At 41.2% G+C, this 115461-nt stretch overlaps 9 protein-coding genes across 12 annotated transcripts in view; 6 read left to right on the top strand and 3 right to left on the bottom strand.

Moving 5' to 3' along the window:
* Positions 1–8947: 8947 nt before the first annotated feature.
* On the bottom strand, positions 8948–17313 carry smarcc1b (SWI/SNF related BAF chromatin remodeling complex subunit C1b). 2 transcript variants are annotated; one of them, XM_083925582.1, is made up of 28 exons: positions 17077–17313; positions 16605–16724; positions 16187–16272; positions 16021–16102; positions 15838–15930; positions 15014–15083; positions 14850–14919; positions 14687–14762; positions 14373–14498; positions 14031–14113; positions 13824–13930; positions 13661–13720; positions 13482–13510; positions 13232–13347; positions 13009–13080; positions 12801–12914; positions 12355–12508; positions 12135–12245; positions 11867–11926; positions 11476–11734; positions 11292–11363; positions 11148–11194; positions 10945–11053; positions 10710–10843; positions 9996–10130; positions 9733–9865; positions 9447–9551; positions 8948–9343 (listed from the first exon to the last, which is right to left on the bottom strand). In XM_083925582.1, the coding sequence occupies exons 1-28, from the start codon at positions 17251–17253 to the stop codon at positions 9276–9278; spliced, it is 2868 nt and encodes a 955-aa protein (XP_083781708.1). In that variant the 5' UTR covers positions 17254–17313; the 3' UTR covers positions 8948–9275. The 2 variants fall into 2 exon arrangements, with proteins under 2 accessions (XP_083781708.1, XP_083781709.1); XM_083925583.1 differs by having other exon boundaries at positions 9447–9533.
* On the top strand, positions 17111–22469 carry aste1b (asteroid homolog 1b). Of its 2 annotated transcripts, none has more exons than XM_083925585.1 (7): positions 17111–17197; positions 17982–18231; positions 18464–18730; positions 18858–19858; positions 19971–20202; positions 20330–20522; positions 21088–22469. In XM_083925585.1, the coding sequence occupies exons 2-7, from the start codon at positions 17994–17996 to the stop codon at positions 21413–21415; spliced, it is 2259 nt and encodes a 752-aa protein (XP_083781711.1). In that variant the 5' UTR covers positions 17111–17197; positions 17982–17993; the 3' UTR covers positions 21416–22469. The 2 variants fall into 2 exon arrangements, with proteins under 2 accessions (XP_083781711.1, XP_083781710.1); XM_083925584.1 differs by lacking the exon at positions 17111–17197 and adding an exon at positions 17501–17608.
* Positions 22470–22472: 3 nt separating this feature from the next.
* On the bottom strand, positions 22473–28327 carry klhl7 (kelch-like family member 7). The gene is made up of 12 exons (XM_083925587.1): positions 27932–28327; positions 26740–26842; positions 26235–26328; positions 25864–25988; positions 25519–25694; positions 25022–25196; positions 24472–24614; positions 23999–24239; positions 23633–23834; positions 23096–23193; positions 22793–22976; positions 22473–22655 (listed from the first exon to the last, which is right to left on the bottom strand). Exons 1-12 carry the CDS (start codon positions 28055–28057, stop codon positions 22487–22489), a joined length of 1836 nt encoding a protein of 611 aa, XP_083781713.1. The 5' UTR covers positions 28058–28327; the 3' UTR covers positions 22473–22486.
* Positions 28328–30654: 2327 nt separating this feature from the next.
* Positions 30655–32452, top strand: LOC310955552 (tubulin alpha-1B chain-like; the record flags this gene model as incomplete). Its single annotated transcript, XM_083925440.1, has 3 exons — positions 30655–30874; positions 30965–31113; positions 31472–32452. The coding sequence occupies exons 1-3, from the start codon at positions 30754–30756 to the stop codon at positions 32450–32452; spliced, it is 1251 nt and encodes a 416-aa protein (XP_083781566.1). The 5' UTR covers positions 30655–30753.
* A 1003-nt stretch (positions 32453–33455) lies between these two features.
* LOC310955903 (uncharacterized protein) lies at positions 33456–35773 on the top strand. The gene is made up of 4 exons (XM_083925984.1): positions 33456–33597; positions 34187–34265; positions 34383–34604; positions 34709–35773. Exons 1-4 carry the CDS (start codon positions 33544–33546, stop codon positions 35095–35097), a joined length of 744 nt encoding a protein of 247 aa, XP_083782110.1. The 5' UTR covers positions 33456–33543; the 3' UTR covers positions 35098–35773.
* Positions 35774–36631: 858 nt separating this feature from the next.
* hycc1 (hyccin PI4KA lipid kinase complex subunit 1) lies at positions 36632–57845 on the top strand. 2 transcript variants are annotated; one of them, XM_083926319.1, is made up of 12 exons: positions 36632–36770; positions 45083–45164; positions 45635–45736; positions 46057–46236; positions 47085–47165; positions 47261–47376; positions 49122–49217; positions 50014–50130; positions 50887–50974; positions 52617–52779; positions 53824–54166; positions 55650–55788. In XM_083926319.1, the coding sequence occupies exons 2-11, from the start codon at positions 45114–45116 to the stop codon at positions 54120–54122; spliced, it is 1293 nt and encodes a 430-aa protein (XP_083782445.1). In that variant the 5' UTR covers positions 36632–36770; positions 45083–45113; the 3' UTR covers positions 54123–54166; positions 55650–55788. The 2 variants fall into 2 exon arrangements, with proteins under 2 accessions (XP_083782445.1, XP_083782444.1); XM_083926318.1 differs by lacking the exon at positions 53824–54166 and having other exon boundaries at positions 55650–57845.
* Positions 57846–59077: 1232 nt separating this feature from the next.
* Positions 59078–64086, top strand: tomm7 (translocase of outer mitochondrial membrane 7 homolog (yeast)). The gene is made up of 3 exons (XM_083926098.1): positions 59078–59218; positions 62396–62444; positions 63688–64086. Exons 1-3 carry the CDS (start codon positions 59116–59118, stop codon positions 63701–63703), a joined length of 168 nt encoding a protein of 55 aa, XP_083782224.1. The 5' UTR covers positions 59078–59115; the 3' UTR covers positions 63704–64086.
* A 945-nt stretch (positions 64087–65031) lies between these two features.
* LOC310955940 (interleukin-6-like) lies at positions 65032–67012 on the bottom strand (the record flags this gene model as incomplete). Its single annotated transcript, XM_083926019.1, has 5 exons — positions 65032–65253; positions 66265–66408; positions 66507–66605; positions 66717–66910; positions 66997–67012. 5 exons carry the CDS (start codon positions 67010–67012, stop codon positions 65032–65034), a joined length of 675 nt encoding a protein of 224 aa, XP_083782145.1.
* Positions 67013–80642: 13630 nt separating this feature from the next.
* The window catches only part of rapgef5a (Rap guanine nucleotide exchange factor (GEF) 5a), a 45724-nt gene continuing 10905 nt past the window's right edge, over positions 80643–115461 (top strand). The window contains exons 1-13 of the mRNA XM_083925822.1: positions 80643–80916; positions 89425–89475; positions 92287–92393; positions 92921–93042; positions 93938–94115; positions 100143–100224; positions 100322–100370; positions 100505–100578; positions 103746–103928; positions 110360–110505; positions 111616–111716; positions 115016–115094; positions 115201–115345. Coding sequence (XP_083781948.1) covers positions 80773–80916; positions 89425–89475; positions 92287–92393; positions 92921–93042; positions 93938–94115; positions 100143–100224; positions 100322–100370; positions 100505–100578; positions 103746–103928; positions 110360–110505; positions 111616–111716; positions 115016–115094; positions 115201–115345 — 1461 coding nt within the window. The 5' untranslated portion in view covers positions 80643–80772. The remainder of the gene's footprint in view (positions 80917–89424; positions 89476–92286; positions 92394–92920; positions 93043–93937; positions 94116–100142; positions 100225–100321; positions 100371–100504; positions 100579–103745; positions 103929–110359; positions 110506–111615; positions 111717–115015; positions 115095–115200; positions 115346–115461) is intronic.

Here is a 115461-nt window from a genome sequence, read left to right as displayed (position 1 = left end):
TGACCAAGAGTCTCTCTCTGGGTGGTGTTTGTATGTCAGAGGGTTATGGGTGCATGCGTCTTTGCCTAGCAGAGAGACTAGTGTGTGTATGTGTGTGCACAGTGGGTGGATAATCCTCTTATTGTGATATATCCAGACAATGGCATCTGCTGCTGTACTGCCCACCCCCCCCCCCCACACACACACACACACACACACACAGACACTGCCACGACCACTAAAAAGTTTAGTGGTTTTCTCAAGCACCCCCATCTTTTAATAGAAGGTGTCTCACTTTCCATTCTCCCTCTCTTTCCAGCATATAAAGTACACACACACACACACACACACACACACACACACACACACACACACACACACACACACACACACACATCACTTTTCATACAGTCTTTGCACCATTTGATTCGACTGTCTTCCCCTCTACCACCCCAAATGCCATAATATAATGGCTTTCAAATACATTTATGTAATCACTGCTCTGTGACACTAATCCATTTTCCTGCTTCTGTGTCTCCTTTAGTGTCGCAAACAGCAAACAACACGGCCTGAGGAGGGGCTGATTACCCACTCTCCTCCTAAATGGGATTATGTCAAATACATTATGAAATAATTAAGACCAAATGTTCCATTCCCAGTGAAGAAGTTACAGTTTTACTCATTAGGCATTGAATCAGGATTTAATCGATCCAACAGGCCCCTGCTGCGTTCAGTGCCCCGCTGTTCCTCCATCAAGCATCCTCCAAAAAACACCCAATGTAGACTGGCTCCATACCTCAAAACCCCATTCTTAGTGATAGAATCTTGGGATTTTTTTTTAGAAAGAACCTGGCAGAGTGAGAGAGAGAGAGAGAGAGGAGGGGGCAGTCACAAGAGGGGAAGAGAGAGACAGAGAGAGAGGGTGTGTGTGATAGGATTCAGAGGATGGACAGACATGGATATGCACTGAAGAGAGGGGGCCTGAGAGTGGTGGAGATGGAGAGATAGAAAAATGTTCACTGATGCAATGCCAAACAGAGCAGAAGAAAATTGCTTCCGCACCCGCCTACCCTCGGTACACACAAACACACACATATCTGCCATGATAAATACACACATGCACTTACATCCTACCTTTTAACTCTCACTCCTGTGGTGATTGAATAATTCCACCATTTGGCTTTTTTTTTTTTTTTTTACAGTTGGGATAGGTTAATTTTTAGAATATATGGGGATGAAACAGACGTGTATACTTGAGCAGAATGAACAGATGGATCTTACTGAGAAACAAAATGGGAGAATAGCATGCCGTAGTCGACGCCAAGCTCTGTGCATGCATGTGTTTGTGCATGTTTTGCTAAGGCCACGGTAGTTTTTCCATCCTGTTCCTATGTTGAACAGTGAGGGGTGGACAGGATGTCCACATCCCCTCTGGTGCATTCCCTGTGTGTCAGTAAGGGTGTGCCAATGTTGCAGCATCCACTGAGTGAAGGGCCTGCTTATTCAACTATATCTACACCCATAAAGCCTATAATATGTATAACAATGGGCAGGTAGCAGAGTTTGGTCTTTTCAGAGCAGTCTGGAATCTTGTTTCTCCAATATGCAGTACACCCTTTTATCACATCCTGAATGTGTCATTTCAACCTCAATACAGATCTCTAAATGTATATTGTCATAGATAAAATGTTGTATCTTAGTAACCATTTGATTTTGATGAGCCTTGCCTTCTTCATTTTTTGCTTTGTTTATTGTCAGTGAGTAAAGAATCAAACTTTTCTGCTGTAATTCTCCTCATACTTCGAAGAACAGCATAAGCTAAATCCTCAATGCTTACAATGTAAACTTGTAATTTGATTAACTATTTTTGCAATCACATTTTCCTTAATTTTTAACAGTTAGCACTAACTAGTTCATCTGAGTACATTCATCTCCACTCATTCAAGTATGCTGTGAAGTCACAACCACACTTCCAGTTGTTGAAACATAAAAGAAAAATTAAAATATTCAGAAATCACTCATGACAGTACTTCTTCTTTCTTTTGTTAGAAAAAAAAACCTTGGGCTTTTGAAAGATTACTGGGGACTTATGTTTTAGAAAAAAAGCTTATGTCTGGGATTTCAAAGTAACGAAAAACAGAAAAAAATAATAGCTGCAAGCAGCATGCGTAGGGGCTGCTGGCTGGATTCTGGCAGGGGTGGTCGTGCATTTCGTTGTCCATCAGAAAAAACACATAGTGCGTGGGGCTGCAGGTGATCTATTGCAACTTACGCAGCACCTTCTTTGTCCACTTTTAATATTACTATTACTATTACTATTACTTACTATGTGACGTTAGAGAGAGGATGTATGCACAAGTTACAGCTACTTTCTGTTTTATGGCATAATGATCATTTTAACCACCAAGCCACGCCCACACTGTGCACTGAAATTAAAAAAAATGTAGTATCGACTTGCAAATGTTGGAAAATGCCCATTAAATCACAAATGGCTGTCTTTCCTCTTAGGTTTAGGATATCGCTCTAAGAGGCTTTTTTTGTACGTCTGGATGAGTTATATATGCCTACCGGTTTTCATAAATGCATGCCAATGTTAAAATAAGGGCTATAAGTTAGGGGGTGCTAGCGAGCCAATTTGTGCCACCCAATTCTGACACCAATAAAATGCGTATATTTTCATGATGCGGTGGTTTTGAATCTGGTGGGGTGGTTCTCTAGCTGAGTCCTGTTGGCTGCAGTCCTGGAGTCTCTGTTGTTTTCCCTGCTCCATGTTTGCTTTTCTTTCCCACATCTCTCAGTTTCAGGGCAAGATTGTATCCTACTCTTAACTTTAGTTAGCTGGACTAACAAATTAACCTTGAACCTTTACCTCCCACAACTGTAAATCGACCCGTGGTGAGGCCCACCATGAGGAGGACTCCTAATTAGCACTGAAAGTCCCTACCTAAGCCCGTCCTCTCAAACCCCGTTCACAAAGTTTCTTTTACCGAGGGATTGGGAGAACTCTTGAGCTAAGAGAAAGAACCAGCTCGTTGTTATGGATGATGTCAAGTTTCATGAAACTGTGATTGGCTGTTTGGGGTCAGTGAATTCTTGGTATAAATACTATAGAAGGTATGTTGCCATATAAAAATAAGATTTTAAAATAAAATGTTGGCCATGTGTCACTGATTTAAAATGAAACAGAAAGTAGTCTATCTGCTGAGTAACTATAGTGGAATGCACGCAAACGTGTTTTACAGACCAAGGAAATGAAGCAGAGCATTAATACAGTTCAGGTCATATTCAACTTTACTATCTCATTAATGCATTGGGTTTAAATAGATCATAACACAATATTAGTAAATATCTAAGGTTTGAATAATTAACTGTTTGTGTTAGTTTTTTAAATGTATTTATTTATTGTGGGACTGCAGTTTGAACAAATTCGGTCGAATGGCCCATATAAAGCATTATAAGCACATAGTGACTGTATGATGGGTACAATAATCAGAGGAGGATATAATTAAACACAAAGTGGGATGGAGTAGTATTCTTAAAACTAGATTTATGAGCAAATTATTGTGAGGCATCACTGTTCACTTCACACCGACTTCATGTTGTATTTAAAAATAGAACATGCTGAACAAAAGAACTAGGGGAAAGGCCGGCATACCCTAATAAAGTATTGTTTTTAAATTGCTGCAGTGTGCTGAAACACACCTCTTCAGGTAGGGCTGAAACCCAAAACTGAAACCAAACAAATTCTCAAACTTCAACTGAACGATACAGCTGTTCCCTGAATACTACGGAGAAGAGAGAAATAAGAAATTGAGGATGGTTCTAGATCCGTAAGTAATTTCCCCCTTCAACCATTGTTAACATTGGTCTGTTTGTATATCATTAATGGCTTTGCTTACACTTTATATTCAAACAAGCAAAGCAATATTCTTATGAGGTACAAGCTTTGATTTAATAACATTGTTACATATAATTTTAGTGTTGTAACTGTTATTTCATGGTCTCAACAGGCTAAGCTTACAATGACAGCTCTAACAGCTATGTTTAGTGTGTTAGCATGCTGACCTATGCTCATTATGGTAGTGTAAAATGCATTGAAGTTGAGGCTGATGTGAATGTCAGGTATTTGGTCATATAGGCCATACTAAAGATAGATTATAAGTAGGAGCTGATGGAAAGTCAGAGGAAGTTACAATCCATCCTGAGGGGATTATTAATATCATGGCATAAATCAAATAAAATTGAACATTGTACATTGATTGAGTACAGTTGCTGACTGTTTCGCACTCCTTTTTAGGACACACACATCTTTAACAATTGCTATTTCTGCCACTGGTCTACTGTCAAAAGTAATTACGACAGTGTCAGTGGGAGTGGCAGTGATGGCAGTGGGAGCAGGGGTGGCAGTGACTATTGTAGGGGGAGTGTATGTGTACAGGCGACTGGTAAGTGATTCAATCTCTTCAAAAGAAGCTTATTTTGTCTGAAAAATGAATAAACTTCACTATATTTAAATGTTAAATGTAACTGTTGAAGCACGTGACTATCAATTAGTTTTACCTGTCAATAATTTGTGTTTGTTTTGTGTAGAAACCGAAACGTGTTCATTCCTCAAGGTCGAAATCAAAAGCATCCATGGAATCATAACTCAGCATAAAATAAAGGTGGCAGACAATCTGGGCTTTTGGAGTAGTCTACATTTTTTGACATTTATTTAACACATTTTTACTGTTAAAGTTATATGTTATTTCATGGTCCCATTTTAACTGAATTAGCAGTCTCTGAGTTCATTGATCAAAGGCTACACAATTCATCCTGAGAGCGACATTATAATGGCATAAATCAAATAAAAATATTGTCATGCTGCATTGAGTGAGTGCAGATGACGACTGTTTCCTACTCATCTTGAGGGCAGATATATCTGTTCGGGGCAAAAACAAATGTTTAACTGCAACAGCACTGCTCATGCTAGACTTGTGGCTCAGACGTTAGCTTCAGTTACCTCAGGGTGACACTATTACAGTTAAATATACTTTTGTAGGTGAAGATTTTTCAGGGGTGTAATGGCTGCCAGCTCCTCCATCTCCTCTGTGAAAGTAGGCTAGCATCTGAGGGAAAGAACAAAAAACAAAAGTTGTTTATCTTGGTTGCAGGAGACGTTTAAACCTAGACTTCAATAGAGTTATGGAAACTGGAAGTACAATACCTCTGATTGAGGGAGCTACTTAAATGATCTTTCACCTGACAGAGCCAGGCATTCATTACTATATTCTGGAGACAGAAATTCCCCATGGCGCATTGTGTTGTTAAGCACCCACATTTACTCAGCATTTTATCTTACCATGAAGAAACTTTCTCAAAAACAATGAGTTAGTATCTCAAAATAATGACTTTTTTTTTATCATATTGGCAGAAATAGGCTTCTGTACACTTCAGTCTCAACAGGGCTTTTCAAAATATTCTCCTCTGATGAGCATTTCTATAAAGTTCCAATTCGCCATGATTATTGAATTGTTTTGAAACCATTCATTTTACTTCTACTTACTATTTTGCCATCACGGTTTAGCTTATCATCATTAACGTGACTATGTGACAGGTTGATATCAAAACAAAATATTACAGGAAAGCTAAGGCAAAACTTACGTTAAAACAACCCCCCAGGATCTCAAAGTATTTTAATTTGAAATGTTGTAGTATTTCTATAGAATTATATAGCATATATTTAATTGACATTATTTACTTCACTAGAGGGAGCTCACGTATTACCAGTGGTATACTGTACATAACATAGTCTGAGAACCAGTGCTGCAGGTGGTTGATTGATAAAGAGAGTGTTATCATTAGTTAGTGTTATAATTATATGTTATTTCATGGTCCCACTTGAACGTAATTAGCAGTCTCTGAGTTCACATTGATCATAGGCTACACTGAAGTACAAATTAAAATAACGTAATATGAAAAAGTCCAGAGTATTACCAAACAATTCACCCTGAGAGGGACATTAATATGGCATAAATCAAAATAAATATTATCATGCTGCATTTAGTGAGTACAGATGAGTCTGGGGCAATCACAGCCTTAATCTCCAGTTTACTGATTACACTATTTGTACTGATAACAGGTGATAATTATACATCATTCAACAGTCTCACAAAATGTTATTACCCAAACAGCCGCCTCTGTCAGTCGATGGATTGCTGAATATGTTGGTTCAGATAATAAATATATATAATACATCTCTATCAGTAGGTTACTGTAAATTGTCTATTCACAAAAGTACCAAAACTCAACAACACAAGGAATACAACTTGTTCAGTTCAGCAAACTGTGATGAAGTTAATAAATCAAATGATATTGCATAGTATGTATGTGTGTAAATTATTTAATCAGTACTTTCTTTGTTGTTTTTTTATTTTTTCAAGTGTAAATATAGTCAAGTCTCAACCATATAGTAGAAAGCTCATCTTTATGACCAATGAAGCCAAACAATTGCTGAATCAAACCAAGTTCTTTTCTCAAGACGATGAATCCAGTCAAGTTGTGAGTACAGTCTGTCACTTCACAATTAGTGTGTTGTGAAGGGGGGACAGGATGCCCAACTCCCCTCCGGTGCATTTCCTGTGTGTTTCTTTTTGAGTTTGTCCAATTTTGCAGCATCCAAACTATGGGCAAAAGGTAGATATTTACACCCATGAGCCTACAATATGTACAGATAACAATGGGCAGGTGGTCTTTTTTAGAGCAGTCTGGAATCTAAGTTCTTCAGTACTCAAACTGTCCCCAACTTTTTTCTTTTGGACCTCAATAAAGGCCTCTTTTGTTATTGTGACAGAAAATGTGTTGGTGTTTATGTGTCTAAGGGTTAATCAGAGTATGTCTACCTCAATTAAGTTATTCCTGTCACACCGCCACACTTCAAACTGTTGAAAATTAAAAGCCAAATTAAATGACTCATGTATTAAGAATTCACTCAGATAGTAGCACAGTAGTAGTGATTATTCCTGTCATTAATGAAATCAATTAGGTTTTTGAAAGATCACCGCTATTTAAATACTGAAATGTACACAGGCATATTTAATCTCGACTGAGTAAGAATGAAACTAAAAGAGGCATTGCTTATCAGTGTTTTTCCACAACGGTAGAGATTACACGCTGTAACATAGCTTGCAGCATTGTACCAAAAAATCGTATTTAAATATGTAAATTTGACAGAACAACTATATGTATACTGTGTGTTAAAACCTGCACACTTTCACATTTGTTCAGAACATTAGATTCAGATTCAGAATACTGTATTAACCCCAAATGGGCAATTCATTTTTATAGTCTATCCACATATAGATAACATCAGGACAGGCACTCCGTCAGGCCTACTTATATTAAAGGGCGGAAACAGACCAAGGTCATCTCACTGGAGCCATGTAACATCTGCTGAAACAAACAAGACTGTCCTCAAGATGATGAATCCAATCTATCTGTGAGTACAGCTGACACAATGCATTTCATATACCTAATGTAAAATGTTGCTATGCTGTCAGTACATAATTCTGAAATCTGCCCTTTTCTGCACTGCGAATATCAGGAATTGATCTTGTGGTGATCTTTTTGTTGTTGTCGTTAACCAAGAAAAATGTAACTTTTACATTTGGAGGTGTAACATCAATGAAAGCAGCAAATGGAAAAAAAAGTCCATGTGATGAAGTTGTGACAGTGATGTAACGATCTTGTTGCTCTTACTTGGTACCTACATAATGGCCAGGGACCATTCTTCAGAGTAAGTCTACTGCACATGAATTCCCCGTTTACACCTTTGTTGTATCGTTAATGCATATAATCCAGTAAGTTATTTTCATATTTATAAAAACTCATCTTTAATTTACTACTCTTTCTGTTCTTCCAGAAATATTACAAAGATGATCATTGGAATGATCGCTCTGAACGTCACTGAACTGCTCAAAATGGAAGCTAAGTTGGCGGCACAGTGGAGTGGTGGTTAGCACTGTTACCTCACGGCAAGAGGGTTTTTGGTTCGAACCCCAGCTGGGGCCCTTCTGTGTGGAGTTTGCATGCTCTCCCTGTGTCTTTGTGGGTTTTCTCCGGGGTCCTACCACAGTCCAAAGTCGTATTAGGTTAATTGATGACTCTAAATTGCCCGTAGGTGTGAATATGAGTGTGAATGGTTGTCTGTCTGTGTTTGTCTCTATGTGCCCTTTGATAGACTGGCGTCCTGTACAGGGTGTACCTCGCCTCACGCCCAATGTCAGCTGGAAACAGCTGTGATGCAGAACCAGGACTCAAGACGCAGTTGTTAATAGTAAAGACAATTTTTTTTTTTCATGTTTAACCTCACTGTAAAAAATGGGCATCTTGACTGGTTTAACAAAAGTGTCTTAGAAAAGCTACACATGTAATTGCTTTTCAAGAAGTTGTTGAACGAATATGTATGCTTTAATTAAAAAATTAAATTAAAGTAAATAGATTCACACAGTATACTTTATGAACTGGCAAGTGGCAACGACAATTACTTTCAGCAACTCCACACTGTCAGAGGGGCACGGGGAAATAAAAAAGTTGAAATTTTAACACACACACACACACACACACACACACACACACACACACACACACACACACACACACACACACACACACACACACACACACACACACACACACACACACACACACACACACACACACACACACACACACACACACACACACACACACACACACACACACACACACACACACACACACACACACACACACACACACACACACACACACAATCCGCCAAATTACATGAAACATCTGAAGGCATTGCCATGACACAGACCTGGATTACAATCAGCAAAATATCTTTAAACCATCACAACCAAACCACAACCCTAACCTTAACCTTAAAACCAAGTCGCACATAGATAGATGTACAAGTAAAAAAACACACATACAATTAAACCAGTTGGACTAGAACAGTTAGTTTCATGTAAAACAACTTTAATGAGTCGAGTTCAATCTTCAGATTTCTCAACTCTGACGTCAGAGGACAAAATTTCACAGATACAAGTCGGACTGAGCCACTGACCAAATTACACATGAACTGCGTCTGTGCTTGTGTGTCTAAAAACATGTGACTGCTGAAGAGTTACAGAGTTCGAATTCTTAACAGTTGTTCCTGAACATCTCTGCCAGTGTAACATTTGTATGGGTATCCTGGTCGAAGGGGGACTGGGTGTGTGTGTGTGTGTGTGTGTGTGTGTGTGTGTGTGTGTGTGCGTCGTTTTCTGGTCAGTTCAGCTGTGACTTGAAGCTGGAGGACCTGGCTGAGCTGGTGCTATCCCATCAGGCTGTGAGGACGGGTCTGGAACGTTAACAGAAGAACATAGTTTCATCACACGCACAGAGTGTGAACAAGTTTATAAAAACGCACAAAAATGCATTTTGAAACAGTCAAGGGTACTCACACATGCCATTGGGAGCTCCAGGGTGTCGAGGTGCCATCGCCTGTGCGGTTCCCCCAACAGGCATCATCCGGTTAGGCATGGCCTGGCCTGAGGGAGGAGGCAGGGCTAAAAATGTAAGGAGAGAGCCGCAATTGAAACAATGATTGAACAGATACAAAATTACGAGCAGAGTGACACTGGATGCAAATGTGTGAAAATGTGTCTGTGGTTTTGTCCTCATAGGGTTAACCACATTTGTGTGTGTGTGTGTGTGTGTGCCTTTGTGTGTCTGTAGGTATGGTCGGACCTGATTGCTGCATTGTGTATCCTGACTGGCCATGCTGCTCCCTCTGCTGGCGAACCTTCATCTCTGCCTGTTTCAGCTGCTCAGTGTGGAACGTCTGCCTCTCTGACAGAAGCTGCTGCCGCTGCTGCTCCAGCTACACGACATACACATATACACACAAAATATTAAATGATACAGGCTGGTTAGGAGGCAAAAACTAGCCATTGGCGCTTTCTGAGATTTAAGGTTGCTTTGGGCTATAGCGGGCATTTATGTTCACTCACAGCCTCTTTCTCACGGTCCATGATGGTCTCCAGCTCCTCAAAGTGCCTCAGTTTGATCTCCAGTTTCTTCATCTGGGTCTCCACCAGCAGAGCCACCAGGGACTTGATTTTCCTCTCTTCTACCGCTGCCAAGTGCTGCGAACACATGAGGCAGAGAGGGAATTTACAGGAAAACCATAAATACTGTAGGTAAGGAAATGGGTGGTAAGTGCCTGTGACACTTAAAAAAGGAAGGACTAAAAAAGGTAGCAGAGGTAAAAAGTAAAAGAGGGAAAACACTGAGGAAGAACAGTAAAAGGTAACAGCAGGATAGAATAAATTAAGTCTGACGGAGCGTGGCATGAGGGAGAGAGAAAATAAATGAAAAAAAACGACCAAATCACTCAACAACACTCTCTCACACACACCTCACTGGGTTACAATGAACCGCGAATTTGGGATCAAACCCAATTTACAGGACCATTAATTTTCATTTGTAACCTGCATTAAAATTACATTTTCAGATAATCCCAGACTTTAATTTGTCAGATATACTGTATATTCTTCATACACTCAATTATATGTGCAAAGTCAGGTATTAAAGATCTCCAAGATGGTGCCTGCCTTGGTTGCTAGGAGACTTCTGACACAACAGAACTATATAAATTACAACCATTTCTTCACTTTACTTCCATGTGATTGGTCTGTTTTGAAGTGGAAGTGGGCTGGCTTTACCTTGGCCTTTGTGGCAGCCGAGGCCAGAGCAGCCGCTGCTGCCGTGGCAACGCTTCCCTCCACCAGATCCTGCTCCATCACTCTCTGCTCGTCCACTTCTACCCGCCCTACGCTCTCGTCGTCATCTCCCCTTCCTTGATTAAAAGAGAGAATATCTTCTATATAGACAGACATGCACATGTTCACATACACAGTAAATATACAGTACATACATATACTGTACGTAGTAACATACCGTCTCTCTCTTCTGTAAGTATATTTTCAGCATTTTCTCTTTTGACTAGTTCTCCCTCCACTTTGCCCCCACTGGGTTCCACCTTGAGCCCATCTGCCCTTAAAGGGACCTGAAACCGATCCAAATGTACAAACACTCAAGGTAAGTCAAAAAAGTCACCAGTAGATACAATAACTTTCTTTAAGCTCTTATTGCCGTTTCACCTGGTGGGATGTGGAGTTTGTTTCCATTTTTTCTGGATCCATCGACTCTGAGGGACAGAGGAAGACTGAATAAGAAATGCATTGTAGACAGAATAAAGAAATAAATTTATATACGTGTGATTATGTGCTCATATACAGACTTACCTGTTTTGTCGAGCTGGTTGGGCGTGTCAGAGACCTTATCCACGGACTCCTCCTGCACTTTGGAAAACTCCTCTGAAGACAAAGATGTAGAATCACAACACATAAACCTACTTTATTCCATCTCAGAAGCATACCTTAAATGTCAAATACACGCAAATCAACACTCCTCCCTCTGTCCCCTCACCCAGTGCAGCCTTAGCTGCGGATGATGCCACCCGTGGGTCCACCACGGATGCTAGGAAGGCCACAGTGCTCATGACAGGGTTTTCCGATTGGCTGAAAGGCACAGGCTGGAACGCTAACGGGCCAAGGGAAGCCGAGGAGTCTTCTAGGTAAGGGTCTTCTATCGGCAGACGGAGGAAGTGGAGGATACACTCGTCCTGCGTTCTGGAGCCCACATGCTCAGATACTTTGTTCCAGTCGTCTCTGTAGACCTCTAAAGCCTGAGAGAGACACGGTGAGAGACAAATAGAGGAACAAGGGATTCTCATGAATAAAAAATACAAAAACAATTTACTTTTTGAGTCATATGTAAGATCTATGATAGAAAGTCAAAACATAAATGACTGTCTTACCTCTAATAGCAAGAGTGTCTCTTGCTCTGTCCATTCCCTTCCTGCGCTAGCTCCTTTAGTCTGAGGAAGACATCATGAGAATAGTTTTAGAATAATGCGAATAACTTTTTACACACTTCATTCCAGAAATATTCAAATAAGAGAATAGTAAAAGCAAAGAATGAATGTAAAGTTGCGAGTGTATGAAACAAGATTTAAAGCAAGGTGGAGGGGGGGGGGGGGGGGGGGGGGAGGTATACAGTCTGTTTGTATTGTTACTGTGTGAGACCTTAGGATGTTTCTTTGTGTAGATGTCCGAGCGCAAGCCAAAGTTCTGGCAGTCTGAAGGCTTCTCTCTGCTCCTTTCTGGGAAATACAGCATGTGCTGTGAGGCCGACACCTGCGAGAGTGAGAGTAGACGGCAGAGTCTATTAAGAGGCATTTCGTGTGACAAAAACATGCATTTGAGAGCAGTTGTCGTGTGCTCTGTGTGTATGTGTATGTTTTACCTGCAGGGGTTTGTGCTGTAGTGGGGCCAACCCCGACGGTGTGTCAGCCAGGACGTTGAAATGAGGGGTGGGCGGGGGTCCCATGGGGAGTGGTCGGCTCTCTGCATCGACCTGGTAGTTAATCAAACCCCACTGCTCCAAAAATGCATGAACCCTGGACCCAAAGAATATATTTCTCTTTAATGTTAAAGCTGTAAAACTGCCCCGCAGATGACATAACGCCAACACGCCGACAAACCAGCATGTGTCCCGTTGTAATTAAAAATTAAGGCTGCTTTTGTGAGTCATTGAGTACACCCCATAAATGCACATTCCGTTCCAACATTAACAGATTTAATCTGTTAACACATTTATATAAGTCACATTCAGAACACCCACATACCACATTTAATTTAGCAGATGCCCAAACAATGCATGGTAGCAAACGCCCAAACTCTAAGTTGTACCTCATGACAGCACAGACGTCGCCGGTGAGGTTGCGTCTGCAGGATGTTGAGCTGAGGTATTCCTGGGGGTTGAGCCGGTACGTGTCGATCATGAAATTGCGGTATGCAAGGTAGCTGCAGTGCACAGGAAAGACCGTGTTCATAGTGAGGCTATCTCCATCATCTTCTACAACTTGAATAGTGAGGTCAGAATGTGTGCAGTACTCACATTTCTGGAGATTTGGACTTGTTCTTTCCATTGAAGAATTCTGGCAATGCACGTTTCTCTATCGAGTGAATGCTGGAATAAATGTATAGGATAAAGGTGTTATGTTATAAAATGTTCTGCTCTGTATGTACTGAAGAAAGTTTGGGGTAACAGTCAATGTCACCCAACAACAAGTTTGTACATCTGTGTGTGTGTGTGTGTGTGTGTGTGTGTATTTATTGACCTGTTGTAATTGAACCAAGACGTGTAGCTTGGTATTATGATGTGATGGGTTTGTTCTGTGATGTTGTCCTCTCCCTCTGACAGGCGAGGTATCTCCCCTCTCCCCTCCTCATCTTCCTAGACAGACAGACACACACACACACACACATTTAATATATATTTTTTCCATTACTGAAACGAAAGATATTAATTGATGCAGGCTACCCAGCCTTTCAAAACATTTTGATTGAGAAAAATGACATCATATTTACCCTTCCTGGGTAATCGTCCTCCAGTTCATCTGAAAAAGCAAAAGAAGGTTCAAGGTTGTGTGCGTTCACACAAACAAAATACTAACCATAATTTTTACTTTTTTTCCGTTTAAAAATCGGAAGAAATATTTACACATGCAACATCTCTCTTTAAACATTAGCTATAAGACTTTTACTACCCAGGTCAGCCATGGTCCCTCCTTTAACTGGAGTATTTTCACTGTCCTTCTTAAAGTTGACTACAAGAGAGTGAAACACAGTAAAAATGGTTAATTGATGAAATGCTACTTTACTGAATACTTTTTGCGACAATTTCCTTGTTGCTCTTTTTTGGCGCTTTACCATTCTTGGGTAGTATAACCTCCTCCATGTTAGGAACAGGGGTAGGATCCTCCATGTCTTTGGTCAAGTCCTCTTCTGGCTCTTCCTCCTGTTGTCCGCGCCTTCTCCTGTGCACAGACACACACACAAAATGTATGCTGGGATTGCAAACTGAAATGCCAAACGAAGAGCAAGTCCTCCCGTTTGGTTACAATACTTGTTTCTTACCCCTTTTTTCCTTTCTTCCTGCCCTCAGAGGAGGGAGGAGAAGGTGAGCGTCTTCTCTTTTTTGAGGGGGTCTGTTTGGAGTCCTGCAACAGAGGGGTAGAGGTAGATGGTGAAAAAAAACTTAGCATCACTTCAAATCAATCTTTATTTATATGGCACTCTTCATACTTTAACAGTAGCACAAAGTGCCTTACAGAAAATAAAAGCAAAAGAAAAACGACTTGAGCGTCAACTGTAACACCACACATCAAAACTCTCAGAACTGTCAGATCTATGCATTCATGATTGAAAACACCTTTACCCTTCACATGCCCCTCACACCGCCTAAAGCTTCGCACAAACCTGATCGTCTTTGAGGTGAATACGCCGGCGGAAAATGATCGGTAAATTCCTCTCATTCACACAATAGTCTTCTTCGTTCATCCACTCGTTGAAAACATCTGTGTCCAGAACCCAGCCAGCATGGACCTGGAGCCCACAGAAACAAAGAGTATTAACGAGGTGCATGTTGGTGTAGCTCAGAGGTCATATCACCAAATGACAGTAGAATTGACTTAGACTTATTGATAGTATATGCAGCAGGTGTTGTCTAATGAAGTATATAGAGTGGTACAGTACAGCATCATGTTTTTTTCTATGTGTGCTGCTGTACTAACCCGCCACGGTTTTTCCGAATGTGGTGGCTCTTCAACCTCTCCTTCAACGTCACTTGAGGACAGCCAACTGTCATAACTATTGAAAAGTTGCACGAGACACAATAGGTTAGTATTGTGTTTGTGTATGAACTTCTGCGCGCGCGCGTGTGTGTGTGTTCATTACCTGTCAGGGTGCATGCCCCAGTGTACCAAGATATGTTTGTCTTTCTGCATCACAGGGCGCATCCATTCATCTGAAAATAGATATGAAAAAAAAGATTAAATACGTAACAGGCATTTAAAAAGATGCCAAACACGCATACAGTACATGCACAAAGTTTAACTGACCTTCCTCTGTAGAAGCAGGTGAGGGGTAGATGTGGTGACTGGCGAGCGTTCGGTCCTCAGTGAGTGTACCCTGTGGAAGGACAAATGACATTATCAGGGCTACACTGAGTTTCATATTCCAGTTACTTTTTAAGCTACATCTAAACTACTATGTTTTTGTTGAAAAATGTGTATCTTCTGCTACATCTACACCTCGTATCAACACTACATCAGTACTTCCAAGCCCATAAAACAGAGACATTCAGAAATACTGCTGATCCTGTTTTAGTTTGAAAACTCTGGGGTTTTGTGTTTTAGTCTAGCGTGGAAAATGATAATAAAGACACCTACGTCAGTCATACCAGAAAGATGGGCTGACATGCCTTTTAGCATTTCATCCTTCTTGTGTGGATACTTATTTTCCTTTACCATGGCTTCCTCCAGTGATGGATAATGCTTCCCGTACTGCTCTTATATGTTGCCGTACTTGCGTTTTGTGTTTTTTGCCATTTGTTACCATCTTATACTCTTGTGTTACTTTCAGTAACAGTTCCTCCTCATTGTTGGTCCAAGCAAATAAATCTCTGTTCTTTATTTTTGCAGCTGCTGTTCCTCCTTAATATTTTATGTATTTTTACCTTTGATTCTATAATTTTCCACCGCAGAGTAACGTTAGACAATCTACGGAACTAAAACGCCTGCGTGGATGGAGACTGTGTTTGTTTCGAAATACAATTTTAGAATAGAAATGTAGCAGTGTAGATTTAGCCGTAGGCAGCCTCAGCATATGTCAAGTATATGTTCATCAGTCTGCTCATCTGTCTGGTCTTTAACTCACACTTTACCTGGTGTTTGGTGATAATATCTGTAAGTCTGCTAGTCAGCTCCGGATCCAGTGTAGGGTCCAGATAGACTCCAGGCAGTGACATACAATTGTTCTGTAGACACACAAAACATAGGTACACATTTATCAGTGGTGTGTCCTTGGTGGGCGGATGTGTGTGAGTATCTATATGTGTCTATGTCACCTGGATCAGCGCTCTTTCAATAGCACCAAACATCTCAACATTCCTTTCTGTTCTTGATGGATTCTGCAAGTCAAACCTCCGCCTGTAAAAGGAGGGAGGGAAAAGAGATCATGAGACCAACACCAACATGAAAAGGCAGAGGCATGATCGGAGGGATGCGACTCACCAGCCTTGCGCAGCCTTGAACTTGTAGGCAGTGCCAAGAATGTGGCAGAGCCCACCCCCCGGCTGCAAGTCGAGGAAGCGCTGTGCCTGCAGGGAAATTGTCAAATCAATGGTTTGCTTTGCTGTTTTGCACGTTTTTAACATATCTTGCCAGATTTTCGGTCACCTCACTCTTCATCAAGACCACATCTAAAAGAAGCTTTGAGATTTATTGTGTGTTTTACCCTCAGTTATTTTCATTATTATATGTCAAGACAGGGTGATTGCAATAATGTATTTCTATTATTGCAATAGTGATGCAGTGATCTAAACCCCTAGACCAAATAAACATAAATCAAAATAGATGGGAGACTTAAGAGACTGCTTAAAGTGTGAGAATTATTAATAAAAAAAGGACACCGAGAGACCGACAGACTTACAGGCAGTTTGGTGAGAGCAGGACTGGTAGCTTGTCTGCCAAAAGCATCCTCTTGAAACTGGAGAAGCTGCAGGGTCACTGCAGCCAGAGCCTGACACGATGGAGCATCCACCAGCACATACTGAGACAGACACGCAAACAATGATTGTGAGGGATGTGAAGAGGAGAATGTTTCATCATCATGCTTTAATGCAACCTATTACCTAACGTTACTTCATTTTACCGATAGACTAGCCAGTTTATCTGTTGTATTTGTTCTGATTAACCCCTAATATGTGGCTATATTTGCACCTCATCTATTGTATATATTATTTTGAAAAGATACAGCACTCATTAACTGTATCGAACAAATTTTTCTAGCCAGCGTGAACGTAACGATATCCAGGATGAGACGTTTGTTTACAGTCTGAGCCACTGGACTTGCTAGCAGGGGGCGGCTAGCTTGTTAGCCAGCTTCCTCACCAGCTACCTACCTTTTTGTAGTGCTTCCCGACCCACTGTCGCACCACCTCCAGCTGGGTTAAAGTATCCGGACTCTCCCAGAACCGAGCGGACGGACTGCTGTCTTTTTTCCGATGCACTGATGTTCCGGAGGTAATTTGGCTTGTCCCGGGAATCCCGAGGTTCGTTCCTCCGGACATTGTGGCCATAATAAAACGAGATTAATTTCAAAACGGGAGAACAAAACTGGCTAGCGCACCGTGCTAGCTTTTTGCGTTCTCGGTTTCTCTCGCGAGACGCAGCGCGATTTGTCGCAGTTCGACATAAGAGTTTTTTCTGTGAATATTTAACTGTCTTTCATTTTCATATATTTTTCAAACTCAATTGTATGGCTTTTTTGATTCAGTTTTTACAAATGTTAAATATCCAAAAATATTTTTATACGCAACAGAATGAACTGAATACAAACATTTGTTACAAACCAGGACTTTTACTTTGAAATATAACAGTACAAGGAAATAACGGCACAAGGCATGTAAACACAAGTGAAGTAAAGTGACATTGGTAAGTAGTAGCTCATATATATTTGAATACCTTAAGATAACTTTCGATTCATTGTTTTGAATATGATTAAAACCCGGTAAAATCACTCGCTTTCGGTTGATATTAATTGTTTTGTTGCAGAAGGCTAATTTCCGATGTGTCCCAATTTCCCAAGAGACAGTCAATGTCTGTTAGGAAAAACAAACTCCTGTGCAGCTGACTGTTGACTCAGCTGAAACAGCGAGTTTGTTAGGATTATTTTCCGTCGCATTCTATGATTGGATATCAACAACAACAAAAAACACTCCACACATCCTCAGACCCACCAGGCAGTCCAAACTACTCTCTCAGCCGTGAGTAACTCATTCATCTTCTCACTCCCATGTTTTCCTAGCCCTTAGGTCTTATGGGTGTCCAGGGTTTGACCACCTATGTGGAGGGGAACAGAAACTTCCTCCAAGATGTGAAGTTCAGGGACAGTCGTCTGGTTATTGACGGCTGCAGTCTGTATTTCCGCCTCTACTTTAACCACGGTTTGGACCAGCAGCGCGGAGGCGACTATGATGCTTTCGCTTGTCTGCTCACCCAGTTCCTCTCTGCTTTGGCGGCCTGCAACATCCAGCCATATGTGGTACTGGATGGAGGTAAGGGTGCATTGATTGCAACGCTCAATTAGCACTTTTATTTTAAGAAAATCCACCCTCTTACGATTGATATTAATGTTTCCAAGTATGTAAGCTATTATTACAAACATATTTAAATGATAGAATATAGTCAGATATTGTAATTCCCTTGAACCTGCACCAAGTCTAAGTTTGTCTGCAGTTATAACACTCACAATCATTTATTTCCACTCTTTTTGTTTTTCTTAATAAGGGATTGACCCCAGTGATAAGAAGTTCCCAACTTTGCGTCAGCGACTGCAGTCCAAGATAAAGGAGGCGAATAGTCTTGCAAACGGCCGCAACGGCTCTGTTCTCCCCATCCTCACAAGAGATGTCTTCATTGAAGTCCTCATCCAGAGAGGAGTCCCACTGGTCCAGTGTCCGGCTGAAGCTGACTGGGAAATTGCATGTTTGGCTCACCAGTGGAACTGCCCAGTTCTGACTAATGACAGCGACTTTTATATCTTCGACCTGCCAGGTGTGGGTAGCGACAGGCTGTTTGTACTTTAATAAGGATCCAAATAGAACTTTGTAATGAATGGAAGCGATATATTGCTAGATTTTGCTATTGTTTTACATGTTGTTTATGTGCTTTGTGTTCTTAGGTGGTTACCTGCCACTTCATTTTTTCCAGTGGACCCACCTGAACGGTAAAGCCTCTCACCCCTACATCTCAGCTCGTTGCTACACCACTAACGGGCTGTGTCGCTGGTTTGGTGGCATGAACAGAGAGTTGCTACCCTTATGTGCCGTCCTAGCTGGTAATGACTATGGCACTCCGGAACAAGCTGAAACACTCATAGGTCTGTTAGATGTGACTGCATCTGGGAGAGGTGGTGGCAGGGGTAAAGGTAGAGCACCCACCTCCCGCATCGAGGGCTTCCTCCTCTGGCTCTCCTCTTTTTCATGTCCGGCGGAGGCTCTGGAGGAAGTGAGCAGGCTTATGGGGGAGGAAGGTGGAGGCATTAGAGGCAAGAGAGGACAGAAAGGTGGGCTCAGTTCACAGCTTTGGGCAGGTATGCAGGAGTACCACATCACCCCTCAAAGCTCTCTAGCCCGGTGGTTCTCTGGAGGTAAGGCGGCTCCTGGAGGGTGGACCTCTGGGCTGCCAGAGTGCCTGTCGCTGGCTGCAGCACAGGGACTGTTGGCTCCCTTGGTAGTAGATGCTATGGTGATGTGCAGGGTCCTGCTCATCCCACAGGTGGAGAACAGCAAGCTGGCCAGTAGCCATTGCAGTGCCAGCACCATACGCCAAGCTATATATGGGATATTACTGCAGAGAGGCCAAGATGTACAAGCAAGGGATATGAGGGTACAACAAAACATCAGCCAGGATGTGAGAGGTGGGAGAGGGCGAGGGGGAAGGGGGCGGGGAGGTGTTCAGGTTGGTGGAGGTAGGGACCAGGGCATTATTTTACCCACACAGCAGGGTGTAAATGTAGGATTTGGCATTCAGCAAGCAACCGGTGCAGCTACAGTGGCGGCTCAGGGCTCTAGTGCCCCCGTGTATGTAGAGGAGTACGATCGTGTGGATCTGAACTTGAAGAAAAACCATGTTGAGGCACATCCGCTCAGAGCCCCCCTACGTCTAGATACACTCGGCCAGGTAAACATGGCAACAAAAATGATGTATATTTTTGTTGGATTTAAAGTTTTAAAGGAAATTGTTCATGTGATTTAATTTAACTTTCCAAATGTTCTCCCACAATTGTATCCAGGCTCCTGTGGCAGTTCGTCTTGGTGTTCTTGTAGAAGTCTTGGGGATGAAGGAGTCTGCTCTGGCTGCTGTTCCCCTCCACCTGAGGTTGGCTGTAGCAGTCACAGCCTTCTGGATGCGAGAGGCCACACCGACACCCTCACAGCCACAGCTGCAAGCTTTGGTGCTGGGAATAGTCTACGGAGAGCTGTCCAGTAACAACCAGCCCGGTGCTACACAAAACCAACATGCCTGTTAGTTGTGCTGTATCTCCTGTTTTGTTCCACAATATTACAAATATTAACATTTATCTCACTAAAAAGGCAAACGGCAATCTATCTTTAATGATTTAAAACCTGTCGCTGCTATGTATCATCCCAGTCCCGCAGCTAAACTGGGCTGCGGAGCGCAACGTGTGGGCAGGGCTGGATCGACAACGTGTGAGGCCAGGGGAGAGACGGGGCTTGGATGTCGGCGCGGCTCACAGTTTCAGCCAATGGCAGGCCTGCCTCTGGAGCGCGCTGTGTCTCAATCAAGTATTGCTGCTGCCACTGCCTGAACTCCACCTATCATGGTAAAGCACAGCGAATGAGGAGAGATAATACACCGCTTACCTTTTACACCTATGAGAACTAGAGTGCAGCTAATGACTTATATCATCATTGATTCATCTGTTGGTTATTTATTTGATTGTTGAATCTATAAACTGTCAAAAAGGAGTGTAGAGTGCCCTTCACAATTTCTCACATCTAATTGCATGTTTTGTCCGACCAGCTGTCCATTTAACTGTTTAGACATTCAATATATTATCACATACGAGAGAGAAAAGTAAAAATAAGTTCCCATTTTAGAATCTTTATAACTGTCTTAAACAACACCGCATTTGTGACAATCAAACCCGAATTACAAGAAACCTTTTCCACCTGCAGGGATCTGATCTCGCAGTTAGCTTTAGTTTTATTTGCAGATGCATGGAGATTACTGTCTCTTGAGAGTTCTCCCATGGATGGATTACTGAACCTGCCTACTGGGCAAACAAAAAAGACAAACAAAATGACCATATCTTTAACAAAATGACACAAAAAAACTACAAACAGACACAAAACTGTGTGTAATTTGTTTGCCTCTCTGCGTCTCAGGTTGTACAGTGGTACCTTGGTGCACGGTCTCCTCCGGTACCTGAAAGGGGACCGAGTTGCAGAATCCCTCCTAGCCGGGGGCTCCTTGGCCGCACAACTTTACTCCTCCCTGCTGCACGCTGTAAAGAACTGCAGCTGCAAAACCCATCCATCCTCTTCGGCAGCAGGGAGGAGAAAGAGAGGCGGAGGCCGGGGAAGGACAGGAGGAGGAAGAGGAAGAGGGGGAGGAGGGAGAGGAGCCAGGGGCGGAGGAGGAGGGAGAAGAACTGAGGAGATAAACAACAGGTTTGCTCTCCTAATGAGCGAAGAAGAATCTGACAACGATTGATGAGGAGGCAGAGAAAAAATAAACGGATCGATATGAAGCAGTTGCTAGGGGCCAAATAAGGGGAGTACATTCCTGTGTTTCATTAAACACACTCAGGAAAAGCAAATAGTCTTTTCACAAGCGAAGAACACCTCTTAACATTGACCACTGAGCTTCTACCTTTCCAACCGCATTGCACTCATTTTAAACCTTTTTCACTTATATTTGCCTGCCTATGAAAAATAATTTTGCTGTCTCAAATCAAGTGATGTCAAGACAGATGAAGCAAAAATGTCAGTTTTTCTCCAAGTCACACTCTTGCCATTTTTCAGCAAATATATTTTTATTAAAGTAATGTCACTGTAATTAATGCACGTTTTAATACAATTTTATTTGCATTGCCAAATCATAAAAAAGTTATGTTAATAAAGGCCTGAAAAAAAGTTATCCTAGGACACTGTACAGAGAAGTTAAGACCACTTTTATTCAGTAACGTCAACACAAAGATTTAAACAGTAAATGCAGAGATTTCTTCTTTCATCATCTCTGTTGACCAGAATGTTCTTTGGCAGCTAATGTAATCTAATTGAGCAACTTAAAATTAGCAACTTAAGAATTCTTTATTTTATCGCCGATGCCTTCATACTCATGAATTTGGAGCTACTCGTCTTTCTATAATAAAAAAATTAAAAAATTAAACTCGTTGGCACTTTATTTTTCATTTATCACATTCAGCTAGTAACTTGTAACCATACTGATTCTCTGTAGTCGGTTTTTAAGTTAGAGTGCGTTACCACAGCACCATTATTAAATATGTACACAACACAACCAAGATTAAATTATTCACAAGCGACAATAACAACATTACAAAGTTCTTTAAAATATTGGACCAAGAAATTAAATAATGATCAGCCTGTATTCAGTCTGTGTTTTCTGAACCGTTCTGAATATCCAACCTAACAACCCCCACTCGTTAAATGTCTCCTTAAACATTAACTGTGGGTTAGCGTCCCACTGGCCTCATGTCAGTCAGTTCCATAGTTGACTGTAGCCCTGACGCAATAACTTAAAACACTGGCCCTTCCTCTTGCCCTATGAGGATGAAGAGGTTGAGGCAGATGAAGATGAGGCTGTGGCTGCAGCCTGTGACTGAGAGTCTATAAGGTCCATGTCCTCGTCTTCGTTGACTCCGCAGGTATCGACCACGCAGATCAGGCAGCTGGTGACGGGAAATGCTCGCACCTTGCTGCACGTCACCCACCTGAGCGGCGCAGGGGGAGTAAACGGATTTAGAGGCGGCATGGAATGGCATAAAGATTCCCGGTGTACATATTCGTGATAGAATTCAATGTCTTTTTATCAATTTGTCACATAATAATAATTAACTAATACACTGACCTGTCAGTATCAGTGTGGTACTCCAGGGCGTGCCCGAGCCGCCCCACACCTTGGAACCCTGCCAGCACATAGATGACCTCACCGACAGCTGCGCACTTCACTGTTACGCCTCGCCACGGCATTGCAGAAGCAGCACGCCACTCGTTACTGGCGATGTCGTAGTACTCCACCGAGTCCAATCCACCTAGAAAAAAAACAGTATCATGAAGAGGCCGCATATGGGACAGCTACTATGTTCAATAGTGTTATACAACAATACATTCTTCATCACTGCAGTGATTATAGTAATATCATTTTTTGTACCCATTGCCCCCTGCCCTCCGACAGCATAGATCCTGCTGTTGACCACCACCAGCCCATGGTTCTTCCTGGCCTCTCTCATCCCACACAGCTCCTTCCATCTGAGGACAGAAAGATGGAGACAGAGACAAGGAAGGTGTTGAGGAAGAGTTTAACAGAGAACTGTAGCAGTTATGTGATTTACCACTTCTGTGTGCATTGGATTATTGTCAGTTAAAACTCTCCCTGTCTCCCTGCTCCTCTGTGGAGGGATGTCTGTGACCTCTTGCTCTGATAAAAGCTTTCCAAAGCCCATTTGATAAAAACAATTAAAAAAAAAGATTTATTGTCAAACTAAAAAGGCGGCTTTTTATTCTCTCTTTCCGAAATGAATATACAGACGATTAAATAATAAAGAATTTCATTCGCATTGTTTTTGCATTTCCTAATGTTCTTTCCCCTTATATTCCTTTCATTATCACAACCGTAAAAACTGTAAACAAGCCAGGGCCATCATACTTTGGGTTGTATAGTTCCTAACAGTATATTTGCGTGACTCACTGTTGCGTGTTGGGATCGTAAACCTCGCAGTTGTTGAGGACCCTGCCGGACACGTTGTTGCCCACTGTGCCTCCGCAGACGTATATGAGCCCGTGGGCCTCCACTGAGCCATGGCTGCAGCGAGCCAACAGCATGCTGGTTTTCACCCGCCAAGACTCCGTTCTTGTGTCGTAGCATTCGAAAAGGTTGAGGGCGGAGCTGCCTAACCAAACACACACACACACACAATGGTTCAATACCTTCAGGAGGTGGATGTCTTTCCTCCAAAGAAGGATCATCAATGTCCTTTATCCCCATTCAGGAGATACACAAACCTCCCCAATCCCAGGTCCCAAGTTCAAACCCTTCCACCCTCCCTGTGCTCACCCACTTCCGACCCCCCAGATGTGTAGATCTTGCCCTGGGCGGCGCAGGCGGCCAGACTGTCGCGAGGCGTGGGCGGACCCAGTTTGGAGTACCAACTGTCCTTCAGTACGTTATAGCAGTCCATGCGCTTGATTGGGAAGAGCTGTGAGCCACCCAGGATGTAGACCACATTGTCCCAGAAGATGGCTGTGGCGTCCCGGCGCTTCTCAAAGGGGCAGCGGATGTCTGTCCAGGTGGAGTCCTGCAGGGAAAGCCAAGCTGACATTTAGAACACTTGAAAATATGAATTCAATAGACTTTACTAGACAAACCTATAGTTAGCTATTTGTTTCTGCAATATCTGATACGATTTATATGAAATGTAAACACTAACTCCATATGCATTTTTCAACTAAAACCCAAAAAACTTTAATAGTGAACCAGAGTATGGTACATACTGTACATGTATACAATAAATGATTTATGGCAGTCACCTTGGGGTTGAAGTAGCGGCAGGACTGAGGCTGAGAACCTCCAAACAAAGCGATGCGGTAGTCATGCTTCTTGCGACGTGGTCTGCTGCTCTCTCCCAGATCCTCCCGATCCTCCAAGGACAGCAGGTGGTAGCGCATCCCACCTGGGACAAAAGCACAGACTGTTATATTGTTGGTGTCTGTGTGTATGTGCGTGTATGTGTGTGTGTGTGTGTGTGTGTGTGTGTGTGTGTGTGTGTGTGTGTGTGTGTGTGTGTGTGTGTGTGTGTGTGTGTGTGTGTGTGTGTGTGTGTGTGTGTGTGTGTGTGTGCTCATGCCAGCCCAGGAGACCTTAGCACCAGTGCAGTTTTAACTTGCTCTCATGAATCTGGATCTACAATATGAGATAATGAAGGTCAAACGTATTGAGATGAAGACATTCATTCAGCGTTGAGGATTTAGGAGAGTTAATCTCATTGTGTTTCTTCATATGAATATAATAAACTCAGTATTGTGTGTGTTTAATACATCCACTTGTAAACAATGGTTTATATTTGTGTTTCCTACTTACTGATGACCATCTTGAGGCACTGTGGGTTGTCTTGGATGAGGGGCTCACCCTGCACCGTCTTGGAGAGGAAGGTTTTGGAGACCAGAGGAAAGCGAACACACCCCAACACCTCCACCATATACTGCTGTCTATTACAGACATCATACTTCAGCCAGCGCACCGCTGCGTCGTAAATCTAAACATAAATGGAACGACAAAACATGTGAGACAGGTACAGATTATAGGTGATATTGTTGTCAGCCGGAGCTCATCTTTGTCCTGGTGTGATGAAACCTCATTTAATTGTAAAAAGTTGTAAGTTGTAAAAAGAAGTAAGTACATAAGAAGTACATAATTTGCAAATATCACAAAAAAACATTGTTAGGGACACTATGATTGTAACACCATCCCTGAATTAAGGCACCAATTTACCCAATGTTTGTATAAACACTTCAGACATTTTTTCCTACAGCTTATTCTTAAACATTACAGCACAAAATAAATGTGTACATGTGTACCTGGGCCTCAGCACGGACGGTGAGTTTGTCCTGGTGCAGGAGGTGTGTGAGCTGTGTGACGTCCAGTTGCAGGAACTCGTCCAGTTTGTAGACTTCAGTGAAGTGGAGCTGGAAGAAGTCCTCAGCTGCTGCCTTCAGCTCGGGACAGTCCATACAGTCCGCCAGGGAGGAAATACCTTCAGGAGCACAGGACAAAGATCTGTCAAGCTAATGAGTTACGTCGTGTGGTAGGCCTGACCCAAACACATATGTAGGAATAGTAACTGTCGTATTTAAATAAAGAATTATATGGTCCTTAGTGGTAACACTTTAATAATTGATGCGGGTGGCTAAGCATATTCTTACCAAGGCAGTTGGTTGCATCAATTTGTCCTTTGAGGAACTCCACACACATCTTCTTCACAGGCTCAATCTGGTACTGGTTGGCTGCATCCAGCAATGACTGGACGTTACTGCTGTTCACAGAGATCCTGGCACACGCACATACACACACACACACACACTTTATTATTAAAGAGGTGATTGAGATGAAATTAGGTGAAAGTTAGAGTTAAAAAACATTGGTGTAATCTTCTTTGTTTTTTTCAGTTGCTTCTATAAGCAATTATGATTAGCACCAGCAGGCCTCGGTCTTATATGTTAATTTAAGGTTTCCCTGTACTCCTCAAAATAACCGATATGTAAGAATTTACTCTCTAGTAAGCCAAGATTTTTACCGAGCTGTGTAGATAAATTCAATCAACAGCTCAATGATCTCAGGCTCGGCACTCCTGAGCTCCACCTCGTGGGACATCGACTCCATCATTCTTGCTGAAGTAAGAAAAAAGAGAAGGAGACGTCATAGAAAAAAGAGACAACAATACATGGCAGAAAGAAGTATTTTTCCTTCATTGCTTGGTAACAGTTTTATGGGGAGCACCTACGGCATTATTAATAATGTGACCTCCCAAAAATAGTATTAGAAATCCTACTATCCATATAGACCATTTCACAGTTGTAAACAAATATTTTAAACCCATCCTGGTTCATTTCCTGTCGTAGTGTATGTGAATGATGTCTGCTGATAGGAAGTCAACAAGGACTCACCATGGTATTCCATTGAAAAGGTCTATTAGCAGCAGAAGAAATGTTCTCACTACTGCGGTACACCTGGGCTCAATGTACAAAATGTCAACCCTGTGTGTCCTGTCAATGGTAATGTGTTTTTGCGTTCACACTTACTGGTAAACATGAGGCTGAAGAAGTGACTGGCAGCAGCCAACACTACTCTGTGGGCTGGAAAGTGTTTCCCCTGAACCACCAGGGTCACATCACAGAGAGTACCCTGAAGAAAGCAAAGTTAAAGTATCAGGACAGGGAGGAGTACACTTACAGTAAATGTCTGCTGTCAAGCCATAGTTCAGACCTAGAGGCGCAGCTTAACAGGTGACTGTTTGGGGGCTGACAAACGTTAAACTAGAGCAGGGACAATGGGCAAAGTTTGCAGTGACAAAAGGAGATCTGTAGCCTTGTGAGACCATCCTGATCTCGCAAGCTCCATTGTATTTTACTCGCAGATCAGTCTGGTAACGTTCAACGGAGAAAATTTGGAGCTGTTAGCCAAGCAAACATCCAATCAGCATTGGTTTCAAGGCAGGTTTGAGTGTGATGCAACAAGAAGCCATAACAACAACATGCCGGCTTCCGCGGATGAGCTGAGCGCAGCTATCGGGCAAGCCGCTCACTGAAGCTTTTTCTCTTGGAATCTTGTGTTAAAATATGGATCGGGCACCTGTAATTGTGCCTTTTATCCGTAAATTCACGTTACACAAAAGGCAAATATCCTTTATCAACATGCATGTTCTCCCCGTGTCTGGGTGGGTTTTCTCCGGGTACTCCGGTTTCCTCCCACAATCCAAAGACATGCAGGTGTTAGGTTAATTGATGACTCTATAAATTGCCCTTAGGTGTGAATGGTTGTCTGTCTCTGTTCGTCTCTATGTGCCCTGTGATAGACTGGCATCCTTTCCAGGGTGTACCCTGCTTCACGCCCGATGTCAGCTGGGATCGGCTCGAGCCCCCCCTTGACCCCGACCCCGGGATAAGCGGTTGAAGATGAATGAATGAATGAACATGTTATTTACTTTCTCTGCTTTGCCCCGTATGTTTGTGATAGACAGATGGTTTATCCAATCAGCAACCAGTACTTTCACCCCTTCCCAAATGATCTCCAAACGAGAGTTCCCAGATGGATATGCAAAGGAGAATCACGCGAATCACTCCATCTGGGGATTGGATCTCGATTATTTCTAGAATAATAGTGATGAACACAGGTTTAAGGGGACCCCTGTGAATTTTGCCCAGGGCCCCAACAGACTCTTGAATCGCCTCTGTACCTACAGACATACACTCTTGTCCTTTTTTTCACACACACCTGTTTTCTCAGGTTGTTCATGACTCCCATGATGCCAGACAGCTGTCTGTACTCCTCTTTCGCACATTTCCTCTCGCTCTTCTTCTTGGTGCTCACCGCCTTCTCTGGAGAGGCCACCCCCGCCATGTCAGCCTGCTAATGTATTCTGTTCAGTTAGAGTAAACCAAGTTACTTGCCAGTTAAAGTAAACTAAGTTACTTGCAGCACCACTACCAGCAGTGTGCAGCTGCAGCCTCTTTGTTGTCGCTCAGCCGCTGATAGTTTGACCTAAATGAACTAAAGCGCCGCCAGTTTGACGGCAGCTTCTCCTTAAAATCTCGTAGGGATAAAATCATAAACATGAACTTAATGTCATGCTGAATAGTGATAAGACAGGTTGGTCGGCGTAGTGTATGTTGTAAGCTAGACCCATGCTATGGATCCAAGGCTATGAAAGAAGGAGGTAGGGCTGTGGGCAAGGCTAATAGAAGAAGGCTGTGTATGACGCATGCGCAGTAATATTTGGTATACAATTGCCGAGAAGCTCACTATCGTAGAACAATAAATGCCATAATAATCTAAAGTTAATAGTTTTTCTTGCCGATTTATTATTTTTGAGTTTGAAGTTTTCCATGGTGGCCAAATATGTTTTTTAAAAATATAAAAGGAGGGTAGTTTGTTAAGCCAAATAATTTTATGGATATACTATTTAGCTAAAATATTATAATTTAATATGCCGAATATTTGGGATTGTTAAGAATTAGTAATACATTAATTTTTGTTAGTCCACTAATAAAAAAAAAAGCTTATACCCTGGTGATGAAGTTGTTATTTTTTTCAACCAATAGGGAAAGACCTCATGTGACACTGGGACCAATCAGATTCAGCGAATCTTTCCCGCTTCAACAGCCTCAGGAGAGAGACGCAACCAACCGTGAGAGACAAATAATTTAATCATCACATTATTTTTACGCTAATCTTCCTTTTTTTTAAATATCTACGATAAACATGGTGAGTTTCAGAATAATGTGTAAAGTTGTCTGTTGTATGTAACTGGGTTGAAAACTCAGGTTTCACATTGGCGGTAGGCTAGCTATCCACACAAGTAACTGTAACTGACTGTGATTAAATGATACTGAATCGGCATTAGCTAAACTAACGTCGGATTTTTAGCTTTCGCTGTTAAAGTGTAGGGTGGCAGTTAACCACTTTTGATATGTCATAAAATGTCTAAATTGTAATTTTGGAAAAATATGTGTTGTTTTGTATATATTTAAGTGTTTTCTAATAGTTTTGTCCGTTGGAGATTAGCGTCAACGGTCGACAAAATGGCGGACTTGAAACAGAACTCTCAACTGTAGTTAACGGTTCTCAACTGTGGTTCTCAATGGACAGTGTTGCTTGATTGGACAATAGACTTAATAATGGATAGGACTAACAAAATAGGGGCGTAGTCGTTATGGTTGGTGCCCACTTCACCAGAAAACTGCCTTTAGCCTTTGAGGCATCCAAACATAACCAAAGAAAAACGTTTTAAAATCTGAATTTGAGGTTTGTACTGTGTCACCTCACCTGTTGCCATAGCATGTGACCCGCTCTACTCTGCTGGTCGTCCACAATGTTGTCAAAACACCCGGGCCCATACTTCTGTCCTTCACAAAAAATGACATGCTTTAACAGCTCCAAAATATACCGTAAAGTCTAATTTCCATTCTTATTATAAAGCTACTCAGACTAAGCGTCACCCAAACGGTCTTACTGCTTTCTCTCACCAAGGTCACTTTCCTTTACTAATTTGACATGTAAATGCCCACTTACAAATATGAAACTTCACTTGTAGATTCTTAGTGTGTAAATTAATTCTACTTGCACTACGGTGGCGATCACCCAGTAAAAGCAACACGAAAGACCGGAAACTGCGGCAGCCCAGATCCGTCCGGATAGGGCTAATACCAGCGAACGGTGTCCAACTGCTGATGCATCCCCTATATGTGAAACTTGAAGGGACAAGCTGACAAGCAACATGGTATTTTTAGCGGCCGTTGCTGTTAAGTCTGGCCGACAAATGTGACTGTCCTTCGGCAGCGACATTGGCATAGGTTGTCGCCTTTTACACCCTTGAAGAGTTTGAACCCCTGTAGATTAACAACTACAGGAAGACTATAATAGCAGTTGGCCTAATGTCAGTGTTGGGTTATAATGCCAGTTTGTATAACCTGTGAAGAAACAATTAGCTTTAAGTTACTAACCAATATTAATGTGTAACGCTAGTTAAATACCTCAGTTGTAAGGTTTTGATGACCAGACAAGTATATTACATACAGTAAAATTTATAAACTGTCATTTTGAAAACGTATTTTTTAATATTTAAAAGACTTGAGATCAATGATGATGCAGTTAAAAGTATTTTTGTTGATCAGATTTGGATATAAACAGACACAAGCATCCCATTATCCCTGCTACTCTGAATAAAAAAGAATGAGAATTACCCTCTAAGCACGGGTTAGGTCAAGTTATCTCCAGTATCCTGTTAAGAGTCTGGATTTGAAGTCATCATGATGTCTACAGTAAAGTTTGTGCTGCCTTATTTAGAGGGTCAATGAATAGGCAGCAGGGGAGCTTTCCTCCCCATTGAATCTAACCTTATCTCTTAAGCTGTCTTTAACATGTGCTAAGTAATGTAAAGTATCTGATTATTATGAACTAGCTAAATGCTACAATTCGCCTTTGTTTTCCACCAGCGTGAGTGTATTTCAGTGCACGTGGGTCAGGCAGGTGTCCAGATTGGCAATGCCTGCTGGGAGCTTTACTGCCTGGAACATGGGATCCAGCCTGATGGACAGATGCCCAGTGACAAGACCATTGGAGGAGGAGATGACTCCTTCAACACCTTCTTCAGCGAGACTGGAGCTGGAAAGCATGTCCCCAGAGCTGTTTTTGTGGACCTGGAGCCCACTGTCATCGGTAAACTCTTTATTAAATATAGACCATAGTTGGTGCCTGATTTTGGTGAGTCAAAACCTTCAGTCATTTTGATTTAACCTGTCTCCTTAGATGAGGTGCGAACTGGGACCTACCGGCAGCTGTTCCATCCTGAGCAGCTGATCACTGGTAAGGAGGATGCTGCCAACAACTACGCCCGTGGACACTACACCATCGGCAAAGAGATCATTGACCATGTGCTGGACAGGATCCGCAAACTGGTGAGCCTGTGATGAACTACAGTTTATATACTATTATTTCAAATAATTTATGTATTGTCAACAACACACTACGAATCAACTCACAATTTATGAAGTTTATATTTGTGCCACCAGAGGGCACCAACACCCTTCCCATTTTAAGTGACATTCTAGTCATATAAAGTGTTTAGTGGAGGTGAAAAGGGCGCAAAGCATTAAAATATGACATAAGTAGGAAGTGGTCCCAATAAAAACAGAGTAATGCAGATATTAGGTCTGTGAATGCATGTTGCAGTTGAACTTTTAAATGTGTTTTTTAAATGCCGTGTGCACCACAATAAGTAAGTAACTTTGCTTATATTATGCTTTTTGTTCTCAGTCTGACCAGTGCACTGGTCTTCAGGGATTCCTGGTTTTCCACAGCTTCGGCGGTGGTACCGGCTCTGGTTTTACCTCCCTGCTCATGGAGCGTCTTTCTGTAGATTACGGCAAGAAGTCCAAGCTGGAGTTTGCCATCTACCCAGCTCCCCAAGTGTCCACAGCTGTGGTGGAGCCGTACAACGCTATCCTGACCACCCACACCACCCTAGAGCACTCGGACTGTGCCTTCATGGTGGATAACGAGGCCATCTACGATATCTGTCGCAGGAATCTGGATATTGAGCGTCCAACCTACACCAACCTGAACAGGCTGATGAGTCAGATTGTGTCCTCCATCACTGCCTCCCTTCGCTTTGACGGTGCCCTTAACGTTGATCTTACAGAGTTCCAGACCAACTTGGTGCCGTATCCCCGTATCCACTTCCCTCTGGCCACCTATGCCCCTGTCATCTCTGCTGAGAAGGCTTACCATGAGCAATTAACAGTGGCAGAAATTACCAATGCCTGCTTTGAGCCATCCAATCAGATGGTAAAATGTGACCCTCGCCACGGCAAATACATGGCTTGCTGCCTTTTGTATCGTGGGGATGTAGTGCCCAAAGATGTTAATGCTGCCATAGCCACCATTAAGACCAAGCGCACCATCCAGTTTGTAGACTGGTGCCCCACTGGTTTCAAGGTGGGCATCAACTACCAGCCCCCCACTGTAGTTCCTGGTGGAGACCTGGCCAAGGTCCAGAGGGCAGTTTGCATGCTGAGCAACACAACTGCTATTTCAGAGGCCTGGGCTCGGCTTGATCACAAGTTTGATCTGATGTACGCTAAGCGTGCGTTTGTTCACTGGTATGTGGGTGAGGGTATGGAGGAGGGAGAGTTCTCTGAGGCCAGAGAGGACATGGCAGCTCTGGAGAAGGACTATGAGGAGGTGGGAGTTGAATCTGCTGAGGGTGAGGGTGAAGAAGAGGGGGAGGAGTTTTAAAAAGGATATAGGCACCACTTAAGGGGAAAAAGCTGGTTCAGTGTTCTTAAATATATTCCAATGTGTGTCTATTAATACACCAGTTTGGTTACATCCAGAACCCAATTCCTGAAATTGTAAGTTTTAATGTTTTAATTAAATGCATTTTAAAAGTTACGGTTTGTCTTTCAAATTTATGTGGCGAATAAAAAGTGTAGAAATGTCCATGTGACGTGAAGTTGGGTTATTTATAAAAACAGTTTTCTGATTTTTGGTAATGAATGAAACTCCAGGATATTTAAACAAACAGCACACTTTACATGTCAAGTTTGGCAGAATATATACAGTACTTCACAAAGCTTTTCCTTATACTCTCAGTTATGATCAATAAAACAGGCTCGAGCATGACTAATGTCTGAGTCGGAAAAATTAAATTTAAAAAGTGGTGTCATCGGCCACCGGATTTAAGGTCGTCTGTCTGCAAGCAATATAAGTGCCTGGATTATAAACTTTAAAGAGTTAACGTGGAGAGGAGTTGGGGCAGCAAGAGGAAATTATGCTGTGACCGTCCAACAGCGCAGCGCCAGTTCTATTGCGCATGCGTCAGACCCAAACGCTTGCTGTCCCAGCCTCCTTCCATTAGCCTTAGTTGTGTGTGTTTTTTTTCTTCTTCTACGCTCTTCCCTATTTGGTTGAAGATACTCGCGTCCGTCCTCTACCGACATAAGTGACAAATTACACTCACCTGCAGAATTTCGGAACTGATTTACACAATTTTAAAGTATGTAGTTGTCGTGAATACGTTAAGATAGTGAAAACAAAACCACTTTGTTGTCTATAGCCACTTTGAATAGCAAATGTCACATGTAATATAGCAAAGTAATTGATACAACTAATGGCGACAGTTGTGTTTACATCGCTGCTGCACTCACCTGACAGGTGCACCACCTGTCTGTCACGTGCATATCTGTACAGTAATCTAGAAAACATAACCAGGAAGAAAAGTTTTTCACGAGTCACATGACTTCATTCGGAATGTGCGGACGACAGATGCATTGTCAGAAATAACTGACCTGAAAACAGATTGACAGACCCCAGATCTGCAGAAAAACATGCTCCGTTTGCTCTGCTGTTGCTGCTTCTCAAGTGAAGACTCCGCCAACGAGGTATGTGTTTATTGACTTTCATGTAAATGTAAATGCTCTCTGTTCGAGTTCACACTTGATCACTGCTTTGCTTCAGATTACTGGTTGAACCCATTACCGCCAGTGTGGTTTAGATTTAACCCTCATCCTACCAACAAATGTATGAACAACAACAGATCTACTACCGTGGGAACCAGACAAATCTGCGAGCTCAGTTTTTTCTTTTGTGATCGATATCTATCATTTGCATTTTTTGGTCTGGCAATGTCAGGCTAAAGGACTACACCCATTATACATATTGAATGTGATTTAATTAGCCTATGCAAATTACACAGTTGTTACAGCAAAAAGTGACTATGACAGTAGGCAGTTTCATGGTGTCTCACAAACAAGAAAAAGTCATGTAAATCACTCATTTTATTTTTCTGTCACGAATAGAAAGTGCAGAGATAAAACAGAACATGAACCACACTTGAGCACTGGGTTTATGAGAAAGTCATTACATGTATAGTCCAGGTAAACACAAGTGTTGGTGCTTAATGTCTCTTTCTGAAAAGTATCAGTTGTATGTAAAAAAAAAAAAAACAACAACTCTTCTATTCTATTTCAGAGGCAGCCTCTCCTGCACCCAGGACCATCCGACCTGAATGGAGCTGGAACAGCCAGGCAGAGCCGTCCAACACACAGTGGTACATAATCTCTCTCAACGCTGTCTCTCAAACCTGCATTTCCAATTAATAAAACCATGGATGAATTTGAACTTCATGCATTCGTATTGCCTGTGTGTGACGCTTTATTTCCCCCAGATGCGCACACCGTGAAGCGAATAGGCAAGCTTGTGATGAGGCGAGTTTGTGTGCCAGAGGTGGACAAGAGGTTTTGTGACATGGCTGAGACCTTCAATGAACAGCACGAGCGCTACGAGGCCATGGTCCGACACATCAGCAACCTGCGTCAGAGCTACGGCTGTAACGTCAGTGACACCCTGGCTTTAGCCGAATGTGTGGGAAGGATCAGAGATGAGCATGGTAAGTCTCCCGCTCAGAGCTCCCTGCCAGTATGTGCTGGCCTGGCAATGTGATGGCAGGTTTGCTTTTCTCGGTATTCGATCTCTACCTCTCTCCACTTCCAGAGGCCGGGTACAAGGTCTGCCTTAAGATGAAGGGCTATGACTTCTCCCTCAGTGTGGTACCTGTGAGTGAAAGTGAGGAGGAACCACCGCCTCCGCATCTGCAACTGGCTCAGGACGAAGTGACGGGTATTTCTGAGAGTGCCAAAGCAACCATCTCAAAGGGTACCGCACTTCAAGAGTTGATTGGCTGGTTGCTCCGTAGCGGGGATCAGATGGCTGAGCAAGTGAAGGGGGCTGCAGCAACATACCAGGAGCAAGGAAGACTGAGTGAGAACCTGGAGGAGAACCTGAAGGAAGTCAGGAGGGCAAAGGAGTTGTCGCTGGGATACAGACAACGAGCCGGGGAAGTCCTCACTGAGGCTGCAAAGATAGCCGGGGCCTATTTGTAGATGAGGCGAGTTTTAGATGCTTAATTTGAATCATGTGTAGAGGATTCAAATATTTAGGTAAGTAAGTATACTCTCTGCTTTGCAGGCCATTGCAGCCTCTGGTATCATACTTCTTAAGAAAGACTTGCAATGATGTCTGCCTTTTAAGTGTTTTTATTAAAAATCTTAATAACAAAAGACCATCTTGCAATCATGGGATCACACCAGCCACAAACCAGGCCAGGGACTTAAAGTGGGGGGCACCAAAGCCCCTTCTCAATATTCTACCCGCCTACTTCAGGCTGCCTTGCTCGGATCACAACTTATTGTTCATTTTGATCTCAACTACACACCTGTAAATTTTCATGACTGAATCTTACACTGTTATGACGCTATCATTGCGATAAAATCTGGCGGCAAAAAGACAGCATCACTGTCGTGGCTGGTAAATAAAGCAAAGACTCACTTTAACACTTAAATAAATAATAAATTGCCTGTGTAAAGACTTACAGTATTGTCCTGGATGGGTGTATTCTTATACACTAACCTTAGGGGGCACTGCAGACCCACTTTAAGTTGCTCTTTAATATTCCTCAGATTTAGTCTTTCTCAGAAATTGCACTACATGGATGAAGATTCCCTAAATTCCAGAATGAGATATTCCAATAAATATATTTCTATTTTTCTTATTTATTCATCGTGTGTTGTTGTTTGCCAAATGCAATATTCTGGTTGTGAACTGCACTGGATGATACATTTCTTCCATAATGCAATAGAGGACAGCACACAGTCTCCTAGCAGCAATGGGAATTGGACCGGAGGGAGTAGATCTGCTGATTATTATCCACAAAAGCCCATGCATTTATTAACTGATTAAAAACCGCCGCTTCCCATCTGCTGTTCATGTGAAGGTAAACAGACACATACTCATATGCCATCTTGATAATTAATTTTGGAAAATCCATTGTTCCAGCAGAGGTCATTGTCAAGTGGTCATCCATTATTTATCTGACGGAGACAGTTTTAGAGTCCTGCTTTCACAGATTAATTTGGCATCAAGTGTGTAGGATTTGGTGGGTAAAACCTGAGGATGAGTTGTTCAAATCTCTGAAAAAGTTTGGGAAATAAAACAAATACATTTACAACATTTAATAGAAAAAAATATTGTATATGTTGAATAAAGGCAAACTATTAATTTTGAATCAAACGAATAAAGGCAGTTAGTGACAAAACCTAGTCAAAATGCAGTTTATATGCTACAGTCTAATCAGTTATCTTCCACGATCTGCCACCATAAACCAACTGTCAATTACCACAGTCAGTTACTTATTTATGTGATTCATTAAAAACATCACTGCTGTCAGAGAGCAGAGACTGACAGTGACAGCCTACCATGATCGTGGAAATTATTAACATGCATCTTAGAGTCTAATATGATTGGATGCTGCGTTTGGGGTGTGCGCCAGTTAGAATTATATCCCGGTCATTCATTGGCTCAGGCTCCTGTCACTCCGCGGAGACCCCGCCCCCTGGTCTAAAGGTAGTCTGAGTGGGGAGAAAGTAATGAAGATGGAAGGAGCTGATGTTGATGAATTATTGAGGAGATTTATGGAGTAGCGACGTGAGAGCCGTTTACTCGACCTGTCGGAACGATAGAGGACAGCGATACCGGGAAATTGACAGATAGCATGCCCGTAAGTAAACGCTAACTTCTCCAGGTTACTTGTCGGTGTCGCGCCTTAGCCGAGCTAAGCTAACTAAGCTAATCTGCAAGCAACCGGGGTGACAGCTCGAAGTCATTCAAGCGGGGACGAGTGTGCGACGGCGGGGGATTCATTTACAGTCCCGACACTGTTTAACAAATAACGTTACACTATAACTGTATTATATCATATGGCTGGGAAATGAATGTCTGCCACTGAGTGACCGGCTGTTTAAACGTGTTACCAGTTGTCATTGTGTAAAACTAGCTGGTTAGCAGGAGTGTGTCTGGTCTGGGTAAAAGTATAGTTTCTACTTACAGGATAACATGAAGCAGGGTTCGTACGGGTGCTGGGAATCCTTGTAAACACTTGTAAGCGCTTGAATTTTAAATAAAGTGCTTGAAATTCATGTTATATGGGGTGGCATACATGTTATAACGCAGAAAAAATAAGATATCCATATGTGAGAGACTGAAAACAACATGTATGCATGAAAAATGACTTGATTATAAGATAAGATCGGAATAGTATTATATTTCTGTCCTATTTATTAGTCGAGTCAGTTTTGCTTTCATTTGTAGTCCTTCTGTAGAAAGCTGTCTCAAAAAAACATCTTCTTGGTTGTTTATAGAACAACAACATCTAATTTCATATGATGAACAAGTGCAATAATACGTTTACTGAATACCAAGTATTGTGCTGTATACAAATATGTAGTTTGCCACGGCTGAAAAGTGCTGACAAATCATGGAAATGCACCTTGAAATGCCTAAAAAGTGCTTGAATTTGACTTGTGCAGGAACCCTGATGAAATTAAACAGCAGTCAAGATGGAAAGCTTTTCTCAATAAGTTAAGCAAACGAGCCTTTCGTTGCACCCATTTTGTCACTGTATCATCATATTTGCTATAGTAACAGACTTTGCACCTGACTTTATCCATTTTAGTAACGTGTGTGTGTGTGTGTGTGTGTGTGTGTGTGTGTGTGTGTGTGTGTGTGTGTGTGTGTGTGTGTGTGTGTGTGTGTGTGTGTGTGTGTGTGTGTGTGTGTGTGTGTGTGTGTGTCACCATAATGCGATGTAAGGGCTTTTCCTCATAGCTATCATGTGATGCATCTTTCCTCTGAACCACTCAGCCAGTTCAGGGGTTTCCTGTATTGGGGACTAGAGTGAAGCTTTGCCGCAGAGCCCCACAGCAGTCCTGCTATATGAGCAGAAGTGGCCCTTTACCACAAAACATGCTATCAGAAGTTGAACAAACATGTTTGCTTTACAATCTGTGTCCTTCATAAGGCCTGTGCTTCAGGTGGAATGCCAGATATTGTTTAACTAACTGTTTGTGGCTTCATTTATAGGTTGTCCTTGGCTTTCCATGCTTGTGTGTCTGTTTGCCTTTAGCATTAGACTTTGTTTGTTGTTTTTTTGGGTGGGTGATTGTGCGCTGTTAAAGTGGTGTCATTAGGATGTGAATGCATGCGAGTAAAAGTATGCACAGGCTCGTTAATGTGTGGCATTCGTTGCTGCCAGTATCCCAGGCCCCTTAATTCTTTTTGACAGTGAAGCCCGGCAGGTCACGGAGCAAGACAATCGCACAGGCTGTGTTGTCATCCAGCATCACGGCCAGAGACATTCATGCCTGTAGTCTCATGGAATATCCTGGCAATGAAAACCATTGCAATCCTTTTTGTTTATTTTTTTTTGGATTTTTATGAGTTTATTTTAGAGATGCACCGATCCGTTTTTTTCCAATCTGATACCGATACCTGGGCTGAGCGTATCGCTGATACCCGATACAGATCCGATAGTACTGTTAAATGAATGAACCGTAGATCTTGCCATGTGAGTGAAGGCATCAGGCTTAACCTAAACATTCTGCCTTGTGAAAAAAAAGGTAACAAATAACACAGATAGAAATGTACTTAATATTATTTATTAACGAATAACAAACTGAACATAAGCAGCAGAAAGAAACAAATAACACTTCCGTGTAAAGTGCACTGCAAACAGATATTTTAATATGTAATCTAAAACCTTAAACGCCGTTGCAAACAGAATTGAAGTGACTATATCGCTGTAGCTGTATTTCTGTGTAATTAATAAAAAAGAAATGACTGGATCAGAATGCTTGATCGGCCTCATTCATTCGATATCCGATCCAGCTAATTAGTCAATATCTGAGCCGATATCGGATCGGTGCATCTCTAATTTATTTGAAAACACAGCCGAAGGTTGATAGGAAATGGGGGAGAGAGGGAATGGGTACAGAAAAGCACAATGGGTGAAATACAAAGGTTTACTTTTCCCAGCAAAAGTATGTATTAATCGCTATAGATAGAAGTGGATGTGACATACTTTCAGCTCCATGAAAAATCGAGAAAATCAAGGTAATTATCTGAACTAAGATAAGATGATCCTTTTATTAGATCCCCCAGGGGGGAAATTTGAAATGTTACAGCAGCAAAGAAGATGGTGCAAAAACCAGGAGCATCGGTAAACTAGATCAAGAAAATAAACCAGCAAAAAAAATAAGAAGACAAACCGAACAGTCAAATTCATAGTATTACATATAGCACATAAGACACATTGATATTGCACAGTTTGGTAAACATATATTGATGTTGTGTGTATGCATGGGTTGTCAGTTTTGGTATGTGTGGTCTACGGGGAGCAGTGTTGATAAAGTCTGACCGCAGCAGGAAGGAAGAACCTGTGATATCTTTCCTTCACACACCTCGGGTGAAGCAGCATTTCACTGAAGGAGCTGCAGTGCACACTAGCCATCACCCCCTTTCTCCTATCACCTCCCCTGGATCGAGGGAGCATCCCAGGATAGAGCTAGCCTTCTTAACCAGTGCTATTTAAATGTGGAAACCCAGAGCTGAGTATTAATAGATTAGGCGATAGTAATTCAACTGAGACAAAAAAAATTGCAACGTTAAGAATGGAGATAAAAGAGAGCGTTAAAATTGAAACTTCAGTGATGTTAATCATTGGTCTCTTCAGGCTAACTTGCCACAGGAAGACAGGGAATTGAAAGGGGTGAGAGGAGGGACGAAGATGCACCACTGGCTTAGAGGCAATGGAGAAAAGAGCGTAGGCTGCTATAAGAGGATTCCTCCTCGCCAGATTTCTGGATCTGTCTCCTTCAGCAGCAAAAAAAAAAACACACACAAACCACACACTCTGTCATGTCTACGTAGCTACTGGCAGTCCTCTGTTCTATATATATATATATACTGTATATATGTGTGTGTGTGTGTGTGTGTGTGTGCGCGCGAAAGAGGAGAAAAGAAACACAAGCCGAAAAGCAGACCCTTCCTTTAAGCTATAAGCAACCTGCTATTGAAGAAGACTAGGAAGGAGAGCAAGGTGGGAGGTGATGATGCAACAGGGTTAACCTCAGGCCAACATACTCCAAATAAAGAATATAGCAACACACAGCATGAAAAAAGGATGTGATATAAACTGAAAAGAGATGTCAAAACAAAGTGCTACAGGCCTATCAGTGGACAAACGGTATACTTGGCACAGCTGGTTAACGGGAGATCAGATGGAGCTTTGAGCTCTGCTGTTTATGACTACGGTTATACAACACTGCCACCACCTTCACTTGGGACGCCCCAAAGCTTCTCAGTATAGTTCCTGGACAGCTTTCATTCAAGTAAAAGACAAGTTCGGAGTCACTGGCCCCGCTTTTCAACAGTTGACAACTGGCCTAGTTTGTAGATTTTGGGTGGAGTCATGTTGCTATAGTTCCTGGTTCTCACATTGGTTAGCGCAGTTAAACAGTGTATTAGTGGTTTGGGTGTGTCTGTAGTACAAGAGTTGAGAATAGAGGATTCTTCAGGTCCATGCTTATTTGATCTATATTACAACTCTTTACCTCCCTGTAGCTTTAATTTGTTGAGGGCTTGGTAATGTAGATGTCATCGCCATGAGCAGCCTAACCAGTCGTTTGTGTGGCGTGCACCCTGTACCACAGGAAAAAGCAGCTGGGGCAGCTCTGTCGCTCTCAAAACCACCCACTTTGTCTTTCTCTGCTTCCTTTCTTCTCTCCATTCAAGTCTTCAGTCTATTGGTCCTCTCACTTCCTGCAAAAAGAAGGTTCCAGTGTGTAATAGGAAATGAGGTAATCAGCTGGGTGGGGTGTGTATTTGTGTGGGTGTCCCCTTGATTCATTCGCACTCGGACTCGTCTCAGTTCTCTGCCAGCTTTCCCAGACAGGTAGGTTCTTGCTCTCAGGACTGAGAGACTGTGTTTTGATCATGCCGATTACCAGTGTTTTTTGTATTGATAGATGTAAAGTACTGTGCGTACGGTGGTGTGTTTGCCTCAGGTGTTTTGCTGTGTCAGGACACGCATGCACACTTGCAACAAGGATTAGGAATGTAAACTCAAAGGAGACCTGTTTGTGTTGGAAGAAGTCTTTGGAAGGAGGAGTCAAAAGTAAGCTCATTTAGACTGCCGCGCGCGTGTGCGCGCGTTTGTGCGTGTGTGTGGGTGTACATACAGAAGGAACGGGCTGTCAACTTTAGCTAGCTCACAGGAACAGGTTTTGTCAAACCAGATATTGAACAAACACACTGGCACATACACACTTGTGTAATGGATGACACATTCACACTCCCTGGCAAATAGTCGGCTCCATCAGAGATATGCATCGGTGGAGAAACTCTAAACTACCCTCTAACTATTAACACATTAGTTAGATCCATTTCTTGAGCCTACTTAGGTCATAGAGAGGTGTGTGTGTGTATGTGTTTGTGTGTGTCTTCCCTTATTTGTTTCTCAGAGCCTGGGAGGTTGCCTGGGGCAGCGCAGATTGAAACCTAATGAAGTCTTTTATTGACCCTACTGTCTCACTCCTTTTGAGTTACCCATCCCTTGGGTTGCCATACATTCCTTTAATCCCTCATCTCTATCAACACACCCTCTATTCATTTAGCCATTGATTTCTGCTCTATTCATCCTCCTGCGCTGCCTCTCTCTGTCCCTCTCCTGCAACTACTTGTTCATCAGTTCATTGGTTTGTTACTTGTGCTTGTCAAGCCTGCTCAGCCACTTATCCTAAACACTGGTTTATTCATGTGTTTTTGTGCTGGTCAGTCTGGCTGGGCTGCACCACCTGCTGCATCATTTGTAGTGTGCTCTCTCTGGTTTATATTAATTTCTGTCATGATCTGTGAGTCATATATATAACAAAATGTATATATATATATATATATATATATATATATATATATATACATATATATATATATTTAACATTTTGTATTTCTAAGTTAAGAAAGCTATGTTTAAGTCAAACCTGATGTTGCTGTACACATAAAAGAATAATCCCAGTCACTTCCACACAGTGAGGCATATTATTGGTACTGTACTCTGTACTCTCGACTGAAACCCAAATTGGGACTGAAAAAGTTGTGGCTGCTTCTAGGGCACAATATGGACTATCACAGGGCACATAGAGACAAACAGAGACAGACAACCAATTCACACTGACATTCACACTTGCGGGTAATTTAGAGTAAATATTATCGAAAAAGAATTTTCTAAATACACATTTGTATGCTGCTTTTGTGTCGTTGCAGTTGCTTCGTAGCTTGCTGCTGAGGTAAAAGGATAATATATCACATAGGTAGGTAGCTGTTAATGTAAGTCTTTGAATATTTGTTTCTGGCGTTGACACGCCAGCGTGCACAGAGTTAACCAGTTAAAAGTGTTGGAAGAGAACCCGTCCTCTAACGAGAGTGACTCATCCACACTCTAATCACAGCCTTTATTTTGTTATTCAGTGAGCCTGCCATGAAAACACACATGATGGCTTTAGATGTTGCTGTCCTCCTTGTTGTCTTCACTGGCATGAAAGAAAGGAACAACAGAGGACTAATTTCTCTAAATGTAGGCTATTCTGCCTTATAATCCTTCCCCATTTCATGAGTCACTGACTCCCCTCCCCCATCATTTCTGTCATTGGTACAGTCCATAAATAGACACCTGGCTGCCATGGAGGGACCAAGCAAGCACAATAATAACATAAAATACAGTGTTTGGAGTATTGAAGATGTTGAGGGAGAGAAATGATGCAGTGTGGGAGGATGAGACGAGGGACAGAGGGAGAAAAGCAGGGACAGGGAAAGGAAGCAATGAAAATCAACCATAAATCTATATATTTTTAATTCCCATTACACACAAGCATAACATGCATGCAAGTTTTATTTATATATATATATATATATATATATATATATATATATATATATATATATATATATATATATATATATAAACTTTAACTTTAATAAGTGAATTATATCAAAATAAGGTTGCTATATTTTCATCTTCAGCCACTGTTGAGGGAGAAAAGTGTTGCAAGTGGTAGAGTTTTAAAAGATGTAATTATGCCACATTCAGCTTACATTTGAGTACATTTCTGCATCACAAGTGTGCACATAGAAGGGCTTCTTCCTCCCTCTTTCTTTTTCTCAGACAGTTACCAGACATACCAAACATGGACTTTGTTTCTGCATTCAATGGCCAATTTAGCTTTGCGCTTGCACTTTCAGAGCACAGGCATGACAGTTTGCAGATGTGACATTATCCGCAGTAAAAACAGACTGCTAGTGAAAAAACGATAATACATCAGAGAGGCATAGAGACTATGTCCTCATCCTCAGCAGAAATTAATGTCTTATGGTGACAGTCACAGTGCAGAGTTGGTTAAGGTGACCAGAGTAAATGGAGAGACCAAGACTGCGAACTCATCACTCTCATCTTCAACCGCTTATCCGGGGTCGTGTAGCGGGGGCTGCAGCTTTAGCAAGGGGACCCGAAACGTCCCTTTCCCGGGCCACATTAACCAGGTCTAACTGGGGGATCCTGAGGCGTTCCCAGGCAAGTGTGGAGATATAATCTCTCCACCTTGTCCTGGGTCTTCCCTGAGACCTCCTTCGTGCCTGGGAAAACCAGATGCCCGAACCACCTCAACTGGCTCCTTTCAACGCAAAGAAGCAGAGGCTCTACTCCGAGTTCCTCATGGATGGCTGAACTTCTCACCCTATCTCTAAGGGAGACTCCAGCCATGCTCCTGAGAAAACCCATTTTGGCTGCTTGTATCCACGACCTTGTTCTTTCAGTCATGACCCAGCTTTCATGACCATAGGTGAGGGTAGGAACGAAGATTGACAGGTAGATCGAGAGCTTTGCCTTCCGTCTCAGCTCTCTTTTTCGTCACAACGATGCGGTAGAGCGACTGCAATACTGCTCCGATTCTCCGGCCAAACTCTCGTCCCCTCACTTGTGAGCAAGATCCAGAGATCTCTCTTTTTGTTTGATTGATTAGTTGTTTGATCTGAGTAAAGTCTAGAGAGCTGTTGATCAAAATTCTAATACGTATTACCTGTGTATGAATTGAACAGCCACCCAAACAAAAACTCTCCTGTGTAGTAGATATTTTGACATCTGGTTAAAACTCCCCATCTTATTTTTAATAATACATTTCTGTCTCTGTTGCTCTATCTTTCAATGTTTCCATTTACCAATTTCTCCGTTCTAATGTGACTGCAGGACGGCAGTGTTTGTCCGCAGATCCTTGGTTAAAACACACAGAGAACTAAAATGACACTGAGAGCCAAATGAACCCTAACAATAACAAAAAGAAGATAATAGCGAAGGCACTACATGCGTACAAGTTGAGTGCCTAGAAGAGGAAAGAGGGAAGTTAAGATGCAGACAGGAGAAGTGTTGTGATGTATAGCAAGGCATATCAAAAACCACAATCACATTTTATAGCGTTTTCTGTCTCTCTGTTTAAAGACATCAGAGCCTGTTCAACAAGCATCTAAATTCTGCTGTGCCACATTTTTTTCTCATCAGTGCTCGACAGTGAAGCCAGCCAGGCTCCCCCTGTGGGTGTTTTTTTTTTTTTTTTTTTTCATTTAAGGTTCCTGACTTGAGAATACGTACGGTACTTTCTGCAGAGGTGTGCGTCTGAATAGGGAATGAGAGGGAAACAGGAAAGTGAGAGAGGCGAAGAGACGTATGTTCCTTTGGAGTATCGAATTGATGCCTGGAGCGTGTACAGTCACTGTTTACCACCGTCACAGCATTGTTTGCTGTTTGGAATAGAATCTATGTTTTTTCCTGTTTTTTTATCAAGGGTCCAAAAAGTATTAGAAAGCTGGCAAACATGAAAAGAGCCTTATGCAAGCTGGGATTGTGTGCCAGTGTGTATGCGCTATATATTTGCTGTGTGTCAATAATTATGCATAGTGTGCGTGGTTAAACAGTATTTCTCTCTTTCATAGGTAGAGGTGACTCCACTGCAGATGAGGGAACATGTTGGCTATGGACCAAGGAGTGGTGGAGGAATGGCTGTCAGAATTTAAGGTACTGCTTGTGTGTGCGTGCGTGTGTGTTTGTGTAAAAAGCAATATTAATAATCACAGTATGCAGTACATTCTCTGCTGCTGCTTATCATTGGCAGCATTTCTTTCACACGCATAAACAAAACACACTCTGAAGTGCTTTGTTCCAGAAAATTGCATGCTCCTACTTTTAAATGAGCACCAAAGCCAAGGCTCGGTGAGGTGTGATAATAAAGGAGCAGAGGGGGGAACTTCATGTGTGAATGTATGAGAACTTACCTGTCATCCTCTCTCTGTGAAATCTGTCCGTCTCCGCAGGTTTTAAATGCTGTCCAAATGTTGTTCAAGTATCAATTGGAATGTATTTCTATGTTGCTTATACTTCAGTCTTATTGATATCCATTCTGTCGCATTCACCTGTGATCATAATATGGGACAAATTTTTTTTGCTTTATCAAACTTGAGCTGTTTGTCTGTGTGTGTGTGTTTCAGACCCTCCCTGACAGTGCTGTGTCCGTTTATGCCGCCTCACTAAAAGACAAAGGTGCCCTGGTCCCCGCACTCTACAAGGTCGTCCGAGAGAACTACAGCGATGTATGGACACACTATTATTTTTTATTTATGCAAATATCCATTGTAAATATCCAAACCACACAACCTTTGACTATTTTGTCGTGTTTCCAGTGCCACCATTTACCTGTAATTATTATATTATTTTCTGTTCTTATGTCCATGTTAGCTTTATGGATTTGCCTGCATGTCCAACACACCGTATTTCCAATGTCCTGACATTACTCTTGATCCATGAATGCAAAATGTAAACAGTTACAGTGGCAGCTGCTGTCTGGTTATATCTTTAGACTGATGTCAGTATGCAATCATGTGCCATGTTTTGGGCTTTGCATCCTCCACAGTTGCTGGAGCCGGTGTGTCACCAGTTGTTTGAGTTTTACCGAAGCGGTGAGCCGCAGCTGCAGCGTTTCACGCTACAGTTCCTGCCAGAGCTCCTGTGGAGCCTCCTGTCCGTCAGCGCAGCCAGAGACCCTCACACGTCCGGCTGCATCGAGGCCCTGCTGCTGGGCATTTACAACCTGGTAGGGGGAAGTGTGTGTGTGTGTGTGTGTGCGCGCGTTAGTTTTTCACCACAGTCTTATATCACATCTTATATGTTTATATATTTACAAATAGGAGCGCTGATCTTGTTAATAACAATAAAAAGTGCAAGGCAAGGAAAAACACTAGGAAAAGATCCTTCATCCTCCTGAGTTAGTGGGTTGAATCATGCGGTTTCAGAAGCAGGGGACTTAACCGCTCAGCTATTTCTGGACCTGCATTATGTGTTGTGAAAGATTACTTTATTTTTCACTTTCTGCCTCGTTAGACAGCTATGCATGAAGAGCGGCAGGAAATATGCGTTAGAAATAGAGGAATTGAAACACTGTGACTTTGCCAATAAATAATATGGATGGGGATGGGTTGCGTCTTTCAAAGCTTCACACAGAGAAATGCCAGCACTAGTAATAATTGAAGTGTGTTGAGTCCTTTTTTTCTTCCATTTTGGCTCTCTCTATCTATCAGCAAAGTGCACTGTCCCCTAACTTCCTCTCTGAATAGCAGAATAGGTCAGCTGTCACTCAACACACTGGCTGGTTCCCAGTAATCTATTTGACATTAACATGCACAGAGGGGACACCAAAACCCTGGGGTTTGTGTGAGTGTGTTCACACAATATACACATTAATAAGGAAACACACATTGTTGTGGAATAAAGCCCCTGAGGTCCACACACAAACACCCACACACACAACAAATGAGTGTACTTGAAGAGATAAGCACACACTTTGTTGAGGTTTAGGGCACACACAGAGAGAAAAAAAACGCTTCTGTTTTTCTCGCCCACAAGAACATTTTCTCATTGTCTTCCTCTCTTTCTCTTTCACAGGAAATAGTTGATAAAGATGGACAAAGTAAAGTATTATCTTTTACTGTCCCTTCCCTCTCCAAACCCTCAGTGTACCATGAGGTCAGAAACAACCCTTCAAATCCACAGAAATCGATGAATTTGCTTTTTCAGAAATGATCAGTTTAAAGCTGTCCTCTTCATCTCTTCACCTCCAGCCTTCAGCCATCGGCTCCATTGCCCTTACAGAAGGGGCTCTTGCCAATCACGGGCTGAGCAGGGTGGTGTACAGCGGGCCGCACCTCCAGAGAGAGACCTTTACCGCACAGAACAGGTAAGGGGCTTGATGGCCGGGTGGTGTTGTGTCAATGTGGAGGTTGTGCATATTTTAAAATGGGCTTTCCCGTTAGCTGGCTGCCAGTCTGTCTACTTAGAATTGTCAGCAAACACCAAACAAAAACCAAAATAGAAACACACAAAGGGGAGGGATGAACAATCTGGCAAAGAAGCACTGGGCAGTTGACTAGTTAAATCATGAACTTGTAGGTTTTTTTTGTTGCTGTTGAAGTGAGCAACATCCTACCAAGAAAGGAATTTCTTCTAAAATGCTCTTTAAATAACTTGCATGACTAAGGAAATTTTGGCAAAAATGTGAATGTTGATTATACATACTTATGTACATTTCCAAACTGAGAAGAGATTTAATTCTTGGAGGATTTTGGTTGATGTTTACCAAGAGAGAAGCTGTGAGTGTATGAAGAGGGGACCCCTATTAACTGCATACCCTTCTTACTGACAGCTCTAAACACTATGGCACACTACAATTTGTGACACTTACAATTTGTGAGACTTATAATTGCACATTTGCAAAATTGTACCACCGACCGGCATGTTTTAATATTGGACATATACACTATGTACTCCTGATAGTAGGACAAGCCACAAGAAACCTGTAATTAGGCCTAGTCATGCACAAAAAAGGATATACCATGAAACTGCCAGAATCCTAAAAGAGTTGTACTAAACATTGGAACAATAAAATAGCTGAAAACAAATATGTGCTTGTAAAGATATAGTGGAGTAAGGACGTCATGATGATGATCTATGTTGTAGTTTTGAGGGCCGCTCAAGCTACAACGTGCATGTTAGTGCATGTGGTGTTTCGAGTACAGCTCCTTTTTTTTTTTTTATAATGATATGATATAATATAAATGTTTGGTCATACTGCCCAGCACTAACTTACAAGTGAAAGCTATTCTGACAGTCTCATTAAAGATGGTAGTTTCTGTGGCTCCTGTCCTCAGACGTATGTAGTGAGAGAGTTTAGCTGCTGCCAGAGCCAATTATTTTATTCACAAGCTTCAGCGATGACCCATGGCTGTTGTCTTTGCTTTGTTGCATTCAAAGATGTTATGTCGCTGCTAGGGTTTCTCAAATTCATATAATGAGGCCCCACTGCCGCCGACTCTGAAGGTCAAGGTGGTCTCCGTTAAACATCCTCTTTCTCTAGTCCTGTTTTCTTATCCTGTTTCAGACATGACTGGATAGATCATTTCAAATAGAGAAGTCTTTTTAGATGACAAAACAATTCTGGCTGTTTTTTTAAGATCATACAGAGATATCTTAATCTCTTCAACATAGAAGTATTTGTTGGAAATTGTTGGCCTGGGTATCTTAAAAGTGCATGCTGTGTTTTTTTAATTGGGAACATTTTGACATCTGATAAATTGCCTCAGAGCGAAATCTGGAGATGTAGACTTACAAGCATTTCACATCCAAATCTCTGTTGCACTGTGGGTAACGGTGATGCCAGGTTTTGACCAGGAAGAGGAATGCATGGAATAAGAAAAGACGATATCTCTGCTAGGAGTGGAGTGCTGCTTTTGTAATCTTTCAGTCTGTTTGTGGTATTTCTATAAAAGTAAAGTATAGTATGTAAAAGTAAAGTATGTAAAGAAAAGTATGGGTGGAAGCAAACCTGTGTGTGTGAATTTCTCATCTGATATGTTTGAAATGTTGTTTTATATGTCATGTTGTAACGTAGACAAGCTATTTTAAGGGTATGTTTGTGTTGTTGAGGTTTGACGTGCTGACCTTCCTGCTGCTGTGCTACAACGCTGCTCTCAGCTACATGACCTCCACCTCCCTCCAGTCCCTCTGCCAGCTCAGCTCCAGGTAAAACGCACACACGCACGCACGCACACACACACACACAAGCATGCACGCACGCACGCACGCATACTTTGTCATACGGACTTGAGAACACTATAAATACACGCACAAACAATTTCCTATTATGTGATGACCTTTGTGTCACTTTGATTGTGAATGTTTTTGACGAGGCTACACACCCACTGGCGCTATTTTGCAAGCTCTTGCTTATCTGATCCTCTTATAGACTTTGCTGCCGGAGAGAGCCAAGATATCGCTATTTGGCATGGAGCTGCAATGTACACACATCTGAGCTCAGTGATTTTGGTAATCTGCCAACTGTAGCTGAGCATTGCTCTAATAAGCACAGAGCTAAAGAGAAGTCATCAGCTTTGATTTCCCCTTGACAGTTTGTTGTGTGTCAGCTGTGTACAGTTTATAGCAGCTATATAGTTTCAAACATGCAGATGTTACATCCGTTTTAGCTGAATCCTTTTTGCTGCAGCTTGTATGAAAATAATAAACTATCTACATTTTATGCTCAAAAAATATATAAATATTCAGAACTTTTCCATATCTTGTAGGGAAATGTAGTACTCCAATAATAAATCATTATGTTGCATGCACTGTGTATGTGTGAATGCATGTTTGAATCCAGCAATTATTGGCTCATGTTGAGTCTGTTATCGGCTCACCTCAAGGAAGTACATTGCTTTAATGGAGCTGCAGCCAAGTGGCTCAGTGGATTGGCTTCCCTGATTTAAGCTTCCCTGTTTCACTGATACAAGCTCCCCTATTGTTTTTTTTTGTTATCCTCCAGGGTATGTATATGCGGTTACCCACGGCAGCAGATTCGACGCTACAAAGGCATTAGCACACGGCTGACCGTCACGTCAGAGTTCCTGGTTCAGCTCATCACAGGGATTCACTACGCCTTGTGAGTGTAAATACGTGCCAGGACAAACAGCTGGACCAACACAGCACAGACCGGCTGATCAGCTTCGTCTTTTCCGGTCTTGCATTTCTCAGTGTTTTCTTAAAATAGTCTCTGAGTCTTTATCTCTGACAGCATTTGATTTATTCAGATTATGTTCAAACGTCCCTGTTTTAAAGAGGATGGACTGCGACAATTACTGAGCATGCTCACTTTGCATCAACTTGAAAACCTTAATGCAATATAACGTAAGCATTTGGCATCAAAAAGGACCAACTGTCGTCTGCTATGTACTGTATTACTGTCATATTTCTGATCTGATAATCAAGCTGTTAAAGGTGCCCTGTGGAGTTCTTGTAAACAAGTTGTTTACATTCAGCTTTACTCAACAAAACGCAATGTGTGCACCCAGGAGATCTAACAACAGACGTCTTTTAAGTATTTTAACGACTATTGTTTATATCCATGTTTACAAGCTTTCGGTCTTCTTCCTTTTATTTGCCGGTGCGTTGCTGCATATCTTGTTGCCACCACCTGTTGATCAGTGGAATAGTGTGACACCATTGGTAGGACCGTGTATCACTTGTGGGCGTGCAAACGCATCCTTTTGAATGAGATCAACAAAACGGGAACCCTCTCAGAAAAAACACGATCCATTGTGCTTCTAGAGGTCTAAAACTCCACAGGGAACCTTCATTCTGTGTCTTAGACCTCATGATGTGTTTATTTACATGTTTATGTGTTTGTGTCTGTGTATAGGTGTAATGGGGAAGTTGAACTGGGATCCAAAGCACTGGATGACGTTCTGTATCGGGCCCAGTTAGAGTTGTTCCCTGAAGCTTTGTTGGTGGGTGCAATCATGTTTTTCTTCTTCTTCTACTAGCACATGTCCATCCTCTCTCTCTCTCTCTCTGTGTGCGCGTGTGTGCGTGCGTGCGTGCGTGTGTGCGTGCGTGCGTGCGTGCGTGCGTGCGTGCGTGCGTTCGTGTGTGCGTGCGTTCGTGTGTGCGTGCGTGTGTGTGTGTGTGTGTGTGTGTGTGTGTGTGTGTGTGTGTGTGTGTGTGTGTGTGTGTTGCACAGCACACTATGGTGTATTGTGTTGTCCTATGTGTGTGTCAGAGACTGCAAGCTGAACGTAATCCCACTAGATTATTTACATGCTTTCCTCTGCACAGTTAAGCTATAATCCTTGAGGCCCAGGGAGTAGAGGCTTGAACCTAAGATCACAGTATTACTACACAAGTGAAGGTGTGCGTCCTCAACAATCAAAACACACGACCTTTGGATTCACATTGATAAGAATGGTGTTGGGGGGATTAAAAAGATGTTTTTTAAATGAAGAAACAGCTTTGTGGACACATGCCATGAATACACACACCGACTAGTGTGGAAAAATATCAGTGTTTTGTCCAGTGTGTTTATTTGACTGTGTACTTGTTGCAGTGGCACGCACCAGGTGCTTGCTGTTTTAGCTTAGCGTGGTGACGGGCCCCTCATGAGACCAGTCTTTTGCAGCCTCACAGATGCATTTTATTGTAGTTATGATGCCCTCTACCTCATGTTATGTACTCAACTGTTACATAATCATTAATGCAAGTGCGACTTGAGTGAGAGCAGAGGTTCTTATAGAAAGACTTGTGAAATAGTGTTATATAGAGCAAAATACAAAGCCTCTTTGTTTTTCTTATATCCCTAGTCTGTAAGCTTTTAGATTTATCCCTAAATCTGTTAGAAATTGGATCATTGATCAGATGTAAATAATATGGTCACATGATCTGAATTTAAGCCTTATTTAAGAACAAACTGTGTCATGGTGATGTCAGAAATGCTGCTCTCACAGGCATTGTGTACTGGGCCAGCACCTTTTCGACTTGATATCTGCCTGTGTATGTCCTTCTTTGGGTGATGGGACAGACGCATGTTTTTTCTGTACTTGTAGTTGTACTTGCTTTACAGTCCAAATATGTTTTCATTGATGCCCAACAAGCATAAATATATATTTAAAAATAATAATAATATTGTGGTATACTGTAAATAGTTAGAATTGAAATACAGAATTGTGTTGTAGTAATGAATGCAGCATCTTTAAAATATTGACCAACAACATCTTTAAAAAAAATAAATCTGTAATGACAAAAATACGCAACATAAGTAATAGCAACTGGATCTTGGACATGATGATGATACATAGTGATTTTAGGTGTAAATTTAATTTGCTTTTATAACATTAAGACACATCAGTGTCAGTTATATAGGGGAATCTAATCAGTTTGTTTGCAGAGACTGTATTTTAAAAATGAACCACATTCAAACTGCATAGCATCACACTGTAAATTTGAAATACCAGTTAGTGATAGATAGATAGATAGATGCCACTAGGTAACATTGAATAAAACATGTCAGGCCAATTGCACGCCTGTCAATGTCTCACTGGCCGAGGGACACTGAATCAGTAATGTTAGTGGGTGTGCACCTCTCCTCACCCTCAGGTGGGTAATGCCATCAAGTCATCGCTGCACGGCGCTGCACTGAAGAGCAACAACAAGGAGGGCGCACGGAGTATACAGGTGGAGATAACACCCACCTCCTCCAGGATCTCCCGAAATGCTGTCACCTCCCTCTCTATCAGGGGACACCGCTGGAAAAGACACGGTAAGATTCATAGGGCGGGGGGGGGGGGGGGGGGGGGGGGGGTCTTGACACCGGAGTTCAAGTCGTGAAACATAAAAACGAGTTTTTCTGTAAACGTTTTGCAATCACATTTTCACGGGTCAATAAGACCCAGAAATGTTTCACTGAAGAACAAATCCACACCAAAGGAGAGAGCAAGAGGTACAGATCTTTTCATTGTTCACTCACCCTACCATTTCATGTCCAACTGTCACAGTGTACATAAGTGTTGTTCATTGTTCATCATCGGTTCCTAACGTCATAGAGCACTCTTGCTCAGCTTGCTAGCTACTTCGGTCTCCTTTTTTCCTCATTGAAAACCATGACTTCCTGTCCAATCTGTATTTTCCATGTGAACCGAATTTGACAAGAAACGAGAGCAGCAGCAGGTTGTGTTTTTATAGTATAATACAGATGAGTTGCAGTGTGAACACTGTAGCATTGAATATGTTGTGTTTTGTGTAGTTTCAGCTCTGTGCCAAAGAAAATTAGATGGCCATAGAACAAATGAGACTTTGTGGTTTAGAATTAAGAGAGAGCTGCTGTCTTTTCCTAGAGTACCGATAAGGCAGGTAAATTACAGCCTTCAGCTAGTTTAATGACTAGTTTTCATCTATAGCCTAACGCCTCTTTTTCATGTCATGGATCCTGCTCATTGGTGCCCGTTTTAGAGCTGCTTGTTTATGTGCAAAGCTTTTATTATGAGCAGATGATTGAGACTATTAAACATTAATTAATATGTAGGGGTGACTCAGAATGAAATGTTTCCACTCAAATACTGTGTTCATATTCATCTCCATTTTGCATGTACTTTGACCATGTGTTATGATCTGATCACTATGATTTTTGTCTTTTTATTTTTGTGCCATTACATTTATTACATCTCTGTGTCTTGTGTTACTGTGGTCATGTGTACCTGTGCACATGGCGGCCTTTTTGTTTTTCATGTATGTGTGCATGATATGTGTCTTTCTGTCCATCTGTGTTTGTTGTATTGTTACGTATTGTCCTGCTGCCCCCCACCAGAGTCCCAGGAGGTGAGTGTAGACAGTGAGGCTGCAGTGGGGGGTGCTGCCATCCCCGAAATCAGTGTGACAGGTGTGAGCGGCGAACGAATGCCCAACGGAGACTCCATGCGGCTGCGCCCTGATGGCCGCGCCCAGCCTGACTGCGACCCGCTGGGCGCCTCTTCCGAGGTCAGCCTGGATCCCCGAGGTCATGACTCCGGCACGCGGGGTCAGGAGGTCAGGAGGCAGAAGTCTGTGAGGCGAATGGTGGAGAATGAGGGTTCTGGGTCAGCCTCCACAGGGAGGAGCCAGTACTAAGGTCCAGCCCCTCCTTCCCCTGCCCCACTCCTGGGGTAACCTAGGTAACCGTGTGTGGGGGCGTGGTCTGAAAAGCTGCATGATGACTTCCCCTTTTACCTTTTGCGCTGGGCTCCACCGTCCCTCTCTTCGCCTAATTGCACTATTCCTCTCATCTGTCTATCCAACGTCACTCATTCATTTACCCTTTGCTTTTGAGGTTAAAGCTTCCTCATGAAGATCTCCCACTGAGAATCCTTAAATCAAATAAATTATTTAAGATCTAACTAAATAACACATCAATAACCTAATAAAAACACTTCATAACGACGAAATGTGCTCGGGCCGAATCACACAATCAAGATGATGCAACGTTTTTCTGCTGAGCAGATTGAAGTGGGTCCTATTGATGCAGAACATCCGTTAAAAAGGGAACATAAACAAAAGCTATAAATGTATTTTATGGACATTCGTCAGTGCATATGGCGCGTATACGGTAAATATAAAACCGCAAATTCCTATGCTTGTTTTTCATCTTGTTTAGTACAAGTCACTCTGAAGCCTGAGGTCAGGTCACAGATAACGAAAAGGCCTGATCACCTTGACTTATAAAGACCAGTACCAACAGATCGTGCTCTTACGAGGTTGTTAAGGGGTCTAACTCCTCCTGGAGAGATCAGTAAACCTGGCGGTCTCTTACAGCACACCTTGGTACGCCTTGACACATTACTCCTGGGTTGCACCTGGACACAGATTACTTCCTTCTGACCAGTAGCTATAGAAAGAGCTGAGGAAAGATATGCAGGTCAAAAGTGATTTTGAAGCAAATCTCCTCAAAATGGTCAATCTGGACTTGAGTGTGATGACTGTTTTGAACAGGTTTAATCTGACCATGAGAGATTTTAGCAGGACCTGCCTATCTGTCCAACAACCAGCTGTTTACAGGTGTTTTGTTACAGTGATAGCATCAGATCAAATGTGTGTATTTGTGCACAAGCGTGTGGTTAGCCACTCACAGATCAGAACAGATGTTTTTGTTGTGTGTGTCTTTAGAGATTGCAAAGACACACACACACTTATTTGTGCCGTTTGTTTGCCTTCCTCTACTCTCCCTGTGTGGTCTTTCCTAGGCTTTTGCTCTTAAACTCTGTCCTCTCCTGCCTTTGGGACAAAACACGCACTCCTCTACCAATAAACCACTCACTGTCTCACAGCGCTGCTGGTTAAACTAACCTGTGTGCTGGGCTGGAATACTGAACTTTCATTGTGTCATGTCAGGTGATGAGATGTCCTTGTTAGCTGAGGTTACAGTGTGAAGGCGCCACCTGCTGGACAGTGATAGCGCTCCTCTGTCATACAGTCCTACATATTTTGCTGCACATGCAAAACATTCAATACATTATGTATTGTTTTTTAAACCATGTTAGTCTTAATAATATGATTGGATCGGATGGGCTGGATGACAGATGAGGAGGTTATGTTCTTCTCTGCATGCTCATTTTTTTTTCACTGCTTGTTTTGTCTCCCTCTTGTCTGTCTGTCTCACAGACGCAGTGGATCTGGGTTCCCCGGACGAGCTGATGGATATTTCAGAGGTGGATGAAGGGGTTTGGCCAGGTGGGGTTGGCCCTGACATGACACCACCCACCATCACTATTAGCAACAGTGTTACCACGTTGAACCTTGGGGCCAAGGCCATAAAGAAGTGTCGGCTGGGCGGGCGCTCAAGCAAGGACAAGGAGGCAGGCCCTCTAACAACGGGCCGAGCCGCCAGCGAGAACGCGGAGCTGTCTGTCAAGCGACTTACGCTCACTTCCAGCCAGTCAGTGCCCAAGGCAGGAGCCCTCACCAGCTTGACCCGCACTGCCAGTGCCGTCTTCTCCCGCTCCTTCGAGCAGGTGACCAGCGGCGTCGCCCCTCCCTCCAGCAATCACACCACTTCTGAAGTTGGCCGCTACTCATGCAGCCTGCAGGAGGACGGGCTGGGGTACTTGAGTCCGGCGCCAAACCACACACAGCGGTCTCCCAGCATCAGCGTGCACCTTGGCTCTGACCTCTGAACTCTGTGTGACTCCTGACTACCTGAACACTCGCCTCTGATCCTGTGACCCTGTACCTGTGACCTGGAACTCCAAGCCATGCCAACCGCAACGGACCACAAATGCATGGACAAACACTCCCGCTGGTCCGCTCATCATACTGTTTTAACGTCTTTGATTCTCTGTGCTGTAAAGCAGCCTGTTGCCCTGCTCCTCTCCCCCAGCAAAGTCTCCTCTGGGCCTGATGGAGGCGGGATGTCAGGGATGACTCTTCCAGCTTCACTGATTTTTAGAAGTGCACCGTTGCCGTGAAGTTGTACCAGGACAGATCGGCACTCCGTGGCAGAGCAGCCCGTCGTAAATGGATGCACTTAAACTTATTACTATAAAAAAACTGTATGGAAAATATTTGGAAAGTATTTTAATTGGCATTCGTTGCCCTGCATGGCTTTTCCATACATCCATCCTGACCTTGTCCAGGTTTGTCAGAGGGCAGATGTTGAGAATGTGTGAGCATGCTTGAGTGTGTGTACTGTATGTGTGTATGTACAATTGTTTTTAGAATAAAGGCTGCTGGTTGATAAAATGAACAAAGTATGATTCTCAGAGTTGAAACAAATGTTTCTACTTTTAAAAATAATAATAATAATAATAGATTCCTTCCCATAGCAATACAAATCTCTCCTGTTCCGTGTTTTCCATCTTTTGGGACAATTGCGCTCACACTTCTTTTTTAAAAGAAAATCTACATTCTTCCCTAAAACGTCAGATACATGACCACTAATTAATCAACCATTGTGATAAGAATCGGGTATTTATGTTTACAATCGCGCAGTATTGTCATCATGATAGAGAAGCAATATTCGTGTCCTTCCCACTAGCACCTTTCTGAATTTGCTGTTTATTTGATGGCAAAAATAAAACTCCAACTTCTGAGAACTGAAGAAGACAACTTTGATTTTGAGGACGATGGGTGTGTATGATTTGTTAAGTATTGAATTTTGCACTTGAAAGAGCAAATGAGTTGTGTTTTCAACTTTGGTATTTTCTTATGATGAACAAGAGAGGTTTGACTCTCAACTGCGTATTTTCCTGTGAGAGAGATGTGCTTTGTTGCTCTGTAAGGATTTCTACCACACAGACATGAAGTCCACCCACTTGCACAGAGGTAAAAGAATCCGATACTCCTGACTAAAAATGTTACAGCTCAAAAAAAAAACGAGCGCAACCTGTAACAACCTATTCCTGTGTGGAAGGTGTGCGTGGGCAACAATGCGTCTTTCTTCTTTTCTCATCCTCCCACAACTCCAGCTGTTTGTAGTACTTCGGTGATGTGTTTCCTGTGTCCCTCCCTGTTGTTCACATCATCATCATCATCATCATCATCACCACTACCACGTCGCAAGACATGGTGATATTATCTTGTACCAAAAAAAAGAACCCACACATCTGCTACATTTGATGTCATAAATCAAGCTGCCCCACCCTAAAGCTAAAGTGTGTTCTGTTGTCTGTGTACTAGAGCTGTCAAGTGTCCATAGCTTGGTGGGACAATAACAATCATCGTGTTTCTGTATGTGGGTTTACAGAATATGAATGGGTAGGCTCTTGTTGTACATCATACTGTACTAAAGTTGGTTTTTATTGGCCTTTCTATGTCTGAAGATAACTCACTGCTTCAACTTCTGGGAATAAAGTGTTTCTATATTTCACTTATGTGCTCAGTTATATGTTTTTGTCTCTGCTTGAAAACATCACCAAGCTATGTATGACTCATTAATAACAAAATCTGTAAATACATATACATATTTTGCCAAATACTTCATTTTTCAATTGAAGCTTTAAGTTTTATATCATAGTTATTTAAAGTCGTTGAGTGAGGGTCCCTTTGAGATATTCCAAAAGGATTCCCTAAGCATGCTTTAGTACAGAGATCTTCAACAGGGGGCCCGTCAAATTGTTGTTTTTTTAAATATGCATTAACATGAATGCAATAAAAAAATAAATACATTTACACAACCTTGATGATAGGCTTACTGACTTATAGACAAGGTACATTAAGGTAACCATGCACAGATACAAGTGAGCTGAAGGACTTAATGTGCCTTCCAAATGTGTGTTTAACATTAATATATGGTGTATAAATATTAGAATATGTTAATAATGAATGTAATATCTTAGTATTGTATGCACCCTAAAAAGATGTGTGTAAAGGCTTTAGGCCACCCTAAATGTAGGGCCTAATTTAATATGCAATTAAATTTGACACAGCGTTTGTAGTAGGGGTCCCTGCTTCATCTCTCTTTCAGCTAAAGGGTCCTTGGCCTAAAAAAAACCCACTGCAGACTCGGCTGGGAACCTGTTCCAGTCCCTGTGTGGACCATGAATGGAGCGGGGACTGGTGGCTGGAGAGGTGCCAGTTCATCTCCTGGGCACTGCCGAGGTGCTTGTTGAGCAAGGCACCGAACCCCCAACTGCTCGGGGGGCCGATCCATTGGCAGCCCCTTCGTTCTGACATCTCTCCATTAATTGCATGTATATAGGTCCTGTTTGTGCATGTTTTGTATTCCTGTGTGTGTGTAACTTGAATAATAACAGTGAAAAAAATGAATTTCCCCTTGGGGGATTAATAAAGTAATAATTCTTCTTCTTCTAAAGGTGAACATATGCTCATATATTTCAGTCACAACGTCATAGAAGGCCGCTCAATTCTTGTGCAAACATATTACAGTGATTAATATTTCAAATTATAAAATTAAATGAGTGTCTTCAGCTTTTGGTGACTAAACATTAGCTTTAATGGCATTTATTAAATTGAATGTGTTACCTGTCACAGATGCGCAGTTACACGGTCAGTCCACCGGATGGCGACGTTTGACAGATCATGTCATTTAACTGCCAGGACCTCTACGTCACTTCCTGTTCCTTGTCCTTGGTGGTTGCGGCTTCATCCTCGCTGTTTTCGGGATAAACACATGGCTAAACTGAGCAAAGAGTCCAAACAGCGGCTGCAGCAGCTGTTCCAGTGCGGACAGTTTGTCATCCGATGGGGTTTTATCCCAACCGTGCTGTACCTCGGTCAGTATCCAGGGGCAACACGGCGGGCTGGGGAGACATGTGAACGTTAGCCGATTAGCTTAGCACACTAGCCTTCAGCTAGCAGCTAGCTCTGTTAGGGTGGGTTGGTAGCTATAACTTTAAACTGGTTCATTTAATAATGGCACCCTTTTATAGAAACAAGGTGTCAAACTGTTTTTTAGTCCGAATTTAGTTTTAGTAGCATTTAATTAACTGGTTCTGTAGCATTCACGACTCAAACTTGTTTTTAATCTAAACATTTATTTTATATTTGCATGTCCCAGTCATACACAATGCCAAAAATGTATTTATAAATGTAGAAATAATGATAAAATTATCCTGTTACGGGGTAGTTGATTAATAGGCAGGTTTCTTTTTGTTGTAAAACACCATTTTGGGAAAAAATACACACGTTTATGTAGTGTGAAGACTGATTTTTTAGAAAATATATAAGGGGTCACTGTTGTTGTAAATGATTTCCCTGATTTTTGCAACACTTAATGAAATGCACTGTAAATGTGTCTATGGTGCATGTGACATAAAATAAATCCATGAAAAAGTCTTGCTAAATATAAAAACCTACATGAAAGAGTTTTCAGCTTCACTGTGAGACACTTGTTTTCACATACTGTTATTTATTTGATATGACATATCGATTAACACCATGTTTCTCTATGACTTGGACATTTTCAATAAATGCAAGTCATGCTTTGTTGTCATCCTAAAAGGACAATTGTTGAGAATTGTACCGATTTAAGATGAGGGATGTCTTGATCTCCCCTAATTAAATAGTGAACTGTTTTTATTGAAGATATTTTGAGATAAACATACATTTTTGGTTCTTTTATGCGTGTTGTAATAAAGGACAGAAATGGTAGTTAATTGCATCAAAACAGAAGCAAGGAAGTCTCTCTGGAGACTGGGGGTTTGTGTTTAGAAGAGCACTTAGTGCTTTTTTCTATTGCCTTGCATCTTTCTTTTTGATTCTTTACATTTTTAACGTAATTCTGCTTACTTTTTTGCATCCAGTTTACAATAAAGGTTTTCACTCTTCTTTGTTATGATACGTTTGGAAAATCAATAGACAATACTCTACAGTCTAAGAAAAGCAATCCCCATTGTTTCCCTGAATAACATGTGGTGAGACTTTCTGTCTGTCATCATTTTTTCTAGATATAATTGCTGCATTTTTCATCTCATTACATTTACTTCTGCATCATTCTCTTAGGACCTCCATTTTTCTGTGTGGATCCATGTTAATTTTCTCTCTTTACTTCCGTGTCTCCTCTCTCTCACTAATTTCTCTCCCTCAATTTTCTAAAAGACTTATTTTCACAACACAGTGCAAATTTTTTTTACAAAAACAGCTGAAAATGACTGAAATAAAGTAATAGTTGTATTTAAAAACACTGAACATGGTCCAAAAAAATGAGTTAAACAAATTGTGTCTGATTATTTAAAATGCTTCTTTTAGAGATCTTGTCAAACATGTGTGACATCTTTGTCCTGCGGTGTGAATTCCTGTCACACTAAAGGAGGTTTCAGCCTTTTGTGTCACTTAATGACCATGCTAACGTGCCATTAGCAGTAAGCAGGACACATTTGCCAAGTTTTCCATAAGTCTATACTTTAACATAGTTTTTAAAATATATATATAATTTAGTCACCCCAAAGGACTAACAAACATAACACTCCTATGGTGCTTTGAAAAAAGCTAAATATTTGAACAGTTCTGAGACAGAGACTAATCATTTGCACATCATGGGCTTCTTTAAAGGGGTCCTTCAACTAAATAAAGTTTTCTGTGAAATTGCCAGATTAAATTCAAGATATGGTGTCACACTGGAGAACATGCTTTTCAGTGACTTGTATCAAGTTCCTACGCTTTTAAGAATGTATGGATGAAATACATTTATATCAGGTCACGCCCTAGGACAATTTTGAGATTATTTTTTTTAAGAAATCCAATGACAAAGCAGTTTTAAGACAACAGATCCCCGTAAAACAAAGACATGTTTAATCATTTACTGCATTTTAAATCATGCCCACACAAATAGTATTCGTTTTTATCAGTGAAACTGCCATGACACACAACCCTCTATCTCCCTCCCCTCTTATCTGAAGGAGTAATGTAATGCATGATGATGCATAATGTTTATAGGAGTGAAAGTCAACGTGGGTGAACTGTTGAATTAAAGCAGTGATATGGTAAAATTGCCCATGATCTGAAGTGCACTAGTCTCGGGTAGTTAGTTTAAAACTGTTTCTCCTTTAAGTCCAAGACATGCCTGTGCACATGTGTTTCACTGTCACTAGTGGCACTAAAATAACTGGCAGTGGTTTTTGGAGTAAAGACGGGGAAGTTAGGTCTCATGCATAGTGACCTCACAGATGGTGGGGTTGCCCTCTGTGAGTGACTCTTCTCTGACTTCAGCATTTTGGAAACACCAATGCTGATGTCACACTTTCTCCAGTTTTTCCTCCCTTTCTCAAGCAGTTTTTTTTTTCTCAAACACGCTTTTCTCTTTTGCAACTCATGTACTTGATCCGCTCATGTCATGGAAATAATCAGTTGTAGTGCTAGATCAAGGGAGCAGTAAGGCGGGGCTACTAAGCCTATTTTTATATTATTCATCTCTGTCGTGTTTTTCTCAAGAATCGCTTGCATCATAGTTGCCCCTGCCCATGACCTATGACGAAAGCTAGAAAAAATGAGTACGTTTCCCTTTCTGTGTATATGTGCGTTTGAAGTGGAGGCGTTAGATATGCTGCTTACAGCAATTCTACAGTAACTACAGTTATGTAAGCATGGCCCTTTCATAGCCCAACCAGATACATTTGCTCATGTTTGGAAATCGAAAATTAACATGGAGGTTTCAGACTAATACGAATTTGTAAAGTAGTCTGCGATGCCAGGCTATTTCTTATTCCACAAAATCTGTAAGACCACATGGATGTCAGAGGTCTGTGATGCAACGGTGTTGCATTTAAGTCTGGAAAATACTGTATTGTGAAGTTAGGTTACGCCAGTTGGTTTCCTATACTAGATGCTTGCAGCTATCTATAATAAATGATTTTGGATTAACTGGATTCTGGATTTGGTGTTTCACACATTTCTTGGCACTTTTCTGAAATGTAAACCAGTATGCTTCAATTCTTTATGGTTTTGATTTACAGGTTTCAAACGAGGAGCTGATCCAGGGATGCCCGAACCCACAGTTTTGAGGTAAGTACAGACTGGTGTGAGATCATGTATGTAGTTTCAGAAGCAGCTAACAGAATGAATGAATGAACATAATTGTCATAGTAAAAGGGAGTTTTCACAGCTTTGCATCACAGGGACCTATTTCCTTTAGTCGTGGAAAAGTTGGTCTAACTAATAACTTGCAGAAAAGTAATATCTGCAGTTCTAAGTGCTGTGGTGTATGCTTTACGCTGGTAAAGACTGACAAAAATGAAAAAAACCTAATGATTTGAATTTGAAGGGGAAATGATTCTGTTTAGAATCTTATCACGATGTTTGCTATGCTTGTTATTTGTAATGTACAACGAAATACAAACCATGTATAGACACCCACTAACCGCTTTCCTCCTTGACCCAAAGCCCTAACTGTACATTACTATATTTGATTGCCCCCAAAGAAGATAGGAAATTAAAACAAATACTTGTTTTAAGTTAGAGAAAACACTGGATATCACCCTATTCATTAATGTCCCCTCACCAGCCAGAACCCTAGGTCAGTCTAAAACTATGGTTAATCGTATAATAACATCTGCAAGTCATCAAATATGTATACAGTCACACTCACAGCTGTCTATGAATATATCTCAATATTTAAGGATATGCACATTTGGCTGGTTTAAACAAAGTTCAACTTGTTTAATTTTCCTTATTTTTACTGCAAAACCTTCTTGATTTTGACAGAAAAAGGTCTTATTACTCTCTTAAACACTTTGCTAAACTGCTTTGCTGACACAGTCGTAGAGTAGTTATGTCTCAAAGTCACGTTTATTGCATCCTTAAAGATGGAAATCATTGCTTATGTTCACCGTCATGCCCATATAAAAAGCACCTCAATTGAGGATAGATAAAATACATGAGCATCTGCGCCTATAGTTACAGGCACTGATAAAATAACTTAACATAGATCAACATTACAGGATAATAAGTTAACATTTAAACACACACACATTTTGACAGCCTTGTTGTCTATGCAGAATGCAGATTACACTTCACTAAACGCGACAAAAACACAGAGGTCTCGAAGAAAACATTTCACACAATAGAAGCGTAGACTTTCTGTTCTGTGAGACGTGCGAGTGACGGGCTTCACTTTCTTTATGGACTGGGCGTGAGGTTGGCGGCGTAGTTCTGCAACGGTTTAATTAAAGGCATCACTTGGGCTCTGTAAGTGAGCTGTGCAATTTCAGGAGTTCTAGTTGAACCTTTTCCTTTTTCTTTTTTCTAGTTTGCTATGGGGCTAAGAAACGTCTCCGCACAGCCAGTCCCTCCCTTCATCGAGAGCATGTGACCCACCTTTCATTAAAAATCCAGGAAATGGACATAATTTTTCACTTCCCTCTCCATAAATCCTACTGTCTAATGTGTGAGAAGTAATGTTATATGCGGCCATGCTGTTTATGGTCAGATATACTGTAGACGTATGGAGAGTGTCGTCTAAGTGGATAGAAGATATTTGAATTAACAAGATGGAAATCAAGACTTTGTCCATAAAAATCTGTGGTGTTGACTGGACTATCTGTTGGTGTGTGTTACAGCGATGTTTGGATACGCCATTCATTCCTTGTTTTTTCTCTTTTTATTTGTAATTTATGCTGTCTGAGAATAAATCTACAAAGAAATGTCACTCTTTGTCTTTATTTCCAGGCGTCCTGTTGCTGCTTAACCTTAAAACAACCAAAACTTGATTGTTTGAAAAATTGATTAAAATCGTGTAAAAATCCATAAAATGATTGTCTTAGTGTTGTTTAAGTGATACGTTAAGGGCCATGTTTTAAATTTTGGAAATGCAACAACACTCTGAAAGGATAGAAATAAAGTTTCATAGATCACTGCTGACGATCTCTTTTAGGTTTTATCTGTTTTTTCAGTTTGACCCATTTTTCAGCCTCAAGTGAACACGTACGGGTCCAAATCTGCAAATAACGTTAATGGTTTATAGTAAAAAGAAAATGTTTCAAGATGTGTTGCAATGAAATGAAATATGTGAAATGTTTGAATTGTTTCTTATCCAAACACATTTTTTATTTTTTGTTTCTGCGTTGTACAGAATTTGTACAGTGCGTTCAAAATGCACACAGCTCATTACATTATTAAATCAACAGCAAATTCAGCTTTAAAAAAATAGTTGAAAATAAATAATTTAACAGTAATTTAAGTACAAAATCATTGTTTACAAAATGTGATACAATTATTACTTAAAAATGTTATTTTATAAATTACTCAATCATCACAATCCATAAATCAATCAACACTTAATTTATCATAACTTAAAAATGTCTTTTTTCTTATTGTGTATGAAACCCACAGTCATGGATTTTCATATGACTAATAAATAACACTTTCACCAAATATAAACAGGTTAAATAAGTTGTCCAACAGTGGGAGATTCAAGCCCATGAGGCCTTTGGGATTGCACAATCATAGACTGTGACAGCACATACAGTAGGTGCACTCAGAGAATGCATTTTCTTACCCCCCCTTAAAAAGAAACACCTGAGTGTGAGAACAGTAGCAGTGTAAACGGCACCTTTTCCTTGAGGTATTCCTCCATAACTGATTTTAAGTACCCTCATCTTTTCAACAGTTGGTAGAAATTGATGGGTGCTATGCTTCCTTTGGCCTTCTCCTTTTTAGTAATCACTCTTTTGCCTTCAATGAGGAAGATGTGGAGCTGGCGCAGGATGCTGTGTGCAATCATCTTTCTGTGGAAACTGTCAGGGTTGTCGAGGTCGGTCAGAAGCTGCGCCTCCTGGCTGCTGGTCAGCGCTGTGAACTGCTCAGCCTGCCTCATCTGTGGGGCAGAAGTGACAGTGATATAACATGACTAAACATCACTGTACCAGACATTTACACAAACCAACTTAAACAGGACAAATACCTTTTTACTAAATGAGCTATAACCTGTGGTAAAATGTAACTTAGTACATTTACTCAATTACTGCGCCATACTTGTATTTTGGGTTTCTACTAGAACATGTTTACATGCTTTAATGTTAAAAAAAAACATCTGATACTGTTTGTCTGAATATACCTGTATACACTGTCATTGCAGCCGGGGAATGACTATAATGGCACTGCAGTGGCACTCTACATACGTGTGTGTATATAGGCTATGTAAATATAAATATCAATCGAGACTCTGTTTAACTATATAACTATAATACAGTATAGTTGTGACATCACAACCGTACAGAAATCCTTAAAGGCACCGTATCTAAATCTGAGCTGTGTGTATTTCTCTGTGAATTGAGTGTTTTGACCTCGCCAGTATTTATAAAACACCTCGACCTGCTTTATAATACATTTTTAAAAAAGACATATGTGACCTTTATGATATGAAGTACTTAAGTATTTCCAGTTTTGTGTTACTTCTGCTCAACTACATGTATTTACCAGCAAATAGATTTGTAGATTAAACACAAAACCCTTAAAAAAAAGCATCACTGTAGTTAATCTACCCAACAGTATACAAAGTAGGAAAAATACAGTTCCACCACAGCCAGCTACAACAGTAAAACACAACTTACACATTGATGCATGAGTCATGATAATCCAATAATGTAATCTCTAATGTAACACTGAATGGGCTCAATTACTACTTTTTGATGATGCATATTTGAGTCCCATTTTAAATGCAGGACTTGGGAGTATTTCTTTTACTTGAGCACAAAAACTAAAACTTCTTTCACCATTAACTTTAACGAAGATGCTGAATAAGATAAAAGCAAATAAAGAGCTGATAAAAAGGCCACAACAGTGCATTAGTTATAAACTATGAGGACTATGAGCCTCTCAGACCCACCTTTTCTCTGGTCAGGTTGATCAGGAGGCCGCTGAAGTATCTGGCCTCCGAGCAGATCAAGTTGCCGGGGTACTCCTTCTCCACATGCTTGAGAAGAACTTTGTACACAAGCAGACCCTGGACCAGCCTGTGGAGACAAGCCTCCTGGAGAGAGGGAATAAAAATAAAAATCCCTGTTAGCCTTCAATAACTCCATCACTCAGGTCCTTCCATGGGGATGTCTAAGGGAGTAGACACACTACCTTGCTGAAGTTGGAATGAGGGCAGCTTGCTGGAAGTGAGGAGAATTTGTAATGCTCCAGAAAACTGTATTTCATCTGATTTTGAAATTCATCTTCAAACTGATAAAGGGGACGTGATAAAAAAAGGAAAAAAACAGTTCATTACAGTTTGATTGAGCAGGTGACCTGTCATCAAAAAGTGAAATTCCTGGCAGACACAGCTCTTCTTACCTCTTTCTTGTGCCGTCTGGTTGCGCTAAGAAACGAGTGCCAGACCGGGGAGGCGCTCAGCAGGTCAGAGGATCCCGCCTCCTCCTCACCTGAGGGCTCACCTGCCGGGCTGTCGGTGGGCGCGTCTTCAACCGGAGCTCCGGGAGCGCGCAGCGGCAGAGCGGCCAGCATCACTGCAGAGAGCAAGTACGCGTCTGGGGAGAAGAGGAGGAGAAGCGTGAATAACTGAATGAATTATGGGGGGGGGGACGTGGAGCACCACGGGCTGCAAATTACTTACTGAGAGTAGAGGGCATGTCGCTGCTGGGAAGCACTTGTTGAGTCTCCGCTGATGCTGAGGGCTGCCAGGGCCTGAGGGAGTCGGTTTGTCTTTGAGATGGGCCGTCATTTTATATTCTTCAGTGTGGAGGGATTTCCCAGCAGACCTACTTGTACCTCCCTGGAGCAGCCACGGCATTAATATTTTCTTTTTGCGTCAAACATCCGGTGGTTGCTTTTCATCATCAACATGGACACACAGGGGGGCAGGAATTTAATATAAAGTCTCAAACACAGCGCACATACAATTGGTATTGACGTAAGTCTTTTAAAAAATCCCGATGTTATTTTGAGCCAGTTATTTGAAAGGGAAAATCCATTCAAAACCATATATTAGCATAAGTTTATTCCTATATCTTTTACACCGTCAACCCGGAATTTGTGTCCCTTTAAACAGTTTGACTGAGTACCTATTAGTTAAAAACGGGAGAACTTTTATTTGCATTACTTTAACAGTCTAATTATGTTGCACTACACTTGTCCATGGGGTTGGAATAATTTTGTTTTCAGACATATCTCTCTTTTTTTGTTTTATTTATAAGTGGATTAATTTTCACTGGGATATGTTTGGAAGAGATTGATCAATAAAGTTATGAGGAAAAAATATACATACAGAACAATTTATCCATCAAGAATAAATCTAAGTGTCACAATTATTTCATGAGGTAAAAAATAGTTTATTCCAACTTTATGAGCAACAGTGTATTATGATGTGATCATTGGGTGCACTAGCATTTCTCTCTTTTTTTTGCCTAAACTTCAGCATGTGTCAGAATCTTATTGGCTAATCCGCTCAAGACTATTCTTGGCCTGTTTGATGGTCTTCTCCATTAGTATGGTTTATTGTACAGGAGAAAAATAACTTGCCCTTTAGTAAGTTCCACTTGTTGAATCTAGTTAAACAAATGAAGTTTCTCTAGTATGCATTACTTCAATAGTTGACGTGGAATCACTTGCCTCAGTTGTTGTAAGTAAAGTCAACTTATCTGGGTTTACAGTGATCAAGTATTTACATAAAACTATCCATTTACATAAGACTTTCTCAACACTTATTATTAACATATATCAGGCTACACTCCTAACAAAGTATCAAATAGGCATTATTATGGTTAAGATAATATAGGCTATGGATTATATCCATAATAATTTATGTACACAGGTTTAATTGTACATAAAATGTTTTTTTCCCCCTCATGAAATAAGTGAATTTCTTGTTTTTTCTTTACAGTGATGTTCTGTGTCATGTTCCTGTTCCAACACTAGTCATGATGAAACTAGACTTTCCCATGTATAAGTTTGCAAATTGAACTGTTCACGGCGTTTGAAGGAATTAAAGGATGAGGTAGTACTTTTAAAAGCCATCCTGAGCCAGCCTGTAAGATCATATCCTAGTTATGACAGTGATTAATTATGGCACTTTATTTAAGTTAGTAGGTTACTCAATAACTTGTGTTTGGGCTTGCCAATTCAAAATGTTTGAAAGAATCCAGTAGTATTATCTGTTTCCAATGTGATACATGAGTTTGTTAAATTTCTTGCCCGGTTGATGAGAACAACACATTTTTACTCTGTATACGTGTTTAACAGAAAGTCTGTAACAACCTGGGGCCGTTGACTTTGGTACATACATGTTAATCAGACAGGGGGCTTATCAAGGGGAATTAACAGGAATCCAGGATTTTTAGAGCTTGACTCATATTAGGCACTAAAAGTCAGAATATATCAGCCTCACACACCTAACTTTGACAAATAATTCAAAAAATGAATCTGTCCCAGATATCCACTAATTTCGTGGGGGTTAACTACGACATTTGAGTCAAATGCATGTTTCATTTACTCTGAGTCAGGCATCTCCAATCCTCGCCAACACACCTGAGTCTAATGCTCTGCTCATTACCAAGCAGCTACAGCGGCCCTCAGGAGCAGGATTGGAGATGCCTGCTCTAAGTTAAAGATACTTATAATGTCAGTTTCAACGATTTGAGTTTTCACATCTGCTTCTATAATCCAAGTTAAAGTAGCTAAACGCTTTGCATTTGCTCTTCTTTATCAGTTAAAGTTTTAAAAAAAAGTGTTAGTTGAAATATTCTTTGTTGTCTCTGCTCTGGCATCAGTGTAACCAAGAAAAGAAGAACTCCAGAAACACATTCATGGGTAAGTGAGGAGTTACAATAGATTGATGGTCATCTGCTTTCTAATTATTCTGTTACCTATCTGGTAACACCATCTGAGTCGATTGTTATACAAGATTTAGAATTGCCATTCTTGATTTGGTGCTTTTGTTATGTTTTCTCTGATAGATCATGTCACATCTTTCACAAAGTAAATGTTGGGACACCACAGGGCACGATTCTTAGCCCACTGATGTTCTCCCCATAAGCTTTTACTCACTATCTGTAGTTTATGATAACAGCCAGCCAACCATCTAGCTATGGTCAAAGACTGGAAGTCCATTTCCTGTATGTTTTTCAGATACCTAAGTCAGTTATCAAACAAGATATATTTCAAAACTGATGGGTTGGTTGGTCAGTCCACCACTTTGTCCATACTGAAATATCTCAACAACTATGGATTGGTATGACATTTTGTATTTGCGTTTCTCTCAGGCTGAAAAATAACAACTCTTGTGATCCCTAAACTTTTACTTCTTCAGCCTCAGCTGTACTTTCTGTTGAGTGCAAGTTAGCAAATATAAGCTTTCTAGTGCTAACGCTGACCTAAGATGGGGAACATGTGAACATACCTATTAAACCAAGGGGGCAGATTTCCTTTCAATATTAGTGGGAACACATATTAAGTGAGGGTCTGGGAGAGGGAAAAAATTATGAGCGACGCTTAAATTCTTGCATTTGGGTGGATTTTTATGTGCCAAATTATGGTGGAAAGGAATTCATTTATGTAAAGGAAGGAACAGCTTCTTTTGTGTTTTTTCATTTATTGTTGCTTTTGAGGTTGCATACTGTTCCCTTATTGTTGCATCTATGAGTAGAATTTCAGCGGTTCTTCAAAATGGAAGTGCCCTACTACTTTCATCATACAAATGCACATGCTCTAGATATTTAGGGCGACATGTCCCCTGTGTCCCCCCGCAGGCTTTGCACCCACTAAACAGTGTTATGTTTTGCATTATCAGTGTGAGCACTTTAGTATGAGTACATTAGCATTTAGCTCAAAGCTTGGCTGTGCCTACATACAGCCTTACAAAACTGCTAAAATGGCTGTAGACTATTGTTTTCGTCTGATCCACATTTAATTTGGCCCAGTGCAGAATGAATGATTATATTACTGCAGAAACTGTTTCTCAGTTGCTTCCTGAATCTTGGCAATAAGAGAAATCTATGCAGCTGTCTGATACCACAACACACACACACACACACACACAAACACACACACACACACACACACACACACACACACACACACACACACACACACACACACACACACACACACACACACACACACACACACACACACACACACACACACACACACACACACACACACACACACACACACACACACGCACACACACACAAACACTTTTTCCACCATGCACCGACTACTTCCTGTGACCCTGCAGCAGGTGGGTTTATCGTCTCCCTCCCTTTCCTGGAATGCTCTCCCTGCAGTGATAGAAAAAACATTGCCTCAAATGAGTTTTCATCCAGTTCATTATAAATCTTGTTTATTTCCACTGTCATAACTTAGGGCCAACAGTTAGTCATCTATGAGATTTGCTAACCTCTTTCCTCATCAAGCTGTTCCATGATAAAAACATTTACAAAAATATCAAGTAAGTAATACCCAGGATGTTGGCCGGGATATGACGCTCATAGCTGTTCTCTTCTAGGTTGACCCAAACGCTGACTCAGACAGGGAAAGCAGAGTAACAGAGGATTTATGGTTGGGATAAGGGAAATGTGGAGTTGGAGCAGTGGAGGCCAAAGCAACACGCAGAAGTGGCTTTAACCTGTATTCTTCCTAACTTCCGCCAGGGGGCGACTCCACTTGTTGCAAAAAGAAGTGTGTTTGTACAGAAGTCACTGGTAAAATGAGTCTACTTCTCACTTGATTCATCACCTCAGTAAACATTTTCCTAATGAGTTTATGGTCTCAATCATGGTTTCAAGTCTTCTTCAGTATAGCGTATCAAAGTCAAATCACTAACCAACTCAGCTTACCTCATTCTTTAAATTCTCCTTTTAAATACTTGTTACTTGCTAACTTCTTTGCTTCCATTCAATTCAGCATTGCAACACGTGAGTGTGAGACGCCTCATGATCAAAAAATATAATTTGTAATAATCCCCCCTGCTACTATTTTTGCTATGTAACTTCCCCTGTGTTTATTGGGACGTGGGGAATCAAACTGGAGAACTCCCAAACTGGTAAAAAAAAAAAGTAATCTGCATAGTAGTTGATGCTATATCTGCTCTATGGAGAATGTTGTAAGAGAGGGTTTGTGACCACTTTGATCGTGGAGTGTTTTTGTACTTTCAGTGGACAGTTTTAGACTTTAGAATAGCTCAGTGGTTACAGTGTCTGAGGTTATTGGGAAGTGCAGATCATGGTCATTCTCCTCCCCCCTGAAGAGCTCAAGGCACACTTTCAGTTTGTGGACATACAAAGTTTTGATGAATACATCTATTACAATTTTATTACAACTGAGGTACATTCACTAATTTAATATATATGCTCAATGATTCTTTCAAAGAGAAAAAAAATTAATTCACAATGATAAAGCAACTTTGTACTATGTACTGTTGTAATTTCACAGTGCATGGCAAAGGGATTAGAGTTTTGCACTCTACCTCTCTGCTTTATTAAGTGGTATTTTAAAGGGGGCTTAATGCTAAGCAGCTTGGAGTGAATGCACATTCTGATGAACTGCATGTTTTTTTCTCAAAGAGTGGTGCTCTCGCAAAAGAAACGTGTTCCAAACTTTTTAACAAATTGAAAATATCCGCTTTTTTCAAGCTGGCTCAAACTACAAAAAAACGTAACACATCCGGACACGTCAAAGGCCACAAAGCAGTGCACAACAGTCTGACCTTAAGGTCCATTTAGTAGCTGAACCAACCTTTGGATCATTTCACATGCTCTTTATCAGAGTAAGACATTTTTCCCAAGGTCATGATACACACATTTCAAATTTCCTCAATGTGGGACTAACAAAGCATCACTTTACACTTTTGAATCTCAAATTTTCAGCAAATATGTATTAAAAGTCCTAAAGTGCTCTGGAAATATGACTCCATCTGCCAATGAAGATTATGGGAAATGATCAAAAGCTCCAGAGAAGCTACTAAATAGACCTTAAGGTGAGAATGGTTTGTCAAATACAGAAGCTGCGCAATATAAATTCACTGTTAATATGAGAATACGTTGGAGAGTTTGGAGAGGGCAGTTCTTAGCACCTGCATCTCACGACAAGAAGGTCCTGGGTTCCCATCCACCTGCTGAATTGGGCCTGCTAATATTTCTGACAGTGTCAACATCTGCTCACAGACTCAAATCAAACTGGGAAACTAACCACAACTGATCATGATTCTGTTACTATATTTCTCAGAAAGCGTTTTCAGAAACATATTTTAGTGTACTGTTTAGCTGTAAAATAAGCTGAACCGAAATAAATCACCGCCCATCGACGGGAAAGAAAATGTTCTAATTTTACAACAGTACTCTAAAATATGTTTATATTAATATATGATTCATATTCGATCAGTTCTGCCTAGTTTAACATGATTATTTATTATCTGGTTTGATTATACCTGTTTTTTATTATTTAAAAACTATTGTCTTTTACCTCTTGGAGGTGGAACATGATTTGTCAGAACACACTCAGTTTCCCTGTGCTCTCATTTTCTTTGGAAGGAAGGGATGATCCCTGAGTCAAAGGAAACCAAGTCACAAGCCAAACAGGAACACCCTTTTCAATATCATGAAGTTAGAGAACAAGACAAATCTGAACCATTATCAGCAGGGATCCCTTCAGGCCTTACTCTGCAGTTTTAGTTTTAGTTCCTCTATTGCTTCTACTGAACTTCCAGGACTGGAGTTTTAACTCTCTCCACCAGGGTTTGTGTCTGCATGTGCATATATCGCCACATGCTTATTTAATTTTCTTGCATCAGTTATATTACAAATGATATGGACATCTATACACATAAGGACAACCCCATCTTAATAACACTCCGAGACAGGAAAAAGCTAGTGTCTAAATGAGTCAGATCCTCTTTTTGTTCTTTCCTTAGCAATGAAACTCAAATTCAGGGGAACTCTGCTCACTTTTCCTGTTGGGTCAGCTGCAGTATGGACACGGCAACATTCAAAAATAGTTTTTTAATAGAGATTCGTCCGTACAACATTCAAACCTTTTTGTATTTCTATATGTGGAGTGAAGCTGTGGAGCAGAGTTTAATGTCCAAGCATGACCAAGTTTAAAAGGCAGTACAAAAATATGGTTTACACTGGGTACGGGGAGGAGGTGTTCTCACAGACTATTTATTTATTTGTTTATTCACATTCTTTATTTTCTAAGGTGGATATGGCATATGTAAATTTTTATTTTTGAATTTGTCTTGTGGTGTGTGTATGTACACATGTAGCAAATTGTGTTAAAGATAGGATAAGATATAATTACGAAGCCATTCATGATGATTAATATTATATAGTAATGGAAAAAGGGGTTGAATAAGCTTTTGCTTTTCGGACATGTTAAAGAGTTGAATATGTAGAATCTTTATTAAAAGATATCTATATATATACATATATATATATATATATATATATATATATATATACTTTCTGTCACGTTCTGTCTACATTGTACCAGCCAATAGCGTCAGGCATTGTAAGTTGCCAGGGTTGTCTGTTGTTGCTACAGAAACAAGGAATCATTTTGAGTTGAGAGCTAGCTAATCAATTACACACCACTTGAAAACTGGCTAACATTAAATATTGTTGTAAAATTAATTGATTAGTCAAAATTAGTCGTTACCCTGTATGATTCATCACTGACATGGCTCAGGCTGATCGCTGACACACTTGGCAACGAACCTGGCAACCCGACTGCTGGTTTTATTTTTTTGTTGTTGCGACTACGATCTTCAGACACTAGATGGCGGTGTTTTTCTCATTCTCCATATTCAATCTATTCAATGTTGTCTTTTTGTTTCTTTATCTTTTATTGTATTATTTTTATTTATTTCTTTATTTTACATGTTTGAAAAAGGCATTAATTCATTCATTTATTTAATTACTGTGCAAAAATGATCTTACCAGTATCATTAAGGCAAATGCGCATGTAACAGCTGCAGTTTTGTCCTTGCCGGTTAAATACGAGTTCATCTTCAATTACTATTCACAAAAACATGTGATAACATGACTAACACACAATATTTCATTAAATCTCTGTGTAATAATCCTCACAAACAATACATATACAAACATTATATAATCATATCGAAGATGGGGTTTGTTTTACAGTAAAATCATAACCATGCAATTCTATTTAATATACAGTACATTATATCATGATATTGTACACTTCATTCTAGGAATTCAGTTGAGAAACCATTTAGGATAATAACCAGAAGGGGATGTCTGTTTTTGGCAAAAGCAACCCTGACTAATCAAGGCACTTCAACACATTGATGAAATTCCAATGTTACCATGAAACAGTTGTGCTCATTGATTTGCAACATTGCCCCTAATGGCCAAATACACATGTTGCCTCTAAGTTCCCATTAAGTCCACTGCAACCAGAACTCCGATGCTGTAATAATATGTGTGTAATAATTTCACTCCCTTTATTCGGAATATGCATGATGTGAGCACATTATATATTAAAATAATTTAGCTATAAAAACTGGATTTTGACACAGGGCACACTAGAAGACAATGAATTCTGAAGTCAATCTTATTTATTTAGACAGTGCCACACATTTACAATAATGCAGGGCCCCTCCATTAGATGATAGTGTTCTTCAGCAGTGCACATTTGTAAATCTAAAATTACCAAAACCAATTGACATGCACCTCGGGAAGTTTTGGTCCTCTGGGGTCTGGGCCAGTTGTGCAACTTGCCTGGTTGCTAATCCACAAATTCCCCTAGACTTGGTCGGATACAGAAATTATAGCCTTGAGAAGTAGCAGATGTAATGGACTGAATATTGAGCTTGTGGACTGAATAATTACATAGATGATCAAAGTAACAAATTGCCCTTTTATCAATAGAAATATTACGTCCATTTTTTAAATTTATGAATAATGAATGAAAGTGGTTGGTTTCTTTTGATAATACCTTTGCCTAGTCTTGCATTGCCAGAGCAATCTCTACACCTCTAGAGTCTGGCTGTACTAGTTAATATTCTGGGATAGGAGGGAAAAAATGTTCTTACTTGTTCATATTTCTTTAAACCAGTCACATTCAAATTGTGTAGTCCGTATGCAGTGACATTGCCCTTACAAAATAGATAGCAGACATTATAGAATATATCTAGTGGAGGTAGTGGAAGAGCAACAATTCAGAGTCAGACTAACCTTTGACTAATCCGTACGATGCACACATTAGTCTGTATCATCAACCAGAAATTTAACTTGTGCACTCTTTCAATAAAGTGTAAAAATGGATCGATGGATGACAGATTCAGATGCATCATGTCATCAAAAGATATCGGACCTGGAGAATAACAAAAAAAATTAAGATCAGATGTAATGGTGAAAAAAAATTGCAGTGTAGTGTAGAGTTGCTCGTACCTGTCTGTGGTGGAAAGTGGAGCTGGAGGATTGAATCCAAAAAGTGTTTCCCACAGGACCAAAAACAGTCCTTTTTTATGTGTTCTGCACCTGCAGACTCTGCAGTGCTGTCTGCGAGCTCTGGCTTCTCCCTACGCTCTGTACTCCAGCGTCCCCACGGGTCTCTACAGTGTCTCTTATCTTAAAAAGCCTGAATTGTTGCCTGTCCTCCTAGTCACATGACTTTGAAATCCCTCGAGTATTCAAGGATTGCAGTGAACCGTGATGGCTGAAAAGGTTTGAATAACGTCTGCTGCAGTTCACCCCGATCACTGCCAGATGGCAATCACGCAGCACATATGATGAGCACATTCTGTTTTCTCTGAAAGGGTGTTCCTGAGGCATTGACTGAGGACTGTTCTGTGCTTTCCCCACACAGTACAGCAATAATATATGACCCTCACATATGAATACATAATGAATGGACTGCATTTATAGTGCCCTTTTCGACAAAACACTTTACAATTTGCCTCTCATTCACTCATTTGCACACTGGCGGTGGCGAAGCTGGCAAGCAAGGCGCCGGACTGCCCTTTCGGAACGACTTGTAGTTCAATGTCTTGCTCAAGGACACTCGGAGGAGCCAGGGATCACCAACCTTGTGATTAGGGGACAACCGCTCTCCCTCCTCCTGGGCCACAGTCGCCATATGAGTACATGAGTATATTTAGGAATTACTGTGGAGTAGGCCTATGTGAAGTATTTATCATCTAATGGCTTTTTAATTGTCTCAGCAGGAATCCATAAGTTTCGCCCTGAAGTCCATTAAAAGTTTTTACTGTTTGGGAGCTAAAGTTTTGGAGTCTCGTCTCACATGTTGCCCCCCGGTGCATGTTCATATCGCCCTCGTCTTCACACACTAAAATACTCATGTTAGAGTTTGGCAGGCATACACTGCCCTACATCCAGACTGAGCCATGCTAGCGACTCTGTCATGGTTGAGTCTCGCCTCTGTTCTTTTAAACATGCCCCTATCATCATGTTGTGCAATAGTTTCATGTTAATTTTATTAGGCAGGTCCTCTTTTCCTTTCTAGATTCTATCTCCTCTCAGTTTCTCCTCTCCTGTCTTTCCTTCGCTTGCCAGCTGGTTTCTCACCTCTTTTCTTCCTCACTATCTCCCCTTTTTCACAGGCCACCATGCTCTTTCCTGTTCTTCTTCTTCCACTGGACCGAGAGCTCCATAAGAAGAGAGGAGAGGAATTGTATCTTTGCTCAGTTCGCCACAGGCGCTCTTCAATATTTAATTAAGAGTGCATTTGTTTGAAGAGAGCTCTGAATGTGTGTGTGAGTGAGTGATAACGAAAGATGTCTGACCATGTGTGGCTGGATACTGTATTTGTATGCAGGAGAGAGGCTGAAGAAAGTGTGTATATTTGCGTGTGGTGAGGGTTTTTGGGATGAAAGGCTTTCTCCAGCCCTATGGTAATTGGTTTACCATCTCTCTCTCTCTCTCTCCCTGCTTCGGCCCTCTTGTTACTCTTGCGCTTTCTTTCCCCACCTCATCCTTTGCTCCACTTCCCCTCCCCCTAAAATCCATTCTTCTCCTGTGCATCATCATGTAACCCCAGTGTAATGAATATACTGTGCGGGCACTTATATGTAGGGCTCATTCATTCAAATGCTGTACTATCAGGTTTATTTGATTTTGCTGTGTGTGCATATGTGTTTGCGTGTGTGTATACGTGTGTGTGTGTGTGTGTGTGTGTGTGTGTGTGTGTGTGTGTGTGTGTGTGTGTGTGTGTGTGTGCATATGTCTGTGCGTGTGTGTGTGTGTGTGTGTGCGCGTGTGTGTATACGTGTGTGTGTATGTGTGTGCATATGTCTGTGAGTGTGCGTGTGTGTGTGTGTGTGTGTGTGTGTGCATGTGTGTGTGCGCATGTGTGTGTGTCTGTGTGTGTGTGTATCAGCGGCTGGTCTCAGTGGTCTCCAGGGACCACAGAGCAGCACATTTCATCATCCTCTAGACTCAATACAAGAAAACCCAAAGTCCCCTCCTCTTCTTTTGCTTCTTCAGCAGTTCAGCAAACACTGAGTGTTTTCCTTATTTCCTTCTTCCACTTTCAGGTGCTGGTGCATCAAAGTGTAATTCCGGCGCAAAATCCTCCCATGGTCTTTTCTATCCCAAAGCATTTACATACATCAAATAAGCCACTAAGACAGTTTTTTCGTGTAACAACTATTAACGGTGAAATCCCGGAGAGACGCTAACAGCTGGATGTGGCTAACAGTGATTAGCTCGGGGCAGTACGGTGAATGCATTAAAACGTCTTTTATAACCACTAATAGTGCTCAAAATAACACCAAACCTCTGCAGTAGCATGAGAAGAGTCCCGACACATAAAACAAAGCACCAATGAGCTCCTTCCTTTTGGATTGACTTTGGTAATTGACTTGAATGAACTGTACAACTAGAGAGGAGCTGGTACCGGGGCCAGTTGTTAAACCTTTAAAAACACTCTTTTAATTAAATCCGGGATCGCTAACTGCATTGTTGGTGGTTTCGTTTTATGTGTAGGGACTCATCATGCTGCTGCAGAGGTTTGATGTTATTTAGAGCAGTATTAGTGGTTAAAAAAGACGTTTTAATACCTTCAGCGTACTGCCCCGAGCTAATCAGTGTTACCCGCGTTCGGCTGTTAGCAACTCTCCTGGATTTCTCCGTTAATAGTTGTTAAATGAAAAAAAATGTCTCAATGGCTTATTTGATGTATATAAGTGCCGTAAAGACCATGGGATGATTTAGCGCCGGAATTACACTTTAAGTCTAAATACAACTTCTGCTGCTCTCTTCAGGTTTACTGGAGAGCTACTTGAGTCGCTAATGCCTAACCGAAGTCGTCTTCTTCTTCGTTGGAAAAAGAATGCTGACTATCACACTTAGTGTTTTTGACACAATGTGGCACATGTGCATGGTACAATGCCAATTTCAGGAATTATGATAAAATGTCCAATGACTGTTTATTTTAGTGCAAGCAAATATCTTCAGTGACTTCTTTGGCAGCATTTCCCCTTGACAGTAATATCTTTCACGGCTTCTACTTCATCTGCGTCCACCAAATCTCAGAAGGCAGCTTTCTGAGCGATGAGCTGAAGAAGAACCGATGGACTTGGGTTCCTAGTAATTGTGTTTAGCTCTCCTTTGGCGCTTTGGCAGATTATGACATACATGAGGCCAGACTTGAGATTTTTTCCCTCCTGCTGAGTAGAGATCAAGAAGGTGCTGTTATGTCATCACCGTTTTCATCAGTGTTAAGAAGATCACTTTACTTATTCACCTTTTGATCATTGTAGCCAGTAGCCAATCACAAAATACAGCAGATCTACTAACACGGCTTTCTATTATGTATTTTGTATTAAAAAAGAGGTCTCAAGCTGAATAAATGAATGTTAGTCTCGGTTAAACAGTCAGAATTGCGTCACTCTGAGAACTCTGTGTTATTAAGCTGCTAAAAAGTTCATACAGTGGCCCATCACATGTGACAGCAACGGTGTTGGTATAATCTGAGTCCCTGAAAGGGGCCAATTATCCCAGATTACAGCTCGTATCAGGAAAGCAGACTCGACATCTGAGTTATACAAGTGAACCCACCGCCCTCAAGCTGAACTCTGCTCAGACTGAATATCAGGCTCAGATCATCTTGGTGGATCCACTGAATTCATATTAATTCTCTTTCTCATCCTCTTCACTTGTAATCTTTAATGAAATTGAATGCACTTCCCTCAACTTCCCCAGAGGCCTGAATTCTCTTTTTTAAGCAATTCAGTGAATTTCTTCTTGGCTGCACTTAAAGCTACAGGTTGGTACAAAAAGCAAAATGTATGGTTTTTATAATGCATTTTGCCAATGGATTCAGATTCAAAATAAGAACAGTTTTGTTGTCCATCATAATGTGATGTAAATAAAAAAATGGATAGATTATACGTTTTTGGTCAGGCTCTCGTTAATACTGTTGGAGGGGCTGGTTGAAACCTCCACTATAACCAGGGTGTTATGCAAACAAACACTGCCTCTAACAAAGGAAGAGGAAAGAGTTTCAAAGCACTCTCTGATGATGACTATTGTCATTATTAAAATTTAAAGAGTGGGGAACCGCATGAGAGATGTTGTGTCTCATCTTTAACACCTCACATGGTGAAGGATTGAGGTCCTCTCGTGTTTCAGCTCACCAGCCTTCTGCCCTCAGGTTAAACTGGAATGAAAAAAGCTCCAGGCTCCACATAATTTTCACGGTCGGGTCAAAAAATATAGCTCCAAACCTGGAACCTCGGCTTTGCCATGTATAGCACATACACACTCCCTCACACAGTTACACTCTGTAGCTGCTCTTTGTTTGGTTTTGGAAATTTGAGCCAGGTAAATGTGGTGACGTAGCCCTACCTGCCTTCTGCTTGTTTTCTCCCTCCCCCCCATTATCTTTACACGTTTAGGCCCATACTACGACATAAATAAACATGTCAGTGATACTGACATGGCAACTGCAGCAGTGACTTTCAACATTTGATGGTTTCAAATTGAAACTTTACTATTTGTCAGGCAGGTCAGAGAATGAAAGGTGGAAGTGATGCAATGTTTCTGTGCACCTGTGACCCCCTCCCGCTCACTCTCTCTCTCTCTCTCTCTCTCTCACACACACACACACACACACACACACACGCATACACACCTGGTAGTACACTGAGGAGTAGGACGCGCGAGCCATTGGGTGGAGCAGCAGCGTCGCGTGCTGCGGATACATTGAGTAGGTCGTCAAAACGCTGCGCGCGGCTCGGTTGCAGATGCAGGTCGCTGAGTGTGAGCTCGAGGAGGGGGGAAATGGCGAACGGGCGCGGGCGGCGGGGCGCCTTGTGAGGAGGATACATTAGAGACACCCGGAGCGGTGTGTCAGGCGGCAGCTCGAGGACAGACAGGAGAAGCGAAAACAAAACACAACAACCATGGAGGACTCTGAGCCCGCAGAGGACGGCTTGCTCGCGGGCTTGCGGTGGAACCGGAGCGCACGGGACCAGGCTCAGCTCAAACACAAAATCCGGGATCTGCCAGGACTACTCAAGCACGGGCTGCACCTGCGGAAGAAGAGCGTGAGTATTTTCAAACCGCTGACTCGACTTTGACCGTCCGTGCCTCCGTGTTTTATGTTTGGTGAACCTTAGCAACGGCGGACGGTTTTTCAAAATCTTTTTAACCGTGAGTTTCCCCCCTGACTCCGCTCTGTGCCGTGTGGTTGTTTCGTAACCACGTCACGACTCAGGTGTTTTCATTTTGTTCCGAGCATTAGCCTACTGTCGCAGAGGCAGTGTGTGCGTGTGAGTGTGCGCGTGCTACATCCATAATAACTCGAATTGCTGTTGGACACACCATACCTTCACACTCCGGTAGTCAAGGCAACACTACCTCTCCAACAGATTACACATACCAACGTACCTCACAAACACACTCTCTTATACAGGGCTTTTATAGTAGCCTATACAAAAATCAATCTAGCCTTATTGTCATTATCATTGGTAAATATGACAATTGCTTACTTGTAGCCTATTTATTTGTTTATAAAACGGCGACAATGCCCATCATAAGTTTTGAAATCTCAAGGTGATTATAACCTACCACCTTGTTTTTTTTCAGACCCCATCCCCATCTTAGAAATATTCAGTTTGAATTTAGATAAAACAGCATATGAAACAGAGAAAGGCAGCAAATCCTCACACTGGAAAACTATATAGGCTATATATATTTCAGATTCATTTTCTTGATTGGTTGATCGACTAATCAGTGATTCTTCAGCTCTTTTCTGTAATACATACACTGATCTCCCAGTCTAAATAGGGCAGATTTGTAGACCTAAATCACCCGTCAATTCATCTCATGTGATTGGTCTTGTAAGCAGTAAATGTGCGTGACACGGTGTGACCTGATGTGAAACGAACACACCTGACAAGCCAAATATCTGCTCACAGTGTCAGCTCCGTTCATCTTCATCGTCATCGGTGGCAGCGAGGACAAAACGTGTCCCGGATTGCCTCTGTGGGAATCAGGGACAGAGTGCCAAGACTTCCAGTCCCATTGGTGCCAAATGTGCTAAAAATATGCAACATTTGTAGTGTAAAGCACCACTTTGGACTGTGGAGATGAACGCTTTATGTCATGTTACATCTTGTTATTTTAAGTGATGTTAAAATGACTTGCATTGTGAGGCAGCTTAGTGCTCCTGTTACCTGTCTGATTAATATGATTAAATTCTCTTAGTGTGGTAACAAATCATCTATGGGTAATCCTATAATGAACTGCCAAACAGAATATGCACATTTGAAAGTCAGTCCAGACAAAAACATAATGAAACCATGAAGAATGGCGTTGAGTATTACAGAAGTGTCAGATTTCTGAAGCTGCACCAATCAAGGCAGGAGCTGGATGTTTGAATCATCAAGCTGTAACACCGTATCCTCTTTGTGTTTTTTTTCATAGCCTGAGCTGAAGGGAAGGAAAAAAAGGGGGAATACTGAGTAGATGAGGAAAAAATGTTGAGTTTTCCTTCTGCTGTCTTCATCTAACGTAGTGTGTGTTTGTGTGTGTGTGTGTGTGTGTGTGCATGCGTGCGTGCATGTGTGGGTGAGTGTGATGAGGCGTGGGTAAGTAGTGTAAAGGTATGGCTGTTCTGTGCAGACTGGTTCTCTCCAGACACTGGCAGTTGGTTATGCTTCACCTGGCACACACACACTCCAAAAGTCTCACTCTTGGGTTTTTTTATGCACATATAAATTCTCCAAAAAGATGTGAAAGAGGAACTACCGTGGATTGGTTTTGGCAGTGCAATGGCACAGAATTTGAAACGCTACAAAGGAAATCGAGACATGATTTGAGATCACAGCATCTCTTCTATAGGTGGACACCTTTTTACCTTTTTGTTTCTCGTTGATCCATGCAGAATCTTGAGCTATTGTTTGTTTTTGTTCAAATATTCGGGGCCCTGTAAAAGTGCAGAATATCTGACATAAGCAGGCTTTCTTGTTACTTCATGTGCTTGTGTTTGATGTTCGCCGACAGCTATTCAAGTGAATTTAAACCGTTGTGTTGCACAGAGCCATCTGTCGCCTATGGTTCCAGCCTGCAGCAGCCTCACCTGAATCCTGTCTCACAATTTTCTCTGTTGTGACTTGCAATGGTATTCATCGTTTATTGGCCACGATATGACACGAGCTGAGAAATTTGCTTAAAGGAACTGACTTTTCAACTTTCAGTCAAACTTTCCCAGGGAACTGTGTACAATAGCCACGCTGTAGAAGGTTACACCAGGGAACTCTGGCTAGTTTTCTTTCCTCCTCTGAAGAGTTGGCCACAGCTCGAACAGCTGTCGGATTTGAGAGCCACTTAATGGTCAGCCAATGTCACTTACAAATACATATGTTAAGTGGACGCTGGGCTGGGAAGATAGATGCTGGCAGGTCAAGCTGATTGGTAGTTTTTTTTCCTTTTACCAAACCGCACTTTCAAGCCCCAAGTCAGTTTTCTGCAAACATTTTTACTGTGGACCCCAATAGTATCCAAAAACAGCCCACTAGTAAGGCTTTCTCGACTTCACACACTGTATTGTGCATATGTGTTGTTGCACTTGCCATTCAATGCGTTTGCATTCTTATGCAAGCTAAGGAAATTATGCTTGTTGAAGCTTGAGAAGGTTGAAATTGGTGTGTTGTAATTAACTAATAATCTAAAAACACAAGGAAATCATAGTGCACCCCCTTTTTGTTTTGGGTTGCAGCTTCGTCATCTTTCTTGCTTCCTTTAATGCATCAATGGCAGACTACACGCAGGAAATGATATTGCTGCCCCCAGATGAACCAGATTTAACACTTTTAAATGGTGACATTTGGAGGTATATTATTAAAAAAATGCACTCAATGTGACCACGAGGTGTGGCGTCAGAGAGAGTTTTGTGGATTAAAATGTGAACACAAACAAAGACTAACTATACTCTGACACAAAAACACTGTGTTTAGATGTAAAATGCTGCTGAAAACCTCATTTAGGCTGCAAAATGAGATTATTACATTCATAATGTAACAGCAGACTTTATGAACACTGTCTTAGAGGATATTTCATGATATTCCTCAGAAGAGTATCCAATTTCTGCTTTATACACGCAGCAAAACAGTGGCTTGTGATTTGTTTTTATGTCTGCCAGCAATATTCCACATCCATAACTGCATTATATATTGAGATAAGAAAGATGAAAGGGCAAGTGAGGGTAGGAGAGAGAGGCCTAAAGCACATTTACACCCACTTACTGTACAGTATAAGCTTACCCACACTATAACAAGTATCACTGTATGTGACTGAAATGATTAGCATAAGGAGATACTTTTAAACTTTAACAACTTAAAGTTAGGAATACATTTGATCTAGATTTAAAAAAAAAAGTTGATTATTAGCCATATAGCAGAGTTTCCATCAAACACTTTTGGTACAGTACCTTTTTAGAACTGTACATAGCCTGTGTGGACATGTACCTTAAGACCAGATCTGCTTTGCATTTCCACAGCAGACAGTACTATTTAATGTAGGTGGTGTTATTAACAGATTGTAAGAGCCTTCTGTATTGCTTCCACGAGTGATGGAAACTGTGGACAGCCATGTCCTGAGTAAGAAGCTGAAAAACCTTGTCATTCATCACTACTCCATCCAGTTGTCGCTTATTTCCTCTTCACTGATGATGCGGGGGAACGTCTGCACCACTCAACAAACCGCAGTGTTTCTAGCTCCACCTTTTCAGTATTGGATAAGTGTGCTAGTGTGCACAAGTTGACAAGAATAACCATTCTAACGCTCTGTAATGAACTGAGCTGAACTGGGCTGCTTAAGGAAGCTATAAAGTTGTAACCATTAAAGGTAGACTTAACATGGCCTATGAGATTGTGAAACGAGGATTCGTGTTCCTGTCTGTATAATAGCCAACTTGTTTTTTTTTTTTTTTATTCTCAATGTCATGGAGAAGTACTACACTACTCACAATCCTAAGTGTAATGGTGACGTCTTTCTCCATGGAAATGTTGACTGCACCAGTGAAAAAATAGTAAACTGCTGCCACTGAACTCTAGGATCATTATGGGCGCAGTCTTGTACCTTTTGACTTTTCTTTCATTTTCCTTTTTTTTTTCTTTTGCTGAATCAAAAGTTTTGTCACAATTCATCTTGTAGTTGGTTGACTTGATTTCAGGCTTAAAACTCTCTAAAAATTCCTAGTTTCATAGTTTGATCTTTAAAATGACAGAAGATAGTGGAAAAGTGCTCATCAAAATGGTCTAAAGCCCAATCTGACATGAAAAAAGTTTGTCCAGTCCAAACCTGAAAATACAGCACATTTTCAAAGTTGAGAAGCTGAAACTACTGATTTATTTTCTGTAATTAGTCTGTTATCAACAAGTACACTACGGATCAATAAAGTGCTGGTAAGTCAAAGGTCATGTGCGCTGGCAGATAGGTGTGGCCCGGTGGGTGGGTTTCTTAGAGTCTGTCTTATCAGCTGTAGCTGCTTTTATGTCTCTATTTTGACATCCTTGTATGACAAATTTATTAAGAGTCGACAGGAGCTGTGTGTGTGTGTGTTTGTGTGTGTGTGTGTGTGGGGTAGCATACTGTGTTACAGCTCTTCACTGTGCTCCGCAATCGAATCTGAGAGTAATCCATTTCTTCCAGATAATGACCTCGCTCTCTGCCTCTCTCTCTCTGTGTATACACACTTTGAAGTCATCACACAGATAAGCATGTCAGTATGTGCTCTCTCTTTTATAGCGCTCATCCCTCCTCATTCATCTTCTCTCCTGTCACTCTCTTTCGGGCCTCGGGTCCTGACGGCAGTATACTCTGCGATGGAGGACTGTTTGTTTGTGAGGAAAACTAAGGCGCAGACAAAGAGACTCACAGGAACATGGCCAGCAGACGTTTCTCTTGTGGGATACAGTATGAATGAAACTCCTCTAGTGCTGATGTGTGTTCTTGAGCGTGTTTGTGAGAAGAGATGATGGCGGAGAAACCAAGACCTCTCGAGAGATCAGTGTTCACCAGACCGGGAGACAAAGAGATGGAGAGATAAAATAGTGACCAAGACAAAAGAGAGAAAGAAGGAGCGAGATAGAGATAGCGAGAGTCAGAAACAATTTATTTCGTCTGTGTGCTTGGCTGGCGGGTGTGCTCTACTTAACCCCCAGTCCAAACACTGCATGTCGTCACACACACAAAAAGGAAAATAAGGCTCTCATCTTTACTGATATCTCCGAGGAGGTCCGCCGCAAGCTGGCAATTTTTTCACAGCCAATAATGTTAAAAAAAATTCTACTGTGGATAAATCTGAAACGGCAGCCTTGCATGTTATTGTGAATGGGAAAAACTGTGCTTTTGAACTTTCTGTCACCTCCGGCTTTCTTCGTGACCTCTCATTGCAACATTAGGGATGCAACTGAGGATTATTTTTGTCAAATTTCTATTTGTTTGGTGTATAAATATAAAATGTAGGACAATAGAAAACATTTCCTGAAACCCAAGATGGCGTTTTCACATTGCTTGTTTTGTCTGACTGATAATCCAAAAAGGTGCTGGAATGCAGATTTTGTTACTCTTGGGCAGAGCCAGGCTAGCTGTTTCCAGTCTTTATGCTAAGCTAAGCTAACTGGCTGTTATATTTAATGAAAACATGTTTTCTCATACAACAAATATCTATTTTTTTATCGTCATTGCAATATCAACTCTTGCTGCGAGACATAACAAAAGACACTGAGGGATTTTGGGAGTTAGTTGAAACTGCGGCGTAAGATGCAACTTTCATCTTTTGTTTTTAATTCAACAAGAAATTTGTTGTATTTTAGCAGTATACTGAACGCAGCAGAAAGGCACAACTGAGCCCACTTCATGATCTGTTTTATTTATTGCAAGTAGTATCATTATCACGATATTCAACGTTATGGCATATCACTTATTTTTCCTTACATTGTGCAGCCCTAATGTGTATGTCTTTAGTGAAAAGAACTGAAGGTGAGCTGTGATACAGTCGCTTGCTTCGGATAGTGTGTGCAAGTGTTTGTCCTAGCTCGTGTGTCTATGACATCCCCGGCAGTATCATCGCTCTAATGAGGATCACACACACTGCTCTACATCGCTCTAATCGTCTGTTTCATTTTCTTGCACCTCAAAGCCACGGACTTGCATTTCTCTCCATCCCTGTCTTTGTCCCACTGAATTTTTTTCTCTCCTTCACGATTACAATTAAAATTATGTCTCTGTCTCTCACCGCCTCATCTCTCTCCCGCTCCGTCTGTCACGCTCATATCCCCCTGCCTTATATTCATAGAATGTCGAGATTCCTTCTGCCTCTCTTCTTTCTTCTCTTGCATGCTAACTCATTTATATTTCCTCATCTACATCCATCTTCCACAGTTTTCATTTGTTCCGTCATTCGATTTCTCTGTATCTCTCTGTTCGTCATCAGGCGAAGGGCAGCGGCGGTTTCTAGCTCAGCTTCTTGTGAAGGCTCCCAGAGGGAATCCAACCCAGAACTTTTTCAGTGATCCTGCTTCACTATCTGAGCGCACAGACCAGTTGCACTCTCATTGCAGGAGGTTCTCATCTGTCTGTCTTTAATGAACGTTGGCAACGTGATCATCCTCCTAATGCAGTTTGTATTTTTATCAGTGATGCACTACGATGGTGCATTCAAAACAGATTCCAGTATATGATATTTTCTCATATCAAATCCACTGATAATGATGCCATATTGTTCTAAAACTGCACACAAATGCAAGTGTGAATTAATGCTTCTCCCAGTTCTGCAAGATTACTCTGTATTTTGCTGCATTCATTTTACCCTCTTGATCAAAGCGTTCCAAGGCCTGCCCGCAGAAAAGCAAGCCCTCTGCATGACACCGACATGACACGCATTTAATAAGACGGCCAAAAAGATCAACTTTCATCTGTAACGTCTGCGACTTTTTGTCATCTCAGCAAAAAATTCCATCCGTCTATGCTAAAGCTGCGCTCAGACATCGTTCCAGATCAGTGGCACCGAGTTTGAAAGAGAGATTGAATAAGTAACAGATGTAAAGAAGTAACCAGCATCGCATTGTCACTTGTGTCCGTGCTGCTTTCCACTGTTTACTAACTCTTTTTTCGGATGCGTTTGTGATGTTGAACTTTACATACCAAAGAAGAAGAAAAACCATAGCCCAAGGCATACTCGTCACCTGTCTAGAAGTCTATTGCCTATTCTACATTAAAAAAAACTGCATATATGTGCTAATTTGGGTGGAAAAACGGGATTCCACTTTGTTTTACAACAGTTTGCTCAGTGTTTCCCATCTCAACCACTCCCTCACTACCCTGTTTGCACGGACACTCTGTTATTGAGGACGGCTGTACCACATCTTTTTCTGTTCCTCCTGTTTGGTGTCTCGAGTAACACAGATGTACTTTTCAATATCAACCTTTCACAGATTTTAAATGGGCAAAGACAATAGAAATAGACCGTTTGGTATGTCCCAGTAGGAAAAACACAGGCTTAAATAACAGAACTAAAAATGGCTGAATTCCATTTAGCTGCTTGAGATTCCTGCTATTATGCATGCTGCCTCGCGGTCACGCTGTCATGGCTCACTGGGACATCGAATACAACAGCGGTCGTTGATGGAATAAGTAACACCTGTGCCTTTTCTTCGATTGACAAGTGAAACTGTCTGCTGTGAAAAGACCCAATTTCTTGTCTGTATTATGTAGTTTTAGCCAAGAAATGGACTTGCCTGCTAATGAAAACTGCAAATACAGTTGTAATGAACCTAAAACGACTCTCTACACCTTGATTACACAAAGTTGAGAACAGTCATTCTTCGTTTTCTTATTTTAGATGTGTTTGTAGAGATCCTTCACTTTTACTTAAACAAGTCTTTTAACCAGTTCACCAATTCAGTGTTGTAAAACAGTTAAACAATAAAACATAAAAACAAATTGAATGGGTTAGAAGGTAACGGATTAAGCTCTGTAGATACTGTCTTTAAGTACTTTAATGTTATGTTAGGTTGATTTTAAGTTGAAATCGCACATTGGCCGTATATTAGCAGTAAAAACAATACATATGTATGTTTTTTTAAGCTAGTACAATGTTATTTCCTGATTGGTGGGTGAGATGGGGGTGGGGGGGGGGGGCAACATGATGGAATGGTGGTGGTAGAGATTCATTACTGCTATACTGTGACAGTCAGATTCATAATTGCCTAATATTATCGAGAAATGTAACTGTTAAATCAGGTTTTCTGACTGTATTGGTTTTGTATTTATGAGTGTTTGAGTGAATGTGTGTCACCATTAGATCAGACAATCATCACACCCTTTTTATAAGTAAAAAATGAATGGCCACGTTCTTTAAGTTTGTCAAAGTGTATTGTAGCAATGCATGAACGTACGAGCAATGGTTGTTAATGCTGTTTATTTAAGCAAAACCTGACTAATGTTTTTGGAATGGTAAAACTGGTCCTTCTCATCTCAGAGTCTTGTTTGTTCAGTGTGTCACTGTGTGCAGGCTCTGATGGCTTGTGTGTATTGTGTTTCAACAGCAATCACCTGACACTATCCCCGGCCCGAGCACTGGACCTACAGTACACAAGGTGAGGACATACACGCACACACACACACACACACACACACACACACACACACACACACACACACACACACACACACACACACACACACACACACACACACACACACACACACACACACACACACACACACACACACACACACACACACACACACACACACACACACACACACACACACACACACACACACACACGCACGCGCAGACAGGTGATGTCATCCCTTTAGTTTTGCTGTGAAGCGAAAGTGTGTTTGTTTAGCCCTAATACAAGTGACATCAGTGGTGATATTATCTTGGTCTTTTTCCAAACTCGTTTCACAAACTACGCACACACACACACACACACACACACACACACACACACACACACACACACACACACACACACACACACACACACACACACACACACACACACACACACTCTAAGGGAGAGTCTTAATTGGTCGTGCATCACTGTTATGCGGTTTAGCAAACATTTTAATGCTGCACTCTGAAATGGCCTCAGGGCTTAAATTTTTCACTTGAGTATATTTTTCTTTGAACATTAAAAACATTAGCTGAAAAGTTTAAAACATATTTAAAGAAGTCAACATCCAGAGCTTAGATGTTGCTTTTTTTATGTGCACGGCTGTTACCCATGTGCCAAAAAAACGTTGTCTCTGCTTGGTTGTTTGTCCCTCAGCACTGCTCTATTTTTTAACGGCTGTATTTCAGTAGATCCTCTTTTATATCTTGCCTCAAATGGAAATGGTTATATTCTAACATTGATGTGGTACACAGAGCAGTATGATGCTGTTAAAAACGTTTTACCCATGAGCACCTAAACCGCAAGGTGCTTACAAGAAGGAGCCTTACATTTGATTTTGTCTAAGCCAGGTTACATCTCCATTCCTCAGTTTTTGTTGTCTGTTTGGTCAAGCTTTCAGTGACTAGGATCTAACCATTCTTAGTAAATATTGTCCAATCAATAAACTTTGGAGATTGGTTTCGTTGATGGTGACAGTGGGTGGTGCTTCGTTGGTATAAACTACTTCAACAATGAAACATGACTGCATGGCTTATTATTCACCTGACATTATTTCTCAAAAAACTATTTTGGTAGACAATTTTTTTAGTTTATAGATCAGCCTGAAAATCTGAAACAAAACATGTTAGGTAGAGTTAATTTATCATCCAACTGTTAATTGGCGAGAATTCTGATCAAGGCTCAGACCCCAGTGTATGATGTGAAATTTGGGGTCTGGCTGCATGAGCCTGATTGAACCCAGGTTCTTGGTTTGAAGGGCACCTTGTTGCCACAATGAGGATCAGTAATTCTGTTTGGAGGTCATAAACCTTCTTTGAGTCCAAGACAAACAGTGGGATACGGCAGTGCACGTAAACTTATCAGGACAATAACTTATCTCTACATTAACATACAGTACCTTAAATCTACCCTATAGAGCTTTTCATTAAAACAGTTATGTTTGCATTCATTTTTTTCCTCATCAAAACATAGTGGTTATGGTGGAACGCAGACAAACATGTTCAATGACTTTCATTCTTTGTAAAACATTTGCATAGACGATTAAATATTTCAAAACCTGAGTCGTTACCCCCATGTTGCTATCAGCTAGCAGTCTTCTTTACTACCTTTTGTCGGCACACTACTACGATTCTTGTTATATTATGTTTGGAACAGTCATCCAGGAAAAGAGCTAAACCATCTTCAAGAATGTGTATTGTGTCAGCCATGGTCTTTTGTAGTTGCAAGTGTGTCCCACTTTTAGAAACATTACTTCATAGTGCCACTAGTGGTCATAAATTCTTTCCTTTTACCATATGACATATGCAAGTTCATTAGATTTAACAGCCTCCCCCATCTAATTATCTTCACCCACGACTTGAGAACTTTCATTGCAAAGGTGTGGCATATTTTTCTTGCAAGCCAATCAGAGCAGAGTGGGCTTTTTCGGGAGGCGGGCTTAAAGACACAGGTGCTAAAACAGAGTGTTTCAGACAGAGGGTGAATACCGGGTTTATTCAGACAATGAGGTTTTTTTTTTAACATTAAAAAAATAGTAAAAACTAGAGCCTGAAAGAAAAAAAACAAGATCATATTTGTACAGGTTGCAGGTTTTCGCTATCTGATCTGCTAAGCCTACCTGAGGGCTGCTTATGTTATTATAGCATGCGCAACTGTCCGATAAACATGCTGACGTTGACAAAAGGAATTGATAAGTTCTGAGACGTGCAGTACCGATTCCAATTTGTTACCGGTTCTCAACTGACACCATTTCTTCATCCTGAAAAATGAGTCCCCTTTAATTTTGCATTACATGTGACAATTTAATTAACACATGCTCTACCATCCTACTATAAAAGTTATTATGTCTTAAGGTGCAGTCATTTGCGAAATTGCTTCCATGAGGAAGTCTCTCATGATGTTATGATATGTGTTGACACATAATGTGAATGGAGCACTTATCAAGTGGGCTCGGCATGTAAAGGTGAGTATGAATGAAAACAGAACAGAACAAGCAGCCTATCTAAACAGCTTAATTGAAATACGGCCTTATTTACCACAGCGTCAATAGTGAGTTTATTGCAGAGCGTGCAGACACAGTCAATGTTTCATTCCTCAGGGGGAAAGAAATCGAGCCGCCCTTGTGAGCCTGTCAATGACAGCATGTAGCCACACTAGTGTGCAGAGACACCAATGTCAAAGACATTGTTGGGATAACAATTTTGTCATTTTAGTTGCATTTGTCAAGTGTTCAGATTTTAAAATGCAAAAGAATACATTTTGATGTGGCTCTCTGTGTGTCAGTCTTGTTCCCAGAGTTTTCCATGTGCTGGTCGGGCTGTGAGGAATGCCTTCCTCTCTCATGGACCATACCCAGCTAAAGACAAGATACACCTGGCCAGAATCATACGGTACACTTGGCTCTGTGTTTGTGTGTCTGTCTGTGTGCAGGGATGTATCGATGTGTCTGTTGAAGCATGTACACTGGCTCACCAGTCACTGTTGAGCCTCGTCCTGATTGGCCAGTCAAGTTGTTTATGCAGTTAGACGAGCCAAGTCTGACGTAGGCATTATATTGCCGAGCAGTAGATGGTTCTGGGACTACATGCACTCTCATGCAATATAATTTGCATACTATACATACAGATGCATGCAAAGATCCTGTGAACATCTGGACGCAAATATAAATAGGTACGCTTATACGTCATTGCACATAGACCCACACACATACACAATGAGTTTATCCTGGGGGGAAGCAGACGGAAAGTATTCAGTGGATTCAGAGGAAAAGGCTTACAGAGAACTAATGAATAATCAATGTACATATTGATTAAATAAAAAAGAAGAGCTTTGTGCCGAGGGAGGAAGTGTGTGCACATGCTTCATAACACCGTGTGGTTGTATTTCTTGTGCTGAAATTGTGTGTGTGTTTTAACAGGCGTAGCTACGTGGGTGTGGAGCTGGTGCAGTGGCTGTGTGAGCAGTGTGTGTACGTGCGCTGTCGGACTACTGCTGTGCGTGTCTGGCAGGTGCTGCTGGAGCTGGGAGTCCTGCTGTCTGGTAAAAACACAACCACACACATTCACACATACACACACACTAACTTGCCTGGAGGTGTGAGTATGCTTAAAATTTTACAGTAACCTTCCAATGACTTCAGCAACAATGTACACATCTGTAAAAAGAGCAAACTTAAGCCTCTTGAGACATTTTCTCAAGTGCAGTTGATCAGTTGGGCTAATCCTCAAAACAGAGTTTATCAAGGTTTTTATTGTTGTCACTGTGTCTTTAAAACGTGCTATCAACCAACAATGTACATTTTACAGAATTTCTTTTTATCAATCACTGTCGATTATGTCCATCAACAATGATTCAGACTGCTGTTTTTGTGCACCACTATAAATACAAATAATGCACAAACCGACACTTGTTTTGTCTCAGATCTTTAGGAACGGTTTTCACCCATATTCAAAATACATCTGATCCTGTTTAAATGGCTGTTAAATGTGGTGTAATTAGCATGGTTTAACAAATTCATCTCTTATTTTTGGCCACTTTCAAAGAATAACATGTAACTTGCTAACCTCAGAAGTTGCTTGATCTAAATGTGAATGATGAATACTTAATTGTTGATTAACTGTGTGCATCTGTTTACATTTATATGAACAATACGACGCATGCATCATTCATCTTCCTTTTATTGATAACTTATTGATGGGATGCAGGTTAGGTAGGCTAAAATGGCCCCTAAAAAGTGTAGCAGCCAACTCTTTGATGAAACTGTAATGACTTGCGTATAATATAGTTATTCTCCACACACATGATGAAGATCAAGTTTGTAGCTTCTGTTATTCCCTTAATCATCGTAAACTTCCAACAATGCAATCCTGACACACAACAGGACAGGAAGCTTCTTCTTCTCACATTTTTTCCCCTGTGTCTATACTTTTTCCAGTGGACCAGCGGGTGATGTTTTCAGACTCAAACTCTTACTACCAGTTCAGCTTTGAGGAGTGTGACTCCGCCTCCTGTGACTTTCGCTCCAATGAGGGGGAGTGGTCCGAAGCGGTTAGGCTCCTCCTGCAACTTGCCCCGTACGTCCAGTTTCGCTCTGGAGGCGGGGCCAACAGCCCGTAAGTGTCCATTAAAATGTGTTTGCAAGTTATGCTGCGATAGATGGATGGATGGTAGGATGTTCATTTTTTTTTTTTTAAATACAAGTTTGAACAAATGAGAATGAACACTTTATAAATTTGAATTAGTTCATAACTTTGCGTCGTAAAATGTACATATTTCGAGTAACTAGCTAAACGCTAACTTCAGGCTTGTTGTAAAGGAGTGTCATTCTTTAAAAGAAAGCAAACTGCCTCACCTTGATTTTGCTTCTAAAGTGACTCACAGACATTACATCTTAGATGATTTTGGTCTCAAGGTTAGGGCAGAAACATGCCTCTTTCTGCTAAACTTAGATGAACATGCACGTGGACCCGTCAGGGATGTTTGCTTGAATTTTTTTTTCAATACTTGTATGTAGTTGCCTCCATGTTGTGTTACCAAAAAGAACGACAATGTAGTTTGCTGGACTGCAAAGCACAGCATTATACTCTACACTGAATTTGCAATTTAGAAACATTATTATATTGAATATTGGATATTTTCCCAAGTTTGAATGGTTGACAGCTCTAATGGATGAACATACAGATGGATATGCTTGGTCACATGTATCTGTTATAATGACAAGTTTCTGCTTTTGCCATTAGAGCCAACATATTAAGTTGCTGCAGCATGTTGAGCATAGTTGTAGGTGATTGTGACTCAGTTGTAATGTACTGGATGATCTCCATTGACCGGAATTGGAAGCTTGTGTCTCTGGTTAAATATCAAAGTCGAAATGGTAGTGTTCCTGTTTAGATTGAGGATTGAGATCATATTGTCTGTCTGATTATTTACCATGAAAAATGACAGGTCAGGGTGTTCGATTTGGTGGATGTGCACGCTTGGAAGTGCATTACTGTTCTGCAACATAATATACACTCGCACATGCACGTTCTCTCCAAAGATCTTCCTTTAAACCAGCTAAAAACCTAATCTCTATTCAGTGTTTTAAATCCTCAATCTGCTTATGTGAGAGACACATTGATGCGGACACACCTCCACACATATAAGAAATAGACTCAAACACAAGATGGGCTCAGACCCACACACACACACACACAGTGGTGTCAGCCAGAGTTCCTTGCTTTGCTGTTCCTGTGTGTGGGATTCCTGCTGAGGCTGCTACTGAACTCAATCTGTCACTCAGAGTAAGAGAGAGAGATTAAGACGGTTAACAGAAAAAAATGTATATACGGAGAGCGAGGGAACAAGAGCACATGTCACCGTATTCATCTGTGTCAACTTCAAAGGGTGCATTTGCAGACACCAGGGAGAGAGCACGACAGCGAGGGGAACCAAGTGTCATTTTTACTTATATAAATCACATGTAACATACTGTACGTACCTCTGTGTTACTTTCTTTACATTATAGTGGATGATATACACATTTAGAGGCACTGCACCACAGTGTTTCCACAAGTTGACAGGGTGCAGTAGTTTACCTGTAGATTTCTGGTGTGACTGCATACATTTATCATGTTTCATAGATTCTCTTATGAAGGGATAGAAATTATCTAGTAGGTTTTTGCTTAAAACTACATCTGAAAAAGTGTAATGTAGATTAGACACAGGTGAGATTAGGCATTCAACATTCTCACTCTTCTGTCACTCCGCTGCTGTCTCTGCCTCTATTTGACTGGTGCACCATTTCTCTGCAGGGATCCTCTCGTCTCACACCCTCCACTCTTTGTCTCGCACTCTCTTGTTAGTGTAAAGGAGAATAGTTTTAGCTGTGAGGAGAAAACACCTGACGTAACTGCACTGGCTGCTTCCAGGAGATTTGCAGATAAATTGGTTAATACTGTTTTCTACTAGTTAATGCTGATTCTTGATTGTAGTTGTTGCACACAAAATCCCGGCAATGTGAACCTGCCCAAGTGCACAAACGTGTGTTTAACCATCTGTTAACCCTTTCATGCATTATTTACTATTACCACTAACAGGATTATTTTCCTATTTGCCTGATCCTCTATAGGCATGTAGAAAACAATTTTCGAACTTGAATTTTGTGTTTTGAATTAGCATTTTCCAGTAGTTTTTCACATTTCACTCAGGATGTGTTTTAGTTTTAAACTGAAAAAAAATATGTATTAAGCAAACCAATGAATACAATGACTTATTTTGCCAAAGCTTTAAAAAATATATACATAATATGTATTTATGAATGCTGTTAAACTTATTCACATATTAATACACATTTTAACATATTCTAATGCATCAGATAATGTTTATCTTTTCTAGTCAGAGTGTTTCTTATCTTCAAGAAATCTTAAATTGATACTGATACATGATACTTGATAAGGCAACATTAGTTAAGCCTCCTGCTCGTGATTTTTACATAAGTGAAGCCTCAGAACAACATGCTACTAATTAAATGGGTTATCTCCTCTGTATCACGTGTAGAAGATGTCTGTGTGTGTCATTATTCAGTTGGTGTCAACACTGCCAGCGTGTTGAACAGATCGCTGTGTCTAAACAATAGTATTGGCTACCAGGCATAATGTGGTCATTAACGTTGATTAGTTTATTGTTCATTTTAAACTGCAATGCTTGCTGGAAGTAAATGTTCTTTTGTGGATAATAGGTAATACAAGTTATACAAAAAGACATGTATTTCTCTTTCTCTATCCCTTTTTCTCGATCTAAAATCAATTCTGTTTCAATTTAATGAGCTTTATTGGCAAGAAAGCCTCTCTCTCGCACTCTCTCTCTTTAACTCTGTGGCTCGCATTACAGTAAGGACGAAAACCTGCATATATAGTGCTTTTTATAATAGCTTTGTAAGGAGTGGGTATTAAAATTTAACTATGAAAAGATCTCCGTACACTGCCCCTGCAGCAAAAGTCACCATTTGTTCATTTAAAGTTTAGTCCATGTCGAGTTTGGATTGTCAGAGAGCTGATCATGGAGACGTTTAGGTATGAACACCACCCTATATCAGTTGCATACAACTTCCGTATAGACACAAAACACAAGGGAGGGACACAGTAATATGAACACCTGCACAGTACAATGTAATCCAGTAGCCCTGCAACAATTACATTTTTACAACTACCCATTCAGAGAATATTTAATATGTTCATGATCTATATCCATCCACTTTTTGTTTGTAGTAATTATAATAACAATTAGCTAGCCAGTTTCCTGTCTTTTGAAATATACTGTTCATATTATTCCACAAGAGGTGCAGAATTTCCAGCAGCTAAATATGACACCTTATATATTGTGGCTTGTGCAGTGGAAACACACTTGCTTGATTTGCATTGTGCTCTGGTCCAAAAAGGGCAAAAAGCCAAGCAGACTCTGCAGAATGCTGAAGAAACATGTTGGCTATAGAGCAGAAGCAAACAGTTATGGTTTTGACAGAGATTACGTTCTGCTCCTCCACCATCTGCATTGTGGCACAAGAGTTTTAATCCTGTTTTAAATTAGTAGCATTCAGATCCCAAGAACATGTGCTTATGCAGTATGTAAAGAAAGTTCTATTTATCTTGCTTAAAGGTACCACATTATTTAAAAAAATCCCTTTTTAATTATTATAAAGCAGGTCAAGGTGCTTTAAAAATACTCTGAAAGTGTCAGAAAGCTCAGTCCACAGTGAAAGGCAAACAACGCGTATTCAGAAACGGTGCAATTTTAAACAAACCATCAAGACTTCTGTACAGTTGTGAATGCACAAAAAATATTATTTGTAGGTAGAAAGCGCAGCTACAGTGCCATTAAAGTCATTCCCTGGCTGCAATGACGCAGCAGAGAGAGGCGCTAATCCAGAGCATTTCAGACGGAGGGTGAATACAGGTATAACGTCAGACAGTATGAGAAAAATCAGTTTTTTGAACATTAAAGCATGTATTCATGTTCTAGCCAGAACCCAAATTAACCTGAAAATGGGCATTATATGGGACCTTTAAGAAATTTGTATCAAAAATAGGTGGACAAATTGTTCACAATAAGAATCAGTAAACTTTTAATAACTATCTATTCTGGAAAATCTCAGAACATGCCTACAACTTAAAGTATGTGCCTTTTAATGTGGAATAAAACCCGAACTGTTACAAACACCAATCATGTTACTGCTCCATCAATACTGCTCTGTGCTGCTTAATGATTGGTGACTCGCCTCCTGCTGTGCCTCTCTTCCAGCTCTGGTAAATTCAGGCTCATGGTGAGTCACCAAATTGTCAAATGAACGTAGGCTAAAAAAAATTAATGGCCCTGATGAGAATGAATTTAGCATGATGACTGAGAATATATTTTGCATGTCTCCAGATCCACTAATGGACAACAAAATGTATAAATCCCCATATTTAATTGCATTGATAATTTGCCCTTGATCACCCTGCTTTGTGAGATGTTTGAGTATCAGTAAATGTATTTTATAGGAGAACGGAGGCAAGCCATTCTCGCTGTACTGAAAGGAAAGCGCCAGCAGTAAACTGCTTTTATTGCGACAGTAAAAATATGTTTTTTTTCACACTCCTTTAAGGCATGTGTTGGTCTACCTGCCTCCGTCTCTCTCTCTGTCTGTGTCAGAGCCGATAGCTGAAGTGTCAGGCTGTGGGCTACATGTTATCACATCTCCCCGGCCTCTGCATCTATCATTCCCTCATCAGATTACAGTGTACACACACAGACACTGTCACACAGTGCTTCATCCTCTTTCCTTCATGAGTATTACTAGTGCCAATGGGATATGTTGATAAAATCCAAATTGTATGCAAATTGGTCTGCGTGCGAGTCTGTGTGTGTGTGCACACTGGAGTATGTGTGTGTAGTGTATTTGTGGGGGGAGGCAGTGTGTGGAAGGCCAAGCCAAACAGTGGTTTCGTAAGAGAACATATTAGATGAGGGGCCCTCGGGTGCAGTCTGACACTTTTGAAGACAAACTCTACAACCTTGTATTATTGCTGTGGGAATAGCGGCGAGTTTACCCCAAAACAGCCACCTGTTTATACAGCACACACACACACGCACACAAATTAAGTCATACACAAATGTATGTACAGATGTACTCAAGCTTGGAAGAAAATCCCCTAGACGAGTTACACATCTATGTACATTCTGCACAAATGTACTCAGATGGCGCAGTGCCACACACACACACACACACATACATACGCATAGCCTCACTGACATCAATAGAAGGGTGTGTCTGGGAGCTATTTTAAATGAAACCGCATGAGAGAGAGAATGGGGGTGCAGAGAGCTCCATACAAAGACAGCAAGCAGTGAAGAACTAGAAAGACACATGGGAAGGAAAATCTGAAAAAACAGACAGATACCACTTTGTGAATATAGCAATATTCACACATAATATACCCATCTGTTGTTTATCAGGTTTAGGGCGACAATGCTAGATCCGTTGATTATGTTTTCATTTAGTCTGTAAAATGTCAGAAAATGGGAGTAGGTGGCAATATGAGAAGCCAAATTATGTACATTTGAGAAAACTGTAAATCTTCACATTTTGATAAATTGGGACTATGTAGAATTGATAAATGGTGTAAATGGTACATTTCATTTTGATTTATTGACTAATTGTTTCAACTCTAATTATGTTGCATTACATCCAAATTGTTTTACTACAAGGTTAAACAGCAATTGTCAGGTCTTATAGATCTCTGCCTAATCTTCTTTCAATTCACTTTCTGTTCCAATTTCATCTCTGAGAAACCATCAGGAAGTCACTGTTGGATCTCTTTTTATTTTAATATAATGTGAAGGTTTCTTCATACAAAGGAAAAAAAAAAAAAACGTGGCTATGCACTTAAATCAATTTGAATATAGACTTAATGAAAAAAACGTCCACGGGTAAGAACATCAATCTGAGAAGTTGATGTATTTGTAGACTGTAGTTCTTCTCTAGGTTTACCAGGGGGCAGCACAGAGGGGACTAAAGCGCTGCATGAAACTTATTCTCTGTGTGTTCGAGTGTTTGATCAGAATAATGCACGCCAATTGGAATTTAAGCTATGTGTGTTTATGTGTGTGTGTATCTAATGAAGGTCAGAGGAGGACTCTGAAGGGAACAGGGACATGTGCAGTGAGATTCTCCAGATGAAAGCCCTTGAGAGGCTCACTTCTACGGTCAGTGTGTGCATTTGTGTCAGAAGATGGGTAAACACAGTATCATATAGCTGCTTTATTACAGTGTGTTTTAATTGATCATCTTTTTCACCAACAGGTACAAAGTGAGTTGGCGGCTGCTCTCGCCCGAAAGACTCGCAAAGCTTGTAAGTATACATTTAGCTTGAGTGTGTGTGTGGTTTTTTTGGTTTTCCATTATGAGAGCATGGAGTGACAAAGTTACGCATTGAGTGTAAAGATCTGACATAAATAACTCGATTTTGCTCGTGGTTGGTTGCAGTATCAGAGCAGGACTCTGAGACGACAGAGACCAGCCAACAGGAGCCTCGCACACCCAGCGAGGAGAGCAGCCCGGTAATTCTCGCACGCACCCACGCACCCACGCACAGTCACACAAACAAGAAAAACACTCATACTTTTAATAAATAATGGCTATCATATTATTTTATTTTGCCCCCAATCCTGATCCTTCAGTTAATTTCCAATCCTGTATTTATATTTTACTGGGTAATCTGGATAGTGCACACTCTGTTTAAAGCAGGGTTACAATAGAGTTAAGCCAATCCAATTAAGCATAGAAATACTCCTGATATCTCTGCATTGGGAAAATAAAGTATTGAATAAAGCTTATAGTTTGGTATAATAATAATAATAATAATAATAATAATAATAATAATAATAATAACCAAGGAACTTCGAGGGATGGTACCACTTTTAAGACGTTGTTGAAATACATTTAAAGTGCCTATTGCTTTAACCTGTGTTGGCAAACACACGCTGTCATTGTAAATGATATCATAATTGGACAAAGCTGGATGATATTTATTTGTTCATGCGCTGCCACAGTGCATTTGGAAGAGGTTTCAGTGTTTTTAATAGGGCACAGTAAAGCTGTTTGACAGCCCTTGTAACCAGATTGCTATAACAAAGGACTGGTCTCAATACAACCAATACTGGCCAATTAAAATAGAACTTAATCCTCTCCAACATAGCGGCTGGGGACATCTATAATGACAGATCATAACTGGCTTGTTTTGACTACCTTGCTCTCCTCTAAAGATCACTGAGTGCAGGATGTGAGTACTGTAACTTCATGAGGTGGCTGAATGTAGAAAAGGGGTCAAAACAGTGCAGAAAAAGGCCTGTTTGCTCTGTGGTCCCATCTTTATACAGTGGAAACCACTTTTCCTCCATCAATTATTCATTAACTGATTACACCAGAGATGAGGAGACAGGAGGAGAACAGGAAAAAGTGAATCCTTTAATTACATATACAGGACTAAAGGTCAGTGCTTCACATGATTTTGGCTCCTAACACAAACAGACGTCTTATTGCGACCCACTCGTCACAGGTTACATATACCTACCACATTGGGAGTGCAACTGAAGAGTGATTTTACCCAATCTATTATTAATGATGTAGAGGTCCGAGGTGCTGCAGATTACTTTTACATTTTTCTTAAATATTTAATTTTTATTAGACCCTAGAAATCGTTGCATGACCTTTTACCTTATGACCACTGAATCCCGCTCTATTGAATCCAGGATGCACTACAGCTCACAGCTCTGCTGTGGTTTTGATGTCCAGTGGAAACTTATAGAAACTAAGTGTTGTTTCTTTAGCCACATTTATAGAAATGTGTTTGCAACTTATTTAGATCTCATCAGGTTTAAAAAGCTAAAACAGTCTTTTTCTCTCTCAGACGTACATAAACTAGTTTTACTGTACATATTTTAAGACAATCACCATCATAGATATGTTAAGAACAAATTTTATGTCAATTACCAATAAATATTGGTATGTATATACATTTGCAAGTGAATGTCATGCCTCAGTGACAAGCAAATATAAACCAGTCATGCAACGATACCAGAGAGGAGAAAAAGCATGAACCATCAGTGAGATGCTCTGGTCACGAAGGCTGAGGAAATTGCTTCACCAGCTGAACGTGGGCCATGAGATTAATCCTGCAATCCTTCTGAGGGGTTTGGGAACAAATACAGATTGTAGTGGTAACATGAGTTTCGACGTAACGAGAAGGAGGAACATAACCACCCACTACTACTTTTACTACTGCAACAACTGCTATTAGTTTCAGTTATCCATCAGCCTACTGAAAGTCTTTAGCTCGTCATAGAGCTCGAACACAAGTAAACGAAAGGAAAACTTAAGGATACAATGGCAGAGAAAAGGAGATAGACGGAGACAGCCACACAATACACACAGACAGGTTTATCTCAGTGTGTTCTGTGTCCAGGACAGGAAGCTGAAAAATGGGTTAACAGGGAGCAGCAAGGGTGTGTGTGTGTGTGTGTGTGTGTGTGTGTGTGTGTGTGTGTGTGTGTGTGTGTGTGTGTGTGTGTGTGTGTGTGTGTGTGTGTGTGTGTGTGTGTGTGTGTGTGTGTGTGTGTGTGTGTGTGTGTGTGTGTGTGTGTGTGTGTGTGTGTGTGTGTGTGTGTGTGTGTGTGTGTGTGTGTGTGTGTGTGTGTGTGTGTGTGTGTGTGTGTGTGTGTGTGTGTGTGTGTGTGTGTGTGTGTGTGTGTGTGTGTGTGTGTGTGTGCAGATAAGAGTTGTCACAGAGGGGAGTTTTCCCTGTAAACAAAATGAAGCGTGGGAGTATGTTATCATCTTGCGTGTGTGTTTTACCCTCTGCTACAGCATGGCACCGTGGGATAGTTGAGCTCACAGGAAGGGTTAACCAACTCTGAGAATAAATAAAAATAAATAAATTACCCCTCTCTCCCTTTTCCAAGGAATATAAACAGACCAGCATCACCGCCACTTGTGATAACCATCGTACTAGTAGCACCTTAGGGAGCGCACACTTACTTATTATGTTTTCAGTCGTCAGGTCTATCTGAGGACAAAGCCATTAGTTAATCCGGTGTCCTGCAGCTCTTTCAATTAAATATATATTTTTTGTCTTTTTCTGTTTCTATATCTGTCTTTAGTTCTTAGTGTCTGCTGCTTTGTGTTTATATTTCCCCCTTTTTAAGACATCACTGTTAGATATTCACATTTCCACACTTTCTATCTACATCGGTTGGGATGCCAGGATGATTAACACATACAAGTCCCAACTTTAGAGGGGAGGAGACAGACAGACACCACACACACACACCCCCCAGCATCCACTCTTCCTACACAGACACACACTCCCGCCCACTTATACTACTAATCACACACACTCACTCTTTCTCCGCCAGATCCTCTGACACAGAGCAGTCAGACTGAGACAAAGAGAGAAGTGCAACAGATAAAGAGAATTATAGAAATAGAATAGAAAGAATAAGAGACGACCCAGGATTATCATTCCATCTAATTCTCCTCACATGGACGTGAAGAGGCAACTGAAAACTTGTCATTGCATGATTAAGGAATATGCCCAAACTGCTTTTATTGTCCCGCGGACAAAAACACTGAACTTTCTTGACCTCCATCCCACAATAGCTTTTTGACTGTCCCCACCATGTCTTGGGATTGCGGTTTGAGATACATGTTCATGCCACCTGTGTTGCAGCTGGGTGGGGTGTGTGCACTGCGGGATGGCGGCGGCAGCAGCGGTGGTGGAGGAATGGGGACCGTGTGTGGCCGTGAGGAGCTGACCAGCCGGCTGGGGCTGGAAGCTGTTCAGCGGCTGGCCAAGGACGGCTGTCGACTTCTGCAGAACCACAACTACCGGCTGCCTGACAGGAACCAGGCGGTGAGTAGAGTGTTATAATGGCACTTACATTTTAAAGCATCAATAATATACAGTATATACAGAGGACTGATGGAGTTCTGCAAAGTCTTTGGTCTCTCACCATGTAATCTGCAGGGCGAGTTGTGGCTATATGGTTAGCATGAGTAGAGAGTAATGGACGTCATCATGTGGTAAAGTTGTCATTATTGTCGTCACTTTTAAACGCACACTCACACTCACACTCACACTCCAGGTCTGAGTTACTTGTGGATTCGGGGTCAGGGATCATGTGAGTAAATCCTCATCAGGACCATCCTGACTTGTGTTGCTGTCAATCTAAAGGACAGACACACATTTACACACTTTCACAGCACGCCTGCTTACTTTTGTACATATTAGTACATGAGGACACATCTATGCACTAACATGCACACACACACTAAAGTTATCATTCCATATACAGACACTCACTCATAACACTTCAGATTAAATAACCCCCGGTCCTCTAGCTCATCTAATGCGGGTGTTAATAATGGCTTAGTGCAATGTGATCTCATACCCTTTTCACAGTCTGTAAAGTACCGTGTGTCTATGTTCATTTGCGTGTGTGAGTTTGCTGGCTAGAGCAAGAGGTGTGTGTGTGTGTGTGTGTGGTCATGCACTGCTGGTGCTGTGGCAGGCTGTTTCAGTGTGTGCACGTAATGAGTGGGGTGTTAGAGAAGCGTTGTACTGTATAATCCTGCTCTACAGTGCACCTGAGGGCAGGAAACGAAACGAATGCAGTCTGATTTCACCCTATATCACGATGTATGTGTTTGTGAGTTTACCACATACCTCATCAGCTTAGTGAGCTTGACCGAAGCCCAGCCTCAGGGATTTCCCAGAGTGCATATGTGATCTACTTTCAATCCTTATTTACAGAAGTAGAAACATATTTTATTTTATAACAGAATTGCTACTGTATGAAACCACAGCCAAATGTTTACATAGTGTTGTTAAAGCAGTAAAGTAGCTTCAGTTGACTTCTCTTCACTCACTACACTCTGAACCTTTTAATTTGTAAAGCAGCTTGCCCACTTTTAGGTTGACTACCATCTCATAAAGTATAATTTCAGGTTCTTTAAAACTAATGTAAGTTACATGATACTTTTCCTTAAAGTAAGAGTTATGATGATCAGTGAACCTAAACTTTTATTTACCGCATAGTCATTATGGTTTAGAAAGTCCAGATCAGGAAGTTTCCCAACATATATATTGTGCTGAACTGCAGGGAAATGTTTACAAAATTCTGCAAATAGCATTGTGTTTTTGGTCAAAACAGAAATGATATAGCTTCATAGAATCCTGGAACAAGAAGATTAGAATGATTGATGTAACATTGTGAGGAAACAGTGTTTTATTTTTAGGGAAACGTTGCGAACTATGTTGATGAATTAATGTTAAGAGGTTAATGACAAAACGCCCATGTATTTCAAAGATCCTTCAGTCCGCACACACTTGCCCATTCTGTTGCGTGGTTACAGTTAACATCAGGAAGTGTGCTATTTCTCAGGTCAGACAAAATAGAAACTAACATCAACTCAAGCTTCCCTCTATATCTATATTTGTTTTTAATAGAACCAGCTTGCAGGAGTTGTCAGTTTATCACATCCGTATACCAATGCTTATATGCCATTATATCATCAGAGGTAGGGGAGGTAAAGAGCAGGAATATATCAGCTAAGGTATGTTCGAAAACCATTTCAGGCTCTAAGTATATACAGTAGGACGCACATGTTGACCTACAGTATAATCATCATAAGAGTGTGCATAGATGTGATGCTTTCCAGTAATTCACCACAAATGTAAAAAGATGCGTAACAGCTTTGATTATCATTTTAGCCGACTCTGGCAGCAAAATGTGGCTGAAACCAAAACCAATCAACAAGCTTGATTCACCACAAAGATCACTCTCCTTTTACTGGGTTGTCATGGTGATTTTTTTCATTTTTTTAAGGCTCCTTTTTCCATGACAGACAAGCTCTGACAAACCAGTATTGGCTGTTTCCATAGTGATATAACTCTTGATCAGTACATTCGTACTCTTTCGTATTCAGCCGCCAGAGTTTACCTGCACATGGGATTATACAAGGTCACTGCATGCAAACACTCGACCAGGCTTTTATTGTAGCTTGTGTTACTTTCTAATAGTTGATGTGCATGCGTGTGTGTGTCTGTGTGCGCTTTTGCGTGCGTGGACTGAAAAGCATTGTGTTTTCATATTCTTATCCATTATTTCCAGGAATCAGGCGGAGCTATCACAACACAGATATGGTTTGGTCACTATGAACACACACACACACACACACACACACACACACACACACACACACACACACACACGCACACACACAGGAAGACAAAGGGAACAGAGAGTGCTTCCTTTAGGCTTTCTGTGAGGCCCACCTTTCCTCTGTACAATACGTCATATTGTGTAGGAGGGAGTGTGTGCGTGCGCCCATGTGAGGGGCACAGCAAGTGCATGTCAGCAGGTTACTATTTTCTATTCCCAAATCTCAAACCCCCAGAGCATAACGTCTGACCATCTAAAGAGAGAGGCTTGGCTTCAGCGCAGTGAGTAGAGGAAACAGAAATCGTGTAGACAGTGAGCAGGGAAGGGTTGAGACGAGGTGGAAGTACAGATGGTTGAATTGAAGGAAGGGATGGTAAGAAATGGAAGGAAGGAGACACACACCTGTTAGTTAGCTAACATGAACAAGTGATGGTCCCAAGAACCCACTTCACAGAAGCAGTTATTTGGATTTGTACTCGGCATAACTGTTCCAGTTTAGTCACAGCAATTTGGAAGTGGGTTTGGACATCCCGAAATGTTATACCCAACCTGTTACCCCACCAGCATTATACTGTGTATTACATAATTGCCAATTTAATGTATTTGTTTTGTATTAAGGCCAAAGCCTCACATATTACCATTGTTGTCTGAGACTGAAGAAACTAATCCGTTCTTGCAAGAATCTCTTTTTTGCAAAGATAATTAATTGACTTTCCAGCTGCTGGATATTGGGCCTTTTTGGAGAAAATCTATTTGATTCAAACAACTTCTTTCTGTTTCTTTCACACTGAACACTTGAACACTTGAATTTCTCACTCCACACTCCCCCACGTCTCTCACTTTCCGTCCCGGTCTCATGCCTTTAATCTTGCTTTCTTTTTCTTGTTCTCTCTCTTTTCGGTGTTGCATAACTTTGTGACCCCCCTCCTCTCCGCAGTGTTCAAGTGCCTTGGCTCAGAGTTATTTGTCTTGGCATCTGTGTAAAGAGAATACGTGTGTTATCGGAAAGATCAACAGTTTGCTACTTTATCAGAAACACAACATTTTCTTCTTTTTTTTTTACAGTAGTTTGAATAAGTTACATAATCTTTCTCATTTTCTCTTTTTTAACAGTATTAATGCTGCACTTTTCTTTGATCAGACAATTGATGGTGTAGAAAGACAGTAAAGGTCAGAAGATATAACGGGGGAGACTTGTGATAAAGCTTCTTTGAACCCTGCATGATGAGGTCTAATGACATGTCCCCTTAAGACCACTTGGCTTCAAAACTCCTGTTATCTTAACATCACATCTGGGCGTGGTCTGGGTGCCAGCCCAAACTGTAATTAATGGCATGCATTGTCATATCTCTTTACATCACCTGTCACTACCTTGTTATCATCTGCAGGCATCTCTGTGTTATTAATCATTGAAGACAATTATTTTCACCATGGTACATTGTGAAATGGCAATGATTCTTTGAAAGGACTGTCTAGTTAGTTCACTTTGAAGACCTGGTAGTCTTTTTTTATAATGTAATTCATGACATGTACAGTGAAATATTCGAAAAGTATTTTGTTTTATGAGAGCTGGGTACAAGAACTGAGCAATTAATTATGAAGAACAGTTGAAAGTTAAAAGAAGCTCTTAAGTTATATTACCAAAGCTGAAGATCTCTCCTGAACAAGAGGTTGGGTTGTGTTGAACAAATTATCTTGCACTGCAGCCAAATTCTTGTGGTCAAAAATCCATCTTTTCAGGCTCCAAGTAATTCGTTTGTGTTTTGGCTAAAAGTCATCCAGCTAATCAGAGTCCTGTGAGGAGGTACTGGCAGATGAGGGGGAGGGTGAATCAAGAAGTGTGGCAACATGAGAGGCGACAGCTTCTTCAAAACAACAATGGCGGCTCCTAAAGAGGTTAGCTTAGATGTTGCAATAGCATCAGTTTTATCGGGACTGGAGAAGTTTTCTTAATCGAGAGAAGAGAACGGCACAGAATGCTTTTCTTGATGGAAAAGATATTTCCTCTCTTCTCCTGATTGATGTAGGCAAAAGTTTGATGGACAGATGGTTCTTTCAATCACCTGATTGATTCAGATTGTAATGAGGCCATCTCACATGGTTCTGTGAAACAAGTCATGTGATTAAACACCTCCAGTTGTTTTTTTTTTAGATAAGATAGAAAGATAGAGGCCCTGCTACTGGGAATCAAACCAGATTCTCTGCAGTAGTGGGTGAGATTGATTTTTTTTTTTAACCTATGAACTACCTGAATGCTCCTACAATAAATTATTATGAGGTGTCAAAATAAATGAAAAATAATCTGTCCTGCAGTTGCAAGTGTTATATCATCATAATCATTAAGCTGTAATGTAAACCGTTACCATTGAGCTGAAGCTCGACTTGGGACGTCAGTTTTAATCATGTAAATCTGTGTCAATGTGCTCTACCAATTCCAAAGTACTTTAGTTCAAGTACTGAAGATATGGAATTTGTTAAATAAAAGTGAATGAGCCCCATGGGTTTGGCAGAATAGTAATAGGAAAAATACATTTAAATCATATTGTACTAAATTATATGAAGGTTTCAGGAGGAAATGTGTCACACACCAACACACCTGAGGGAGAGGATTCAGTGCCCTAATTGCACTGAACATCTGTATCATAGCCTATGAGTCATCAGGACATGTCCACACACACACACACACACACACACACACACACACACACACACACACACACACACACACACACACACACACACACACACACACACACACAGAACTTTGGGCAAATTGTTTTGTCTGTTAAAGTCAGACCTCACCTGCCGTCTCTAAGAATCAGACAACTCCTTTCATCAGACGATCACAGGGATAGCGGGCGTGTGTGGGAGTGTATATATGTGTGCCGGCATGTCAATTGACTTGTGTGTTACAAAGGTATCAGTGACTTTTAGGGATTCATGCCGGATCTTTAATCACAGTTATTGATTACCGTAGTGTTGGCACTTTGTATGAGCCTTTTGACTTTTTTCAAGCTGGGGCTGATTATTTTTTAACAAGCTATCATCACAGTGAGATTATGTAATTGTGGCATCGAAATGTTGAGATACGACTTAACGCACCTGTGTGCAGGCTTACATAATGTTTTTAGTTTGTGTGTGTGTTTACAGACAGACAGCCCTGCATAGAAAGCTTTCTGTGTCAATTGCAATTGCCGCTCAATCCCTCTGGTTGCTACAGAGACTGCAGCGAGCAGCTGGAGGAGAGACGTCGCTTCTTTATCTCTCCTCCTGCTCCTATTCTGTGCCTTTGATCTTCCTCTCTCCTCTCCTCAGGCTGTTTCTTATTGTGCTCCTGTGTCCATCTGGAGCTCCGTTCCTCTGTCAATGCAGAGTGTGTGTGGGTGTATCAAGTTGCTGTTCATTTTTGGAGCAGGATATCATTTCAAGTGTCAGCCTACATTCCTAGTTGTCCCCATTGTAATTTATTACACAATAGTTTTCTTCTGAAGGCAGGAAATGCAATACTTCCTTTTGATGTTGCCAACATGGTCTGTGTCTGCATGTGTGGACTGGTGAGTGCGTGTGTGTGCATTTGCGTATGTGTTGGAGAAACTTTTTAATATTAAGTGAAAGAGTCTGGACACTAGAGCCTGATTGATACTGTATTTTGGAGGCCCATGGCAATATCAATATTTATTTGATATGGCTGATATTTGTTTTTAACAACATTATACAAAGAACATTTTCCTTTAAGATCCCTTAAAATTAGTTAGTTAAAAGTTGTGACCAAGACATGATATATTGAGCTAGACATTTTACAGATGAAAAATAAACTTGTCCATGCTTTTGTTGACAGAATATGTAATGGTGACACTGTAAATTAACTCAAACATATATTCAGACATTATATACACACAGAAACAATACTTCCTATATGCCTGCGCAGCTAAATCATCGTACGGCCTCGACTGGACACATGGGTATTCTGTTCTTTTCCTTAGTATGTAGAGCTTGGATGAGGACTGAATATGTTTTCAGTGATTGTTGGAAAAATGTCAATGTTTTCACTCCTTTAAGTCTCGTTCCAACAGTTTTCCTCACTTTATGTCATGTCTTTCTCTCTTTTTTTCTCTCTTAGGAGGCGTTGGGGAGGGTTTGTCTGAAGGAGAGAGGAAGAGATGTGTTAGTGTTGCGGAGAGTGACATCATCAGTGACCTCGCCGTCGGACCGGCCCTCACCCACATCGTCAGGGGGAGGATCCAGAGAGGACGACTGCGACAAGAGGTCAGTCCCTCCTCCTTCATAATAAGATCCCTCTAAACCAACAGTAGCAACAAAAACAGAATCGTAGTACTCCTCCCTCACATTTTTGGATCTTAAGTCACAACCACACTCTTGAACGTACGTGTGTGTGTGTGTGTGTGTGTGTGTGTGTGTGTGTGTGTGTGTGTGTGTGTGTGTGTGTGTGTGTGTGTGTGTGTGTGTGTGTGTGTGTGTGTGTGTGTGTGTGTGTGTGTGTGTGTGTGTGTGTGTGTGTGTGTGTGTGTGTGTGTGTGTGTGTGTGTGTGTGTGTGTGTGTGTGTGTGTGTGTGTGTGTGTGTGTGTGTGTGTGTGTGTGTGTGTGTGTGTGTGTGTGTGTGTGTGTGTGTGTGTGTGTGTGTGTGTGTGTGTGTGTGTGTGTGTGTGTGGCTTCTGGCACAGAGAAAAGGAGAATGGCTTTTTTGTTTTCAGCTGAAAGGGCAACAGATGACACCAAGACTGGTTTGCTTCCTTGTACAAATCAGTGTATGCGATTAGGATTATTTGTATGTGTGTGTATATACAAGTGCTTGTCCTCAAAGTCAGTTTCTTTGTGCAATGCCTATGTTTGTCTGTTTTTAGGCCAGTGTGTGCCAAGACCTAAGGCACAATGTAGGGAGTGTCAGTGACTGGCAGGTTAAGTGGGTGTGAGTCTGTCTGTGTATAGACAGTGCTCAGGAGCAATCAGTTCCCTCCGAGTGCTGTAGGAGCTGTCAGAGAGAGAGTTTTAATCTCTGGAGTTCTTTGCTGACGGGGGCAGAAGGCAAGGCAGTTTACCCCACAAGAGAGCACCCTTCCTGGGTACGCAAAGCTTAGATGAGGGCTGATCTTCCGGAAGTGTTAAGATATGAGGATGACCACCGCACTAGCTACGCTTGCAGAGGCAGAGGAGGACATAGATGATGAAGATGAGGAGGATAACGATGAAGATTGTAGCAGCTCAGAAATCTGTACGTTTGATGTTCCCCATTTACGCTACATCGATGACGAGAATGTGGAGGAAAATGAGGAGGAGAGGCAGGGAGGATGGAGGCATGGAAGAGGTCGTACATGGCGCCCTAGTGAGGAAGATTGTTGCGACTCTTCGTCTTACAGGTACGTGGTGGTGTCGGGGACACCGCTCAAGATCTTGGAGCATCTGCTAAGTGACCTGCGTTTGGACGAACAAAGAGGGGCGCCAGAGAGCAGGGAGAGCGGTAAGTTTTATCCATGCACACACATGTGAACACATGTTTAGCAAGCACACTTGTGAGAGCGCATTCATACACACACACTGTGGCTGTATCGCGAAAGGATATAAACATAGAAAGAATGACAGTAAAATAAATGTTAGTTGAAAATTAGACAGTTTATCATATAAATCAAGCAGTTGTGATGTTTGTCTCAGCTATTTGACCAAAGGTATGTTCAAAACAAACTCCACGCCCTTTCATTCCAAGAAATGTCATTTTCCGTGCCACACACAAGTTTCAACACAGCTCAACCCTGACTTTTGTCTGTCTCTTTGATTTTCCCCACAGTGGGTTCAGACTCCATTCCACTCCATTAGACTGTCTGTGTGTGTGTGTGAGTTAGTGTGTGGTTACATGAGTCAGTCAACCCTCACATAACACCCAGGTGTGTGTATGTCTGTGTGTGCATTCATTCAGCCAAGTCATTGCCTGTAAATCTGTAAACGCGAGGTACATTTGAGAGGTTAAATGCTCTAATGAGTTTGTGAAAGGATTCCCTCGGGGTGCTGTCGGCATTTCAGCTGCAAACTATTTCAGTGGGCTGTTAACTGTCCCATCTTCACAATCCTCAAGTTTACCTTAAAGCTACTGTATTGTTTGACAGTGCAGCAGTTACAGTAACTATGCTGTGTTACCTCGGGGGAAACATTTTGTCATTTGCTTTAAAGCAGTGTCGTTAGCACACGGGCCACATGGAAAGTAGGGCGGCAACTATTTTCATTTGGATTATTCTTGACTATCTTTGCACATAATCAGTTAATTGTTCAGTGTGTAAAATATCAGTATTATTTTGTCAAATCAATGTTGTATTTTATTTATTTTCTTTAAATTGACTTGTTGATTAATCAACTTCTCGTTTTGTTTGATGCAGCTCTTAGGCCACAACAAACAGAACAGACACCATAAACGTTTTACTAAAATATATTGTATTATACTAAATCAAACCAAATTAAGTAAATTAAAGTGCCAATTAAGCATTATTAAGGTGTGGGGTATGGCTGCGGAATAGGCAGTGGTGTACTGTACAGCTAAGTGTACATGAGTGAGCAGTGTGTGGAGGGGTTGTAAGGGGCAAAACAAGATATAATGATAAACTTAAGGAAGCATACTAAACAAAACAAACAAGTGCCCGTAGGAGGAAAGAGAGACGCTCAGAACAAAATGAAGAGTCAACATGTAAGTATAGCAAATGCCAGAAAATCTCCACATTACCCGCACCGTCCCACCACCTTCCTCTCACCTCAGCAACTGAATTCTCGAGGCAAATTAAGAAAGAGAGAGCAAAACAAAAACACTTCAAAGAAACTGTGATGTGAGTTGGTTTAGATTTTAAAGTAAGTTAATCATTACTGCACAGTTAAAAATTAAAAAAAACCTCAGACTGATTTATTGTATAGTCAGTGGACCTTGATGACTTTGTCACCATGGAGCCCAGTTAAGTACAGTAAAGTAATGCTTTTATCACACTGAGACATCTGGGTCCCAACCTGTATTTCATAAAACACTGCTCTTACACGTTTGCACCGTTGTAAGACAAGGCGTCTTTATGTGTCAACTCCTCAGCACCACCAGTTCCCAGCTGCCCACAGGGAGCCGTCTCACTGAATTGCAGGAAGCAAACGAAGAAAGAGGAAGAGAGATGAATGTAGGAGAGAGAGAGAGTGAGAGAACTGAGATGGTCTTTGTGGAGAAGGGCCGGCTGATATTAAGTCACTAAAGAGAGAAAATACACACTTTTATATTATTGTCTAAGGAGGCAGAACCGGGGATGCAGATGAAGAGTGTATGCGCATGTTTGTCTGCCTTTGTCTCCTTATCTGTGTGTCTATCTTTCGGTCTATGTGCACTGAATAAACATGAGGGGGGGTGTGTCAGTGTGTGTGTGTGTCTGTGTGTGTATATGTGTGTAGGCCCTCTGGGGTGGTGCTGAGCATCAGTGTGCCGTTTTAGCGGGCTTAGCTGTGCAGCATGTTGAACAGGCTCGAACACGCTGAGAGAGAGAGAGAGAACCCGAACCACCCCTCCATGTACACATTACAAACACACAACAAAAAAACACAGCAGCAGATTACTGCGATTAGTTCAGCACACACACATTTTTTCTCTTTTTCCTTTCTCTCTCACAAGAGATAAAGTCCCCAAGGTCAGAATTGAATGAGTTATTCATCAGGGTGCTGTGTGTTTGGGTGTGTGTGCGTGTACTGCTGTGTCTATGATTGCATATGTGTGACTTTGTGCGTGCCAGCGGGGAGACGCAGAGGGCATATGTTGAAGATGAAAATGGATATTTATCATCACAGAGAGCTGAGAGAGGGCGAGCGTAGGAGTAGTAGCAGGAGGAAATGTAACCGCCGAGAAGGAGAAAATGAAAAATTAGGGTGTGGGGAAGGGGGCCGGGATGGAGAGAATGAGGGAGGGAAATAAAAGGCAGAATAATGACTGATAGCTGGTCAAGATGGAGCTCTACAGAAAGTAAGTCAACAGGGTTTTGAAAAAGTAATAGGCTTAGTCAGACCTGCCTAAAAATATTTCTTGAGAAAAGTTGTATTTTTATTTCTAAAGAGAAGGCAATTGATCAAATATTAATGCTGCAGCCTTTGCTCAGTCTTCTATAATTGATTTCTTTGCTCTCTGCCCGACAGCCATATTTGGGTCACACATTTTCTCAGAGAGAGAGTTTGACACCACACTCATGCACACACATCACAGCTCCCTCACACCACCAACAATGGCTCATTACCCATGTGCCACGAGGGCTGTTTATATTCAGTTCTTACCCATTGAACACCTGCTGAGTCTCTCTCTCCCACACACACACACACTTTTAAAGTTGTTGTGAATATGAGCCTGGAGAAAGAAATGTTTGCTTAGTGATTTCTCAAAGCCTGGTTTCAAATCTGAAGTATTTCTCCGTTAAAGATACAGTATTTAACTTTTCTGCATTAAAATGTCTAAATACTTCCATGATCGTGAACTAGTCTAGTGCAGGTCACCAAAATGTCCACTATTGTTTTGATTGAGAGACCCCTAGTGGCAGAAACTGACGTTAACATGAAAACGAAATTATTAGTCCCCCTTTGAATTTTTTTTTTCTTACATTTTTTTACTTCGCAAACAGAAACTAAATTATTCCACATAAACCAAAAACTACCAAGGTAAAATTTAATCATGTCATGTGTCTGGCCACCTTATTAAAGGGGAAATTAGAAGGATCATTCTCTTTTTTTTGGAAGTGACTGATTATGTGTTTTCCTGTGTTTCAGAAATGCTGCTGGATGACTTCCTGTTGACCTACCTGGTGTTCATGTCCACCAGTGACCTCTGTCAGGCTCTGCTGGGACAATATCCTTACTGGCATGCACACTCACATTATCGCACACACACACACACACACACTAATCCTTTCAGTATCTGCGCTATTCTTCGTTGTCTCCTTGACCACTCTCACCTATAGCAGCGCCCGCTGCAGGGGCCAGGAGGAGGGCAAAGACGCCCTCCTCAGGAAGCGTAAGGTACTGCAGCTGGTCTCCCACTGGAGCAGGCTCTACAAGGACTTCCTGAAGGAAGAGGAGCACGTCAGGAGCTTCATGAAGGTACGGCACTATTTTTTCCTCTCGTCTGGGTCTTGTATTTCAACAATTTAATGAATTTGATCCCCAAGTGTCCTTTCACCTCACTGAAGACGATAAAACACATTCTTTCATCGTCA

Source organism: Echiichthys vipera (genome assembly GCF_963691815.1).
Source record: "Echiichthys vipera genome assembly, chromosome: 13".
Lineage (NCBI taxonomy): Eukaryota > Metazoa > Chordata > Actinopteri > Perciformes > Trachinidae > Echiichthys > Echiichthys vipera.
The sequence above is the reverse complement of the archived record's forward strand: the minus strand, read 5'-3'. Positions and strand labels throughout refer to the sequence as shown.

Coding starts and splice junctions, on each gene's coding strand:
- smarcc1b (XM_083925582.1), bottom strand. CDS start 17,253: ATGGCCACAATGTCCGGAGGAACGAACCTCGGGATTCCCGGGACAAGC. Junction 14,763..14,849: donor TGGGGCATGCACCCTGACAG/GTAATGAACACA, acceptor ACTTTTCAATAG/TTATGACAGTTGGCTGTCCT. Junction 10,131..10,709: donor CGGCTGCCACAAAGGCCAAG/GTAAAGCCAGCC, acceptor ATGTGTTCGCAG/CACTTGGCAGCGGTAGAAGA.
- aste1b (XM_083925585.1), top strand. CDS start 17,994: ATGGGTGTCCAGGGTTTGACCACCTATGTGGAGGGGAACAGAAACTTC. Junction 19,859..19,970: donor GTCTAGATACACTCGGCCAG/GTAAACATGGCA, acceptor AATTGTATCCAG/GCTCCTGTGGCAGTTCGTCT. Junction 20,203..20,329: donor TACACAAAACCAACATGCCT/GTTAGTTGTGCT, acceptor GTATCATCCCAG/TCCCGCAGCTAAACTGGGCT.
- klhl7 (XM_083925587.1), bottom strand. CDS start 28,057: ATGGCGGGGGTGGCCTCTCCAGAGAAGGCGGTGAGCACCAAGAAGAAG. Junction 25,695..25,863: donor TGATGCAACCAACTGCCTTG/GTAAGAATATGC, acceptor GTGCTCCTGAAG/GTATTTCCTCCCTGGCGGAC. Junction 23,835..23,998: donor ATCTGGGGGGTCGGAAGTGG/GTGAGCACAGGG, acceptor GTGTTTGGTTAG/GCAGCTCCGCCCTCAACCTT.
- LOC310955903 (XM_083925984.1), top strand. CDS start 33,544: ATGCTCCGTTTGCTCTGCTGTTGCTGCTTCTCAAGTGAAGACTCCGCC. Junction 33,598..34,186: donor GTGAAGACTCCGCCAACGAG/GTATGTGTTTAT, acceptor ATTCTATTTCAG/AGGCAGCCTCTCCTGCACCC. Junction 34,605..34,708: donor AAGGATCAGAGATGAGCATG/GTAAGTCTCCCG, acceptor CTCCACTTCCAG/AGGCCGGGTACAAGGTCTGC.
- hycc1 (XM_083926318.1), top strand. CDS start 45,114: ATGTTGGCTATGGACCAAGGAGTGGTGGAGGAATGGCTGTCAGAATTT. Junction 45,737..46,056: donor TCCGAGAGAACTACAGCGAT/GTATGGACACAC, acceptor CATCCTCCACAG/TTGCTGGAGCCGGTGTGTCA. Junction 49,218..50,013: donor CTCTGCCAGCTCAGCTCCAG/GTAAAACGCACA, acceptor GTTATCCTCCAG/GGTATGTATATGCGGTTACC.
- tomm7 (XM_083926098.1), top strand. CDS start 59,116: ATGGCTAAACTGAGCAAAGAGTCCAAACAGCGGCTGCAGCAGCTGTTC. Junction 59,219..62,395: donor CCCAACCGTGCTGTACCTCG/GTCAGTATCCAG, acceptor TTTGATTTACAG/GTTTCAAACGAGGAGCTGAT.